At 42.5% G+C, this 144,179-nt stretch overlaps 1 protein-coding gene across 1 annotated transcript; it reads left to right on the forward strand.

Annotated features, from left to right (window-relative positions):
* The first annotated feature begins 1,800 nt into the window (after positions 1 to 1,800).
* Positions 1,801 to 116,542, forward strand: FGF10 (fibroblast growth factor 10). Its single transcript, XM_066602743.1, has 3 exons — positions 1,801 to 2,742; positions 110,165 to 110,271; positions 112,859 to 116,542. Exons 1-3 carry the CDS (start codon positions 2,448 to 2,450, stop codon positions 113,048 to 113,050), a joined length of 594 nt encoding a protein of 197 aa, XP_066458840.1. The 5' UTR covers positions 1,801 to 2,447; the 3' UTR covers positions 113,051 to 116,542.
* Positions 116,543 to 144,179: the final 27,637 nt, after the last annotated feature.

A 144,179-nucleotide genomic window follows, 5' to 3' on the forward strand; every position in this document is an offset into this window, starting at 1 on the left:
GCTGAAGACCTCACATATAACAACACATCCTACCTCCCAAGCTGTTACCATACAAGGATTATATCCCCTTTTTTTTGCTATTTACTATAAATGAAGATTCAGTGCCCCCTTCCCCTCATGAAATCCTTCCTCATCATGGTTTACACTTGCTTAACCCTTCTTTCTATGTTTACTTTTTATTTTCTTAGTCTACTTAAATAGAAGTAACTGAACATGCATACAGTTAATGTCTGGGAATCTGTGTACTTAGCAATTTGACAAACCACAGCGACAAGTCGTACAGTACAGCATTTTTATCAGTAAATTTAGTATCTATCTATCATTTCTCTTTTTTTGAAACATCTTTTTTTTAGTAAAAGAATAGATAATTGAGTGTGTATATATATATATATATATATATATATATATATATATATATATATATATATATATATATATATATATATACATATATGTGTGTGTGTGATAGATGAAAGAGGGATTTATGGAATAGATTGAGAGATAATATGTAATGAATATGTAGACTGATAGAATAGATAGTGGAACAGGAAGACAAGGACATGTAAATAGATAACGTGAGATAGACAGATAGATACAGAAGATATGGTGAGATAAAAAAATTGAAGAAAGAAAGAAAAAAAGAAGGAAAGAGAAAAGGGCAAGAGAAGACAGAGAGAGACAGATGGATATGAGATAGATAGATGAGAGATAGATAGATAGATAGATAGATAGATAGATAGATAGATAGATAGATAGAAGATATGGTGAGATAAAAAAGATTGATGAAAGAAAGAGAAAAAGCCAAGAGAAGACAGAGAGAGAGGGAGAGAGAGAGATATGAGATAGATAGATAGATAGATAGATAGATAGATAGATAGATAGATAGATAGATAGATAGATAGATAGATAAAAATACAGAAGATATGGGGAGATAAAAAGATTGATGAAAGAAAGAAAGAGAAAAAGCCAAGAGAAGACAGAGAGAGGGAGAGAGAGAGAGATATGAGATAGATAGATAGATGAGAGATAGATAGATAGATAGATAGATAGATAGATAGATAGATAGATAGATAGATAGATAGATGCATATGAGAGAGAGATAGATAGATAGATAGATAGATAGATAGATAGATAGATAGATAGATAGATAGATAGATAGATAGATAGAAGATATGGTGAGATAAAAAGATTGATGAAAGAAAGAAAAAAAGAAAGAAAGAGAAAAAGCCAAGAGAAGACAGAGAGAGAGAGGGAGAGAGAGAGAGAGAGAGAGAGAGAGAGATGAGATAGATAGATGAGAGATAGATAGATAGATATTAGATAGATAGATAGATAGATAGAGTGTGAGTAGATAAATACAATAACTCATGTGTATTGTATATAGCGTGATAATAATAATTAGTAGTAGTAATCAATACAATTAGCTGTGTCTTCCATAAAATCAGTGCGTCCCCAGTTCTGTCTCCCCTGCACATCATTGCTTGGTGGTCTTGGTCTACAACCTTTAATCTTGATTATTTAGTAACATAATTGTTTCCTGACTCCGGCACTGATAGGATGTTACACTAATGCTTGTAGTTTGGGGACACGTAAGGGTTAACAATAGGAAGCACTCTTTTTTTGTTGTTCCCATCCACCCTGTCCTGTGCCTGTCTGCAACATTTCTCTAGTAGAGGGGAGTAAAACAATCTCCAGGTGGAGCACTTCACTGCCAAAAACACGAGCAGGGGCTCCCTGGTGGGGATTGGCTTATGCAGCAAGCCCTCAGTGTGCGCAGAGCAGGACTGTGCTTGGCTGGTGGGCAGCAGCTCAGAGAAGCTGGGAGTTTAGCAGCAATTAGTAGCATCCAGATCAGTGCAAGGGATCAGTGATCTCTGTCTCTGTGTCTATACAGCCTTCAAGAGAATCCCCCTCCCCTCCTGTGGGACTCCCCCCCTAACTCCTGGGTTTCAGATGACCACCTCTGCCTGACCCCACCAAGAGACATCCCACCTCTGCATTGTAATCACTGTCATTTACACTTCAGCTTCCAACCTGTCTACAGCAGAGCTGACTGCTCATCTCCAGAAGAAGGAGAAGGGGGCTGTGCATGGATTAAGACTTTTTTGGGGGAGAAGTGAAGATGTCATCTCTGTTTTTCCAGGCATTGCAGACTTTTACATGCTGGGAGACTGCCGGGAAAGTGGGTGTATGAAGTAGAGGCAGACAGGGCAGAGCAAGTCTACAGCAGCATCTTCTGGATGAGGATCTCCAAGTGAGCAGAGGCATGAGAGCTCCTCCGCTGTGGATGGTCTCCTAAGGAGTTATGGATGTTGATGCACTAAAGTCTCCAGCACAGAGCAGAGTCCTGGGAGTCAGTGCTCACCAGATCTCAGCTCACCCCACATTGGATTTTATCTTTTCATTATGTGTCTTTCCATGAGGCATCTTCTGAAGCCCTCAGTACAATGTGGAAATGGATACTGACACATGGTGCCCCAGGCTTATGTCACCTGCCCCGTTCTTTGCTCCTCTTGTTCTTGGTCCACTCCTTGTCTGTCACCTGTGATGAGGTCTGGGGGAGAGGGTCAGTGCGCCCCCCGGAGATCTCCTCCAACTATTCCTCTGGGAGACACGTGCGAAGTTACAACTACCTTCAAGGAGATATTCGCTTCAGGAAGCTCTTCTCCTTCCACAAGTATTTCCTCAAGATCGATGACACCGGCAGGGTTAGTGGGACCAAGAAGAATGACTGCCCCTACAGTGAGTAACCTGCTTGCCCCTGCAAAGGGGCCAAGTCACTGGGGCAGAGAATGTGGGAAACTTGTGCAGCAAATAACTTTTATAAGGAGTGTGTCTAGTATAGAGAGTGTGGGCAAACAACTAGTATAGAGAGTAGAGTGTGGGTGGGTAACTAGTATAAGAAGTGTGATGACTAGTAGTAGGCAACTTGTACAGCAGCTAACTAGTACAGGGAGTGTGGTTGACTAGTAGAGAAAGTGTGTATAGCTACTCCTAGAAAGTTGGGTGCCTAGTTTAGAGTGTGTGCAACTCACTAGTACAAGGAGTGTGGTTGTCTATTACAGAGAGTGCAGGTGGGTAACTAGTACAGGAGGTGTGGTGACTAGTAGTGGGCAACTTGTACAGCAGCTAACTAGTGCAGAAAGTTTGTCTAGTACAGAGAGTGTGGGTAACCAACTAGTACAGTGAGTTAGTCCTGCAAAGTTGAGTGCCTAGTTCAAAGAATTTAGGCAGCTCACTAGTACAGGGAGTATAGTTATCTATTACAGAGAGTGAATGTGGGTAACTAGTACAGGAAGTGTGGTTGACTAGTAGTGGGAAATGTGTATAGCAGCTAACTAGTGCAGGGACTGTGTCTAGTACAGAGAGTTTCAGCATCTAACTAGAACAGTGAGTGTAGTTGGCTAGTACAGAGAGCGTGGGTAACTTGTACACAAAAGTATAGGCAACTAACTAGTACAGTGAGTGTGGTTGACTAGTACAGAGAGTGTGGTTAGCTAGTCCTGGAATGTTGGGTGCCTAGTTCAAAGAGTATAGCCAACTAACTAGTACAGGGGGTATGATTGTCTATTACAGAGAGTGTGGATGGATAAATAACTAGCATATGGAGTGTGGTTGACTAGCAATGGACAACGTTTATAGCAAGTGGCTAGTAGAGGGTGAGAGTTTAGTACAGAGAGTGTGGGTAACTAACTAATACAGAGAGTGGGGTTTACTAGAACACTGGAACAGAGAGTGTGGGCTACTAACTAGTACAGTGAGTTTGGTTCACTTATACAGAGAGTGTAGGTAGCTAGCCCTGGGAAGTTGGTTGACTAGTACAGATTGATGAAAATTATTACGGGGGGTGTGGTTGACCAGTACAGAGAATGTGGGTAACTAATACAGGGGCTGTGGTTGTTTGGCACAGAGAATGTTAATAACTAGTTCTGTAAAATTGGATGACAAGTCCAGAGAGTGTAGATAATTAGTACGAAGAGTGTGGGTACAGGAACTTGTTAGCACAGGGTGTGTGGGTGACTAGTGCAATGAGTGTTGATAGCTAGTCCTGGGAGGTTTGTTGGTTGGTACAGAGAGTTTGGATAAGTAACTAGTACAGAGATTGTGGGTAACTAAATAGTACTGAGTGTGAGTAACATGGATACAGAAAGTGCGCTCAACTACCTAATACAAGGAGTGTGGTTGACTAGAACAGAGAATGTAGGCAACTAACTAGTAAATTGAGAGTAGTTAACTAGTAGATAGAGTGTGGGTAACTAAACCTGGGAGGTTGGATGACTAGTACAGAGTGTGGGCAACTAACTAGTACAGGGGGAGTGGCTGACTAATACAGAGAGTGTGGGTAGCTTGCCCTTGGAAGTTGGATGACTAGTACAGATTGATGGCAACTATTCCAGGGGGTGTGGTTGTCCAGTACAGAGAATGTGTGTACCTAATACATGGACTGTGGTTGTCTTGTACACAGAGTGTTACTAGATAATTCTGGAAAGTTGGGTGAGAAGTCCAGAGAGTGTAGATAATTAATACAGGGAGTGTGAGTACAGTAACTTGTTAGCACAGGGTGTGTGGGTGGCTAGTGTAGAGAGTGTTGGTAGCTAGTCCTGGGTTGTTTGTTGGTTGCCAAAGAGATTTTGATTAACTAACTAGTACAGAGTATGTGGGAAACTTGTACATAAAGTGAGGGCAACTAACTAGTACATGGAGTGGGGTTGACTAAAGTAAAGAGTGTAGGCAACTAACTAGTACAGTGAGAGTGATTAACTAGTACAGAGACTGTGGGTAGCTAGCCCTGGGAGGTTGGATGACTAATACAGTGTGTGTGCAACTAATTAGTACACGCAGTGTCGACTAGTACTGAAAGAGTCGGTGCCTAACTAATAGAAGGAGTGTGGTTGTCTGGCATTGAAAGTGTGCATAGCTGGTCCTGGAAATTTGGACGACTACTACAGAGAGTGCGGATAACTAGTGCAGGGAGTGTGGGTGACTGGTATAGAAAGTGTTTGTAGCTAGTCCTGGGAGGTTTGTGGGCTGGCACAGAGTGGGGAAAACTAACTAATATAGACATTGTGAGTAACTGGTTAGCACAGGGAGTGTGGATGACAGCTACAGACAGTATGTGTATGGTAGTTAGCCCTGATAGGTAAATTGGCTAGCACAGTGTGTGGATAACTAACTCCTTTACACAGAGAGTGTGGCTAACTAGTATAGAGAGTTTGATTAACCAGTACAGGGAATGTGGGTAACTAGTCCAGCCAGAGTAAATGATATGTGCAAAAAGTGTGGCTAACTAAATAGTACAGGGGGTGTGGGTAGCTATCAAGTGGACTTTACTAAAGAGACTTTGGGCGACTGGTACAGAAATGTTGGTGTATATTAGAGGATGAAAGCTTACAATGTGTTTGAACTGTGATTAAGGGACAGTCCTAACTACTACGCAGTCTGCCCCTAGTACAGGGGGTTTGGGTGACTTTTACAGGGACTGGTGCTAACTACTGCAGGAACTAAGAGTGAACGGTGCAGTTGAGTCTAGTTTAGGTGCCTTCTTCAGGCTCTGTGGGTGGCTATTACAAGGAGTGTGGATGACTATAAGATGGCGTGTGCCCCTGTAAGAGGGTCTAGACTGCTACTAGGATTGGGGGGATGGTTAGTTTACAGTTGATTAAACCTAGGGGGTTAATGAGCTGTGGTTGTAGTCCTGACACCCTGTCTGCATGCTGCTGGGACACAAAGGCACCACTATGGCCATAAACCATGGCATGCAGATCTGTGAACCATACTGATGGTTGTATCCATTAGATCAGGCAAGGGCTTCATGCAGCGCCTCAGCTGTTGTGGAACTGTAAGTCTCAGCAGGACATGCTGTGTGTCATGTGCTTGCAGAACAGCTGAAAATCTGCAAAATGCCAGGATCTATGTTATGTTTTGTAAACCAGAGGTTTAGATCAGAGATTTAAGCTGTCACTACTGTATATGAGGTCAGTGGACATCTATAGTATGCATGGATTGTGCAATCCACAATACCCACTGTATGTATTATTCCGGCATTCACTAAATGGATTTATTAATATATATATATATTACTGTGCAAACGTTTTAGGCAGGTGTTGAAAGAATGCTGTTAGATAAGAATGCTATCAAAAATAGAAGTGTTAATAAATAAAGTGCAAAGTGAATGAACAAAAGAGAAATGTAAATCAAATCAGTATTTGGTGTGACCACCACCGTTCGCCTTTCAAAACAGCATCAGTTCTTCTAGGTACACTTGTACACAGTTTTTGAAGGAACTCAGCAGGGAGGTTATTCCAAACATCTTGGAGAACTAACCACAAAACATCTGCGGATGTAGGCTTGATTTGGGTATCATATCCTTCTGTCTCTTCATGTATTTCCAGACAGACTCGATGATGTTGAGATCAGGGGTCTATGGGGCCATTTCAGCACTTCCAGGGCTCCTTGTTCTTCTTTACACTGAAGATAGTTGTTAATGACATTAGCTGGATGTTTGAGGTCGTTGTCTTGCTGCCGAATAAATCTGGAGCCAATCAGACACTTTCCATCTCTGAAAAAATTGTTACTTTGCAGCATTTTCTCCACACCTGCCTAAAACCAGTCAGCATTATATATATATATATATATATATATGTGTGTGTGTGTGTGTGTGTAATCTAGTGCTAAGTAACAATCCTGTAAAGCATAAGCTACTGCTTTAAGCAGCTACATTATTGACTCGGTTATAATATATATGATATTTCTGTATCTGTATGACCCCAGATCTGTGACATATATGTCCATTCTATGTACAATATCCCTGTTTGGCCTTGTGGTCATGTAAAATGGCAGAATCACTTGTAAGTGACCATGATGTATCAAAAACACCACTTTTCTTTCTCTAAACAGAGGTGTCGCATAGAACAACCAGCTAGTATTATCAATAGTCAGTCCTCGCGGTCAGGCAGCAGCCTCAGCTATGCTGGGGTTTGTAGTTCTGCATTTTATAAATGCAGAAAGTTTCTATCTAGCGGGGTATCACTAGTATCTATTGGTTTTATTCTTTTATAGTGTTTTGTTATTTTCTCCTAGCTCAGTATGTTTTCATGTTGGATGCCAGCTGATTGGCTTTTACCTCTCTCTCCCTCCTATTCTAGTCCTCTATACATTTGCAACTTTGTATCCATTTCACTCTGAAACCTTTATTTGTAAATGTTGCGTTTCTTTCTAAATAAACAAAAAAAAAAAAAAGCTCAGGCTGATAGAGATCTGAAGAAGTAAATCTTCCGAGTCTGAGAGTAATTATCCTTTATTATTTAAGGAGTGTATATGATCTTAAATGAAAAAAAAGAGAGTTGATTTCGGCTTTAGCGCGCAGTTCTGGTTTTGATTAGGGTGCAGGGCTCGGGTAGGGGATCTTATACTGTACTATGTACAAATGTTACATGTAGACAACAATAATAGTGACTACATCACTGTTTTCTTGCCTTGTTTGGATACATTTGTATTCTGTGACGAAATGCAATCACATCTCGCTTACATATGGCTGATGATTGCTGGAATGCCTCGCTCTCAAGCTATGATTATGTATTTCTGGTATACAAATTGTGTCAGTAGACTTGGGACCTGGAACTGTCATTCGCACTATAGTTTCTGGTTTAAATGCCTCCAGTTTTTTTTTTACGTATGTTTTCTGTGAGCACAGGTCTACATTCATAAGAGACCCATAAATCTAGCCTTATACAAAACCCCTATGGTTGTCTGGTATGGTGTGAGTTACCTAATGGGTTTGACCTCCTTTGCTGAGCATATGTCCAATATATTGCAAATGAATTCTGTCTGGGGGTCTGGTTCAGGGTTGCTAACCTTGAATTTACATTCTTGCAAAAAAAGTAAATCAAATGCTGTTGACTAAAGGTTCTCTACCCCTGAACTTGCCTTATGGGTTCTTAATTCTTATGCAAAGTTAGCAGAGCTGAATTAGTTACTTGTGCATGCAGGGTTTGTTATATCATTGTTTGTTGTGTGAACTGTTCTATGCTTTGCTACATCTGTCAAACTGAACATGGCTGCTAGATCCATTGGTTTACTTCAACTGCTCAGAGTCTTATATACTGTACATTGTGGTGATACATCATTGGAACTGAGGCAGTTTCTGGTGGAGCATGTATGTGGAAGTTAGTAACCAGTGATGAGCTAGCTGCTGAAAAGTCCAGTTTGATCGGTTTACTGAACTTTTGAAAAAGTTTAGTTCAAATCATTTCGACCCAAACCAGAAGTTCACCCAAACCCCTGAAACTCGTGTATAACACTGTCTAAGAGCCATAAAAGCCCTGTATAACAGTCTTTTTATACAGGGCTTTTATGGCTCTTAGTGTTATATACCAGTGTACAGGACTAATGTTGAGCCAACAGAACCAGAAGAATCTACTTTTGGGTCGAACTTTGTTTGGGTTTGTGCCCAACCCATGCTTTAGCAAAGTTTGAGCTAAAACAGGGTTCTACTGGTTCGTTTAGCACTATTAGCAATATAACAAGGGGGAGGAGGGGTATAGACATGAAAAGGAGAATATTCTTTAAAGTTGTGAACCCACAAGTCACACTATTTAAGAAACCGGGTAGCTTATGTGCCTAAAAAAATTCACCACTTGAACCCAAATTTGGACCTTTTTTTTCTACTGATGTCTATGCAAGCTTTTTGGGGTGGCATTATTGATCTTATTGGGTTCTAAAGACCCATATCACCATGTTGTTTTGAGGTTGTACATTGACTAATCCTAATGCTCAACCAAAAGGTTCAGCAATGCTATTCAGCTTGATTATTCATATAGATACAAAACATAGGGCGAAATATAGATATTTGGTTCCTTAAAGGGGTTGTCCAGATTTAAACTACTTATGGCCTACTCTTAGTGTCCTTTTACACAGGCCAACTGTAAGACAGAGAAACATCTGACCGTCATCCCAGTGATGTTTGCTCTTGTGCTTTTAGACAGGAGCGATCATTGCTTAGTGAATGGAGGCAGAGCGGGCCCAGGATCGTTCTGGCCCGCCCGCCTCCATTCATAATAAACAGGTCATCGTTCATAGAAGAGTGACTGCCTGTTTATATAGGCAGAATGTCATGTGATTTTTTTTGTAGGCCTGCAGGATTCAAACATCAAACAAATTATTGTTTGTCGTTTAGATCGTGCAAGCATTTACACTTAACGATCATCATTCAAATTCCTGTGATCCAGTGAGAATCTGAACGACAATCATTTAGTGTAAAAGGGCCCTTAGGATAAACCATCAAGAGTAGATCTGCAGGGATCTGCTTTCGAAGACCCTTGCAGCTGATTAGCTGTTTACTGAGCTGATTTCTGCAGGAAACAGACAGATCCCTTTTCGCTGCAATGGTCAGACTTAGTATTACAGGCCATTCACATCAATGGAAACTTTGCCTGCAACACCAAGCATGGCCACTGCAGTGAGAACAGTGCTGTCTGCTTCCTCAAGCGGCTGATTGACAAAGGCCTGCAAAGTAGACTCCCGCAGATCTACTATTGATGGCCTTTCCTAAGGATGCGCCATCAATACTTTACAACTGAACGTTCCCTTTAACATTTTGCGGTTTCCTCTTAATAACAGCTTCTACCTTCATATTTCATTAACCAACATCTATGGCCACCTACCTGTTGTCATATGTAAGCAGTCATTGGATAACATTCATTACTTTTCTACCACTGTGTTATACATCTTGAACAATAGTTCTTAGCTTCTTATGTAGGCGACAAGTTTATGTAATAAAGTGTAAAAAGTTGTTCTCCATTATCTTCAGAAATATTCCTCAACCTTACTAGACATTCTCATTTGTAAAGTAGGATTGCACTGATCTCAGGAGCCATGTTGAGGCATTCTGCTGGAACCTAACTCTTAGTTATTACTCTTGGGTTGTCTATAGGAGTTCTTATTGTGAGATTACTACAAAACCAAACAGGGTCCTAGAGTGGTCTATCATACAGTCTTCATTAATATATCCACTTGCCCTGTCCACCACTTTGTTCACCATGATGAAAATGTAACAGATCCACATTCTCTATTTTGAAACAAGGCTATACATCTCTACAAATCCTTTGGAAGTACTTAGTCCTGGCGTTTAAACCAAGGCTTTAAGTACAGGATCATAGTCTAAATACATATAAACTGAAGATTTAGCTTTGGTGGTAACACACTCTAATAATAGAGTGAGGAATGGACAGGAAATTCAAGTTCCCTAAGATTCACCTTCTAAGTTTGTCAGCAGACTATCTATCTTTCTATCCCAATGCCAAGTGCAAAATGTGTGTGCTAGTGCCCGACTTTTTGAATTATTCTCTATTGGTCTATGAAAGCTTTCTACTTCATGGGCCACTAGAAATGTCAAAGTATATCTTGAGGGTGTTTCCTGAATCTGCATCATTTAGTCTGGGTTCCCACGGGACACTTTCCATGCGGAAACCTTGCGGTTTTGCCACAGCGAACAAACGTGAGATTTCCGCAGGATAAGCGCAGCGTCAAAACCCTATGCCACTTAGGCCGCGGGTTTTGGAACAGCTTCGCCGCATGCTTTTCCGGTGTGGCTGGCTCTCCCATAGAGAGGAGCGAGGACGCAATGAAAAAAAAAAGAATTGACATATTGACATACTGCGTCCCGGGAATCCACGCCACAGCCGGCTTTGTGTGACGGATTGTCTGCCCCGTGTGATTGAGATTTTTGACAAATCTCGTCCACATGGCTGGCTAATGTGGGGATTAGGTCCGAGCTGCGGAGGAGTTTCCATTGACTTCTATGGGAGCCTTGAAAGCACGAAGCCTGCACCTAGAATCGTGTAAACGGGCTACTCCAAGTAACTGAAAAACAGCCTGTTTACGCGATCTTTACAGCTCCTACATCCGCTATCTATTTGCGCTGCTAGCAGCACGACAGCTCCATTCGTCTGTACGAGCCCTTACATAGTAGTTCGTTTTGCATGAGTTCAAGGTTGGCGATCAAAGCATCCAGATACACACTGCGCAAGTCAGACTGTGTGTCAATAAAGATGATGAAAGTAAATGATGTCACTGCGCAACCAGCGACTCATCAAAGCATTCTTTTTAGCATTGTAGCAATCATATAAAGCTACGGAGTTCTACTGAGCACACACATTAGTAGCTGTGTATCAAGCATTGTAGGTGGATGAAAATAAAATCCAGGGAGGACAATAGGCAATGTCCATCCAGTTCGTTGGGACAATCACCGGTTCCAACCTGCACTCACCAACACAATACAAACAATGTGTACATCGTGCTCCACTGACCAACTTTTGTGGCTCATATATGGTGACTAGAGATGAGCGAGTATACTCGCTAAGGCACATTACTCGAGCGAGTAGTGCCTTATCCGAGTATCTCCCCGCTCGTCTCTAAAGATTCGGGGGCCGGCGTGGGTGACAGGTGAGTTGCGGCGGGGAGCAGGGGGGAGAGAGGGAGAGAGAGATCTCCCCTCCGTTCCTCCCCACTCTCCCCCGCCGCTCCCCGCCCCCTGAATCTTTAGAGACCAGCGGGGAGATACTCGGATAAGGCACTACTCGCTTAAGTAATGTGCCTTACCGAGTATACTCGCTCATCTCTAATGGTGACGTATTGTTCAAGACTATATTCTGATCTGGAATCAAGGTTACGACACTGGCACCCTTTTGCTTCGTGGACTTTTTAAAATAGTGCTACGTATTATGTATGTATCTATCTATCTATCTATCTATCTACCTACCTACCTATATGTATGTGTGTATATATCCATATATATATATTCTTTAAGAAAGTTGACCTGCTGACCGCCTGCTGATTGCTTACAATGCGATGGCTTTCATGCAGTGGGAAAAGTTGTAATTCAGTCTTTATAAACGGTGTCTATGCTCCATAAGCCCAATAGCTATTTGAGACATTTTTTATACTGTTTTGATCCCAGAGACAGAATCCTTTTACAGACACGCTGATGACTGTGTGACATACGCATAAAACATTTTGCAACATTAAAAAAAAAAATCTCTTAAGTGTTGTAAATGTATCCCAGCAAATAGCAGCTGTAAGTAGTCTCTAAGTAGTCCCGTGTGTGGCATACATCAGGAGACATTTCAATGCATCTGTTACTTGGCTGAAGTAAATCTGCAACATTTTTGGGCTTAAGATTCTTTCCTCCGTTCTGCGTTCTAGTTTCCAGTTTCCAGTTTACTATTCCGATATATTTCACGTTGCTTCCACCTTTGCTGTATAAGAACAGGTCTTAGCCGTTGCTTTAGGACTCTTTCACATGAGTGGAATAGTTGTGCCAGGATGCAACAGAATTAGTTGCTGCAGAATTCTGCATGAAAATCCGCACAGTAGTCATGCAGATTTTGGGGCAGAATTTTTAGCAGGGCCACAAATTCCTAATACCTATGTTTCTCCGAAAATAAGATGCTGTCTTATATTAGTTTTTGCCCCAAAAGATTCACGAGGTCTTATTTTCAGGGGATGTCTTATTATACTTACCTATCAGGCTCAGTCCAGGTCCCTCCTGCTGCTCTCCGGAGCTCTGGCGCGTCTTGCAGTCCTCGGACGCTTACACAAGATCACTTCCTGGTTATGGGATTCATAAATCCCGCCCCTAGGAAGCGATGACTCTGACTGGTTCTCAAGTGCTGCTCAACCAATCAATGCAGCGCTCGATAAACCAATGTGATGGCTGTGATTGGTTCATTGAGTGCTGCATTGATTGGCTGAGCAGCGGTTGGAGAACCAATCACAGCCATCGCATTGTGGAAGCGGGATTAATAAATTTTTCCAAGTTATGGTATTTCTTTATGTAATGCAGCTAGGGCTTATTTTCAGGGTAGGGCTTATATTTCAAGCCTCCACAAAAAATCATGATTGGGCTAATTTTCAGGGTAGGTCTTATTTTCCAGGAAATAGGGTACGTTCCGTTGGAATAATTCCACCGTATTAAAAGTACCTTCGACTGTATTTACACGGACAGGTTTCACTTGCTGTGTGAAGGTGGCCTTATTAGCCTGAGTGTCGGGTGCATGCAGCTTTGCATTTGTTTGCTTATTGCTGTTTTAGCCTGACAGTGAGCTAGCATGATACATCATTTTGGTAAGTGTGCAGTGGTGCTACACACTCTTTCATCAAGTCAATAACGCTTGATTGCTTTGATGTTGTCACTGTCATGCTACCGGACCCATTTGTTAATCCGGACAGATTGTCAGACATGCAGTGCAGCTATTACAACTCTTATTTGCTGAGGCTTAGCATCGTTGGATTGTTCTTTGATAGGTTGGTAACTGTGGATGTGATTTGTTTGTTACACTTCTGTGGACGTGGGGGTCTCACAGTCACCAATATATTCTGGTTGACTTTTTTTGCGCAGTAATGAGCTAAATGTTTGCAATAACTTGTTTTTATTAATTTTCAGTTATAAATAATTAAGTAACATGTAGAAATAATCAACTTTTATTTACATATTTTAGCAATGTTACGTAATAAAGATGGGGGGGGGGGGTTTACACAACTCAATGCGCGTGTCTAACCTGTATGATTTGTAGATATTCCACCTCCTGGGACCGTCCCAACTTTAATCCTTAAAACATCAGCCCAGCCCAAGTGTCCACAGTGTCGGTGTATGTGCTCTATGAGTAAACATCTATCTGTTTGTTTGGGGTCTGATTGGTCTGCGGGTCGATGGTTCTCCTAGCTAGCCAATCAGTCTTTATTGTAGTATATATATTCTGGCCCCTTCTCTCAGAGGTCACTGGTTATTCCTCTAATGTATTAGTGTATCTTGACGCTACAGGAAGCTAGGGGTTTGACAGAGGAAACGCCCCTGTCACACCGCCAGCTTCCAATTGGGTCAAGTGTAGAGGGTGCTATGAGCAAAGTTACCCTCACCCGCATCGTGCATAGGCCAGCAAAAGTCATCCACATGCTGAAGCCCTCAGTGTGAGTGCAGGACCTGCGCCACCCCCCCCCCCCCTCCCTCCCCCCCGTAGGATCCGGAGGCCACTGCCTCTGTAGTCTGAGGGTTGCTGACGTGCGCCACCTGTGTGCTGCGTGAATGCCACTGCCCAGCTCCCGGTCGATGTCAACAGGAGCCTCAGTCCCGGCCGCTGCCTATGTCGTCTAACGTCACAGGTGGTCGCTACGTCTGTGCTGGGTCAACGCCGCTTGCGGTCCATGTGGAGGCTCTGTCCTGGCCACTGGCTGTGTGCTATGAGGTCGGTGCCGCACACCAGTCCTCAGAAAGGCCACCGCTTGTCAGTCGTCACCAGTAAAGCAGCTTTGCAGTCCCTGCTGCCGATTCGCCTGTGCGCTTCATAATTACTGATGCCTTCTTACTTCTGGGGCGTAAGCCGGAAAGCCCCTTGCAGATGCGGCCACCGCTTTATGCCTTGCAAAGACATGCTTACTGTACTTCCAGGACCTGGAGGCCAACCGCCTCAGCAGCCAATCAGGTACAGTGGGCGTCAACCCACTGTCAATCTTGACTCCACCAGGACATCCTGGTGGCGTCAAGATACACTAATACCCACCTCTACATGGTCTGAGCCATATGCTCCTAGTGCCCTCTCATAGTCAGATAAGTCTCTGGTGTTCTTACATATTATTTGGTGTTACACTACTTCCTTGTAAATTCAATGTAAAGGTAACTTTCTTATGCATCTCTCCCACCCCTTTCCCTGTTATTATTTTTACTTCCTATTTTCTTAATTATTGTACATAGCACTTAACCCAGCCATTTCGGAGGAAGGGGCTGTGTCCCGAAATGTGCCATTGGCTGTTTTAGTAAACGAATAAAAGAAGAATCAGATTATATACGGTGGCAAAAAGTGGAGTGAATTTTAATACTGCGCGAGTTTTCACACTGTCAAATCACAGCTGTCAGCATAGGATTGCATAAACTAATGCAATCCTATGGCAGCGTGCAATGACGGAAATTCCGCACGGAATCTCGCTGCAGAATTTCCGTCTGTGAGCATTGAGCCTTAAGGTGGTCATATACATTGCATGCACAGATGTAGCAATGGCCAAATTGACCAGCCTTTCATGTTAACTCGAATTACAGCATTTTAGTTTGCTCCATCTGTATATTGGCCAAACCTGCCGATTCCCAGAATCAGCTGACCTTCTGGCATCAGATTTTCAGGGTAGATAAGTTTTTGGCAGTTGTATTTTAACTATCCATGCTTTTAATTCTTGAGAGATGGGCTGCTGAGGTGTCAGGAAGTAGCTTTTTCAGTCTCTGTATTCAGCACATACTATATGCCTGCTTGATTGGGCCAAGCATGCATGTCTATGGCGGTGTAGAGTTAGATAGCTGTTAGCTGAACAAGCATTTGGCCGACAGCTCTCTAATGTGCATGGGCAGCCTTACTTTAGCAGGAGTCACCTCAACACAAGTAAACCCTGGGCGGATTCAAGTATAAGGGCATCCCATTATGAGTTCAGTAAATTTGCTCTGAGGGTACAAAGCTCGTCCAAGGATGGTGACTGCAGTCTACTGTGTATATACATAAATATCCACGCTCAGAAGCCACTTGGTGCAGCCTTGCAGCTCGCTGTTCTTCACTTTCTTTGGCTCTCTGCTGTCACATTCTGTCTGCTTGTGCAGCTTGGTGCTCCTCTGCGCTATTATGTATTAGAGGACGTACCAGGATTTTACAGGACTTAAAGGGGTTGTCCCGCGCCGAAACGGGTTTTTTTTTTTTTCAACCCCCCCCCCCCCGGTCGGCGCGAGACAACCCCGATGCAGGGAGGTAAAGGAAGCTTACCGGAGCGCTTACCTTAATCCCCGCGCTCCGGTGACTTCAATACTTACCGCTGAAGATGGCCGCCGGGATCCTCTGCCTCCGTGGACCGCAGCTCTTCTGTGCGGTCCATTGCCGATTCCAGCCTCCTGATTGGCTGGAATCGGCACGTGACGGGGCGGAGCTACACGGAGCCTGCATTCTGCACGAGCGGCTCCATAGAAGACTGCAGAAGACCCGGACTGCGCAAGCGCGGCTAATTTGGCCATCGGAGGGCGAAAATTAGTCGGCACCATGGAGACGAGGACGCTAGCAACGGAGCAGGTAAGTAAAAAACTTTTTATAACTTCTGTATGGCTCATAATTAATGCACAATGTATATTACAAAGTGCATTATTATGGCCATACAGAAGTGTATAGACCCACTTGCTGCCGCGGGACAACCCCTTTAAGTTTGGAATTTGTTAAGACAAGATTTTGCCACTTGGTGAATCCGTTGTGGTGGAACCTCAGCAGGTGATTGATGAAAAAGTGTACATCTTACAATATAGACTTGTGTGTTTGATTGAGAGAGGTAGCATTGTGCCGCTTGTGTGGATGTAGATGATGTGAGGCATGAAGTTTGTTCTATAGGGTGGACCATAGCAAATTAGCTATGTGATTGGTTGCTATGGGCAACAAAGACAGATTTTCTTTTAGAAAGTTTTCATAAGAGTTTGGTGCTTGGCTAATTCTCCGTGTCCCACCCTGCAGGTGATGATGAGTGAGTGTAAGGCATAGTGTGTATTGGTACATGATCTAATATATATATATATATATATATATATATATATATATATATATCTTAGCCTTATGTGGTGCAGTTTGTTATCATACCAACCCAGCCCTCGTGTATGCCCCCGTGTATATGCATTATGTTAACTACACACTATGGCTCACACTCACTCATCATCCCCCTAGAATCTACAGGGAGGGTCATGGAAATGTAACTCAGTATTGCACTTTTATGAAAGCTGTCTAAAAGAAAATCTGTCCTTCTCGCCCATAGCAACCAATCACAGCGCAGCTTTCATTTCTTATACTGATGAGGTAAAATGAAAGCTATGCTTTGATTGGTTGCTATGGGCAGAGTTGTTTTGATAACAAACCACACTCCATCAGGCTAAAAAAAAAAAAAATATATATATATATTTATATATATCCAAAAAGAAAAAATAGTCCAGCACTCATCCAATAGCAAATATAAGCTTTATTGCGTCTAGACAATTAAAAACATTGGAGAAGCATAAATGAAAATGAAAACAAACAGGAAGTACTTACGCGTTTCTAGTCACTTTAGAGTGGATCTTCATCATAGCCATTCTGAGATGGCTTGAAACACGTAGGTTTTCCAGCCATTCTTTTTATTTATTTTTTTATTTATGCCCCAGTAATATTTTTAATTGACAAGATGCAATAAAGTTTATATGTTTTATTGAACGAGTGCTGCAAGAATTTCTCTTTTTGATGCCCAAAAAGAAATTCAAGAAATTCATGGAATTGTGAGAGTGTGTGTGAAATCAAAATGATGCATATCCTATGTGCTTTCTTATTACTCCCAAACGCTATATAAGATGGACAGAAGTTATTTGTATGAGACTGTTTAGACATGAGTGTTATTCATTACAGTAATTGTCTCTACACAAGTAATTAGTGACTCAGAAATCAGCTTTAGTAAAGTTGAGAAGTCTCTAGATCAAAGAGCCTACAGATCTTTAAGATGTCAGCATTGTATAGGCTGGGCCCTATAACAACGTATATGTTCCCGTTCATCCCTGTGCTCTAATTTGTCTTTAATGAACATCTGTGTCAAAAACTTTGGAGGTAAAAGTATAGGTTTTGTAAATCTTAATTCCACATTTGGTTGTGCAATCAGAAAATCTGCGGCGGTTTGCAGCTGGAGTCCCTCAGCACAAGTTCATGGTGTCATTAAGATATTGTCTAAATGTTGCCTAATTACATGGGAACGGGATCTTACTGTGCCTAAAGGCAAGTTAGTCAAGCCACCAAATGGTAAATTGTAGCCAATTAGGATGTTTAAGCTATAGTAAATGCTAGATAGTTTTGATCCTGAACCCACACCTGATACGTTCCTTTCATCCCTTCCTTACTCACACACAAACAAAATTACATGCTGGAAGCCAAGAAGAACATCTGTCCGCTTCCCGTAGAAGCCATAAGATATTTTGTAATAAAGAACATAATCTGCTGACTAACTTCAGCGTAGCCCTCAGATGGTGACGTGCCACCGGTATCTCCGCCACTTGATCACATGGTCACCCTATAAATATAAGAAAGGGTGAAGTTTCCAAGCTGTTCATCATACAAATAGCTGCAGTATTTTAATGGCGCGCCCTTTTGCCATTTCTAAATAAATGTTTAGATTAGTGGTTATCCTCTCGCAGCTCGCCGCTTTGAAAAATAAACACATACCTGCTAGACATGATAGACACTGACCGAAGGATTATGTGCGCCCTTCTTAGAAGTTGATTATGTGTGTTAGGTAGTCCAGAGCAGATTTTATTGCTGGTCACAGTTTAGCGCTTGCTCTTGAAACTTTGTGCTGCTGGTTGGGAGACGGCTGTGTGCAGCTGCTGCGTGTATTCCCAGGGTCGCATCACAAAGGACAGTTATAGTGTGAGTGAATGGCACAAGGTCAAAAACATGTCAGTGTACTGTTTCTTTAAATATGAAGCAAAAAAATAAAAAATGTTGTACATGTGCTTGTTTGATTTTGGACATGCACAAGTTAATAAGTGTATCACTGTTTGGTAGAATTACTGATTACTATTATTACATATTATCTATCTATCTATCTCATATCTATCTATCTATCTATCTATCTATCTATCTATCTATCTATCTCATATCTATCTATCTATCTCATATCTATCTATCTATTATCTATCTATCTATTATCTATCTATCTATTATCTATCTATCTACCTCTCATATTTATCTATCTATCTATCTATCTCATATCTATCTATCTGTCTTCTATCTATCTATCTACCTCTCATATTTATCTATCTATCTGTCTCATATCTATCTATCTATCTATCTATCTATCTCATATCTATCTATCTATCTATCTATCTCATATCTATCTATTATCTATCTATCTATCTATCTCATATCTATCTATCTGTCTTCTATCTATCTATCTACCTCTCATATTTATCTATCTATCTGTCTCATATCTATCCTATCTATCTATCTATCTATCTATCTATCTCATATCTATCTATCTATCTATCTATCTATCTATCTATCTATCTATCTATCTATCTATCTATCTATCAATCTATCTACATCCGCAGTAGTGTCATCCTCAGATTTCTGAGATGAATCCTCCTGTAAATAGGAAGATGGAACAATGCACCTGCAGCGCCACCTATTAGAAGGCAGCATTCTTGCAATGCAATATCAAACTTTTTAAACAAGCCTGGGAATTGTGAGCCAAAGCCAGAATAACCATACACAGACAGCTGTTTCAGGGTGATTGCTCCTCTGATACCCTTCTTGACCCATGTCTATAGGACTTTCACTAGCCAAGCCAGAAACCTATTGCACACTGATGAGGGGCAATCACCCCAACATAGCTGTATGTGTATGCTTATTCTGGCTTTGGCTCACAATTCCTGTTCATTGATGTAAGGCTTGTTTAAAAAGTCTGTAATTGACTTGCAGAAATGCTGCCATCCAATAGCTGGCCCTGAAGAGGTAATGTTCCATCCTTTCATTTGCATATTTGTTAGAGGAGCGTGGATGGCCCTATAAGCCTCCTCACTCACCTTCTAGGTGTTCTCCCTAAGGAGAAACAATTCCCTTCCTGTAAATGTGTGGTGTATGAATTTAGCCTTAGAAATATCTGACAACGCCCTGAAGTGACTGCTGCACTTTATCTTTTGCTGGTACAGTGCTAGTCTAATTGGTTGGGACTACTTAATAACTACAGAGTTATAAATCTTGTGGTCTATGAGTGTGTCAGCAGGAGCCAGTTCTTGCAACCACAATATAACAAATGTTGACCCCGCTGATTTAGTCTCATAAGGCCAGTTTCAGACAAGTGTATTATCACATGTTCGTAATACAGACGTTTCACAGATGACATTGTAACCGGATGTCACCAGTAAAGTAGTGCATGCCGTATTTTTCAATGCTGCAGAATATGTTGGCGCTATACAAATGAAGACTATTTTGATTATTTTAAAAATACGACTGTGAAAATTATTACCATGTGAATAGATATATAGATTTATATTAGCGCCATATTACAGTCTGCAAAACATGGACCACGCATTGAATAAAAATTTGCTCATTTGAAAGCAGCCTTAGAATGTTATAATCGTTCAGTCTAAACACGAGCCAACGACTGAATGCCGGAAGAGAATCGTTCGCTTTTCATTCTTCGTTAAATTTTGTTTAGGCATAAAAACCATCGTTGGCTCGTTCACTTATCATTTGGTTTAAATAGAAATTGTGCATTGTCTCTCATTCACTTATTCAGGGACTGAACGATCGTGAATGAGCCAACTATGTATTTGCCTGACTAAAATTGCTGCACGATTGCAATGAGTTACTGGTGATGCCACTCGCTCATTCAAGCCGGAATGGACCCGTCTAAAAGCAGCCTTAGAATTATGAGTTACCTCTCAGTAAATTATATTACAATCATCAGATTGAAAATCCCTATAAACAGAGTTCAGACAAGAGGCCTATAAAAAAAAGCCTATCTTCTCCCTCTTTTTGCTAATCTATAGACAGTGATAAAGAAGTAACATGAATCTAATGTCAGTGCTGGATGCTTGGGCTGCTCTCTCTAGAGTAAACTTCGATAAATCTGAGATGACATTTATTAATCCCCCGCCCACTTAGTAAAATGAATTAACCTCAATTTCGATTTCGAACATAAGTTACATTATATATTGTACCTAGGTATAACCCTGACTACTTCTTTACACTCTCTATATAAATGGTCCCCCCCCCCCCCCCACTAATTAAAAGATTATCGTCAGAGTGGTTGAGGTGGGAAAACCCTCTCTTATCTTGGGTGGGTAGGATCAGTGTTATAAAGATGGTAACACTGTCATGCCTGTTATATCTCTTTAAGTGTTTTTCCTATACCAGTCCCTCTACCGGATTTGAAAATTCCAATGCACCATTTTTTGTTTTATTTGGGTCAACAAACAACCTAGTATGAGAAGCACGATTGTGTACAATCATAGAAAGATGTGAGGTCTTTCAGTACCTAGCCTAATTAAATATTATAAATCAGTGCAGAGAGCTGAAAAGGCTGTAACTTTCGAAGGCCCTGAAGCTCCTCTTTGGGTAGAGCTTGAAGAAAACCAAATTGCCCCACACTTCCTGGCTTTATTGACTTGGGTTTTGGAGCCCTTGGACTGCAGGCCTGTTTTAATTGAGCCCACTTACGTACTATTCCCTTTTTCTTTGGAAAAGCACTCAGTTTAAATATGGACTATCCTCTAGGTTGTACCCTATGCTTCCTATTATATCCAACCCTAAATTCCCTCGAGCCTAGACTTACCTTTCTTTACATGTTAGAGCACCAACCAGTTAACTAACCTGTGCCAATTCAGTGTCAGATCCAAGCTCTATACTTTACAACAAATCATGATGACTAAATTTAACCCACACAAACAGGAGCATTTAAGAGTTAACCAAGTCTTTCACTTTCTCCACACCTTATCTCATCCGCCTTCACTCCCTGGCCTTGCTTTGTATGAATCCATATATTCACAAAACCCTCTACAAAGAGGAGTTATTTCCGTCTTCTATGGTATATTAAACCAACCACCATTGGAGGGAAAATTTCTATTAATGTGGAGATGGCAGACGGACCTACAGACCGAAATGTCCATTGAAAGATGGTATCATTGTTGTACCACTATTTTGAAAAGGTAGCCACCAGGTCTCCCTTATGGAGACCTCAATAAAGATTCACCATAGAACTTACATGGCTGCTCAGTGGCTATATCATTGCTTTTCCTCCTACTACTCATTTTCTTTTTGAGGATGTCAAGACCTAGGTAGCCCACTCCATTTTTGCTGGACCTGTCCAGAAGACGAGCGGTTATGGGCCCAGGTTTGTAGTCTGCTTAATTGTTTGTTTGTTGGTCTAGTTCCCAAACTCGCCTACTGTTTTTATTCAGGTGATCGCCCACCAGAATTTAAGAACCAAGCCCATAAGCTTATCTAAAACATTTGCATGGTCACAAGAATCCAAGTTGCCCACTCTATCTTTTCATGACGTTAGCAATAGAAGATTCATTCTGTCACAACTGATATTCTGTCTGCTTTCTGAAATACCTGGCAACCCTTGATCAATTATGTAGATACTCCAAGTCTTCACCATATTATACGTACAATCCATCTATCAGCCTAGAAAACTAATTTTATTTTCACTTTTACTACCCCCACTCTAAATAACTTTGTAATTCTGTATGGATTCTTGACAACCTTTCATACTGTTGTTCCTCTTCCCCATAAAGCATAAATTGAGCAGCACCACCAGTGATCCAAGATGATGTTTCTTTATTAATCCATGCAAAAGGGCAGAGCAGCAACGTTTCAACTCCTTCCCGAGTCTTTGTCAAGCTTGACAAAGACTCGGGAAGGAGTTGAAACATTGCTGCTCTGCTCTTTTGTATGGATTAATAAAGAAACATCATTTTGGATCACTGGTGGTGTTGCTCAATTTATGCTTTATTCGGATAAGTTCTGCGGTCCTAGGAGTCAGGACCTTTTGAGCTTGTGCACACCAGATCCACGCTACGCACCTAGTGGTGGATTTCAGTGGAGTGCTGCTGTATCTATATTCTTGGTTCCTCTTCCCCATGACCCACTGCCAAAGTGTAGTGTGTATTGTCAGTGTGTATTTACTACATATATCTTCAGCTTTCCTGTATATTTTTTATATTTGCCCCCTGCGAGGGAGAATTATAGTGTTTTAGGCTTTTTCCTGTTTATGTGTTTAATACCAATAAAAACCTTTGGAGGAAAAAAGAGGAGTAACAGATGACTACAGGCTCAGACTACACAGTGTTTGCTTGTAGTCTGTTACCATGGAAATATGTATGCCTGTATAGGAGCTGTATGCACAAAAGAGTAGGAGGTTTTTAATCAAAACTATTTCAGAGTTGCTTCATCTTTTAATTTTAGATTTATTACTATGATAAAAATGGTTGCAAAAGTGTAGAGTGCATACCGCTAACAAAAGTTAACATATATATTAGGTAGACAGCTGTGAAATATATTATGACAAATAACAGATGCCAAAAATGGATCAGAGCAACTAAAATAACTATATATTGTATCTATATGTAATTGGCAAAGAGTGATAACATTAGAACATTCCTTGGATTGGTTTATACTCAGAGCGTTCAAGGACCGTCAATGGGATTAGCTTTATATACTGTAAATTCTGAGGTGCCAGTTTGGCGTAAATGTTTAGGGTATGAGGATTAAGTCGTAATTATGTATGTGCTTAATGCTGGACAGCTATACCATAACAGGATTTGCTGTTCTTGGAAATGTGCCCAAAAATGTCAAACTACGCCAGCTGCTGTCATATTTAGGAAGATATACTGAAGTTGCAATATAGTTAGTGCAGTCACCCATGTACAATGACTTTCATGATTCATTGCTGGTTTAATTGGTTTATAAATCTGAACCTGAAAAGCCGTGCCGGCTGCTGTGTTTTCTGTGAATGGAAATCGACATTTGCAATAAAATGTTGAGTCATGGAGCAGCTGAATATAAGACAAAGGGTTAAAATGTAGAAAGTGATTAATTACCCCACGATGGGTGGAACCTCAGTTTTAGTATGGAGTGGCCCATCCTAAATATACTTATATTGGGATACAATTACTTTTTATTTCAGAGTATTGAATTAGAGACATTCATGGAAAAAGTTCACTATAAGCCATTTGGATCATCCTAAATGTCTATATCACAAATGCCTTGCGATAAGGAGTTGCATTCAAAATGTCCTATGAGTTTCCACTCCTCGCTATCGACAGTCAAAGCCAGTAGTGAACAGATGGGTGTCAAAGCATTTTACTCCTCTAAGTGAACCGACTGTGCACTTAGGTACCAAAGATCATAGAGTATGAATTCTAAGGCTGGCCATATACATCAGATAGATATCTGCCAACTATCTTGGCTGACACCCCCATACACAGACACTCTAGGCTGGGCATATGTATCTACTGACTGTAAAGAGGGAGGAAAGTGCTCTCCCCAAGAATAAAAGCATAGAGCAGTTGTATTCCAACTTTCTGATCCATCACCCCCCGCCCCACCCAACATCTGCTTTCTGGAGGCCCCCATACAAATTAGAAGATCATTAGCAGATTGCCCTTGCCCATAATTGACAGGTTTGTCCAATATGCAACTAATGTGTATGGCCATCTTAGAGGTTTTTTTCTGGAATTTACTATTGATAACCTATCCTCTGGATAGGTCATCAATAACTGCTCGGCATCCCCAACTATCAACTGATCCTCTGGTCACTGTTAGTGCAGGATGTCCACATTGGGATTGGAGCCAGGAGTGTAATAGAAGGCATTGCTTCTATTAACATCAATGGGAGCGATGCTTTCTATTACATTTCTGGCCCCAAGCCCAATGCGGACATCTGGCTCGGCTGTATTGACAGCATCTCGAGAATTAGCTAATCAGCGGGGCTCCCATGTGGTGTATCCTGGCCAATCAACTATGGATAACCAATCCTGAGGATTGGTCACCAACAGTAAATTCCTGGAAAACTTTTTTAATGTTGGCCATATGATTGAAATACCAATTTTGACGGGATTAGGCAACTATTTAATATATAGGTCATCATTACTGTCCCCTAATTGCAGATATAGGGAAATATGGAGTGGATATGTTAAAATATTACTTCCCATAGAACAAGACCAGAGGTGTCTGGCAGAGCCAAGTATGCATGTTTATGGTGGAGTCAGGAAAAGTTTGACCAACAGCTCTTTCAAGAATATGGTTGACTTTAAAATGACAGTGCCATAGTATATTGTCCTTTTACATACAGTTGAATGTCCCTCCTTTCTTTCAGATCATGCTACACTAAAGTAATTCAGTCATTAGTTGAAGGAAGCTTGACAGGTGTACCAAGGCTTCCCATAAAAATAATATTAATTTGGTTGATTTCTGCCAAAATTGAACACATTACCTTAATCTCAGAGTCAAGTCATTGCACTCAACTCTGTAGGGTGATAAACAGAGATCAGTCATAATTAGAGATGAGCGAACGTACTCGTCCGAGCTTGATATTCGTTCGAGTATTAGCGTGTTCGAGATGCTCGTTACTCGAGGCGAGCACCACGCGATGTTCGAGTTACTTTCACTTTCATCTCTGAGACGTTAGCGCGCTTTTCTGGCCAATAGAAAGACAGGTAAGGCATTACAACTTCCCCCTGCGACGTTCAAGCCCTATACCACCCCCCTGCAGTGAGTGGCTGGCAAGATCAGGTGTCACCCGAGTATATAAATCGGCCCCTCCCGCGGCTCGCCACAGATGCATTCTGACATAGTTCAGGGAAAGTGCTGCTGGTGCTGGAGCTGCTATAGGGAGAGCGTTAGGAGTTATTTTAGGCTTCAAGAACCCCAACGGTCCTTCTTAGGGCCACATCTAACCGTGTGCAGTAGTGTGGAGGCTGCTTTTTGCAGTATTGCACTTTTTTTTTTTTTTGTATATCGGCCGTGCAGAGCATTGCGTCCTGCAGTAATTTTACATTGTCCAGGGCCAGTAGTGGTGAGGCAGGGACAGAAGACATATTTAGTGTATATAGGCAGTGGGCCTTTCCAAAAACATTTGGGAAAAAAATCTATTTGGGCTGCCTGTGACCATCCTCAGTGTACTGGGTCTCTGCTGGGGGTAGTTGTCCTAATTCATACGCAGCCAGCTGAGTGTTACAGCAGGCTTGCGCAAAATTCTTTCCTGCCTCTGCTGTGCGTTCCGTAAGCGAAGTCAGCCTCCAACCACAGGCCAATAAGCGGCACATTTAATTACAGCGTTCTGTTTCTGCACTACTGGTAATACAGCATGCTGAGGGGTAGGGGTAGGCCTAGAGGACGTGGACGCGGGCGAGGACGCGGAGGCCCAAGTCAGGGTGTGGGCACAGGCCGAGCCAGTGCGGTGGCCAGGGGTAGAGGCAGGGCTAGATCGAATAATCCACCAACTGTTTCCCAAAGCGCCCCCTCGCGCCATGCCACCCTGCAGAGGCCAAGGTGCTCTAAGGTGTGGCAGTTTTTCACAGAGACGCCTGATGACCGACGAACAGTGGTGTGCAACCTTTGTCGCGCCAAGATCAGCTGGGGAGCCACCACCACCAGCATGCGCAGGCATATGATGGCCAAGCACCCCACAAGGTGGGACGAAGGCCATTCACCACCTCCGGTTTGCACCACTGCCTCTCCCCCTGTGCCCCAACCTGCCACTGAGATCCAACCCCCCTCTGAGGACACAGGCACGAGTGTCTACCAGCCTGCACCCACACCCTCACCTCCGCTGTCCTCGGCCCCATCCACCAATGTCTCTCAGCGCAGCGTCCAAACGTCGCTAGTGCAACTGTTTGAGCGCAAGCGCAAGTACGCCGCCACGCACCCGCACGCTCAAGCATTAAACGTGCACATAGCCAAATTGATCAGCCTGGAGATGCTGCCGTATAGGCTTGTGGAAACGGAGGCTTTCAAAAGCATGATGGCGGCTGGGCGCCCCGCGCTGCTCAGTTCCCAGTCGCCACTACTTTTCCCGATGTGCCGTCCCAGCCCTGCACGACCACGTCTCCCGCAACATTGTACGCGCCCTCACCAACGCGGTTACTGCCAAGGTCCACTTAACAACGGACACGCGGACAAGCACAGGCGGGCAGGGCCACTATATCTCCCTGACGGAACATTGGGTGAATTTAGTGGAGGCTGGGACAGAGTCAGAGCCTGGGACCGCTCACGTCCTACCCACCCCCAGAATTGCGGGCCCCAGCTCGGTGCTGGTATCTGCGGCGGTGTATGCTTCCTCCACTAAACCACCCTCCTCCTCCTCCTCCTCCAACGCAACCTCTGTCTCGCAATCAAGATGTGTCAGCAGCAGCAGCACGTCGCCAGCAGTCGGTGTCGCGCGGCGTGGCAGCACAGCGGTGGGCAAGCGTCAGCAGGCCGTGCTGAAACTACTCAGCTAAGGAGAGAAGAGGCACACGGCCCACGAACTGCTGCAGGGTCTGACAGAGCAGACCGACCACTGGCTTTCGCCGCTGAGCCTCCAACCGGGCATGGTCTTGTGTGACAACAGCCGTAACCTGGTGGCAGCTCTGCAGCTCGGCAGCCTCACGTACGTGCCATGCCTGGCCCATGTCTTTAATTTGGTGGTTCAGCGCTTTCTGAAAAGCTACCCACACTTGTCATACCTGCTCGGAAAGGTGCGCCGGGTCAGCGCACATTTCCGCAACTCCAAGACGGACGCTGCCACCCTGCGGACCCTGCAACATCGGTTTAATCTGCCAGTGCACCGACTGCTGTGCGACGTGCCCACATGGTGGAACTCTACGCTCCACATGTTGGCCAGACTCTATGAGCAGCGTAGAGCTATAGTGGAATACCAACTCCAACATGGGCGGCGTAGTGGGAGTCAGCCTCCTCAATTCTTTACAAAAGAGTGGGCCTGGTTGGCAGCCATCTGCCAGGTCCTTGGAAACTTTGAGGAGTCTACCCAGATGGTGAGCGGGGATGCTGCAATCATTAGCATCACCATTCCTCTGCTATGCCTCTTGAGAAGTTCCCTGCAAAGCATAAAGGCAGACGCTTTGCGCTTGGAAACGGAGGCGGGGGAAGACGGTATGTCGCTGGATAGTCAGAGCACCCTCATGTCTACATCTCAGCTCGTTGAGGAGGAGGGGGGGAGCATGAGGAGGAGGGGAAAGAGACAGCTTGGCCCACTGCTGAGGGTACCCATGCTGCTTGCCTGTCATCCTTTCAGCGTGTATGGCCGGAGGAGGAGGAGGAGGATCCTGAAAGTGATCTTCCTAGTGAGTACAGCCATGTGTTGCATACAGGTACCCTGGCACACATGGCTGACTTCATGTTAGGATGCCTTTCTCGAGACCCTCGCGTTACACGCATTCTGGCCACTACGGATTACTGCGTGTACACACTGCTCGACCCACGGTATAAGGAGAACCTTTCCACTCTCATACCCGAAGAGGAAAGGGGTTCGAGAGTGATGCTATACCACAGGGCCCTGGCGGACAAACTGATGGTAACATTCCCATCCGACAGCGCTAGTGGCAGAAGGTGCAGTTCCGAGGGCCAGGTAGCAGGGGAGGCGCAGAGATCAGGCAGCATGTACAGCGCAGGCAGGGGAACATTCTCCAAGGCCTTTGCCAGCTTTATGGCTCCCCAGCAAGACTGTGTCACCGCTCCCCAGTCAAGGCTGAGTTGGCGGGAGCACTGTAAAAGGATGGTGAGGGAGTACGTAGCTGATCGCACGACCGTCCTCGGTGATGCCTCTGCCCCCTACAACTACTGGGTGTCGAAGCTGGACACGTGGCCTGAACTTGCGCTGTATGCCCTGGAGGTGCTTGCTTGTCCTGCGGCTAGCGTCTTGTCAGAGAGGGTGTTTAGTGCGGCTGGGGAAATCATCACGGATAAGCGTACCCACCTGTCAACCGACAGTGCCGACAGGCTTACACTCATCAAGATGAACAAAGCCTGGATTTCCCCAGACTTCTCTTCTCCACCAGCGGACAGCAGCGATACCTAAGCAATACGTAGGCTGCACCCGCGGGGACCTTTTTGCTTCATCAATCTGTGTATTCTATTCATCCTCCTCCTCCTGCTCCTCCTCCTGAAACCTCACGTAATCACGCCGAACGGGCAATTTTTCTTAGGCCCACAAGGCTCAGTCATATAATTTTTCTAAACAATTTTTATACGTTTCAATGCTCATTAAAGCGTTGAAACTTTCATCTGAACCAATTTTTATTTTAACTGGGCTGCCTCCAGGCCTAGTTACCAATTAAGCCACATTAACCAAAGCGATTAATGGGTTTCACCTGCCCTCTTGGTTGGGCATGGGCAATTTTTCTGACGTACATTAGTACTGTTGGTACACCAATTTTTTGGGGCCCTCGCCTACAGTGTAATCCAATTAATTTTTTGCCCACCTGCATTAAAGCTGACGTTACATCAGCTGTGATGGGCAATGCAATGGGATATTTTTATGTACCGCCGGTGGCTTCCTGGCACCCACCCATGCTGTGGGTCCACAGGGAGTTGTAACTGCATGTGTCCACTTCTAAATTACTCCAGTCTGACTGGGGCATGCAGTGTGGGCCGAAGCCCACCTGCATTTAATTGGACGTTACCTCAGCTGTGATGGGCACTGCAATGGGATACATTTATGTACAGCCAGTGGGTTCCAGGGAGCCACCCATGCTGTGGGTGCACACGGAATTCCCATTGCGGAGTTGTACCTGCCTGTGACTATTTATAAAAAACCGTGGTCTGACTGGGGCATGCAGACACCTTGACAGAATGAATAGTGTGTGGCACATAGGTTCCCCATTGCTATGCCCACGTGTGCAGCTCCTGATGGCGGTGGCACAGGATTATATTTGTCATGGCTTCTGTACAGCATTCTGGGCTATCGCCCCACCCCTTTTAAAAAGGGTCGCTGCCTAGCCGTGCCAATCCTCTGCAGTGTGTGCCTGCGGTTCCTCCTCATGGCAGACGCACTTATAAATAGACATGAGGGTGGTGTGGCATGAGTGCAGCTGAAGGCTGCGCAGGGACACTTTGGTGTGCGCTGTGGACACTGGGTCGTGCGGGGGGGTTGGGCAGCATGTAACCCAGGAGAAGTGGCAGCGGAGTGTCATGCAGGCAGTGATTGTGCTTTGTTGGAGGTAGTGTGGTGCTTAGCTAAGGTATGCATTGCTAATGAGGGCTTTTCAGAAGTAAAAGTTGTTGGGAGGGGGGTGCCGCTATTGTGGCTTACTAGTGGGACCTGGGAACTTGAGATGCAGCCCAACATGTAGCCCCTCGCCTGCCCTATCCGTTGCTGTGTCGTTCCCATCACTTTCTTGAATTGCCCAGATTTTCACAAATGAAAACCTTAGCGAGCATCGGCGATATACAAAAATGCTCGGGTCGCCCATTGACTTCAATGGGGTTCGTTACTCGAAACGAACCCTCGAGCATCGCGATAATTTCCTCCCGAGTAACGAGCACCCGAGCATTTTGGTGCTCGCTCATCTCTAGTCATAATGTATTAATATGACACCCACTTGAAAATAATTGAATTTGCTAAGATATTATTTGATGAATACTGAGTTGAACCTCTATGAATACTTGTATGAATGCTTGTATGAAGGCTGCCAGATGTTTATATGAGTAATGTTTATAACCCCACGTAATATAATTTATTACTAAAATTTTTGTTTCAGCGGTTAGTCATCTACATTGTTGGTAGACATAAAAGTTGAAGTAGTACACCACAGCCATGATATACACTCTAACATATCTGACCTTGTATTCTAATAAAACATATTTTTTCCATTTTCATGGAACTTAAGACGTTCTTCAAGGAAAAGGAAAAAATTACCACTGATCTTTAGAGACTTTCTAACAATTCACAGAGGTCAAAATAATTGTTAGTTAGACTCAATGAGGGGAAGTTATAATTAAGAGTGTTTCCCCCTAAAATGAAAACAAATACCAGTAGATATTCATCATTGAGTCCTCCTTTTCATTCAAGCTGTTAAAATTCCATACAGTTGTTTCACAGTCATATCTGTTTCCAGGGAAGACAGAATGGCAACCAGTATGGCCACTATTACCAATTATCTCCCTCTATTACCATGCTTCCCCAAAATTAAGACCTTGTCTTATATTAATTTTTGCCCCAAAAGAGGCACTAGGTCTTATTTTAGCTACCTAACAGGTTCAATCCACGTCCATCACACCACTCTCCGCCGCTGTTCCTCAGTCCTAAACGCTTGTACATAATCACTTCCTGGTTAAGGGATTCATGAATCCTGTCTATAGGAAGCGATAGCTGTGATTGGTTCTCAAGCGCAGCGCTCAGCCAATCAATGCAGTGCTCAATGAACCAATCATAGCCATCGCATTGGTTCATCCAGTGCTACTATTCTGCTGTGGAGGTGGGATTTATGACGTGGCTAGCCGCTCCTCTCATGAATTGCTGTAAGGAGAAATGTGACTAGTTAGGGCTCCTGTCTATGGGTGCAGCGATATCCTGCAGCAAATCTTTGCCGCGGGAGCCGCCGCCGGGGAGACGGCTCCCCACGCTGAGCCTATCTGAGCGATTTTAATCCCGCAAGTGGAAAATCGCTATGATTCTCCGCTCATGGACAGATCGGCTGCGCTTTCCATAGTAGTCTATGGGAAGCGTTCACTGCATTCCCCGCGCAGTGAAAATTCGCCCATGGACAGGAGGCCTTATGCATCAATTCTGGAGTGGAGGATGTATCACTGCATAACTCAGAAGATTTACTATTCAGGGCTCAAAGGACGTTAGGTGGCAATACATCTGGGAGTATTAATAGTGGTCATATTGGTTATCATTAGAGATGAGCGTGCATACTCGCTAAGGGCAATTACTCGATCGAGCATTGCCCTTAGCGAGTACCTGCCCGCTCGGAAGAAAAGATTCGGCTGCCGGCGGCGGGCGGGGAGCTGCAGGGGAGAGCGTGGAGCAACGGAGGGGAGATCTCTCTCTCTCCCTCTCTCCCCCCCGCTACCCCCTGCTCACCGCCACAACTCACCTGTCACCTGCGCCGGCAGCTCGAGCAATTGTCCTTAGCGAGTATGCTTGCTCATCTCTAGTTATCATCCGTTGTACTCAGAAATTGGTATAATTAAGTAACAGCACACACTACAGACAACACATCACAGCAACGTGACCAATGACGAAACATCATTGTAATGGGATGGCAACAAGACATGAGGGGGGATGACGGCTTTATCACAGGTGAGGGACCTGAGCAGGAATTCTAAAATAAGTATTTTCATCTTATGGACCCTTATTTTAATACCTTTACAAAATAGGAGCCCAGCAGACATCTGGCAATTTTTTTCACCAAATGGAAAACCACTACAGTGTTTAGTGTGGCATAACTGGTACTAATTGGAAAAACTTTTTGCACTTCATAGCCATCTGATTCGGTGACTTTTGCTCATTACACTCTACTATTTTTAAGCTTACTGTGAGTTAAATAGACAGCTACACAAGACAGAAATGTTAATGACAACACACTTTTCTCGTTCTCAGGAACATACTTTCCATTTTAAGAATGTATGGATATTCCAGATTTGTTTTCCACATGCATATTGGCTTTCCGGAAAGTTTACTTAAATGAGAATCTTCAAGCTTAATCGGATTTTCCATTTTATGTCTTTTTTTCACAATAGAGCAGAATTTACCATCTGCTAGACTAGTTTTGTTCTGTGAGTCTCCACAGACTAATAGGAACCTGTGCAATATGTTACTTTTAAAAAGGAGATATACAATTCTGTACATTTAGAGATATAAATAATATGCAGAATACATAGTATGGACTAAGAAAAAAGGGCTGTAAAATTCATAATGCATTTGCCTGTGAATGTTCCTGCTCTCCTCATCCGCCTAGTATTTTACATGAGTCTGGATGAGGTGGGGGTGGGGGGGGGGGGGTGTAATGTTTCCCTATAGTGTTCTCGACAAGGAGAAACATTGCCCCTGGACTTATGTTGATGGCTTTTCACCTAATTAGACAAGGCCAAACAAAACCCTACTGTGCACTGATGATAGGCAAGAACCTCAAAACAGCTGTATGTACATGAGTACTCTAGATTGGTTTACATACCTAGTTATGTTACAAGGCCTGTTAAAAGGTTGTACGTTGGCTCATAGGGTAGCTACATTACAATAGCTGGCACTGTGGAGGATTATTCCATCACCTGTTCGCAGAGTATATGACTTGTTAAAGCATCAGCTCATGCTTCTGAGCTGTTGTTCTCTTGGTGACAGAATGGATCAAGCATGTGAGGTTAGTATACAATGTTAAAGTACTTCTACACGGATGGTAGGAATGCCTACAAGATGGACCATGTGCATCCCTGGATATAGTATGCTAATTTGTAGAATTTGTTTTTTCTTTTAACTCATCTATTGTAAATATAGCATTGAAACACGTTGGTGGTTGGTCTTATTTTGCAAGTGAAACTTTTTAATATATCCATCAAATAAAGTAAGTTGTTTTTAAATGGATTGGGGTGTTGGATACTATATTGCTTTCATTAGAGTTTCCTCTGTCTAGCTGTCCACAAAATCTCCATCAACCTATCATTACAATAGGTACTGGTGTATCTTGTCGACACTGGAAGCTAGGGGTTGACAAGCCTTAGCTGGAGTTGACACCCCCTGTCACATCCCTAGCTTCCGATTGGCTGATGGACTGTCTGGATGTCCTCTATAGATTTAATCCCTCTGCAAGGTAGTAGCACCGCCTGACCCAGCACACAGCGGCTATAGGCAGCATAATGCAGTGCGATCAGCAACAGAGAGCCACTGGGGACAGGGGTGTGAGCCGCCACTGTGCTGCAGTCCTCCTGCAGTGCTGTCACTCACTCCGGCACTCTGCCTTGTCCCATCGGTGCTCCTGCACTGGGCTTCTCGCCGCTGCTGTGCTTTAGTCCTCCTGCAGCGCTGTCACTCACCACGGTACTCTGCCTTGTCCCATCGGCGCTCCTGCGTTGGTCTTCTCCACTGAAGACAGGATCACCTCGACTATGACACAATAATGCTGTGATTATCTCCTCCAGCCAAGGAAGCCGCAAGTTAGTAGCCCAGGGTAGCTCCAGCCCCTCTGTGCCCTCCTGCAGAATGTCAGCCAATCCATAACTTGGGGGCGTTACCTGTCACTCTGCAGGTCTCCACCCATATTTCCGGTGAAGACAAGATACACCAGTACCGTTAAAATAATAGGCCTGTGAAATGGTTAGTTGAAAGGAATTTCCAACTGCAAACATTCATGATATTAATGTCTCATGGGTAGGAATCTGCTCTACGAGATGCACACCTTTCAGTAGGATGAGGCAATCCACAGCTGCTTGCAACAACCAAATATAGCTTGAGACAGAGTAAAGAGACCTAAAGTCGCAGCTCTCTCCATTGTAGTCTATGACAATTAAGGAAGGAACTGAGTGTACTTGCTGCTGCTGGCTGCAGTGGATTACCTAGTGAGGGTCTTCTTTTGGTGGAGTTCCCACAACTTTCATAGACTTCAATGAATGGCAACACATGTGGCCACCTCTTCTATACAGGAGGTGAGGTGGAGCCAACATTAGTCATAATCTTGGTATAATAGGATCAGATTGCTTTATCCAAGTTATTCCCACCATGACAGTCAGGCCCCATTGCATTACATTCTTGATGGATCTGGAGGGGTAGTGATTCTCCTTGTGGAGAGCACCAAGCAGGCGTAAAGAGAATTATAAGTCATGCAATGCTCCTTTGGGAAATTTGCATACCATTCTTGGTGGATAGATGTCTATTTGTTAGCAACTTTAATTCACAATGTGCAAACTGAGATAGGGATTGTTTTTTTTTCTCGAATGATGACCAGAAAGGGCATATCTTTTCATCACTAATGAACCAATGAGAGTCCTTCTGAAATACCATTTGGATTTAAGTTCACCTTACCATAATGAGTAGTGATCACTGTTATTAGGTCACTTAGCACTCAGCTAGTCAAACGATACACTTTGAAGATGCACTTGTGACCGAAGACAAACTGTGCTTCTTGTATGTCTGTTGATGACATGCACACTGATGGTGTTTCCTTGTTAAGGTTTATATGCTTATCTCGAAGCTTTGGACCTTCCTAGTGGATTTTATGATGATGTGTTTTATTTTATAGACCCTTCTTGCAGTGTCCAGAAGATTTATGTTATTTACAGGTGAAAGGTTCAAAATGCATCCAAGTGTTTAAGGTAATAGCTTAGCAATGATCTTCTAATTCTTCATCTTCTGTTTACTAGTTAACAGAGTTGTGAGTTGAAGCTCTTGGACTTCAATGCAAATTTTGTAACAGGGTTCCCAGCTATCAAACCATCATACTTATAATACTGGTATCATTTTATGTGGCAGATCGGTCTTCTTTTATGGCATATCTATAGGATATATCATAAGGGTACCCTCTGGAACCCATGTCAGTCTTGAGTTATGGCCCTCATCGCCCCCCCCCCCCCCAGCCACCCTGAATGCAGTGACTTGGGGTGGTCGGGAGGATGCAAATAGCCGAGCGCCATGTGCTACACTGTTTCCATAACTCCCATAGAAGTCAACGGGTGCTGTGCTGTTTGCATAACTCTCATTCACCTCTATGGGAGTTACAAAAACAACATAGCTCAGCTTGGCTGTTTCTGTCATTCTAGCCATCTTATAATTAGCGCTTCTCTCATCTTGGCCATGTTTGACTGAGAAGGGAGTACCCCTTTAATGCTCTCAAAATTTCCTTAGATACTGTTTATCTTTGGAAATATACTGAATAGTAAATAATTAGAATATTATATATTTATTGATTTCCTATTGCATATAAAAAGTGCCAAAATGTTCCATTCATAATGACTTTGACAGCAACAAGAAAATGCAGATAGACCTCTGCATAGATCTGTGACTGGGCGGCACAAGACACTATAAATGACAAGATGACCAATAAATCTGAGTAATGCGGCAGCATACAAGTTGCTGACCATTCAGGTTGAAACCTTGCTGCCTTCAGTCTTGTCTGTCATAGGAGAATAAAGAAATTTTGCACTCAGCAACTTGTATGCTGCCGCATTACTCGCATTGTGTGGATTCAGCGAGGAATATGTTCAGATTCCTGGTGGATTTTGCATGTGGATTCTCCGACCAAATTGGAGTGGTGAGAAGTGGTGCTGTTGGTTATCCTGTATATTTCTCTAAGATGACCAATAAAGTGGCACATGCCTATTGGTACTGACTTTCTTTCTCAAACTCCTTAACAGAAAATCTGGTCAGATCAAGGTTTTTTGATAGATAGTTTATAACAGCTGATATAGTTTTTCATATTGTGAATGGGGACCTCCTGCCAGAAAACAGCATCTAAAGCTGTGACAGAAATTCCCAAGGTATGATCAGATTTTGATTCTTGTTGTTTTTTTTCTTGCCCTTAGTTTATCAAGAGTTTAAAACCTTTCTTTCTTGTTGACCCCTTTTTATCTTTATTGCCCTTTGATTTTTATGGTATCTACAAAATCTACCTCCTGTGCTAGTGACTGCCCTAATAGTTATGCTTGGACTATCTAAAGGTACCTTTACTCCCAAATAATCATTCAAGCGAGCAATTTTGGGCGACTGTCGGCCCATGTAAACATGGCCCCTGGTAGGGCACTGAGCATGGAGTCGCTCAGTAGCCGTAGTCATTTTGTTTCAGTTCATTGAAACAGAACAACTGCTGAGTGACTTCTCATTCAGTGTAAGGCTACATTGACATGGGCGAGTGTGATATTGGTTTGAGAAACTCGAACAAATATCGCAATGTTAACCATTTCCAATCCACTGTCTGACGCCTAAAGACATTCTGATTGAAGCCTGTACGGCTTCGATGTCGGAAGACGTCCGGCAGGGTATTCTTACTGTAAAATTACTGGCCGCTCTGTTGTCAGGGGCCTCTCCAGCATGTCCCATACTGCAGTACTGGTTCTAGCCAGCAGATGGCACCATTGTATAATGGCAGAAAGAGAAAGCCTCCTAGGAAACCCTGAATCCAAAATTGGATTGCAGAGGGTTAAACCTGCAATTTTTGCAAGAAAAATGCATTGCATCACTGCACTTGCAATTTTTATGCATATTTTTCACTCATATGAAAATTCCATGCCTTTACAATAGTAAAAATGCGCCACAGCCCAAGAAGAGTACACTGAAACTATTTAAAAAAAAACCACTTCTCTGAAAAAACTATTACTCCCTTATCAAGAGTTAATTTCTTCTGTCAAATTTTCAGTTCCACCATATATACTATGCATATTGGCCATCTTTTTAGAAATTACCATGCCCCGAGAAGACCATTGTTCATTGCAGTTTTGGGTAGTCGGCTCAAAAAGCTTTCACTGTGTATGATTTTCCAACTGCTAGGGGTTTCTAGTCCAAAACTACCATTCAAGACTCTTTAAAAAAATCTCTCCCATATGTGCCATTCCAACAGTCGTTGGAAAACATGGAAAGGAAGGAGCAAAAGCATGTGATCTAAAAGACAATACAGAGTACTGTTATTTATTTTCAAGATAGGCATGGCCACCATTGCTTACTGCATCGGTTGTACATATGGTATGTCTGCCGCTGTCCCAGGGGACAGTAGGAGTAGCTTAATTTACTAATGGATATTTCAGTCATTAAGCCCTTGGATCTGGGATGGCCAACCATTTGATAAGAAAATCTTGATCTTTACAGTGGTATGCTTTGGAGTCATGGTCTTGATGTGGAATTATTTTTTTCCTAATCAAAAGTCACCAACTCAACAATTTTGCTCTACAGCACTAATCTCCCTCCATGCTTGAGTGCCAGTTGTAGACGTGGTTAGAAGAGTCTTCATTACTTGTATGGAATACATTCTGCCTTCCGTTACTTCCAATTATCTCAAATTTAGACTCCTCAGTCTATAAAACTTTGTGTGTTCTCAGTATAAACAGGAATTGTTTAGAAATTGTAGCCACAATATTCAGTGGTTGAGCTTACATCCGAAAACACTTGTGAGGCCGTGAATCATTGCATTCTCTCATTTTCCTGTCTTGTAATGAGTAGGCATGGATGTATCTGAGGAGGGCAGTGACATGATATGGAGGATGAAGAGGAAGACAAGTGATAAACTCTAAAATTATGGAAGGAACTTGAAACCCTTATAAGCTTCATTTCATTCATCTTGACTTCATTGAGTAGATACTTTATGGGTGACATTTTCTTGCACACACATTTACCATTTGTTGCATGCCCTAATTACTGTATATAAAAAGGGTCAGAATTGTCCCTTGAAAAGCTGCCCAGTTCTTGAGTATTGGCTTAATGAAAATGACATCATCTGCAATTTAGGATCTGTGATTTGTGTCACATGTACAATTCCAGACATGTGTTATACCACTGAAGAAATCTGGAAAACAGCATAATAGTCTTTGGAAATCACTGAGGTAGCTCGTATAATTAGTTTGCCAGTGGTCTAAATGAGATTTCACTACTTAGACCTTAAAAGTATACTAACTACATACTCCATAAATGTCCAGTCAGTGCAAGTCAGCAAATAGGACCCCCACCAATCGTGAGACCGAAGGTGGACGCTTCCCATTTCCAATGGCGAAATGGAACCACATTTGCCGTCATACTTCATTGCAAAACAGTATTATATCCTAGAATATGGGCTGGTATAAAACACCCTGTCTGCCGAAGGGTTTACTGGGCTAGTGTAGAGAATTAGAAATTCCCCACAGTCACGCATATGCAATTTTGGAAAGCTTTCTTAGTTAAGGAGACCACATCCAATAAGAACATTCCAACAGAAAACTATTCGTTGTACAGTCCTCCAATACATTCTTTGATGTGGCAAAACTTCATTTACTATGTATACATCATACTGAATGTATTATTAACCAAAGATAATATCACTATTTTCTGCAAATTAGAATTATTTTTCCAAACCTGGACAAGATTGTTATTTTAAAGAAAGCTTTCTTTAGCATAATATTTGTTGACCCTCAAATCAAAAATGAGGTCAAAATTGTCCACATTCTACAAATGTACATGCAAAATAGTTTTCTTTTTACCCAATGAAAAGCTTCCCTCCACCAAGGCTTGAAAAGATCCACCAGAGAACAAAAAGATATTTTGATGGACCAACACTGGATACAATAATGAACCCCAAAGGTCCAGCAATAAACAACTTAATTAAGTGACTTGTAGCTAATCACTTGACCCCGTTTTCTATCCCTTCTGGGCTTATTCACAGATAACATATAAGGCCACTTTTCATATTTGCTCTAAGCTTCCTGTTGTTTGTCTCTCTCATAGGAGCCAAAGAAGGTGAAATATAGAAGTGCCGAATTTGGCACATGCCTGACATGAATGGCACCCGCATTTTTCCTGCGCTGTTTCATCTGGAACTTTATGCCGGATCTGTGCTAAAACAAAACAGAAGCTTGGTGGGGAGTAATAAATAAAAATTACCTGAAGTGCTGCAGAATAAGTTGGCGCTATACAAATAACAAGAGCCTCGTGTGGTGCAGAGTGTAAGCAAGAGTGTAACCTGAAGGTTGCAAGTTCAATCCCCGCTTGATTCAGGTAGCTTGCTCAAGGTTGACTCAGCCTTCCATCCTTCTGAGGTCGGTAAAATGAGAACCCAGCTTGGTGGGGGGTAATAAATAATATTTACCTGAAAGCGCTGCGGAATAAGTTGGCGCTATACAAATAGCAAGATTTATTTTTATTTTAAATAACAAGATTTATTTATTTTTATTTTTTATTACTTTTGGGTTCAGAGGGGCAGTAGATTGGGACTTCTGTACAGGACAGGGTCACATATAAAGAGATGAATACGACTATTTCTTTGTTTTAACACCATTCCATGGCATTCTTTTTTACTCAAGTGGTAGCATCATATATTCAAACAGTCCTACGGACCCTGGATTGGCTGCATTGCAGCTGATTGTTATCTTAGATATATGGCAACCCTTATGGTTTCATTTCACTGGAGGGCACAACCTGGGTGAAATAGCTAAGCAAAATGGAAAGACTTTTGATTAAAGAAAAGAAGTAAGTACACGTAAATAGGGTGTTTTCTTTTTGAAACCTATTGGAATGTTTGCACAAAAAACAGGACATTTTTTCCTTTGACCCGTGAGCAAAAAAAACATTATAAAAACATGAAAAACTAGAATTGTTTTGTCTAATTTTCCCAACAGCCTGAAACCGTGTAGTCTGTGAAATAATCGATTATCTTGTAGCTGTGGATGCCATTTTAGCCTTAAGAGGAAGGCTGTCGTTCACAAGTCATATGTCACAAACCACTAAAAGTGTCAAAATCCCAAAGGCGGTTGAGGAGAGCTTGTTAATCTCTCCTGTTTAAAGGAAACAGCCTAATTCTCTTAAGTGTAATGAAAACCATTCCCCACATACTAAAAAGCTTACTAAATTCTTTTTGGTTTGACAACTTCTTTCTTCCTTCTCAAACTAATTTTGTAGGTCTCCTACTTGCTAAGACCTGGAAGAGGAAAGTTGTCTTTATATGTCACTCGGATCTGTGAGCCGTTTACATATGAAGGAAATTTGCCGTCGAATTGCCATATACTTTTCTCTCATAAAAACAAATCACTGTTGTGGGTTTTTAAACCACTTTTCGGATGACAAGCATCTACTTGACTCATATTCTTGGTGGTATCATTAAAGGAGTTCTGTCAGCAAAACCCCTTTTCTACCTGTGTCCTGCATCCCATTGTATTTGTTCCCTCCCTTGTTTAGCTGGCACGTGAGGGGTCATTTCCCATCAGCACCTGCGAGCTGACACTTTTTTCCTCATCGACCTGGCCAGGACTGTCCTGTAATATGAAGCAGAGTCGATGGCGAGTGCGCAAGCGCGCCAGGAAGGGGGACACATGCGCACTCGCTGTCGACTCTCCAAGGATGGCAAAGGTTAGCCGCGTCACTTGTGACGCATTGCCCACTGACCCGGGTGGCAGTACTTGCCGTCAGGCAGTGGTCGAAGCAGTGGCGGAAGCTGGAACTTTGACAGCTTCTGCACTGCAATAGAAAGGCTGCAGGAGGGACATCAGAAGAGCAGCAGGTTCCTGGTGAACAGCCTGGTAAGGCACAGGTGAGCGTAGATTTTTTTTATTTTGCTGACAGAACCCCTTTAACATCTAAGGAGGTTTCTTCCTGTTTCTAAAATTGTATTAGACATCAATGCAACATTCCAGATCATTAAAGGGTTTGTCCATTTTCTACAATCCCATTTTGTTGGAAAGTTCCTGCCATTTATAAGCTGAGTCCAGGATGTGCTGCTACTGGAGTTCCTAATGATCAGCTATATAATCTATGGTGGAATTGACAGTAAGTGCTCACTTTTCCTGCAACACCACCACAGGGCAAATTGAGCATTGCACAGTTCCCATTAAAATCAGTTGGCACTAAATGTAATGCACTGATTTGTCTGGTCCTCCTTCTGCAGATAGGGAAACACTATTTGAAAATGCTCTGGCTAAGAGATGAAGGTCCAAAACCTTTGATCCCACCCAATTACCTTATTTCATAATAGAATGTTTGAAAAAAAGTTGCAGCAGAGTCCTCTCCTTATCTTCTTTAGGCTGGTTACACACAAGTGTATTACTTCCAGGTATCCTGACCCGAACTTCCGAACATCATAGATTCACATCTGTTTGTGTGTCACCAGCCTTATACTTCCTCTCTTTAGAATCCACTCCTGGATTTGGCTAAGAAAAAAGTGCACCAGACTGTGTAAGCCTAAAGCAGGCCACACTTTTGAGAGAAGGGTCATCTGACCATTGGCTACAAAATTTACGCAAACAATTGCTCATTTGTCTGTCAGAAATGTGAAGAGCCGGGTTGGAAAATTTCGGACGACCATTGCTGAAATTGCAAATATATGGCATGATCCAACTTAGCCAATCATGCTATTTTGTGCAATCCCTGGAAGGCTGTCAATGAAGGAAATAAGTCATACTCAACTACTTCATCTAGTGCAAGAGTCTTGGTCACTACCACACCGAACCCAGAAGAAACTGGCAATAATCATGTGCCTTTCATTTTGCGTCTGACTGCTGTCATCTTCTTCTCGATACAGAGCAGCAGTGACCAGGACTCCTGAGCTGAATGGGAGGACACTTAAGGAATTGAGTAAAACCTATTTCTTTATTTTATAACACATCCGTGGCATGCAATTATTTTTTTTAATCCTTCCTGTAGCTGGTGTGACCGTTCCCATGGAAAATTAATGACTTATGTATGGCAGCCTTAAAACCTCTTTGCGATGACCACTCAAAATTGCAGTAAAAAGTCTTTTAGAAGAGTGGTTCTCTCCAAGAATACCAATATACCTAAATTATACAAGGAATTTAAAAAATGGTCTCGATGGGGAATAATCTTCTTAATAAGGTGATCTTTTAGAAAAGTTTCACTCTTGGAGAGAGAATTAACAAAACAAAAGGACAATTTGAGAATGAAAAGTGGAAGATTTGCCTATAGCCACATCTAATATAAAATAAGTAGAGGTGAGCAAGTATACTCACTAAGGTACTTTACTCGAGCGAGTAGTGCCTTAGCCGAGTATCTCCCCGCTCGTCTCTAAAGATTCGGGGGCCGCCGCGGGTGACAGGTGAGTTTGGGATGGGGAACATGGGGGAGCGGGGGGGAGAGAGGGAGAGAGAGATCTCCTCTCCATTCCTCCCCGCTCTCCCCCCCCCCCCCCCCGGCACCCCAAATCTTTAGAGACGAGCGGGGAGATACTCGGCTAAGGCACTACTCGCTCAAGTAAAGTTTTAGTGAGTATACTCGCTCATCTCTAAAAATAAGCCTACAGGTTTTTCTTGCACCACACTTTGACCCCTTTGCGTGACCTTTGGTGGATGATTTTGGTGTCATTAGATTTGTTACATCCTCACCACCGCCGTAAAATCATAGAATTTGAGTTTGATACATTGAGTGACCTGTCAGGTAAGGTTAAAGTTCCTATGTTAAGTCTAGCGGCGCTGTTGTGCTTCAGCCAACAGCGCCGCTAGGGAGAGCCAAGCGTTGCTAAGCCCCGTTTATGTCAAGTGCTTACCAGTTTGACTGTTGCCATCTTTCTAAAATGTGAAAGACCAAGTTGTGGACAGCAAAAAGTTCAAGCCGAATCCTCGGCTCGACAGTTCTTAAAACATTTACAACCATTTTTCCAAACATTTTATGATTGCGTAGCGAACATCGGTCAATCTAGTTTTGAAAGAAGAGCTAAAATCTCACTGGTTATATGAGCTATTTGTCCACTCTTTTGCTCTAGGGGTGTTTCCTTCCTTACCTTTTGTCTTGGTTCAAAATATCATGAAATGAGTGGGTCGAGATAACTAGATTAAACAAAACAAAAAAAGTTCTGTCAGGCATTGCTTATGTTAAACGTATTGAGTTTGTAACATGAGTAATTGGAGTCCTTAATGAGATTCAGAGAAATGTAATGGTAGACATATCTGTATATCTTCCCCAGATTATTTCTAAAAATGCAATGACTTGATGCATCTCAATAATTCAAACTGTGTACCAAAATTAGTGTCCTTCAAACCTTTGACAACCAATCAGAATTCAGTTTGAGGCCTTAGTCAGACGGGCGTTTTTTGCCGCGATTTGCGCATGCGCATGCGTCCGGCGATTTTATAAAACCATTGCTTTGCAATGGTATTGGACACATGAGCGCTTTTTATGCGCTCGTCCGATAAATTATAGAACAGAAATCGCAGATCGCACCTATCTGCGATCTGCGATTCCTGTTCTCTTCTCTATATGCGCTCAATGGGGCCGGCGGCAGCAGCGCCGACCCCATTGAGAACATATAGAAGACAAATCATTCTTCTCTGCCACAGCTGTAACAGCTGTGACAGAGAAGAACGATGTTTGCCCATTGAATTCAATGGAGCCGGCAATACAGCCGCTCCATTGAAAGCAATGGGCTGCCGGCGTGCGCGGGGTGAATTGTCGGGAAGGGCTTAAATATATAAGCCCTTCCCTGCAATTCATCCTAAAATGTGTTAAAATAAAAAAAAATTGTATTTTCCGCTGCAGCCGGAGTCCAGCCGCGGCCACTGTCAGTTCTCCTGAACTGCTTCTCGGCACTATTCAGCTGGCGGGGCTTTAAAATCCCCGCCTGCTGAATGATCTGCCTCTGATTGGTCACAGCCCTGAGCCAATCAGGGGCAGGTCTGACTCACACCCCCTTCACACCCACTGCAGGACGGCCGCGCGGAGCTCCGGCAGCCGGGAGGTGAGTATATATATATATTTTTTATTTTTACACATTTTAGGATGAATTGCAGGGAAGGGCTTATATATTTAAGCCCTTCCCGACAATTCATCCCGGGCTCGCCCGCAGCGCATTGCTTTAAATGGAGACGGCTCTATTGCCGTCTCCATTGAATGCAATGCGCTGGACAGCTCCGGCCCGTTTCTAATGAAACGCGGCTAGGAGCAGATTTTCAGGCGATTTGCGGGCGACTTGCGCGCACCGGTCACGCGATTTGCGGATGCGCATTCGTCATGCGATCCGCAAATCGCGTGAAAAAACGCCCGTGTGACTAAGGCCGTATAGGGGCATTCTGGGACTTTTAATATTGATGGACCATTCCTAGGTTAATTGGGGGGTGTTGTCTACCAGTAACCCCACAATTAGCTAAATAAAGGGGATGCAGAAGAGGCATGTAGACTCCGCTTTGTTTACCAGGCACAGCTCTGTATTTTTTGTAGTAGCTGTGCCTGGTAAATGCAGCTCAGCCCCAGGGCAGACCATCAGTATTAAAGTCCTAGAAAAACCCTTTAATTTTCTTTTCTGCACTGGAGAAATTGAAAATAGACTTGGAGGAGATTTTGGTTCTTGAGGTCCTCTGTGTCTTCAATTATACTATGAGAGCACAGTTTTCATGCTGGTGGACCTAGCACATTGCTAAGCAATTTGATAGCAGATTGAGCATTTATTATTATTAGTGTTGAGCAAACTTTTGAAAAGTTTGGTTTGCTCTGCATTAGTTCGAACCAAAGCGAAACTTCATCAATAGCTCTAAAACTGGTGTATAACACTGTTTAAGAGCCATAAAACAGCTTCTGCTCTTCCCATTGGTTATCACTGTTGTCTTGCAACTCTGAAGTCCTACATTAAATCTGACTAAGGATTACATAAAATTTGAACCTAGGAGCCCAGCACTGCATGGCAACAGTTGGCCTTGGTTATATTTGAACCAGGACCCCCACACTGCAATGCAACAGTGCTAACCAATAGGGGAAGGAGCTGTCTTATGGATGACTGTTTCGTCCTCCACCTCCTTCTTGCTCCTCTGGAGGAGAAGGAGGAGGAGCGGGAAAGCAGTAGAAAGCATGGTGGCACAGTGGTTACCACAGTTGCTATACAGTGCCTGGATTAAAATCTAACCAAGCAGATGTTGTCCTTGTCAGATTTTAACCTAAGGCCCTATTGATGCAAGACAGTAGTGCTAACCCCTGAGTCACATGAGGAGGAGGAGTTTTAGTGCTTTTGGCTGAGGGAAACCCCACCCCCGAGGTTGGGGTTTCTGCACAGTTTGATCTGAAAGACGCTTCCACTGTTTCATTTTGATCAGTACTAATTATTATACATACCTTATTACAAATACTATCATCCCGACACTTTCCTATATTTTTACGCCCTTTATGTATGATACTCTACACATAAGGAATGTACAGGCTCCTCTCACTAAAAGTCTACAGTACATAATACTTGTCATGCATTCTAGGTATTAATTACTTCCTAGAAATGTCTATTAAACAAGTTGCCTGTATATTTATTGTGTACTTAGAAGACCGGTAGTAGTACAACATCCAACCTTGTCATCTGGGAAGTTGAAGGTGTTCATTCTTGTTGGTTAAGAATGAAAACATAAAACAGTCATATATCATATATAAGCTCCATCACATCTTTAGCTTTGCACTTGTTCTGAAGCCGTTTCAATGCTCAATCTCTAAGTGGTATGTAGATCCCATTTCTCTATAACTAGTTCTGGGGCCTTTTAAACGCCTTAGGAAACCACATCCGGACATTAGTGCTGGAGAAGACCACAGAAGGAAACACTTACCCGTGCAAATAGTCTTTTCTCTTAACTGTTAAAGTTCCAGCACTACAGCCTGTAATCCTGTCCTCAGAAGCGTAAACTATATGTGTAAGTATAGGATTTGTCATAGATACTTCATGGCAGGATAATCTCATGGTTGGTGCTGACCTAGGATATTGAGTGTGACCACACCATAATATAGAAACTGGAAATTCAATATTCTGATGCCTCATGAGTCCATATTTCCTTTTTTACTTTTTTTGTTGTTATAGATCGTAGAGTGTTTGAAAATGTATTCTAATAGGGAGCCAATGAATGTACTGGCACCTCTTGAATGCCTTTCGAAATTGGAGGGTGCCATGTGCACAATAAGTCATGCCCCTTTTCACAAATGTGGCATGAGGAATAGATTGGAATAAGATGAAATGTGCATTTTTTTGGCATAAGCAAATCTTGCACCAAAATTTGTGTCTTTTATACACCATTTCTTTTTGCGTCATAAATCCTCTCCATTGAGTTCAAGAGCTGAAATTTTTGCTGCCTGCAACTACCACTAGGGGAAGCCTAGGAGTTTAATGCGTACTGTTCATGCATTGAACCCTGTAATAAGAGTCTGCAGCTCCTCCTTGTGGTGGCTGAAGAAGGCCAGAATTTTATCACTTAAAGGAGTATTCCCACCTCAGCATGTTATGCCTTAACCAAAGGATAGGGGATAACTTGCTGATCATTGGGGATGCCCCACCAATCCAGAGATGGTGGCTGTGCAGTAGGGTGGCCAAAAAAACTCAACTTTCAACTACAAGGAAAGAACACCTTCTAATTTTTTTCCTTTTAACAAACCTTTAGTTGGGGCAGTTTCAGGGTCTTATGTCTACGACAAGGTTGTGCTCAAAGACCAATGAACTTTCAGACTTTTTTACTACTGACAGATTACCATGAAGTCTGCTGTGCAGCCCTTAAGCACTGACTGACAAGTATTGGTGTCGTAATTTTGACTATTTTCATATGTTTTGAGGGATTTTTGGAGGAACAGCACAAATGTGTAGATTGTCGGACAAATGCCATTGTCAGTACTTAATGTTTTATAGTCTATTGGTTCTTTTGCAAAAGCAAATAGTTAATATTAATGCTGTAGCTCGTGTAACTGGAAATCTTGCGCCTAAGCGCCATTTCTCATAATATGCATCAGTTTTGAGCGCCATCTTGCAGTTGGAATTTAAAGCCTTTTAAGACTTTACCCTAAGATTACTATTAGCAGATGTAACAAATTGGGAAGGTGTCTTACTGTATAGCTGCCACTTTATTTTATGCTTATCTCTATGGGCCAACCTACTGTACATGTGCGCTACTGTTGCATTCATTTAAGAGATAGCTGAGTACAAGCACTCTGTTATCTCCGGCAGTTGCTATTAAATTGAAAGGCATGGTGGCATGCATGAGTGGCCACCGATGTCAAAGTGTGAGGGGAAGGGGATCTGTCTGGATTGGTGGGGGTCCCAGCATTTGGACCACCACCAATTTGCCATGGAATAACTATCCTGTGGCCATGGAATAACTTGCTGATATGAGAATGCAGTCCTAAGCTCTTGCTCATGACCTTAAGGTTGCAAGTTCAATCCCTGTATGGTTCAGGTAGCCAGCTGGTTTGACTCAGCCTTCCATCCTTCTGAGGTCAGTAAAATGAGTACCCAGTTTGGTGGGGGGTAATAAATAAATTACCTGAAAGTGCTGTGGAATACGTTGGCTCTATACAAATGACAAGAATTATTTTTAGTTTTGATGTCTATGCAGCGCATTTAGAGCAGTTTATCTGAAAAGTATAACTCTGACAGTTATATATTTAGAAATTGATCAGTAAAGAATTTTGCACCTACAAACCTGTTAAACCGGCCCCTGAATGCTTCCAGCGGACTACATGGCATGTGCATAGAATGAGAAGGTCACATTGTGCATGCATTGTAGCTGCACGTTTCACAGCTGACACTGGTGGGAATAGCAGGGAGGATAAGTATAAAACTTAAAGGGGTTGTCCCGCGCCGATACGGGTTGTTTTTTTTTTTCAAACCACCCCCCCCCCCCCGTTCGGCGCGAGACAACCCCGATGCAGGGGTTAAAAAAGAACACCGGACAGCGTTTACCTGAATCCCCGCGCTCCGGTGACTTCTTACTTACCCGGTGAAGATGGCCGCCGGCATCTTCTCCCTCGGTGGACCGCAGGGCTTCTGTGCGGTCCATTGCCGATTCCAGCCTCCTGATTGGCTGGAATCGGCACGTGACGGGGCGGAGCTACACGGAGCCCCATTCAGAAAAGCAGAAGACCCAGACTGCGCAAGCGCGTCTAATTTGGCCATTAGACGGCGAAAATTAGACGGCAACCATGGAGACGAGGACGCCAGCAACGGAGCAGGTAAGTGAAAAACTTTTTATAACTTCTGTATGGCTCATAATTAATGCACAATGTACATTACAAAGTGCATTAATATGGCCATACAGAAGTGTATAGACCCACTTGCTGCCGCGGGACAACCCCTTTAAATCTCTGGACTCAGCGGGTCAGCTACTTTGCGCCCATAAGCTTAGCTTATAGGACTCAAAGTGGCTGATATAGACTCTTTAACCATTTTTTGGCCAGAAACGTTATCTGGGCATTGAGGAAGTGGTTAAATATTAAATGTCTTTGACTGGTATACTCTTCATATAAGGCAACCTTCACATTAGGTTTAGACCCCATTTGGCATGCTGACAATATATCCTGCGGCAGCAGCAATGATTGAAGGAGCTGCTTAACGCCACATGGACCTTATTCTGAGAAGTAGTTAAGAGAAAGTTCGAGAGGAGGGTTCCTTTTGACTAGGAAATTTCTATTGTGTACACTGTGCTTTCATGTAAGCACAAACACTCCTCCCCAGGACGCCTCTCGCAGGACAGTCATGTTTATTTGATTCATTAACAACTTTGCACATGAGAATGAGAGCATCATACAAAATGCTATGTTTCCACAAGCTTTCCTGTGTTAACATTTGGAAGTAAGCTCAAAATGAGTCAAAGCCTTGGATCTTATTTACCAAGTGTGTGAAGAATGACCTTCAAGAAACGCAAAAAGTAATACCCTTGTTAAATAAACGCGGATCCATGACATTTGCAGGAGTAGTCTATTATTGGTAGCATTACTATATGACTGGTTGAAGAGACTTTGTAGACTGGCAAAGGTTCAGGTGACTTTATGGAGAAAAGAATGATTTTTATTTACAGAAATATTAGGATATGAGAATTATAGATGAGGATTAGAGATGTGCGAGCATGCTCGGTTAAGGAAATTACTCGAGCGAGCATCGGCATTTTCGAGTAACTGCCTGCTCATCCGAAAAGATTCGGGGGGCGGCAGGGGAGAGCTCTCTCCCCCTGCTCCCCCCGGCAACCCACCTCTCACCCCCGCCGCCCCCCGAATCTTTTCGGACGAGCAGGCAGTTACTCGAAAATGCCGCTGCTCACTCGAGTAATTTCCCTAACCGAACATGCTCGCTCATCTCTAATGATGATCATGTCTGTAGGAGTCTGATCATATGTACACTATAGTTTACATACATGTTCTTTCTTAAAGTGGGTTTTCAGGCAGCATTGGCAGTTAGTGATGGGCTACACCAGGTTCGGAGTGGAAGCCGCTGCTACGACCCCTGTGTAGTGGCCGGCGCTTGTAATTGCAGGCGCAGCTCTCATTGAAATCAACCCTTTAAGAAAGAACATGTATGTAAACTATAGTGTACATATGATCAGACAGCACTGATAGCACTGCCTGAAAAACCTCTTTAAGTTTCCTCTTAGCTGGATATATCTAGAAAATGTATGTGTTTTACGAGATGACCAGCTTTTCGAAACAAGATGTTTTTGCAATACTCTGTCAGGAGATGTCTATCCTATATAGTATATGTCTATTGTAGCCAAAGTTCAAAGTTTTTGATAATATGCTGTCATGAATTAGTTTCATGAGTTTGGAGTGCTTAACCAAATTAGAGATAAGGTAAAGGGTGGCCACATCTGTATATTACTAATAATTGGAAATAAGTATGGCATATGGACAGCAATCAGTGGTCTGTATAGGGTGCCCATATATACTGCGGATCTTCTTAGCAAACAAATGCTCACTTTATATGTCATTAGTTTTTTCCAGTGCCACTTGGCAATTAATGGAGATCTGCCGTGTGCCAATGGCAGATTTTGGCCACATGGTTTACTATTTTGTCTTAAAGGGACTTTGCTGGAATTGATGAGTTACTTTTAGTGTAGACCATCAATATGTGATCGATAGGGCTCTTACATCTGGGATCACCAATGATCAGTAGAATGAAGAGGCAGTAGCAACAATTATTGGACTGCCTTGTACTCTTCAGTGTTCTTCCAGATTCACTGGGGCAACTATATGTGAAAAATAAACGACAGATTAGAAATCCAGCCTTCACTATCTCAAAATTTGTCAGAAAGTTTCAATGCACACCAGCTTAGAGTGAGCAATATAATAGACTATACCAGGGACGCTAAAAGACAATACCATGGGGACAGTAAAATAATAATGCATCGGATGCTGTAGACCTCCTATTGCATTATCTGAGGTTTAGAATTTATTATGTTTTGAAGATTCTGTCCATTTTGTACATCGCGATTGACGCTTTGACCTGAGTGGAGTTTTCAAAAGTTTGCTCTGCTGCTTTGCCATATTTCCTTAAAACGTTTAGTTCATTCTGAATTGGTTTGAACTGAATTGGAAGTTCATAAAAAAAAGCCCAAAACTAGTATCGTATGCCATCTAAGAGCAGATGTTGTCTTTGGATAGATTTGAACCTAGAACTTCTGTGCTACAAGCCAACACTGAGCCACCATGTTTCTTCTTCCTTCTCTGGAGGAGGAGATGAAGGAGAAAAACCTGGATGCAAACTCCATGCAGATGTCCTTGGTTAGACTTGAACCTGGGACTCCAGCACTGCAAGACAACAATTCTAAGAACTGAACTGCCATGCTTCTTCTATTTTGTTCCTTCTCCAGAGGAGGAAAACAAGAAAAAGAAGCTTAAACACATGGAGACCACACAGACTCTATGCAGATGTTGTCCTTGGTCAGATTTGAACCTAAGAGCTAAGACTGAAAGGCAACAGTGCTATCCACATCCATTCAACAACCACTACCACCACTCTCTTAGATAGTGTTCAATACTAGTTTTAGGAGTTTTTATGAGCTTCCTGAGGTTTAAGTTCTCTCCTAAACTGAAGTTTTAGCAAAGTTCGACCCGAAATAGGGTCCTACTGGTTTGGTTCACTCAACACTATTGGCGCTGTTCCAACTGGTTGTAAACTTGATTGGATGTTCATAGTTTATAAATGTAGCACATTTCTATGCCATTTATGGTCAAACTCACAAAACAAAAACTCTTCGCAACTAAACATTCTTATGCTGAGAGATGCAAAAATCCAAATTCATTTAAAGGATAAAGGTTAGGAAAGAAAAACTTTGTTAGGCTGTTTAAAATGTGGGAGCATAGATATTGTAGCATTAGATTGTAAAACTTTATTAGTTCATAATCTGTCCATGCAGCAACTATTCTGTCACTATAAAGGTACTATAATTGTTGAGATTATGCAGTAGAATAGCAACCCTTGTAGACCTCTTTACTCCAGAGCTGGAAAAAAAATTAATGAACATGGTAACAAATTCTCCCCAAAATTATAGGTGGTACCACATGTTTGCCTTGTGTTAAACTTTCATAAGAACATAGAAAATGGACAGCAGAAAAAAACTTACAGTCCATCCAGTCCTCCTTATTTTATTTCACGTTTGTTTCCCTCTTAGGATAGATATATGCTTATCCCAGGCAGCTTACATTCATTTATTGTTTATTTCCCAACCACATCTGTTGGAAGTTTCTTTCAAGCATCAAATACTTTTTTTAGTCAAAAAGTATTTTTTGACAATCCATAAAGTTTTTGTATGGCATTATTGTGAGGGGGGACTAATAAGCCCTACAGGAACCAAGTTATTACTTGTCGTTGACCTTGAACCTTTCTAAGTTAGATAGCCTTTCTTGACTTTCAATGACAGCTATGACTTGTCATAGCATACCAGCTGTGTCTGATTGGGACCAAGGTGACGTCATGGAGACAGCCCCGGATGAACGCCAGCAATGCCTATTTTCATTTTGGTTCTGGGTGCCGATATGAACACTTTTCTCTGGTTATATGGAGGGATTGGTCAGCTGGGAGTTTTGTGTCCTAGCTGACTAGTCAGAAGTTTAGTAAATTTTGGCGTGTTGTGACATCAATTACCCGACTATCTTGCTGTTGTACTTCATCTAGTCATTGCATGCTTGTTTCCATCTATACCTTATCTTAGGTTATTTTCTGCAGCAAACATTATAGCTGTTTTCCAACTAGGGAGCATCAGGGTTGCCCCAGGTTCCTGACATGGGGTTGCCCTCCTCAGGGCGAGTACACCGATTTTAGGTAGGGTCTCATCACCTTAGTAGGTTAGAGTCAGATGTCCAGTTTCCTGACTTTTTGGTTTTGTTATGCATATTTTTGTACTCCACGTGTGAATATTGTGTGTGTATATCTGTCCTCTTAAAGACAACAAATTACATCTGATTCGGATGACCTATCTTGCGTCCAGATCAGACGTAACATGACTCTTGGTTTCTTGTACTATTATGAGTCAAAGATGCTGCCAGGGATGACGATATGGAATTGTACAGAATTTTATAAGTTCTACATATCAGTCACAGATATAATGGGGGCAAATTTTTGTTGTCCAGTTTGGTCACCTATCTTGGACTTTGGGTGGTCAGTAAGTGAGTAAGGTTTAACTGCTTGATTCATGGGTAGCTTAGAAATCTGATTTCATTGTGGTTTTTTGGTCTGCTGGAAAATCATCAGAAACAGAAGATACCAGATATCATCACTCTTTTTTTTTCAACATGCCTGAGAATAATTCAGTCAAATCTGATTATGCATTATACGGCATTGCACTTGACTCTGGACCACACAGGCGGCAGTGCCACGGAGTGTTCGAATAACTTTATAGAAGTGTTTCTTCATAATTAGAAGTCACACCAAGAACCTCATGTTGATTAGAAAACAGCTTGAAAGCTTCCCTGGCTCAAATCTAGTAGATTTTCCGTAAAACATTGGAACGCTATCTGAGCAGCTATGCAAGTAAAAAATATAGGGCATGGAGTCAAAAAGCTGCCAGTCGCTGTCATCAGAACAGAACCCAGGAAAATCATATAAAAGGCAGATTGTGTTTCTGCTACCTGCGTCATGTTGCCAAAGTAAAGGTATGAAAATGGGGGAATAATGGGCAATCAGACACATGTGGTTTTGGGAAAGCTTCTGGACCGCAGAGTAATGAATTTGTTGAGCCGAATGAATTAGATAAGGCAGTCTAATGCATAATAATCGTTAAGCTGAGCTATGAGGTGGAATATTCCGAGTCTGTCACAATCGTGTAATAAATCGCGGTGTGAAAACGTGATTAGACGAAGCTTAGGACACAACTGTGCCTTCTGGCATGGTCTCACATTGTTTATGTTCTAATGTTCCCTGCAAATGACAAGATGCAACTGCCATCATCCACATGTTGAGCGCTGCGTTATCCAACCCATACAGGATCCTGGCCTCCAGCCCAAGCTGTGATGTGTATACATAAGATCTGCCGTGTAACAATAAAAAATGACTTGAGGGAAGACATTTGTTTTTCATGATGAAAAGTGTTTGCTAGAGTTTTCTTCTTACCCTCTGACAAAACAAAAAATAAATACAAAACTTTTATGCATGCGAACAGTGGTTGTGTGACTTCTATGATTCTGGAAATGCCCTACGACTAAAAGTCTTCATAGCCTCAAAATAAAATATAGTTAAGGAGATTTTAATATTTCACACACCTTTGACATATATGTCTGATACAGTAGGTGGAAGTTCTACTTTTGGGACCTAGAACAGGGGCCACTAGCAACCACCTTACTGCAGCCAGCTCATCTGGTGAAACTAGGAGGGGAATATCTTGTTCTCCCAATAGGGGAGGATCTCAGGGGCAAGACCTCCATTTAATTGCTTATCTTTTAGTTGTTTTCTTCTGTCAATTCATTGTTCTTAGATGGGTTCTTAAAAATAATATTAGAGTGTCCTGCTGCTGAGACCACCAGTGATCAGCTGTAATCTGGGGAGGAACTTGGTGGCAAGTAGTCATTTTCCCTGCAGCGCCCCCACAGCGAAAGTAAGGCATTACAGATGGGTCCATTGAAATTAATAGGCTGTGCATGTAGTAGAGAGCTGTGCTGGTTCTTCCAAAGTGTGAGAAAGTCTTTGCCACTTATTGTTCTAATAGATGAAGTCCCCCCAACCCTTCATTTACTTCTCTTTTGTAGTGTAATATTGAAATGGAATTTCTAAACCAGACAACTACTTTAAGATAGAATTACTCTTAAAGTGGCCCTTTGGTTTCTGGTCAAAATTCTGTCCCAGGACCGGCGAGGGATCGGTATATCACCTCCAGTTGTTCTTCCCTTCCGTCCCTCCCACCTACCGGTTCCAGGTCCTGTTTTTGGGCACCCAAAGTAGCTGACGCAGTCTTCTGACTCTCTGACCTCCACAGTATATGGGTAGTTGCTCTCTGATTGTCTGGAGTTGCTCGTGTGATCAGCACTAGACTATCAGAGAGCAGTTCTCAGTGTCCCTAAACCAGAAGTTCGCTTTAATTATGAATCTTGTGAACTTCACTGAGTTCTGTTAGAACACTTTGTGTACTCATGTAGCAGGTGTTATTTTCATCTGTGAGGCATGCTACGGTGTTAACGGAGCACACTTATGCAGTTTACATAGTGTGAATGCTTCCTTACTTTGAATTGCACTAGTAGAATTCTGCAAATTGTGCACAAATATTTACATAACAATAGCTGCATTTCGTAATGACACACCTGCATGGATAAAATGTTTCGGAGGTGGCCAATGTATCTAAAAGCAATATTTCAATAGTGCTCACATAGTAATCTTTCAGTGGTCAATCACAAGAATTGGTCATAGTGGATCATCTATGTTAGGGGCATTATCATGCGCCATTTATATGTCAAAACTAGAAGTGTATTCAAGAAAACAGGGTATTAAAATATTTGCTATTTAAGGGGTTATGCAGGCAGCTCTTGTTGGGATATACGAGGGTCTGAATGGAAGCTCTGCTCCGACCCTTGGGTAGTGGCTTGTAATTGCCAGCGCAGCTATCATTGAAATCAATGGGACCCCAACCTGTAATTTCAGTGAAGCTCCCATTGATTTAAGTGAGAGCTGTGCTATCATTTACGAGTGCCAGGCACTACACAGGAGTTGGAGCAACGCTTCTGCTTCAACCCCAGTGTATCCTGGGGGCTGCTGCCTTCATAACCCCTTTAACTTCCCAGATTGTATGGTCGACACTAATTTTAAAAACGGCATTAAAAAAATGCACCAAAATGGCATGCGGGGATTTACCCTTAGGCCCCCTTCACATGAGCGTATGCGTATTTGGGCAATCCCGAGCATTGTGTCATTGCGGAATGAACTCTGCTTTTTTGAGTGTGCATCAGCATATTTTACTGTACTTTTCCATGGCAAGGCATGTTCATTTGTGTGTGGCAATCTGAGACTCACCAATTAAAAATGGATAATTAGTCTAATGAGTTCCGGATGTGTTCTTTTTCCTGCACAATTATGCAGTGTTTTGCGCATCTCCTACCGTATTTTGCATGCATTTGTGCATCCCCATTGACTTCAATGGAAATTCTGCAAGAAAATAGAGCATGCTGCATTTTATTTTGCACAGAAAAAATACGTGCATGTGAGCGAATCCATTGACGTCAATGGGTTCTATTCTCTGCGTATTGTGTATTCAACTTTATGCGTGCAAATACGCGCATGTGAAGGGGGCCTCAGGCTAGGGGTGCACTGAAACTCTGTGTAGTGCTACTAATGCCTCAGTCATGTTAATGATTGCTACATCTGTATGTTTGTAATGCTTTTTGGCAGTAGTACTGCCCAATGACTAATCAGTCACCCATATGACAGCCTGCTTCCGCTCATGTATATGGCCAGCTCTACCTTTGTTCCAGCTTTTTTGACTCCAGCTTTGCTGCACTACATTTTTGGAATCCCAAATATCCTGAAATCCTCCTTATGTCTCATGACTGTTATTTCATTCTGTATACTGCAGATCTGCTGCTGTTTATAGGCACCATCAGAGGATCCCAAGGAAGTCATGGCTTTGAGTCTTAATTTTCATTATAGCAAGGATAAAATCATAAAAGACAAGAAAATAAAAAAGCAATAAAAAACATTTTAACAAATTACCTCCAGTGATGATCTGTCGTCACAGGTAACATTATCAGTATCATTATTGGAGGCAGGGTCTACGGAGACCAGTGGGGGTCAGAGACGTGGTGCCATGGGGATGCCAGGGTAGGTGGTGTTTTTATTTTATTTAACCCATTTAGGATCAAGAGACATAAATATACAGTGGTTGGTCCTGGGCTTTAACCCCAGCCAACAGATTAAATACGGCGCAGGACTGACGCTCCCATTCCTGCAATCGAGCAGACGGTTGGGTATGGCTTTCTGCCTTCTCTTTTGCTAGCTACATAGCTTTCAATGAGCGCTACGCAGTGATTAGATGGAGCGGCAGTGCCGTTTCCTGCATTAGTCCCGGTGATCATGTGATTGCTTGATGCTCTCTGATGTGGCAGAGCTGCTGACTATTGTCGCTATAGTGGGATGTTTTTCCTATAATTAGGGCTCCTTTGGATGCTGCTTCTATGTTTGCCCCAGTTACATTGGAAAACTGCAAAATGAAAAAGAAAATAGTACCCCAGAGGGCATTAAAGGGTAAATAGATGTTGAAAAAAGAATAGTTACAAAAAATAAGTAAAAAAATTACAGAATAAGATACAAATATTATATTTGTATTATAAAATACAACAGATAAATAGATAGATAAATAGAAAATGACCCGACTGCCGACTCTAACCTAAACCGTCTCCATAGTCACCTTGTAATTCCGAGACTTTATAAATTAAACATCAAAACAGTGAACTCATTCCCGTACTTTTGCGTACATTTTTTTTAAAAAACTATAAATTTTAGAATTAAAAAAAAAACTTTTTGTAAACATTACCCCTAATAAAACAAAAAAAATGGAAAAAAATTCAGTTAAAAAGTCATTAAAAATATGTCCCAAAAAATGCCCCTGAAGAAACAAATGTAGCAAAACTTGGCAGCCCAAAGAAAGAATAGGGCCATAAAACCATCACATGTGTAATATAGCTAAAAATTGTCCATTAGGACCAGAACACACTGGTCTCCAAGGGGTTAAACTTTGAGTAGAATGAGGGGTTATCTCGGACTTGCAGATTTTTCTGCGGATCCACGGATAGTTTACAGCAAAATGTAGAACAATTGGGTTTTATTGCAGATCCTAATTTAACCTAATCTGCAACAAATTTGTATCAGAAACTGACATTTAAAAATTTGCACTGCAGGTTAGGTTCTGAGTGGAAAATTTCCGCAACATGTGAGTTAGATTTGTTCATCCCCTTTGCTGCTGCTGTATTCCGTTGCGGTCAGAAAATCTGCACTACATGTGAACACACGCTAAAGACGGCCGTAGATACTTAAATACAGTTGGAATGGCAGGCAAACTTAGGTGGGCTTCTATAGGAGATAGCAGTCTAATATGTCTTCATGTTGACTGACTAAATGGTCTTTATGGTCATACATGAGATGGTCATCTTGTCATAGCCAGCATTGAGAAGGTCAAGACTGGATCTCCGACAGCTCAAGGGGTAGGAATGTGAGTATCCTGTCAACGTATGTGTCATAATGACAGTACAAACCATCGCTTCTCTGCCAGTTTCCTACCTCACAGATGTTCTCTGCAGGCTTCCATTGTATCACTTGTTGGCACAGACAACATTCTTTGCTCATGAAGAAAACATTTTTAAACAAATGAATTTTCTGACTTGCATCAGAACTGTCCCTGGGAAACAAATGTTCTAAATATTATCTTTTCTCCAGATGTAACTAGAAAGTCAACTCTTCTTGACCAACATGACAAGGAAGTTCAAGAGTTTCGTATGTGTATGTAGCGTGTGGTTCCTGTTCTACCCTGAGGGAGCAGAGGAACTTCTTTAATGACCATCTTACTGTTACCATTCTAATTTTGTCTTAATTTCAGAAGCAATTTTGACATCTGCTGTGATTGATTGTCTTGGAGTATTTTTTTCTTAATTCTTACTCCAAGCCACAGTTTAGAGTTTATCAGACCAAGAGCCCTTGGCAAGTCAATAAAAGCAGTAGTGACCTTGGACCGTGGTTGAGAGGATGTCATTTGTTACTCCAGTGAAGTAGAATGACCTTTCCCAAAGGAAGATTGGGAAAGAGGTTAATAGCTGCCAATTGCTAAGGTGTTCAAGAGTTGCATATGGATACCATCTATAACAACCGCAGAAAGGCTGAAAGGAAGAATAATGACTTCTTGTACTGCTTTTTAGGTAACTGGAAATCTTTCTTTGGCCTCTCAGAGGAAGCAGTGATTTCCAAAGCTGCAAAAGTTATCAGATGCTGGTGATATGTACAGCATGGTATCTTTGCATAATGTTGTGATTTGAAGCTGTGTGCTAAAGACTTGTAAAAATTATGTATGTGTCTTAATGTTTTTGAAAAAGTTGGCAAAAAAAATTCTAATACATCAGTAGTCTCTAGATACACGTTCATGATATAAAGTATGATGTTGGAGTTTGTATTCGATCATATGTAATTAGAGCTGAGTTTATAATAGCTCTCACTCACAGCCTGAAGGTTGCAAGTTCAATCCCCGCTTGGTTCAGGTAGCCGGCTCAAGATTGACTCAGGCTTCCATCCTTCCGAGATCGGTAAAATACAAAGTCTTAAATTGAGCCAATTTATCAAAATAGCTCTGCTGAATGATAACTCTGTCGATTTTTAAAGGGGTATTCCGGTTCCAAGTTATCTGATTAGTGGGGGTCTAACCGAATGAAGGAAGTACAGTGAAGGCAGTGGGGAAGCACAGGTTAGGCAGGCCCACTGCACTCCATCCATTTCAATGAGAGCACCGAAGATCCCTGAGTAATTGACTTTCTAGTCTAAATTTAGTTGGCTTAGTTTACCCCACAAAACTGAAACTTTATCACAATTTTGTACAATTTAGGCAATGCCTCTTTTTAAGAAGGAAACCCTCTTTGTTGGACACGGCAAAAATAAGAGTGTCTGCAACTGTCTAAAATGCATAGCAAATATGGCTCAAAGCATGTTTTCTGGTGTGATTTGTAATTTCAATAGTGAATAAGCCCCGTTGTGTTCTTATATAACGCTCGAAATTATACATTTTCAGCCAGAAGGATATTTTAGGATCATGATCAATGCTAAAGAGATCAAGGGAACAATCAGCCATTAATAATGCTCCATATGCTATATTGGAGCTGTGTGCTGTCCGTAAAATTACACGGACATCACACAGTCCCTAAACATGCCTGTGTGCTGGAGGCCTTATAGTGATTTACTAATTTTGTTTTCATTTTTTTGTTTATTCACATGAAGGTGGAGCTACTTGTACTTTTATTCATTTAATTGGTGTTGGAGTATTTAAACACTACACATGGTGACGGGACCACTGTTGTTCTTGGGACTTGTGCAAATGGGAGCTACGAGACTTCCACCAATTGAAAACTGGTCTTGATACATTTTGGGGGCATTTTTCATGTCTTTTTTTTTTGAAAGTTTAGTTGTTGTTTTTTTTTGCAAAAACTTTGCAGCCAGATGTTCATTTAAAGAAACTTTGTCAGGATAATCTAACCTTACAGGCCGAACCTTAGCCTATGCGGGCGCTACTAAGAGCAGTTTAAGCATACCTTCTGATGAATTTATGATACTGCCATTCCGTAGATATTGGTATTTTTCAGCTGCACATGCTGTATGCTGATTATATACGGAATGTCCAATGGGTGGGCTGCTTGCTTGGACTGTTCATGGCTCTATTCTCTCATGCCTTCCAGACCCCACACCTTGCCTATAGCCTGGAGATGTCAATCAACATGCAAGGGGTGGGATTTGGGAGAAGAGAGCCATGAAGAGTCCAAGCAAGCGGCCCACCCATTAGACAATTTACAAGTGATTAGCATACAGCATATGTCTGAAAAATGCCAATATCTACTCAGTGACAGTATCATAAACTCCAAGGAAAGTATGCTACCATTGCTGTTATTGGCACCCACCTAGGTTTAGGTTCATTTTGAGAGAATGGATTATCCTGACAGAGTTTCTTCAAAGTCTATAGTAAAATATTGAAAAAAAATCTACATACACAACAATATGGTTTGGACACTTTTGTAGTGTTTTGGCACCAACATGCGCATGTATATATGCATGCTTCGGGGCAGAAATTTGCAGCACATGTGAAAGATCCCTAGGGTCTGTCAGGACGCACCGCAATACGCAGAGCTATGGAATTCCACACCAAAAATCAGCAGGTCTAAGACTGGGTTCCCACGGGATGGAAATCCCGCGGAAATCTCACGGCTTCACCTGGTTTCGTCTGGCTTTGCCACGACGGATTGGCTACCCTGTGTGGATGGGATTTTTGCTAAATCTCGTCCACATGGTTGGCTAATCCCGGGATTAGGAGCCGCGGGCAGATTGGCCGCACAGAAATTCCACACGGAATTTCCGCGGCAAACCCGTCCCGTGTGAACCCAGCCTAAGAGTGTGCCCACATGGTGGAATCAGCGCAGAAAATTCGGACTCAAAAACACACGTCTAAATCCATGGTTTCTGATGCTCTTTTTGGCGCAGATCCTGTCAATGGGAAAATCTGCATGCGGAATTCCAATGTGGACAGGCCGCCGATCGGACGGCTTCCATTGACTTTAATGGAAGCCGTCCATGCTGGATGGGCGCTGTAATGGAGCATGTCACGATTTCTTTTCTGTACCAAAAAATCTGCATTTTTAATTTATGTGCGGACGACCCATGCTTCTCTATGGGCAGCTTGATTTGTGGATTCGGCAAATCAGATCCGCCCGTGGATGTTGGGCCTTACACAGATTGCAGTGCATCCTGAGAGCTAATTCCGTCTATGTGAAAGACTCCCCGGGATGGTTTTACGCACAGCGTTTTTAGGAAAACTTCCATGCTTCTCTTCCTGGTGGTTCTTGGTTCTTTTTTAGACAAAAGACGCCATGTCCAATTATCATCTGCATGTCAATAGAGAAATATTAATCACTCTGCAAAGAGCAACTTTAAAAAAAAATTTCTTCTTTTTTTTGCGTGACTTTTTTTTGTTTCAGTGGCATTTTTTTAGTGTGCAATTGCAGCAGGATGTTGGTTTGGCATGTTTTTTGTTTTTGTATATACTTGTGTAGAGGACGCCAGGGGAAAATAAGACTGTGTGTTAAAAATGCAAGGAAAGAAGAGGAAAAAAACACACCCCAATTTTTTTTTCTTGCATGCTTTTGGGTTAAAAAAAAGTCACAACAAAGTGTGCGTGAAGGAAGCCTAAAAAGTGGCGGAGAATTCCAAAAGAAGTCTGTGTGCAGCCGGAGTGTAGAGTGTAGAGCTAAGCTGTGGATGCTGGGGGGCTAATGTGAATCATCAAAGGTAATAAAAACAAGAAGGAGGAGGAAAGGCAGTGTGCGGGAGGGAAGCTTGTAGGAATGTCTGCTAATTACTGGCCTGTTAATATGTTGCATGTGTTGTTAGAATTGATTGGTGTGACTCAGGACATGCGGTAGCTGAGCTCGCTGCTCTGGAGTGTGTCCATCACAGATTCAGAATGAAATCCCCAGCTGCTTTATTATTCTTTAATAACCCAAACTTTTATGAAAAAGCCTTTCCTGTGAATTTTCACTCAACATCTCTACAGCCTCTAATTTATAGCTGACAATTTGCCATGTTTGGCCAAATTTACTCCTTCAGAAGGCTCCATTAAAACGGACTCATTCTTATTAGTATGTCAACTTAAAAGGAGCAGACACCTTATTTTATTTAATAATGTAGCCACATGTTATTATATGTCTTTTACGCTTAGTTTTTGCTCTGGCAGACTGTAGAACGTTTCTTGTCAGGTTAATTGCTCCACTTTTCTAACTTTTCGTCTGTTCCCAAAAGTTTATATATCTCATTGTGAAACTGCCCTTCGATAATTAGATATTCATTATTGTTTATTACCATTATGAATAATGTGTTAAAAACTACGACAAAAACACTTATGTAATTACACCCTTAGGCCTCCTGCACACGGGCGGAAATTCCGCAGCAGGATTTCCCACTGAATTTCCACTCGTGGAAGCTGCCATAGGATTGCGTTAGCAAACGCAATCCTAGGCAGACGGCCACGATTTGTCTGCGTGAAATCACGCGCAGAAAACCAATCGCGGCATGCTCTTTCTGTGCAGGTCTCGCAGAGCCCCGCTCAAAAATCTCACTCACCAACCGCTGGCTCCGGTCTGTGCATGCGTCGGCTGCCCGGCAGCCGGAACATCAAACAGCTGGAGTCGTGGAAGCAGGTGAGTACACGCTGGTCCCTGCAGGGCCGCGGGTCGGGTCCCGCTGTGAGAATTCTCGCAGCCGGATCCGACCCGGCCATCTGCAGGTGGCCTTAGGGTTGTTTCACAGACAGGATTTTGTGGCAGTTTTCTATGCGGTTTCCTTCCTCCTTCCAGCAGGAAGAAAAACTATTAAGTCCTTCCTTTATATTTCCCATATCTTTTGCATCCAGTTTTGGCTTCAAACAACTGCATTAAAAAATGCCACAAAAAAACCTACGTGTAAAAAAAACCTTAGGCTGATTTCACACCAGTGTCTTACAGGCACATTTATGATGAGTGTCCTGGCCTCGACCGTAGGTCTACTTATCTAAACTCAAAGCATCATAGGGATGTATGATGCTCTGACTTTGGGTTACCATACCCTCTTTTGGCTGGGACACTAATCAGTGTTACAGGCCCATAAATGCACCTGTAATACACTCGGGTAAAACAGGCATTAGTTTGGTTTGCCACCCAGTATTTTTGTGAAAACACCACTGCAATTTTTTGGAGAAGTATAAGGCTCTATTCAGATAGCCTTAATGGCTCCATTCTGGAGTTTAACCTAGATCTCAGAAAACAGCAACCAGATGGAACCTGGGATGGAGTCGTAGGCTTTAATTGCTAAAACGGAGACCAAAGTTTTAAGCTCCGTTTCAGAAAGTTTCCACTCATTTTTAGCATTTTAGCCAGACAGAATATTGCAGTCAACTGCACTATTCTATCTATATTTTAGCACTTAAAATCTATGGTTCCACCTGAATGTCATTTTTAGCACTCCATATGGAACCCGGGAACAGAACCCCCATGTGGAGCCATTAGCACAGTCTGAATGTAACCTAAGTCTTTCCTTATGTATTTCTCATAGTTTTTGAATCTACTTTTAGATCTAGCTACAAAAAACTGCATGAAAAACTACCACAAAAACTGTTTAAAAAATGCTGCGTTTGAAACATTTCTCAAAGGAATAAAAAAATAAAATTGTCAAAGATGTTACAATACTAAACTTTGGAATACTTCAACTTTCCTTTCCTGATGCAGTTCAGGCTCCTTGTGGGCCCCTCTGTTCACATTCCTAGGGATAACACGTTACATTACAACAGTGGACTGTGATTGGCCACATGACTCATTGGCAAGAGTGTAAACTAATACAGTGGTAGCCCTGAACAGTAGCAGTCAAGTAACCAGCAACAATTGTAAATGTAGGTATACTGTGGGTTGTCATATTAACAATTTTCCGTAAATATAAATGTAGTTAGACGACCGCTTTAAATAACAAGAACCAGAATTGTAATGAAGGAAAAAAATAACTAGAAGTTCAAAGACAAAAAGGGCATGAAAAAAATAAATCTTTCCTGGACCCTGAAACGCGTTGTACTTCTATTGAATTCAGTTAAGCTTTTTGAATACATCATTAAAATTTAATTAAGAAACAATATTCTATATAATTCTTTTGAAGTCTGCTCTTGAAGACAACCTCTGTCTATATATCCCCTGTTTTTGCATATGGACCTCATAGAGGCGGGATCCCCTGTTCAGGACCCCCTGTCTATGAGCTCTGGCAGACTGGAGCCGTCTATGTATTACATGCTATGTCGTACTACATTTCCTTTGGAGTCACTGCTATGTCTGGCTGGCTGTGGCTTACCCTGGCAAAATCAGTTGCTTGTTGGGGATGCCAGGAGCCAGACTGGCGGCAATTAAACAATCCCTTTAAGAACACTTCCAAATCCTTTTTCCTCTACTATCCTGTTTAAGGCTTCTTATTAGATTTGTGCAAAAGTTTGTTTTCCTCATATCCAGCCTGTGTTCATAGAACCCTACTAGTCTTATGAAGCCTGCAGATCCATTCATTAGCAGATATGTATTGCCACTTGCTGGGATGCTACATCATAATTATGCTAGTCATGTGACTAAGAAGCACTTGATACATAAACCCTAATATACCTCGATAGCCCTGATTGCACTAAATCTAGTCCCAACTACAGAGGACATCTCTGGTATACTCTTTTTATGTAGTGCTGATAGATTACCTTGTGTATTTTCCTGGAAATGAAGTATTTACATATTTAACATTTTTGGTTCATTATCAGAAAATTCCCTTTAATGTGGGAGAAGAATGTGGAAATTATAAGTGCACAATAAAAAGTAGGAACCTCAGATGTTGTTGACACATAGCACTGATGAAACCTACAGGATGGGTTGTCCTAATGTAATGACAGTAGTTTTTCGCACCCTTCAAACTATCTTTTCCTCTTGCTTAACTACAAAAGCTTTCGAGAAGCACATCACTTACCGGCCAGATCAAAGGTGTCAGCCACAATCATTTAATGCAAACGCGTACAGAGAGCCAGCCAGAAAGGAAATGTTCATTTAACTTTATAGCAGATGTGCTGTAAAAGATGGGCCAAGCAGAGTTGTAAATTGTCATGAGTTTTAACTCCAGGTTTTAACTCAAGTTATGCAGATGACATTCCGAAAAAGGAACTTTCTGATTCCAACCCGGTGTCATTGGGGAACACGAGAGAAACACTCCCAAACCTTTCAAAACAAGATTGTAGCACGGTTCTCTCATAAACTTAGTCAGGGAGACCAGTATATGTTTGTGTGGAAGTGACTATCATGCCTTGTTTTGCTATTTTAGCTTTTTGACCTCTCTAATTGGTTTTTCAAGCTCGTCTGGCACCAACTTGCCCCCCTTGTCAGGTAGCTTCAAACTTGAAAGAATCTCATTGTACATATTGGGGAAGGAAGTTATTATTATTAATTTATAATACTGTTAATTTCAGTTCGTTGTATATATGAAAATGGGGGCATAACATACATTACTTCTAAAGAACAGAAACAATAAACATGAACTAAAGGATTTACAACTGGTAGGTAGGGAGAGAGGACCCTGCCCACGAGGGCTTACAATCTACAAGGGAAGGGGAAGAAGATAGTAGGTGAGTGTAGATGCTCCTCATATCATCGTGGCGGTACGGCTGCCGCAGGCTTTCCTGAAGTGGTGGGTTCTCAGGTTCCTTTTGAAGCTTCCCAAGATAGTACAGAGTTTGATGTGTTGAGGTAAAGAATTCTATAGTATAGGTGAAGCATGGGAAAAGTATTGGAAATGATTGTCTGAGGAGCAGACTAGAGGAGAGCAAAGTAGGAAGTCTTGTGAGGACCAGAGAAAACGTGTGAGGAGGTATCTGGAGAGATGTATGGAGGGGACAGGTTGTGGACGGCATTGTATGTAATTGATAATGACTTGAACTGTATTCTCTGAACAATGGGCAGCAAGTGAAGGGATTGGCAGAGGGGAGAGGCAGGGTAGCAATGGGGAAAGAGGTGGATTAGTAGTGCAACAGAGTTGAGAATGGATTGGAGCGTGGCAAGACTGTTGAATTGGGCGTTACAGGGAAGGATATTGCAGAAATCTAGATGGGAGATGATGAGGGCATGCAAGATTATTTTTGTTATCCCAGGGTTGTGGAGAGGTTGTACATAAGAGATGTTTTTGAAATGGAGGCAGCAGAAGATAGCTAGAACTTGTATGTATGATTTAACCCCTTGAGTGGCGGGTTTCCTACCACCCTGTCGTGCCCACCAGGGCAGGTTTTTTAAAATGGTCTAATCATTGAATTTCAACTAATTTTGCAGTTGCGTCTCAAGAGCCATAACTGTTTCATTTTTCCATTGACACAGCCATATGAGGGCTTGTTTTTTGCGGGACAAGTTGTGATTTTTTAAACAGGGGGGAGGAAAAAAAGAAATGGGGAAAAAAGAAAAAAAGGGGCCATGTCATTAAGGGGTTAAATAATGTATTAACTTCCTTCTCTGGGTCATTACGAAGCATGGATACCACATGTGTGATTATATTTTTGATTTTTTACAAAGTAAAGGGAGACAAGTGTTTTTATTATTTTTTTTTTAATTTATTTTCCTTTTTTTTTTTTTTTTAATTTTTTTTTTCTTTTGTCCCTTTAGGGGACTTCCACAGGGACCCATCAGGACCCCTGATCACATTCCGGGGGGTCCGATGGTGACAGCCCTTTACATGCTGCAGTGACAGCCCTTTACATGCTACAGTCACATAGACTGCAGCATGTAAAGGGTTAACACAGCAGAGATCGGAGGTTTTCTCTGATCTCTGCTGTAAGAGCTGGTACCTAGCTGTCCTCTGACAGCCAAACACCAAGCTCTCCCTGCCACAGAGACCATCGGCTTGCTTCTGACAAGCCGATGGTCTCTATGGCAACCTGTAAACAAACCAGTGCAGGAGATTGCCGGCATGTCGGCAATATCTTCTGCTGGTTTTTTAAAGCCCTTGCTTTGTTCTCTGTTGGACTGTGCAGGCAGAGCACACTGTCACAGCTTGTGGCATTGTGCTCTGCAGCTCCCATAGTGATACATAGCCCGGAAATCTTCCGGGCTATGTTGCTATGAGCAGTGGAGCTCGTCCCGGAAAATTTCCGGGAGTGCCACTCAAGGGGTTAAAGAACTGGGTAGGCTTGTGGGACTGGGGAAAGTATAGAGCTATAGATTGTGATTGATAGGTCTGGTGAGAGTCTTGAGTGAAATGGGGAAGAATGGTGAGTTCGGTTTTTTCCATGTTGAGTTTTTTAAGAAAGTGGAAAGAGAAGAAAGAGGATATGGCTGATAGACATTTTGAGATTCTGGATAGTAGGGATTATGTTATCCTATAACCACTGATCTCTTGGACTAAATATCTTAATATCTCAAGATTTTAGAATGTCTTAACAGAGAAACTGATAGAGAAAGCAAGTGGTAGCAGAAGGCTCATGTGCAGTAATATGGCATGTCCAGTCAAGGGTGTTCTTATTGTAGAGGGCGCCCATGGAGAAGGTACTGTATGGTCCAGCTTAGGTTAGTCCGATCCTAACAAACATTCTTCTCTCCAGTTCTACACAACATCAGCAGACAAGGGGAAAGGAAAGTTCAGAGGACTATGCTGAGCTTCTCTTCTTCAAGAAATGCGTAAGGACTGGAGTCCCAGAAGCATCAGATTTTTCATGCCATGAAGAGAGACTACAGGGACCCATTTTGCTTCTGTTGTACTTGAACTCATTAAAACATAGTTCATTTCTGTCATGATTAGTATCTTGCATGTGTGAACCCAGACTAATTACACATTATCCTGGACAGGTAACATGAACCACAGATGAAAGTAGAAATAGAGATAATGGCCAAAATGGTTGTCAAACGTACAAAACGCAAAGTAGAGATAGATGGAAATCATCTGTGCTATTCCTCTAAAACTAGAAAAACTATTTCCTTTATTTCAAGGGTGGACACATACAGCAGAGGGTCCTTGTGTAAGAACAAGATGTTGACAACTTGCTTTAAAATGATTAATGTGTTGAGAATGAGGTACTAGTCATAGAACACTTCCACCATGACTCTCCAGAATGAAATGAACCACTATTATGCCAACCAACTAGAAGTTGTGAATCATAAAATTGGTAGCCTAGCCCCATGCTTTAATTCTTATAAGCAATAAATACTGTAGCTCTATGATTTAATATATCATTTTATAGTAAAGTGTTGGTGAGCCCCTTACCTACAAGGCAATATGGTATGGCCACCCATAGTTCAGTTGATATGTTCCACGAAGTCCAGAAAATTCATCTATATAGTGGGAGCACTTGGCAAAAACCAACATGTCCATGATTATAGCTAGCATAAGAGTCTTCAACTAGATTACTTATGATTTTCAATTGCAAATATATAGAATTTCCTGTATAAAAGTATGACTTGGTAGATTTACCCATCAGGAGTCATAGGAAATTGTATGGCTACCACACAGAGTGGTGAGGGAACAAAGAGATAAAACTACTTCTGGTGGCAAGAATCAAAATAGCAGAAGCCTATATGGAACCCTTCAGACTCAGTGGGGACAGTCGACCATCAATTGGATGTGTCATACTAAGAATCTAGCACAGAGCAGTGAATCCTATTATGAATGGATGCCATAATGCACAGGTGAACAAAGCCTAAAGATGCCCATAGACATTAGACTAAGGTTGATGAAAATGAACAATTTCAACCAAAACGACCATTCATTGGGTGAAATTTAACAAGAAACGATTGTTTTAGCTGACTGCTGACACGCTGTCATTGTTTAGAAAAAAGTCGGCCATGTTTGACATCTTTGTCCAATAGTTGGATGAAAGATCCTTAATTCAAAGAAAGATCTTTCATTGATAGAATGTTCCCAGAAAGACCTTTCATTCTTCGCTCAATATGACTGAACATGTATGGCCAAGTGGAGCAATTATGATGGCCAGTATGGACTAAAAGTGTATGGCTCTATATGTGTAACGAACATTCACCAGACAATCATTCATTCAATGGTTGTTCAATTGGCAACCTACTTCTATGTAATATGTATGGCCAGCTTAAGACCCCATGTTTCATCAGCACTTTCAGAGTAGTTCCTGTTGTGAGCACCTTGTAGGTATCTGCTCTGACTGGAATTCTTGCATAGCTGACGATATGTGAGCTGATCAGGAACGTCTGTGTAGTTGAAGTTTCAACACAGATTTTCATACCCAGATTTAGATATATACAGTACCCTTGAGATATTTCCTCTCAGCAATGTCATTATTGCGTATTTGCTTTACTCGTGTCTTTGATTCTCAGTGTAGTTTTTGTATTCTAGTTTTGAGTCCAGGGAGTTTAATGGTGAAATAATTTATGTACACATCAGTACCGTAACATAGTACTGAGTATTATGAGGAACATCTGTAGTAATCTTTGTCTATATGTAACGTGCAAGTGTGTTGTGGTTAAGTTTATTGGTCACATTGTTTTATAAATGTCAAAGTTATAATAAAATTCTATAAAGAATGTAACATTTTGCTGGGTCTCATTCTGCATATATATATAATACTGTGTATATAAATATATATATACAGTATTTATCATTACATGGTAATTGTGATCGCAACTAAGCTTTTAGTCACAGAATCTCAAGTTGAGTTGTAAGCTTAGATGACAAACATGGACCTTCATTAAAGGCATTTTGTCACAAGGTTCATGAAGTTTGACTCTCTGCCCACATCATGCAGGCTGACAGCTTTCTTCTTTTATGTGTATAGGGAGAGAGCTGTCACCCTGCATGCTGCAAGGAGAAGCTAGCACCACCCGTCTCTGTGACTCAGAGCTTAGCTCTAAGTCAAACTTCATGAACCTGGTGACAGAATCCCTTTAAAGAGGAACTGTCATGTTCTCATCTCATAGTAACACAGTGATATAGTATGTTAGACTGTAAAAAGACATACGTCAATCTATTCAGCCTATTAATAATTGAATGGCTGCGATTGGTCCCTGCACTAAGCCAATCAGAGGCAGCGCTTACAAGAGGCGGGGATTTTTAAATCCCTTGGCAGAAGAAATGCAAAAGTACAGAGCCAAAGGGAATGCGCCGGAGCTAGACAGCGCCGGAGAGGTAATGTATTTTTTTATTTTTTTTACAGCAGCTTGGCTTATTTTTTGGTTAGGGCTTATATTTCAAGCCCTTCCCCGAAAATCTCTGCAGGGGTTGCATTTATCCCATTGCTTTCAATGGGGCGGTAGCAGCATTGGCTCCATTGAAAGCAATAGGAGGGTATTCTTTCATCCCCATGGGGAGTCCCATCATCAATGAACACTGTGACAGTGCTGTCACTGTGTTCATGGAGCTGCTGTGCTTCTCCAAGGGCGAAAAGCGCAGCTGCTCCAGTGAACGGGAAAATTTTTATGCGCTGCGCATATATGAAATGGTGCCCATTCCCGCATTTTCAGCAGTGCATTTTTTTGCACTTGTCTGACCGAGGCCTTAGGGAGTATTACGCCCATTCCATTTATTATGTCAGTGAGGATGACTCCATAGCTGTGGGTCCGCTAGTTCCAAAAATGTATTTTATTTGTTTAGATTGACCTCCATTCCCCCATTTGGGTTCCTTGCTTTGCACTAATTCCAATGAGATCCGTAAACACATGGATTTTACTATGAAATTGGCAGCAAGAAAAAGAAAGAGGGAGCATGGAAGTGTCTGTGAGTGTTTGTACTTATCCTTGACGACTTAATAGCCATAAGGCCCCTTTACAAGAGATGATCTGACGGGCACAGATGCCTGACAGTCATGAAGTCTGACATCATTACACAAGAACGATCATCGCTCAGTGAATATAGGTGGAGTGGCTGGGATCATTCCAGCCCACCGGGCTCTATTCACAGTAAACAGGCAGTGGTTCATAAATGAAGAACTGCCTGTTTACAAAGACCAATCTGTTGTTCAGATTTATATGTGTAGAAACTGAATGACGAACAAGAAGCAAACAAATTCTCATTTGTCATTGAATCAGGACATGCGTTTACACTAAACGAATCATTCAAATTCTCAATGAATATGGGAATCTGAACAATTTACCGGCCCGTATGAAAGAGCCCTTAGTCTATGATGGCTGATTTACTACGTTCACAATAGGAAGAGTAGCTCTGGAGCACAATGCGTTGCACTAACAAGTGCAATGTAAGGTAATATGGGGTAGAGGAATAATGAGTGACCCCTCTAGATGTCTGCTGCCAATGGTTTATCTTTCTATATTATTTTAGAGACAGTGTTATAATGTATCCTGTTACTAAATGTGTGATCTAGAGGTTATATATGGGTCTGCCCTTCTCACCAACAGTAGTAATGGAGAGGGCATATGGAAAGTCAGCCAGTTTGGTTTCTGCTACCCAATGGGGTAGCAGAAACATCGGAAGTTGAGTGAAGTGACACTGACCTTATACATGGCTCTGATGATCTGAGATAAGAGAAAGGACTGTGAGAGCACAAGGGGCGCATAATCTAGAAGGGGCTGTAGAAGGAGTCTCTCTGCAAGAGTGTGAGTGGCGGGTCTTTGAGTGGAGACAGATTGAGGTCAGTAGCCTGCAGAGTGGAATCCATTGTACCTCCAAGAGGTTAAGTAAACTGAGAGATACCTCTGTATCAATCTCAGAGTTTCGAACGAGTCCCCATGCAACAGACTGAGAAAACGACCAGCAGGGAGGGAGTACCACAGCTGCAATAAAGACTGGAGGCAAAAGCTACAAGTGAGACCCTGAGCTGAAAAGTAAAGCGGATCTCAGGAGAGACCATGCACATATTAGCCACAGGATATCCTGCAACAGGGAAGGATGAACTTTTGGATCCAGTCCTCTGAGCGTTTAGCTGCACCTCTGTTTATGACCTATGACTTTTCCTATTTTCAACTGCTCATGTATCTGCCACTCTCTTTGTTACTCTATCTACACCTGCTGATCTAGAACATCAATATTATGCAGAGAATTAGATGGAGAACATTCATAAGTCAATGTATGCTGCATTGTCCATTGACGGACTACAGGCCTCCAATACTTGGGCATTTTTGCTGATATTACCAAAAAGCCCCATAATGGACTATTGGAACCTTCCTGCTACTAAAGGGATCTATTTCCATAATGACATCACATTAGGGAATTGCTATCTATGCCATTTCTTATTACTTTGTTATCAATCCACAGAAGGCGATATGTATTACTTTTCCGAGATTCTTCTTCGGGTAATGGCACGATCTGATTGCAGCAGGTTCTGCTTTGAATTTAACCTTAAATCAGGGTAGTCTAGAGTAAAATCACGTGGATATATCTAAAAAAACATCAAAACCTTCAGAAACCTAAACAAGTAGGACAGACGCTTTTATAATGAGTGGATGAGTAGGCAGCAACTACTCCGACTCCTCTTAGCTACTCATGAAAGTCTTTTGCATTGGGTTCGCACCATCTTTAAAGTGAATCTGTCAGCAGCATCTTTGCTCTTATCCTTCTTTCTCTTCTGTGTGTTTTCGTTTAAGCCCCAGGCGGCTGGGGAGGGAACCTTATTATCTTACCTGTCCTGTGGAAATGTGAACCTGATCCTATAGGAAACAGTGGAGAGCTGGAAAGATCAGTCTCATATCACAGAAACGGCTCTCTTATCGCAGTCTAAGTGTCGGTATAAATAAATAAACTACCAGGTGCTGAATAAATCATACTGTTTAATTGTGTCCCTGAATTGTCAAGTCTTCGTTAAAGGGACATGGCCATAAAAAAGGGTGTCATGCGAATAAAACTTTACAGATTTATCTGTTGAGTCCATTTAAATTGTGGATGTTAAAAGGGGCAATCTGGCTATCGGACAACATTACCCATATAGGTCCAAATGTGCTAAAATAACAAAAGGGAGCAGTACTTACCCTTCCTCTGCCGTGGGATCCAGCGCTGTAGCCCCGCCGTCCTCCTGGTGATGGTTGTAGAAGGTGATATCACCTGATCAGTGCACTCAATCAGAGACCACAGCGCCACCGCCTGTTCTCCTTATTTCAGCACTTACATCCTGGGCATCATGATGCCAGGAGCTCTGAATGGTGATGTTGCAGCTTCTGATTGGCTGCAGCTGTCATGATGTAATCTGGTGACATCAACTTCCACAACAAACACCGGGAGGATGGCGAGGCTACAGCACTGGATACCCGTGACAGATGACGGGTAAGTACAACTCCTTTGGTTAGTTTAGCTCAGTTGAAATGTTGTCTGGTAATAGGACAATTGCTTTAAAGAGCAATTATGTCTGAAATAGCAAAGCAACCCTCTGGTCCTAAGACTATATTTGTCTAGGGACTTTTATAGGGAGGGTTTATATTATCTGTGGTTCTCCTGCATGACAGCAGTATTGCTCCAGATTTAAGGCTGTTTCTGGAGCTCATCTGTGGTCTTCCATGATGGCCATACCGCTTCTTAGACTATCTAATGCTCATTAATAATCTGACTTTTTGTCATCATGGAGGGCCCCAGGAACAGGCAGATCTATGGCAGTACTGCCGCCATAGAGGAGGGCAGAAGGTAATATAACTCCCCCTTCCGGTTTCTGGACAAATTTTGTTCCCGCAATTACAGGGTTGCTTTAATAGCTTTAGCATTTAGCAGTTTTTGGAGACCAGGAAAGCATTCTCCATAGGAAGTCTTCAAATTAGACCTTCGTGATCTCCCATGACAGTATTTAATCCCATCCTCGGCACTAAGTATGTACAGCCCCTGCACATAAACATAGATCAGCTATGTGCATGAGAAGTAACACTGCATAATTTTTGCCACAACTATTATCAAATTGACCCATGCCGGAGCCAGGCATGAAAAATTTGCGACCACATACATTCCCTATAATATGACCCTTTAAAAAAAAAGTGGATCTTGGGGCTTCACTAATTCCTATGTCCGCCCGCAGTACTGCCAGCAGGAGATCCACAGAAACAAGGGGGGGGGGGGGCACTAGCACGTCTAAGACAAGTTGTTTCTTTCCATCAGAACATTAAGCTGAAAGTGAGAGACATGACTTGGAACGATGCTGGCACTGACTTACACTGCCTTTAGGAATGGAACTGTGGCGTAAGTGAGAAATAACCTGTTGTCTGGAATTGTTAACGCATTAAAGTGATTTTTGAAGCATACTTGGATTTGCGTGATGAGTTCACGGCCCATAACCAACCCACTGTGCCGTACATGCCATACATAGGAAATGCCTGTGATGGGGGCTTTGCCCGGGCTCATTCCCTGTTGTTGTCCCTTGTGTGCCATTTCCCTGGCTTGCCCAACTCCAGGCTGGTATAGTGTATCTACAGCAGAGCCGGACAAAACACGACAGTTTAAATGCCAACATGTCAAATAAAACTAGACTTGTGTTGAGATAGACTGTGGCTTCACATTTTCTTTCACTTTTTGATTCTACTTCTAAGTCATTTTCAGGGTTTCACCTAGAATGAGTGCAGAGGATGCGGTTGCACCCCGGGCTCTGGAGCCTTAGTTATTTCGGTCAACAATTAATTTAAAAAAATCCAAAATTACTAAACCTGACGCCACCTCATTTGTTCTTTTGCTGAAAAGCCGTGTATACAGATTTTGCATTAGAACTTATGTATTAAGGGCTTACTCACATGGGCGCATTTGTGTGTGCAAAGTCTGCATGCAGATTGCGCTGAGAATAGAACCCATTGTTTTCAATAGGTTCATTCTCACATTCGCTTTTCCGCGCGCAAAAACTGCAGCATGCTCTATTATGGTGCGCATTTGTGCACAAAAGGCACTGTAGGAGTCTATGGGGGTGCGCAAACTAACTGCAGGGAAATCGAAAAGACCAGGGACTAATTAGTGTCTTCCCCACCCGATGTGAAGGTCCCCTTCATGAGAATGAATCTATTGACATTAATGGGTTCTATTCTTTGCGTATTGTGCTCATATATTTTATGTGTCAAAAACAAGTGCAAATATGGCTTTTTTTTCCTGAGAACAGAAGCTCAACCATTTGAAAGCCGATTCTTATTAGGGCTTCGACAGATGAGCGTGTAATGCAATACGCCCACTCCTGCGCAATTTATTTGCGCAGTGAACAACTGCATTTTGTGCTCGTGTCTATGCAAATACTGAGCATATTTGCGCTGGAATCGCTCGTTCACACAGGAGGGGGAATCACCCTGCCCTGATTTAAGAGGGGGAATCACCCTGCCCTGATTTAAAAGGCCAAATGACCTAACACGGTGTGGGTGATCGCGGGTATGCTCTGTGTTTAGCGGATACCCTTGCAGGCACATGTGTGTGTTTGCACATCTCCCATAGACACAAACAAGTTACAGCAGGTCCTATTTTTTTGCACTCGCAAAAACAATGGGTGCAAAAAAAAAGAAGTGAAAATGAATCTATTGAGGTCAATGAGTTTTATTTTAAGCCCTTAATCCAAATATCTGCCAGATGTGGTGAGTCTGTAGGCCCCAGTACATATTAGATGATCTGCAGGTCCCATGAAAATTAGCAGGTCCCGCCATATGATGTATCTGTGTGGCACCCGTCTTTTAAATAACGATATTTCACAATACCATTTATAATGTAGAAGAAAAACTGTTTCATGATGGTTCTCTAAAACCAAAAGTCGAGACAGAAAACACGTCCATGCGAATGTGACTGAACGAAAATCCTTGTCACTTCCTGTTCAAGCAGTTGCTTTCTGTAGTCAATGGTGGTCCTTATTATTGTTCTTATTATAGGTACAGTGTCTTAAGCAGGTGACAGTTTTGTTTAGAGGCATAATCATTTTCTGAATGATGAGTGCAATTGATTTAGTCTATGATATAAGGATTTTAACCGATTGTGATAATTGTGAAGCACAGTGAGTATGCAAATTCTTGAACCTGACCTACAACTACAGGAAAACTTTCCAAAGTGTTGATATTTGGGATATTAAATGTAGTGCTTGTGGGATAATCAGCATTGTTCCAGTTTTTAGATGTTCTGATTAGCCAGTCTATGGGTGGTGTCTTTCAGCTGCGCTTTCTGCTTTGGAATAGACTGGTGGAGGTAATTTTATCTGTTGGGTACTAGAAATAATAAAGCTGCAAGTTTTACCTCTCCATACATAGAGCTGGGCTGGCTCTACCCAAAATGTTGAGATTGTTTTGATTCAGACAATTTTATTATTTAGTGATCCAAAAAAATATCAAATACTTTATACATTTCAATCAAAATAGTTTTCTTTATGGGCAGCGTAAAGTGGGCATGTTCTCCTGATATGTCTTTTTCCTTGGAATAACAATGCTGGGGCATCTTTTTTAAGGCTGGATTAACTTGGGTTTATCTGCGTGCATATTCGAGGAAATCGAAGTTGATTTGAAACGCGCTTCTGAACAAACCCATTGATTTTAATGGGTTTGTTCAGAAGCGCATTTTTTGTACGCACAATCGCATCACACAAAAGCCTGCGGCATGCTCTACTTTCCTGCGCGTTTGCACTCATTGAAGAATTTGGCCATTTCAATAACTGGAATCATCAGCGTGTATTTTTTGCGCACACAATTGCACATGACTTTCTCACGCAAAAAGAACAGTAAAAAAAAGCAGAACACTCAACTTTCACTCTGCAAAAACATCTACAAATACGTATACGCTCATCTGAATCTGGTCTTAGGATGCTGGATTGTGCTGTTCCTCTCTCATTCCTCCTGTAAGTGTACAAATAAATTGACCCCTGGATATTACCATTCTTTTGTCAATAGGGGGCAAAAAATAAAAGGCATTTCATGTGTAGGACTATATAAAAGAATGTAATGTTAGGTATGTGTTAGCTATGATTGTCATGATCACACAACACTCGCTAGGCATAAATAGATGGTACAATGCCAAAAGTAATTGGTCACCTGAGCAAGAATCAAAAGTAGTATTTATTTCCATTTGCTAATACTTAGTGGGGCTCCTTCGGTCCTAATGACATCGAATATTCTACAAGGCATACTTTCTACTAACACCTGATACACTTCAGCTGGTATTTCCCTCCATGCATCTTGCAAATGCCTCTCAAAGACGTTGGATGCTGTTCTATTTCCTTCATCCTGAAGCTGTTCAGTAGGGTTCACATAGCTCTGGTGCTTCTGTCTGAATGCTACTGGAGACAATTGGTGACCAGATCACACTACCAGACTCTACAGACCCTGGATCTTTCTCTTCCTTCTCTGTATATCAACCCCTGTCAGGGTGTCTTCACACTGGCGATGAAATAGCACGATTTCCTAATGCTGCCAGAAATCACAAAAATATTAAGCTAATGGTTTCAAATTACTCCATGCACTTGTGTGATGTTTTAACACATGCCATGCAGCATTAAAACAAAATTGCGGCATGTACATTCTTTTCGCGATCTCGCCTTATTGTCTCCAATGGGCCCGCGGGCGCAGCGCCTGCCCCATTGAAGTCAATGGGAGATGCTTGCGATCCTCTGCTACTGCTGTGACAGCAGAAGCAGGGGACTCCCTGTGGCAAGGATTTTTTTGGGGGGGCTTGACATATAAGCCCCCCCACCCCCTTCCCCCAAATAATCAATGATTTGTAATTAAAAATATATATATTAATATATCACCTTGGAAGCGCTGTCATCTCTGGCGCATCTTCTAGCAGATCCCCAGCACTCTTCTTCTCCTTCTCTTCTGGCCAGGGATTTTAAAACCCCGCCTCTTGAAAGTGCTGCCTCTGATTGGCTGAGCGCTGTGACCAATCAGAGGCAGCGCCCAGCCTTCATTGAATGTGAATGAGTAAGGAGACTTATACAGCCATTCATGCTCCTCTGGCTAATAGGCAAATAAGGGAGATGGAACAATACATCAGCAGCGCCACCCAGTGGAAGGCAGCATTCCTGCAAGTCAATGTTGGACCCTTTATACAAGCCTTGTAACAATGACTGGGATTTGGAAGCAAAGCCAGAATCTTGGCTTTCAATTCCCAGTCATTGTTACAAGGCTTCCAATGCTGCATTCCAATAGGTGGCGCTGCAGAAGCACAGGTCTATATTCTGAAATTACGTCTTTAGACTAACACCCTTCAGACACTGAAATATCGAATTGCAAATAAAAAAGTGTATCATCCAAGTACAGAGAATCCTAATTATTCAAAATGTGTTCATTCTGCTGCAAACAAGTTTCCCTAAAACCTTTCACACAAGTGTAATATGGACATATGTTTGCACTTGCATTATGGAAGACTGTCCTTGCCTGACCGCCGGTCTACTGACTCAAACTCATAGCATCATGGATCCCTATGATGCTGTGATTTCGGATCAGTAGACCCATGGGTGGGTAGGGACACTTTTCCATAATACCAGTGCAAAAATCTGTCTGCATTTCATTCATGGAAAAGTCACGTAAAGCTGCTCATTAACATTTATGTTTAACTAAGCCAGACCTTCATGTTAATTATATGAAGAAGGGCCAGATTAGATGTTTCAGAACACTTCTGGCTAAGAGTGCATGGGGGTGTAGCTATAGGAGGGTAGAGTTAAAAGTTGTGCCAAGGTCCTGGTGCACGAGGAGCCCAAAGGAACATCTGTCTTGTAAAACGACACATCAGAAGAAGTAGTACACAGCTTCCAAAGTGCGGTGTCAAAAAGGGATCCTTTGATTCCATAAAAGCAGATATTTCGGCTGAGCATAGCTTTTTTCAAGCATAGCTATCACTTGAAAAAGGCTATGCTCACTTGAAACGTTGCACCTACTCTTATGGAATCTGTATGGTTGGGTAATCAGGATTATTAACATATGCTCTTCATATGTTCTGTGTGCTGTTCAGCTTTGTTTATGCATGTAAGAAGACACAAGTGTTATAAATGGCACATGAGAGGCACTATGAAATTTATAGAAAAGTGTATCCTTTGATTAACCACCCCGAAAAGGGCGATCAGACACTGGAACCAGTGAGGTCATCTTTTTCAGGGCGATTGCGCCACTTCTTCATCTTAATATTATAGTTTGGGACATTACAGGTGCAGTCAGGGTTTATTAATAATTTGATTACTAATAAAATTGAAATTGTAATCTAAGGATACAATACACTTTTCTGTGAAATTCTTAAAATTCTTTGTGGCTGTGACTATATATTTTTGCCTGTGGGGGTTGTTTATTCAAGATATTCTGTGAGCTTTACATGGGAGGCACAGATGCAGATTTTGCATTGGGTCTCCAGAGCTTCGGCTTCTGGCATTGGCTATTTTGTCGGAAACCATTAAAGCAGATGGGAATAATGGTCTGGTAGTGATATTATTTGTGTTATGTATAGTGTCTTTTAGTATTTACAAGTCCCAGCACTGCCATCAGGAAACGTAATACAGTAGTAGTATATGCCACAGCACAACTCATCAGATATTATACAGTGACTTGGAGGTTTTTATTCCATATACAGTAGAAGCAACTGCAAGTGATTCTCGACCATCAGTCATATCCAAATCTCAACATCACTGCCAACGTATTGGGATGTACTATACAGCTTGGGTTTTCTGAGACATGATAATAGTGTTACTGGAAAGCAAAGTCAACTTCATTTACCAGAGGTGTCAGGTGGAAATTGCAGGCGAGTTATAGTAGACTCATTTTATCTCATTCAAGCTCTTAAATTCATGGTGGGGATCAGACTAAGCTTTAAGAGATGTGATAATGATAACATGAACCATGGCTGGCCACGGAGGTCAAAAGTATTCTCTGTTTTGGACAATCCCTGCTTCTAATAATGGTCTTCAACAGAAAGTAGATGAAAAAATGTTCCACTGCTGGGACCCCTACCCATCATCTGTAATATGTGGGGAACATTGCAGCAATTATTCATTTCCCTGCAGCGCCACCACAGGGGCAATTAAGAATTGTCTGTGTAACGCAGGATGGGACAAGTCCTCCAGAGCAAGAGATGCTCTTTTTATCTCTCTTCGCTCTTGTCTAGAGGTGAGGATATTGAACAGAAGATCCCCCTCAACTAGATTTAATAGGGTACATGAAAATGGGTTTTTTAAACTAGACAAGTCCTTTAGACATAGAATGAGTGTCTTCTCTAGGGTAATTGAGGCCTTTAAAGGGTTGTGCCAAGACAGGATAGGGAATAGATTTCTGATCAGTTCAGTCTTGACTACTGGGACCCCCACTGATCCCTTGAATGTGTATCCCAAAAGTCCTCAACTGAATGGAGAGTGCACTCCATTCATTTCAATGGGAGTGCTGGAGCTATGTGTAGAACAGTGTGTACTGCAGGTGGAGGAAGCAGGTGCAACAAGTTGAAGTTAGCAGAAGTAACTCAAGTTCAAGTAGGTATTCTAACTCAGACCTAGTCACGGTGGCTACTACTCTCCGTAGAACATTGACTTGCACAGCAGACGGACTTTCACAAGAGTGATTAGTGACAGCAAAGGGTACAAGTACAATGTGATGCCAGTATCTCTGAGTCTGCTGTGGAATAAAGAGTCCAGACCAAAGAGCTTTAGTAAAACCAGAGGCACACAGTTTTTACTGACTTTTGCAGAATGACAGGTTAGAATTCACTTGACAGTTTAGCAGTGTACTCTATTCATTTCAATGGGAGTGCTGAAGCTAGATGAGTTCAAGCTCTTGGTAGTCTCTGACACGTCCATAGAAATTAATAGACGCTCTTGGGACCACCACCCTATTCATGTAGAGATCTTTGGGACTCCCATTCTCTAGATTGGTGGGAGTCCCAACCATTGGACCCCCATTGATCAGAAGGTTATGCCCTATCCTGTGTATAGAGAATAACTTTCTATTTCCGTACAATGTGTACTTAATCTGCTAGTCTTTATTTAGTTGTATGACTAAATAAATCTGTGAACATTTAAAGGATAACTCTGTTCTTTTTTATTTATTCATTATTCACCTGAGTGATTTTTTTTTTGGACTGCTGATCCGAGACAGAAAAAGCACAGCATGTCCTACTTTGGAGTGATTCTTCTTCAAGAATCGCCCATAATTTCTTATGGGAGCCTGGAAAAAAAAATGGCATTACGGCGCTTGGTCCTGGGCTTTTTTCCCGCGCCATAGTAATGTAGCAGATGCAATGTAGCAGCAGCAGATAGGGTCCTTGGTGGTTAATCTCTTTCAGGCTATTTGAGCGCCATGTATTGAATGGAGAAATGGAAAGTGTGTGATCGCCAGGTGCCACAGCAGAGCTGCAGGGTCTTGGCAGGCCAGCACTGCCAGAGACTACTGTCCCTACAGGTGGATGTTTTCCCCTATATCAGAGGCTCCTATGGATGCCCCGCCACGGAATTTCCGCCTGGAGCATGGGGCCAAAAACACATGTACAGCAATGCAATGCATTTTTAACACTGGAATACATCAAAATCGCTGAAAAATTGCAGCAAAATAGAGTGCAATATAGGTCCACATTTTAAATAGATATGAGATAGATAGATAGATAGGAGATAGATAGATAGATAGATAGATAGATAGATAGATAGATAGAGAGATATATAATAATAATAATCTTTATTTGCATAGCGCCAACATATTCCGCAGCGCTTACATAGACAGGGGGAATACAGAAAGACAAAAGTACAAAAAATTACAGAACCACGGTTACAATCGTAATCAGTTGGTGGAAACAATAGGGGTGCGGGTCCTGCTCCAACGAGCTTACATACTACAAGTAATGGGGTGATACAGAAGGTAAAATGGCTGGAGGTGTGCACAGTATCGCGCGATGGAGAGTGAGGGATGCTACATACAGACAACAGTCAGACATTTAGCTATGCAACGGCAGGATCAATATGACTACAGGAGCGGTTTATGATGGCTAGCAGGGATTGCGGTCAGTAGGTCAGGGAGCATGTTATCAGGCGGAGTACAGAGGGGTTTGTTTAGGGAATGCGGTATGGCTCCCTGAAGAGGTGCGTTTTTAGAGCACGCCTGAAGTTTTTCGAGTCCTGGATTGCCCGGATGTTCTTTGGTAGTGCATTCCAGAGGACTGGTGCTGCTCTGGAGAAGTCTTGGAGGCGGGAGTGAGAAGTTCGAATTAGAGGGGTGTGCAGTCTAGTTTCGTTTGTCGAGCGGAGAGCCCGGGCTGGGTGATGGATTGAGATGAGGGAGGAAATATAGGGGGGCGCTGCGCTGTGCAGGGCTTTGTGGATTAAGGTAATAAGTTTAAATTGAATTCTGTATTTAACGGGCAGCCAGTGCAGTGCCCGGCACAGGGCAGAGGCATCCGAGTAGCGGCTGGACAGGAAGATGAGCCTGGCTGCCGCATTCAGGATGGATTGGAGAGGGTAGAGTCTGGAGCAGGGGAGGCCGATCAGCAACGAGTTGCAATAATCGAGCCGTGAGTGGATGAGGGCAACAATAAGCGTTTTCAGCGTGTCTATGGTGAGAAAAGAGCGGATTCTTGAGATGTTCTTGAGGTGCAGCTGACAGGTTCAGGCCACTGATTGGATGTAGGGGGTAAATGAGAGATCTGAGTCGAATATGACCCCAAGGCAGCGGACATGTTGTTTAGGAGTTATGGTGGTGCCACACACTGAGATGGAGATGTCAGGATGAGGTCGGTTGGTGGAAGGAGGAAACACCAGTAAGTCAGTTTTAGAGAGGTTTAGTTTTAGGTAGAGAGAGGACATAGTGTTAAAGACAGCGGACAGACAGTCGGTGATGTTTTGGAGGAAAGGTGCAGAGATGTCACGGGAAGAGGTGTATAGCTGGGTGTCATCAGCATAGAGGTGGTATTGCAGGTCGCTAGTGCAGGTGGTGGGGCGAGCAGAGAAGAGCAGTTTGGAGACTTCTTCCTCTGTCGCTGGTCTGAGTACAGACAGTGATCAGGAGCTAGATGCAGTGCTGACAAGACTAGGGTCAGGGCTAGTCTGGGATTGGGAAGTTATTTCTTGACGGGTGTCATCAATTTTCTTTTTGAAATAAGCAGCCAGCTCAACAGCACTGAGATCCGTCACAGGGGGCTGCGGTTTAGGGCTGAGAAGGGAGTGAAAAGTATCAAAGAGACGTTTAGGGTTGTGCGATAATGAGGAGACTAGAGAGGTGAAGTAGACTTTTTTGGCATGATGGAGGGCGAGGTTGTAGGTTCTGAGCATGAATTTGTAGTGGAGGAAGTCTGCGGACGTTTGCGACTTCCTCCACAGCCGTTCAGCACTTCTAGAGCACCGCCGGATGAAGCGCGTTTGAGGCGTGAGCCAGGGTTGGCGCGTTCTACATCGGATGGCTTGGATCCTGGGGGGAGCCGCTTCATCCAGGGCATGTTTGAGAGCGGTGTTGTAGTGAGCGGCAGCCAGGTTGGGGCAGGAGAGGAGAAAGATAGGGGACAGAGAGGACTGTAGGGATTCGGCAAAGTCCTGGGTGTGAATGGCCTCAAAGTTCCTGTAGGTATGGTAGGTAGGTGGGTGTGGAGAGATGTTAGGGAGCGTGACAGAGAAAGAGAGGAGGTTATGATCTGAGAGTGGGAGAGGGGAGTTAGTGAAGTTGGAAGCAGAGCAGAGCCGGAGGAAGACCAGATCCAGAGTATTGCCATCCCTGTGAGTTGAGAGAGACCGAGGGAAGAGGTGAGTGAAAGAAGCTGAGAGGCAGATGGGGAGTTGGGGTCATTAGTGGGGATGTTAAAGTCGCCTAAGATGAGGGTTGGGATTTCGCAGGATAGGAAGTGGGGGAGCCAGGCAGCAAAGTGATCCAAAAACAGGCGAGGAGCACTTGGGGGGCGGTAGATAACTGCTACTCGCATGGACAGCGGGCGGAAAAGCCGTAACGTATGTGCCTCAAATGATGGAAAAGTGAGTGAGGATACAGGGGGGATGACCTGGTAGGTACAATTTGGGAAGAGAAGAGCACCTACTCCTCCGCCACGCCTGTCATCTGGTCTCGGGGTATGGGAGAACTGCAGGCCATTGTAAGACAGTGCAGCAGGGGAGGCCGTGTCAGACTGCTGTATCCACGTTTCTGTGAGAGCGAGCAGATTTAAAGATTTAACAGTAATAAAGTCGTGGATGGTGGGGAGTTTATTACATGCTGACTGGCAGTTCCAGAGCGCACATTGAAAGGAGTCAGGGGAGCGTATGCATGGGCTAGTAGTTGGGCTTGAGGGGTGTCTTAGTGAGTCAGGTAGGGGGTAATAGTTAGGAGCAGTGGAGGGAGGGCCAGGATTGGGAGAGATATTCCCAGCTGCTAGTAGCAGCAAGATAGCAAGCGTGAGCAGATGGCTAGGAGATTTATGGGGGTGGCAGTTATGTTTGTTAGTGGTATTAGGGGGTGTGAGGCTTAGTAAGAAAGTATAGAGTGCATGCGGGCTGTGCATAGGGGAGGACAGGAGAGAGAGGCTGATGTGAATAGTGTGCCCCGGAGGTGGGCACTTAAAAAAGGTTCTGAGACTGAGAGCAAGGATTAGAAGAGAGGTGAAAGCGTTAGCGATAGCTTTGAAGTGAAAGGAATTAAAGCAGAGTTTGTGGCCTACCTGTCTCTTGCCCTGTTGAACTGCCATGTTAAACTGCATGGCAATCACACTTGATCACGGGCACACTTAATCACAGGGACCACATGTATAGATATGAGATAGATAGATAGATAGATAGATAGATAGATAGATAGATATGAGATAGATAGATAGATAGATATGAGATAGATAGAAGATAGATAGATATGAGATAGGTGGATAGATAGATAGGTGGATAGATAGATAGATTAATAGATATGAGATAGATAGATAGATAGATAGATAGATAGATAGATAGATAGATAGATAGATAGATAGATATAGATAGATATGCGATAGATAGATAGATAGATGTGAGATAGATAGATATGAGATAGATAGATAGATAGATAGATGTGAGATAGATAGATAGATAGATAGATGTGAGATAGATAGATATGAGATAGATAGATCGATAGATAGATGTGAGATAGATAGATATGAGATAGATAGATAGATATGAGAGATAGATAGATGTGTGATAGATAGATAGATAGATATGAGATAGATAGATAGATAGATGGATAGAGATAGATAGATAGATATGCGATAGATAGATAGATAGATATGAGAGATAGATAGATAGATACATATGAGATAGATAGATAGAGAGATAGGTAGATAGATATGAGATAGATAGATAGATATGAGATAGATAGAGAGATAGGTAGATAGATATGAGATAGATAGATAGATATGAGATAGATAGATAGATAGATAGATAGAGAGATAGGTAGATAGATAGATAGATAGATAGATAGATAGATAGATAGATAGATAGATAGATAGATAGGTAGATAGGTAGATAGATGAGAGATAGGTAGATAGATATGAGATAGAGAGATAGGTAGATAGATATGAGATAGAGAGATAGGTAGATAGATATGAGATAGATAGGAGATAGATATGAGATAGATATATAGATAGATAGATATGGGATCGATAGAAGGTTCCGCTCTTTAGATTTTGTAATGTTGCCACTTATTAACAATCATTTCCTGTAAATTTCCCATTATTTTGTCAGTTTTCACAACATCCTTCATTACCGATTCAGATTAGTCAAATTTTAAGCAAATCTCTTGGCAGCCTTAGTCAAGACAAATATTTACTCACAAATTAGATTATAATCTCCATTTTCTGTTAGTTTGAGGCTGGGCCTCTCTATCACTTGAAAACTACAACTTCGATCATGTCTTGAGGGAAATCGATCCTTGGATTCCATACCAGTAATGACAGGATATATGATATTGACATGCAGTAAGGTAGATGTCCTGGTTCCTTCGCTCCTTACAACCCTAATAAAGCGCTTGGCATCCTTATTGCAGAAGTATTTTCATATCCTTCTAATATTGGGGCCTCTTTTATTGTTCGCCTGTAAGTCATTGTTCTGAGTGAATTCCTAATAGATTGAGAACATACTGTTCTGCTTATAAAAGTTCTTTCAATTATGCAAATATAGTAACATTTTATATTTGTTTACTCATACTGTAAGTGAAATCTGACTGCGGCGCGGGGAATCGTTTCTGTACGGAGGGCTGCAATGTTTGGTGCGTTGGTGAAGCTCCGAGTTACTTTACATGTACAGATGTGTCCTTCCTTAAAGAGACTCCAAAAACCAGAGTAATTTACTAATAGAGGAAGGGACACGGTGGCTGGGGATGTGACTTTTATACTTCCCATTTCCTGCTGTCCGTCCCTTTAAATTGTCTTTAAACCCAATATGGTTCATAAACATGTAAAAGATGGCATCTGTATGACGGATGCCTTGACAGACGCCATGCGTAGGGGTCCTTTTACACGGAATGATCTGTTGGGCGCAGATGCCCAACAGTTGTCCCAGCAATGATTGTTCTTGTGCTTTTACACAGGAACGAGCATCACTGAGTAAACGCAGGCAAAGCGGGATGAAGATCGTTCCGGCTCACCTACCTCCATTCATAGTAAACAGGCAGTCGTTCATAAATGAACAACTGCCTGTTTACACGGGCCGACGCATCATTTAGGTTTCTGTATGCAGTAACTAAATGGTAAGTGAGTTCCACGCGCATTCAGAGCACAGGGGGAAAAAACGCAACATGCTTTATTTTTTGCGCAATTGCGCATGGAAGGCCACCATGTACACAAAATTGCACAGAGAATTGTGTGAATTTGCAGGAATCTACTAACCCGCCTCCCAAGTCAGCTGACCCGCTTCCTGAGTCTGCTAACCCGCTTACAAGTAGGCTGCCTCGCTTACTAAGTAGATGGTCCCTCCTACTCCAAAATATTGCTGCCGGGACCGCGCTGGTGTGAACAGTCTCGGTAGCACAATAAAGTACAGTAAAATGCATTGATGTGTGCATAGCACATATAAGTCCCATGATAGCGAGTGTATATGTGCTTAGGCTTGTGTGTGGCCGCCCTTAGTCATCCATTGCCTATAAACATCTGTACGGAAAAAATGTTTACTTGCTACGCTTTTTTTTCACACGATATCGTTGCGTTCTAGGATTGTATGTCTACAAGGGATATTGAACATTCCAGTTTGTTCTAACTCCCCAGGATACCATATCTTCTAAGCCTCTGACCAATAGCCAGCTTGTATTTTGTCAGCTGACAGGCAGAAATCTAATGGCGCTGATGACAGTGGAGAGCAGAGTTGCACATGGTGTAAAAATGCATGAAATTGTTGTTAAAGGGGTTTTCCTACTACCTAAAATTGGTTCCTAAGAACTTCGTCCTTCCTGGTTGCTGATCCCAAGGATATATGACTGTTGCAGCCAATCACTGGCCACAGTAATCACCTTCTATAGCCAGTGATTGGTTGCAACAGGTACGGTATTAACAGTGTCTTTGTATGCAAAAGTTGTACTCCGCTTTAGATCTCTTTCAGAACTGAAGGTAATGGAAGTCATATCAAATAGCAAGCTAAGAGCGGAAGTTAGAACATATTTTGTTGTGTTACACTTCATGCGGTTACAACGGTGTTCTAAGTGCAAGGGACCTACTATGTTAATACTGGAAATTAATTGTAAGCCTGATGTATTATAATATAACTTCAAAAAACATCTTCTTTGTCAAAGAAGTGGTGTATACTTTACATTTTCTGGATTATGCAGATAGGTTCGACGGTACATGGATTCGAACATTCATGGTACTGCCATGGAAATTTGGGAGTTACAACACTATGGAACTAAGCCAGTGATATGTAGAACAGTGTGTAGGTGGAGCAGGGGCATAGCTGAAGGCTCATGGGCCCCGCTGCAAAAGTTTATTTCGGGCCCCCAACTTCTCTTAACCCCTTAACGCAGAGGCGTAACTTGAAGCTTCACGGCCCCAATACAAAACCTGTAACAGGGCCCAAACAATAATGGTTTATTTACAGTACTGGGTTCCCTATATGGAGAAGAGAGGCCTTATGGGACGCCCTTGCATCCCCTGTAGTTACGCCAGTGAGGTGGAGGAAGCAGGACTCACAGGCTTTCCCTAAGTCCTGGCAACAATTAAACAGCTTTTTATATGGAAATACTGAATCAAATCATAGAAAGCGATATATCCCTGGCCTCAGTGTCCCTCCTATCATATGCCACCCGTACATGGATAAGCAGAGGAGACTTGAAAAATCCACTTTGATTGAAACCAAAGCTTTACTTAAAGTGAAAGTTACACATTTGTGCAACATTTGCCTATATTAGTATAGCAGTTATTGAAAAATCTCATTTTCAGCTACAAAAAGTATGTGAAACCGTAGGATCATTGGTAAATCCCTTCTCTATACCTCTACCATTCCCTGGTTAGTGCAGGACATGCTTGCAGCTGTAGTGCCATATCACCTGCATTAGCTGTGGTCATGTAGACAATTCAAACTAACTGACTGTCACTTTAATGACATCACTTGCTCACAGTGTTTAATATATACACAATAAGAGCAATAAAAAGTACTTATAGAAGTATCAGGAACATTACAAAGGAACCAACCAAGTAAGTAAATCCTTATAAACTCCAATGGGCTCTATGAATGGTTAATATAGTGATTTCTTTGCATAACTCTTGAAGATTTTTGTAGAAGTTGCAGGGAAGGGGTTGGGGGGGGGGGGGGTGTTGACTGACTTGAATAGTGTATAATAACTGACATGTTTGTTACTCACTTGGAATTACTGGATGTGTCATCCAGTCCCGTCCAACATGTACAGCTCTCATTTCCTGCCCAGTTGCCAGTAGTATGTTTGAAATGGTTAAAAAATATTACGACATTGATTATTATCCTGGTGTCACTTCTCACATTTCTGCTCTCGAACTCTGTAGGCTGAGAGTACGGACAGAGTCCATCTGGTGCTTTATATCCATGCCATTAGTACATACATCACTGCCCTATAGCAATCAATAGATCACTACAAATACAGCACAAGGCAGCATGCTGGGCCAAAAGTGGAAGTCTATTTATTGTCCCTCGATATTCCAAGCTCCAAAAAATCTTAACTTAGCTAGGATCCAAAAACAGAGAGGTCTTAAGAGCAGTGACACAAAAGAGGGCGCACCAAAGCAAAGATCATACTATTTATGGTGCTGGGGTTTGCCATCCATCCAAAATAGGAGGACCTGGCACTTATTTTCACTGCACCACCCTTCCATGATTCCATGACCCTTGGGCCATTTCCCTACCTCTTTGACTGCTAACGGTGCAGTTCATCTAGAGACCGAGGTCCTACCCAAGTTCTCACCAGAGTTGGGGCCAGCCCTGACTTGGGCCCATTCTCTCCAAAGACTCAATAACAGCTACATGGGCTGCCTTTATGGAACGTACGCCATTCTCTCTGAGAGTTAATTGTGTTCGCATCCAATGTTGGATATGGTAGATGCTGCATCTCTTGTCTGTTTCCTGGTTCCCATAGAGTACGACCACATACCCAGTTCGCCTCTGAAATTGTCAGCGTGTGCACCCAGTTTTCCACTCCCTAACCAATTCTGACAGGTCCTATACTATCTATGGCTTATCCACCAATTAGCAGGTGCCTGAGTATTCAATCATTACTGTGCAAAGTTGTTAGTTATTTGCTATCTGATCTCCTGGTAGACTCGTGACCAAACCATCCAGCTTTCCTGATTTTCTCTATTCCTGACCCTTTCTTGTTTATTAACTATGCATTTATCTGTCTGCTGCCTGCTCTAATTATACAAGACATAAAACCCTCGACCTGCTTCTTGACTACACAAGTTATCTGCCAGCCCTGACCTTGGCTTGCCTACACCCTCGGTACAGAATTATGGCTTTCTGACTGTATAACGTCAGCTATCTCTATACCAAGACTATATCTGTGGAAGCGGTCTGGGACATCCTGCAGCTAAAACCGGATCCTGACTGGTTGAGTTAAAGGTTTAAAACAGGGTAACCCTAAGTGCAGACCCCAGACTTAGCCTAAAGTCCAATCAGTTAGAGACAATGCGGATCCATATCTGCTGGCCTCACAGTGCCAAATGCCAAAAATAAGCTGCTTATAAATCAAAGCCGGAGCATGCTCCCTGCACAGCTTGCACCTTTCCAAGTGACTATTTCAATCTAGGGATAACCGTGGTTTTATATATTTAACTCCCACATTTATTTTAGTAATAACCCCCATTATACTTATTCTGTGTTTCTTGTCATTTGACTGGCAGCTTCCAAGTGGCAGTTGCACAATCAGCACTAAGATTTCTTAATGAGTGACCCCGCTGACCTTTACAAATCTTTAAGATGAAAGCGTAGTATTCTTATTAAAGTAACATAATCCATGTTTGAAGGGAGGGAAGAATAATGTTCCAACTGTCTCCAGCACATGTTTTATGAGGTTCATTCGGCTACTTTATTTTCCCACCACACACCAGAAGCAATTAAAGGGAAATTACAATCCACTTTAAATAATGTGTAAGCTTCTGCCATCATTATTATTTTCTTGACATGCACTGCGATTCACAGATATTTATTGAGAAGGTCACCAAGGCAGCTCTGTAGGATGTGGACCAGTAAGCGGGGGCCGTTATATGATCATTATGTGCAGAAAGTTTAATAGTCAGCATATGTTGGAAGAAAATATTTAGTGCGAAAAGTTAGTGCTGAATTTGTTTTCTCCGAAACAGCGCTACTCTTGTCCGTGGGAGAGTACTGTATTACAGCCTAGCCCTAGTCAAGAATGGTGAGAAGAAAATTGGATTTTTTTTTCTAACAGTGGACAACTTCTTTAAGTCAGACAATAAATAGAACATTATTAGAGTTGAGCGAGTATACTCGCTAAGGCACATTACTCAAGCGAGTAGTGCCTTAGCCGAGTATCTCTCCGCTCGGGGGAGAGCAGGGAGGAACGGAGGGGAGATCCCTCAATCCCCCCCCCCCCTGCTCCCCTCTGCTCACCGCCGCAACTCACCTGCGCCGGCCCCAGAATCTTTAGAGACAAGCGGGGAGATACTCGGCTAAGGCACTACTCGCTCGAGTAATGTGCCTCAGCGAGTATACTCGCTCATCTCTAAACATTATCACTAATAGTGATGGGCCAACTTTTGAAATAGAGTTTAGTTCGGCCGGTTCATTGAACTTTTGCAAAAAGTTAAATTCGGTCCTAATTCAAACCGAACAGGAAGTTTACCAAAAGCCCTAAAACTGGTGCACAACACTGTCTAAGAGCCACAAGAGCCCCGCACAACACACTGAGAGTGTTATACGGGACCTTTATGGATCATAGTGTTGAGTGAACTGAACCAGTAGAATCCTGTTTCGGCTTGAACTTTGCTAAAAGCTCGGTTCGGGTTCGTGCTAAACCAAATTTTCAGCAAAGTTTGATCTGATTTGGTTTGCTCAACGCTAACCACTAACAATACAAGTGATACCGTAGCAATCATCTACAGTACATAATTTTCAGAACTTCGGTATTAATTTGATCAGTTTATGCTTCCTCAGTGTTGGCCATTATTTGCAGTTTTATGTAAATTGAACTTGAAGAGGTTGTCTTGTTCCGAAATACCTTATTAGGGAATTTCCGGAGCATATTTACTATTTACCAGCGGTCTAAACAACAATCGCGCTGGGTGATTATGCAGAAAATATATTAACCCTTTCCAATCCAATTTGTATCCTGGTTTTCCTAGGAGGCTCCCTTTTTTTTCTGCCGTTATACAAAGCCAGTACTGCATGAGGTGACACGTTGGATAGGCTCCGACAGCAGAGAGGCTGGCAATATACAGTAAGAGAACCCCAACGGACGTCTTCCAACATCGGAGCTGTACAGTCTTAAATCATAATGTTTTAAGACGTCAGACAGTGAATTGGAAAGGGTTAAGAGGCACAAACCTCTTGATTCATGCGTCAACTCTTTGTAAGAATTCCATTAGCAGAAATTCGGCCATGTTTACTGCCTGTGTAAAGGTAGCCTAAGGGCAAAAACAGATGGGCGCTCCATAGGGGTGAGCATATTGGCGCATAAACCATTGGTTTATTTTTTTTCATTTGGACTATTCAACTCCACATTATTGCGCGTGAGTTAAAAAAAAAAAGCAGGAATATAGGTCCTGCCTGATATTTCTTGCACATAGAAAAACTACATGCAAGAAAGATAGGGCAAGTCCTATCTTTTGTCGCGCATAGTATTAACACTCGATAATCCGCTAGTCATGACAAACCATTTTGAAATCAATGGTTTAATTTAGTTCCATTATGCGGCCTTGACTTTCACAGCCACAAAACGGGACAAAAACACACCCATGTGTTTAAATCTAGAGATGAGCGAGCCTACTTGGCCACGCCCCTTTTTCGCCCGAGCGCCGCGATTTTCGAGTACTTCCGTACTCGGGTGAAAAGATTCGGGGGGCGCCGTGGGTGAGTGGGGGTTGCAGCGGGGAGTGGGGGGGAGAGAGGGCTCCCCCCTGTTCCCCGCTGCTACCCCCCGCTCCGCCCCCTGAATCTTTTTACCCGAGTACAGAAGTACTCGAAAATCGCGATGCTCGATCGAGTAATTACTCGAAACGAGTAGGTTCGCTCATCTCTATTTAAATCCTAAGATACACCTAATAAATGCAACACATCTATCACCTGCCCGTATGTATGAAGGTTAATTCTATTTGTTAATTTATGGCAGTTTCCAGTGTAAATTATAATAAAACTCTCAGCCATAGGAGACCCCGCCCCTCCCACTAGGCCCCGCCAATTTTAGAAAAGTGCAGAGAAGGTCGTAAAATAGAGAAAGTTACATAATTGTTCCTCAAAAAGGTATGCATCGAAATTGCTATTTTTTGACACCAGAGAACTCCTGCAGGTTCATTGATAAATTCTCACCACTGTGTTTCCAATGTTCAGCATTTTCAAACTATGTGCTTGTTGTCAGTGAATGGAAACATTCTTGTGTACAAGAATGGCTGATGCCCCCCCCCCCCCCCCCCCCCCCGTTTCCCCCATGCCGGCCCCCAAATCTTTTCGGGCAAGCAGGCATGTACTCGAAAATGGCAATACTCGCTCGAGTACTTTGCCTTAACAAGTACGCTCGCTCATCTCTAATATGGGCATATTTTCTGTCCGTATGCAGTCCATATTTTTTACTGACTGACTACAGAAGCACAGGGACCCACTGAATGGAATGGCGTAATCAAATGTGCGTAAAAAGACAATTGCAGCAGGTCTAATTTTGATCTGTATTCACAGACTAAAATCACCCACTGAAGTTTTTAGCTTTTCAATGGCTTAAAGGGGTTCAACAGAATCTCCTGTTATTCCCAATCCACAGGAATAGAGCGCCACCTGCACATGCGTGGTCAGTACACCATTCATTTCAATGGGGCTGACGGAAATACTCAAGCAGATGCCACTCGGGTATCTGCTGGTGTGCTTGCATGACCAGCACTTCATTCAGTCTCCTTCTCACTGTGGGGGGAGCAGTGGTTGGGGACATGGGATCCCTCTTCTTGAGATTGGCAGTGAGACACTCACCGATCAGCAAGTTACCCCCTATCCTGTGGCACATGACCCAACCTTTTCAACCTTGTGAATCACATCCAACTGGCCAACAAAAAAAATATTTTCGAATGCTTTCTTAAATCCATGAGTCAAATCTTACTAATTTGGGGGTGAGAAAAACGAATATGCCGAAGAAAATTTTTTATTAGCTCTAGCTTCTGTGATATACAATAGGTGGAAGTATGTTATTTTAACGGATTAAGAGAAAATGATACATTTTAATTACATATGCTAACAACATTGAAAGTGCATTTAACTTTTTTTTTTAATAACAGTTACATTCTAAGGCCCCCTGCACACGGGTGGAAATTCCACGGCGAGATTCCCCACAGAATTTCCGCCCGTACACGTCTGCATAGGATAGCATTACAATACGCAATCCTATGCAGACGGCCGTGATTTGTCTGCGCGAAATCACGCGCAGAAAACAAATTGCGGCATGCTCTATTTCTGTGCGGGGCTCGCAGAGCCCGGCACAGAAATGTCACTCCCCAGCTGCCGCCTCCTGTCTGCGCATGCGCCGGCTGCCCGGCGGACGGCACGTGAAAGATCCGGGGCCCCAGGAGCAGGTGAGTGACGCGCTGCTCTCTGCAGGGGCTCGGGTCGGGTCCCACTGCGAGAATTCTTGCGGTTAGGATACATTATTTCTGCAATAATGTCAATTGCAAACACGCAGAGTCATAACTCAGGACCCCCATGGCAAGCCACATAGGACTGGCTCCTGAGCCAGTGGGTGGGGACCACTGCTATATAGTCACGGTGGCTTCACACGGGATAAGTATTGTCTGAATGGTTGTTTGTGTACTTTTACATAGAGCTTATGTGTACTGTTATGATCAATTTTGGTATCAGTGAATAAATTCTCAGGATCGTGGTGGCTCAGAGGTTAGCACTATTACCTTGCAGTGCTGGGGTCATAGGTTCATTCCTGATCAAGGGCAACATCTGTATGGAGCTTGTATATTCTTCCTGTGTTTTTGTGGGTTTCCTCCAGGTACTCTGTTTCTTTCCACACTCCAAAAACATACTATTAGGCGAATTTAAAAATTGTGAACCCTAATGGGGTACATAACCCAATACCAAGTGATGTAAAGTGCTGCACAATATGCATACACTATATAAATAAAGGTGATTTTTATTGGGAGCATTTACACGGGCCAACATATTGTTTTTCAACTAGTTAGGAGGCATCAGATTCTTTGACAGACATATTTAAAATTTCGACCCCTCCCCAATGCACGCTCATTGGTTGCCAAGTCCACTGAATGCAGACAAATATCTGCCATTGAGTGAGCAGTCTCTGCTGAGGTCTCCTGCTGGTTCTCGCTCATCAGTTGGTGGCCGTGTTTAGATGGAACAACTGCCGCTTACATTCGCTATATCGAACAACTATTTGGACGATAGCTGCCCCATGTAAAACTCAAAATATCTAACATGTCAATGTTATTACATAGGTGATAACAACCCCTTACTGTTGATGGATCTGTTGATACATTGGTAATTTATTTAACACAGTTTAGGGCATAATAGTTGTTGTGATTGGGCTATGGGTCTGGTTGATTAAACGGGTTGTCCAGTTGTAAACTATTGAGGGCGTATCATCAGGATTGGTCATCAGTAGTGTATTGGCAGGGTTCCATCAACTGGGATCTCCAACGATCAGCTGTTTTCATGCACTGAGTTGATTTCTGCAGGAAGCAGACAGCTCTGTTCCCACTGCAGTGGCCAGGTTTGGTATTGCAGGCTATTTATTTCAATATAGGCCCCTACATGAGCACACAAACCCAGAAAACAGCTAATCGGTGGAGGTCCCAGGTGATAGATCTCCAACAATCCATTACTGATGACCTATCATGAAGAAATGCCATCAATAGTTTACAACTGGACAAGCACTCTAATTCATTATCAGCTCCAAAAACTCTGCTCAATATTTTAAAGTGGTCTAAAAATAATTCATATGTAAACTACTACCCCATAGTTAGTCTACCCTGCAAAGGAAGTCTGAGGTACTGTTATCTGACACAGACCACCTGTTTCATCACAGCTCCATTGACATGAATGCTCCCATTGATTTGAATGAGAGTGAAGCCAGCTAGGCAACTTCCTTGCCGGAACCCTATGACACACATCGATCTCCACTGCAGTAACAGCGAGCCGGGCAGTCAGTTCATCGCGGTGGATCTTGGGCGGCGGGTCCCCGGCGGATAACTATTGAATTGATGTCAATGGATTGGTTCTCATTAGCTTTTTTTGTGTGCATTTCATGCGCACGCAAAAAAATAGGGTCTGCACTGCTCTGTCTTTCTGCTTATTTGCGAAGCAAAGGTCTACATAGTTGTCTATGGGAGGTGCGCAAATGCCAATATGCTGCACATTCCGTAAAAAATAGAACACATCTGGACCTCATTAGGCTGAATAGTCTTTTAGAGGGTGTCGCGAGCGCATGTGAACAGGCTATGAGTGCGCAAAAACGTACAGCATAATTCTGCTTTCTTACTCACTCTCACATTGTGCGAAAATCATGCGATTTTATCTGCCTTGTGAAGGCAGCCTGACCATGAGCATGCCGGTCAGCGCTCATTCATTATGTCTCACTGTGTCGATGATCTGCAGTAGTGTTGAGCGAACCAAAACAGTCGAAGCCTGTTTCGGATCAGACTTTGCTAAAAGTTCAGTTTGGCACAAACCTGGACCTTGGGTGGTTCTTCTTGGCAGAAACCACCACCACCACTTCTTTTAGGGATATTAGTGAAGTTTCAGTTCGGTTTCAAGTAATTTGGACCGAACCGAACTTTTAGTCAAAACTTTTGAAAAGTTCACTCAAAACTAATCTGTAGTATAGGGAAAACATGATCGCTAATACGATAATTGGTTCCCGTACCGCTATCATTTTTCAGTGCCATGGGCAGTCAACCAGCAAGCACTTTTACATTCACATAAGCGAGCCAATTAGCCATTGGTTGTTTGCCAGCTGAGCGTTGCCACATTTACATGGTCCGATGATCGCGCAAACGAATGTTCAGGCAAATGCTTGTGCCAGATCTTCAAGCCATGTAAAAGGCCCTTAAATATCACTGTTACAAATGATTGAATTGGATAATAAGGCAAATGTTGGACATGTGCAACATGCGGAGATCAGACCCCGCACAGATACGCATCAATGTGTTTTCAATTTTGGTGCATCTAGACATCGGCATTGCTGGCAGCACCCTGATGCTCCGTACCTCATGTTTTCTGAGCGTACAGTAAAGGCAGGAGGAAGTTTGCTGGGGAGCAAGTTATTTACTGAGCTGAGACAATGATACTCTCCTACGCTTTGTCTCTGTGAACCGCTATGCAAATGAAAGACCTGAGCCGTGCATTCTTTTCTGATCTCTCTCTAAACATCTGTCAAGTTTGTAGATAGCAAGTGTTTAGGAGATGCTGGATATCTCGCCTTGGACTGTAGGAAAAAAAAAACATGTTGAGAAAAAAGTCCAAATTATTTTAAGAATGCAGAAAGCGTAATGATTAGTGGGCGTTGTAGTAGGCTGAACGGTAAATGGTTTGGACGGGAAAATACGAACGTCTGTATTAAGAATTTACCATATTGTTTTACTGCTTAGCAAAAATGTAATGGGGCAAAATGGAAGAACATCCCTGCTGAGATCCAAAAAATCACTGGAAAATATAAATGTAGTTGCCAATGGCAGTCATTCCATAGAGGTAGACCATGTAGCTGCTGTGGGTGCTTGTCAAGCCCCGGTTGGTCCCATTTCCTTTGGTTATCAGGTGGTAAGAATCTCTGCAGGACACCCCTCTACAGAGAAATTACCCTATTAGTGAACATGGGGATGGCTATTTGGCTCATTAGGAGTGGGAGACAAAAACCCTTCTGTCCTGGGAATAAAGACTCAGCAACTAGTGGGGGTGGACATCTTGACATGGAACCACTGGTGGTGACTGAAGAAGATGCGATAACAGGAATCTGGTAAAATGGTATTTAATGCAAGGTTTTATGGTGGCCATCTAGGTTGCGATATAGTTTCCCCAGAATTTACTACTAGAACTTAAATGGGTATTCTGTGACTTCAGGATAGGTCACTGGTAGTTGATTGTCGGGAGTCCACCACCGATCAGCTGAACCTTGGGCCCTCAGACAGTGTGCACAGTGCTGTCAACATTGCAGTACCTTGGTTTGGTACTGCTGGCACAACTTTCATTGAATTCAATGGGAGCTCTGCTTGCAGTACCAAACTGAGCCACTGCAATATGGACAGCGCTGTCTGCTTCGAGCACTGTGTGCACTGACAGCTGGCCGAGGAGTTAGTTGATCAACAGGGGTCCATTGCAATATTGATGACCTGTGCTCAGTATAGATCATCCATAATTGATCAGTGGCTCCGGTACTCAGGATCCCACTGATCATCTGATCCTCTGACTCACTGTCAGTGCAGCCAAGCTGGATATCCACATTGAGGTCACAGACAGAAGGGCAATAGAAGTTATAGCTCACATTGATTTTAATAGGAGCTACATATTGTATTGCACTTCTGGTTTCCGGTTCAAATGTGGAAGGAGCTGTCAATATCTGGTTCGCTGCAGTGAGTGTGAGGGCTGAGATCAACTGATCACTAGGGATCCTGAGGATAGGTCACCAATGCTTCAAGGGCTTACTAGGGAATCTGGGGATAAGTCATCCATACTTCAAGGACTTAAATGTCTGGAATACCTCTTTATAGGGGCTGTTGTGTTTATAAATCCAATTACAGGAATTCTGAGCTAATAGAGGGAGATCCTATCTATACATTACATGGACATCCCACTAATTTCAATGTAAAATTGTGTAATGCATTATTACTCCGATGGCAATGCAGGCGAATTGAAAACTTCCTGCTTGAGAGCAGTAGGAGTTCCAGCAGTGAGAAAACTTCTGATCAGCTTATCCTTAGGGCTTGTTTACATGGGCCTAAGCAGAGGCGTAACTTGAAGCTCCTGGGCCCCAATGCAAAACCTGTAACAGGGCCCCCAACTATAATGCTTTATTCATAGTACTGGGCTCCCTATATGGAGAAGAGAGGTCTTATGGGCCCCCTAAGGCTCCGGGACCTGGGTGCAACCGCATCCCCTGCATCCCCTTTAGTTACGCCAGTGGGCCTAAGCGTATTTCGGTCGTGCAAATATGTCTACGTTTTTTGGGTTTTTTTTTACATTATAGTCAATGGGTGACGGAACTGAACTGAAAGTTTTTTTCATTTGGTTCTGTATTTGATGTCTACTTAAAGGATTCATTTTTAAACGAGCGCACGCAAAAGGTTAAAAAGGCAAAAGAACAAAAACGGATCAGTTAAAAACGGATATAAAAGGAAGCAAATGGAAACAAACTGCGAGAAGCTGTCCGTTTTCTTTTTTATGCACCCGTCTACAGGATCCGTTAAAATGGAAGCAATGGTTTCTGTTGGCTTCTGTTTGAATTCTGTTTTGCTATCTGTTCCATTTATTAAAAAAACGGATCCGTTCAAAGCAGAAATCAAAACGCTGATGTGAACGAGCCTTATACACAGTGGATGTTGAGTTGTCAGCACTCAAGAGTTGAAGTCCCCCCCGTCTTCACACACGAGGCTAGATCACCGTGTCAGTCTAGACATCCTTTTGACATCCAATTATGTGATCTAACCGCTCCGTCCTGCAAAATGCATTATGATAGTAATGAATTTGCCGGGGTGTCAGATGACGGCTGCCGTGTGATGGCCTTTTAAGTATGTTGGTGAGCTGAAAGTCTTTATCATTGTCTGATGAGGTGTTGAATGACTGTTTATGAAATCGCTGTGTATCCTAGTTGTGTCGGAGGAGAAAAAAACGGTTTGGGAGAGAATACAATCATTTAGGACTAATCGGCTCCAGATTTGCCAGATAATTAATTTCCCCTCTCAGTATACTGCAGGGTGCAGCTGCTTTTAATTCTTGGTGAAGAAATCATTTGGGATGAGGCATACAGACAAACTTTTCTGGCATAGGACTGAAGGAAATGCATAGAACCCTTCACAGCAGAGCCAGTTCCAGCTTCTTCAGCTTGCTACTTAATGTATTACTGGTTCCTTTCCTTTAATTTTTGCATTTTCTTTTTTTTTTTTGCCCACTTTATAGCTGTTTTACGTTTCTGGTGACATACCCAAATGAGACTTTTTTTGCGGGACAAGTTATATTTTTCAGTGGTACCATTTAACATACCATATAATGTATTAGAAAACTTTAAAAAACTTCTAAGTGAGGAGTAATGGAAGAAAAACAAGATTTTATCTTTTTTTGGGGGGGGGGGGGTTGCTTTTATGACGTTGATGTTGCAGTAAAAGTGACATCTTATCTTTATTTTGTGGGTCAGTACAATTATAGCGATACCCGATACAGTATATTTAGTTTATTTATATTTCACTATTTAAAAAATACTTTTAAAAAAATTGCTTTCTGTCATCATCTTTTGACCCTCCCATAACTTTTTTATTTTTTTGTCAATTGGCTGCCTGGGGGCTTGTTATTTGCAAGGTGACCTGAAGTTTATATTGGTTCTCTTTTTGGGAACATATAACTTTTTCAGCACTTTTATAAAAAAAAATTTTTCTTGTAGCCTAGATGACCAAAAAAAAGCGCAGTTCTGGCATTGTGTGCTTTTTTTCTGGCAGCTTTCACCATTCAAAATTAATAATGCGATACTTTACTAAATTGGACTTTTACAGATGCGGCGTTACCAATGTTTAATTTTTTTATTTTTTGATTGTGATAACTGAAAAAAAGGTTTTTGGTTTTTTTTTAACTTGTACTACTTTTTATTTTTTCCAATATTTAGTAAATCGTTTTTGTTTTACTGATTTTTACATTTTTTAATCCTCATAGGGGACTTGAACTTGCAATTGTCTACTGCTGTTCTATTAAGACAAGACACAGGCTCACTTATTGCAGCCCTGGGGGCCTTCTGAAGGCTCCTGGCTGTCATGACTCCTGGATAGTGCCTTGCAATCTCATCGTGAGGGGACATTTGGGACATCAGAATTGACAGCAGAATGGAAAGTATTTATTGGATCACAGTTATCTCTGACTGTGGCAGTTGTGGGCGGGTGTCAGCTGTCAAAGATGGCTGACACCCACTGTGTATCGCTCCATATGCAAACACACGGCATGTGCTGTACATGTACCCTACACACCAGAAAAGGGTTAAAAACTTCACAGGCTTCAAGTTGTGTGAAAGAAAGAGAAAAATGCACACTTGCCTATTTGAGAGGCTCCCCATCCATTGTTGGGGCCTTGACGCTCGGAAGAAGAAGCTGGCTGGCGGTCATGTACTGTTCATTGTGTATTTGATTACTTAGCCAGTCACATTCTTCAGCGGTGTTTCTTCAATGGCCTTGAAGCCTGTGATTGGCTGAGCAGTCAGATGCAGAATGAACACAGAGGACTGCCAGCCAGCTGGAGTGGCAGGCTACAGCGCTGGAGGGAAAGCCTCCAAATTAAGCAAGTATGCATTTTTTCTAAGCTGGTGAATTTTTTTAAGTCCCCAAAAAATTCCCTTACAGGTTTATGCGCACTTCCATACTATGGTTTTATGCAGTCATATGCTCAAAATGGTTGTTCCATCAGAGACAACCCTTATCAGAATGTGGTTCTGGAAGCAATCAGCTGATTGCCTAAATCCTGCTCCCATCACCCCCAGCACACAGCTAATTTTGCCAGGGAAGCCACAGCCATGAAGGCAGCGGAAATATAATGTTACAGGACAGCCATTTAGATAAATAGCCACGCTTGTAGTACAAGGAATGCTCAAGAACAGGAACTACTTTTACAGAATGCCTGTCCCATTTAGTAGATAGAGATGGACCCAGCTCAATGACATCTGTGTGCCGTAATAAGGCCTAAGAGCAGGGTTTGTCTTCTAAGAACAACCCCTTTAATATTGCTCCTATAGAGGTCCATGGACCCTTACTATACTTCGATATGTCTCTTATAGTGTTGAGCAAACTTGTAGATCCCTGTGCTCATGTCAAACTTTGCTAAAAGTTTGGTTCGGCAGGAAACTGAGCCAGGCATAAGAACAGTTCTACCTGAAGCAGGGTTCTACTGGTTCGGTTTGCTCAGCCCTAGTCCTGAATACTGATGTATAACACTGTCTAACTGCCATAAAGGCCCTACAAAAACACTCTGAGCGTGTTATGCAATGCTTTTATGTCTCTTAGACAGTGTTATACATCCATTTTAGGGGATATGGGGAACGTCTGATTCGAGTCAAACTAATTCAATCCAAACCAAACTTTTACAAAAGTTCTGTGAACTGACCGAACCAAAATTTTCAAAAGTTTGCTCATCACACATATGTCTTTTTTTCTCGATAGTATCCAATAGATGTTATATTACAGAAGTACTCTTCCCTGAAATAAATGCCTCTAGTGAAGACTACTTCTGTATCTGGTGTGCTTGCATCATTTAGAGTCACACAGAGCTCTATAGTGAAGACTCTATGATCTGCCATAGCAGCTTTATGTACAAGGCCATCATGACACATTCAGCCTTGCTACATGTGTATCTGTGCACCAGAGGCGTAACTTGAAGCTCCCGGGGCCCGATGCAAAACTTGTAACAGAGCCCCCAACTATAATGCTTTACTCATAGTACTGGGTTCCCTATATGGAGAAGAGGGGCCTTATGGGCCCCCTAAGGCTCCGGGACCCGGGTGCAGCCGCATCCCCTGCATCCTCTATAGTTATGCCCCTGCTGTGCACATTGACCAGAGCATGAGCATGATTGCTATTTCTGCACCCCCTAAAGCTACACGGCTCACTACTGCCTTCTATAATAAATAATATTTAAAGAACATCAAAATGGAACAAAAGCAAAAAAACCTAGATTACGGTTTGGCCCATAATTCATTGCTCCAGGCTGAACCGTACTTTTGATGATACACAGAAGTGCTGGTGTTATTATTTTTGTGAGCTAACATGAACTCATTAAAAAATGTTTTTGTTTTTGGTGGGATTATTTTCAATCTATTCTCAAACAAGTCTTAAAAAACCCTCCACCTCATAATCATGTTCACACCTCATAATGCGCTATGTATTTGCAGGTGGTTGTCAGTGATCTCACAGCTTCAGAGACTTTCATGTTCAAAGATGAAGGTTGACCCCCATGAGAGTCTCTTAATTTTCTGTCTACTGCTTTGAGTGTCTTATCTGTACTTTGCAAATGAGACACCTGAAGCACCTCTTAAAGAAGCCAGATTTAAAAGGGTCTGACCAAAGGGCAGGTGTTGTGAGAGGAGGCAACCTGAACCAGATGTCTAGGAAGAAGCTTATTGTCTTCAGCAGCGTTGCTACAACTGATCACAGGGATCCAGAATGCATTTTTTTGCAGGGCAGTACACTCATCAAAGTGCACAAACACAATGTCACAACATTTGTAGTAATGACGTTATTTCATATGAAGTCTTTATCTTCTACTCAGATTTTTATATTTGATTTTACATCTGTTTCTTTCTTTCTATCTATCTATCTCATATCTATCTATCTATCTCATATCTATCTATCTATCTATCTATCTATCTAACTCTCATATCTATCTATCTATCTATCTCATATCTATCTATCTATCTCATATCTATCTATCTATCTCATATCTATCTATCTATCTCATATCTATCTATCTCATATCTATCTATCTCATATCTATCTATCTATCTATCTCATATCTATCTATCTATCTATCTATCTATCTCATATCTATCTATCTCATATCTATCTATCTCATATCTATCTATCTATCTATCTATCCATCTCATATCTATCTATCTATCTATCTATCTATCTATCTATCTATCTATCTATCTATCTATCTATCTATCTCCTATCTATCTATCTATCTCCTATCTATCTCATATCTATCTATCTCATATCTATCTCTCTCATATCTATCTATCTCATATCTCTCTATTATAGATGAGCGAGTATACTCGCTAAAGGCAATTGCTCAAGCGAGCATTGCCTTTAGCGAGTATCTCCCCCGCTCGAGACTGCAGGTTCAGGTGCCGGCAGCGGGCACGGAGCTGCGGGGGAGAGCGGGGCAGAACGCTCTGTCCCCCCCCCCCCCCGCTTCCCCCTGCTGAGAGCCGCTACTCACCGCTCCCCCGCGCCGGCACCCGAACCTGCAGTCTCGAGCGGGGGAGATACTCGCTAAAGGCAATGCTCGCTTGAGCAATTGCCTTTAGCGAGTATACTCGGTCATCTGTACTCTCTATCTATCTTTCTATCTATCTCATATCTATCTATATATTTTTTCATAGCAATCTATCTATCTCATATCTATCTTTCTATCTATCTCATATCTATCTATCTTTCTATCTATCTATCTGTCTATGTATCTCATATCTATCTATCTATCTCATATCTATCTATCTATCTATCTATCTATGTATCTCATATCTCTCTCTCTCATATCTATCTATCTTTCTATCTATCTCATATCTATCTATCTTTCTATCTAGCTCATATCTATCTAACTACCTATCTATCTGTCTATGTATCTCATATCTATCTATCTCATATTATTCATCTATCTATCTCTCTTATATCTATCTATCTATATATCTATCTCATAACTATCTATCTATCTCATATCTATCTATCTATCTATCTGTCTATCCCATATCTATCTATCTATCTCATATCTATCTATCTCCTATCTATCTATCTCATATCCATCTATCTATCTATCTGTCTATCCCATATCTATCTATCTATCTATCTATCTATCTATCTATCTATCTATCTATCTATCTGTCTATCCCATATCTATCGGACTATCTATCTATGTGTCTCATATTATTCATCAATCTATCTCATATTATTCATCTATCTATCTTATATTTATCTATCTCTCATATCTATTTATCTATCTATCTGTCTATCCCATATCTATCTAACTATCTATCTATCTGTCTATGTATCTTATATCTATCTATCTATCTATCTATCTATCTATCTATCTATCTATCTATCTATCTATCTATTTATCTATCTCTCATCTATCTGTCTCATATCTATCTATCTATCTATCTCATATTATTCATCTATCTATCCATCCCTGCTGCAATCCTTCCATATAGTTAACCAGCATTCAATCCTCTACAAGTCATTTTAGGTCATATATGAAAACAAGCATAAACATACCAAACTTTTGACAGAGAGGGGACATATTTGTTTAATTTTTTCTTTTTAACTGATAACTTTAGAGCTATTTTTGTGTGTTCCGGCCTCCACCCCCACCTCATGTATTGTGGCTGGAATCCTTCTATAAACATCCCTTCTCTGGATGAAGAAGTAAAAAATGCTTTGCAGGACTGGACAGTTTTATCTGTGTGTCAAATTAGAAAAAATCCCAATAAATCCGATACAGATTGTTAGCTCTGGATATTTACATCAATGAAAACAGGCGCAGAGAAGAAGGCACATGTGCAAATCAAAACACGATTGTACTCCAAACATCAAGTACTGCTCAGAAACACCAGCAACCTCAGTGCACATTCTAGCAGAAACTTCTATGGCAAGAAAGAAGATTCTGCAGTCTCTGATCCACTTTCTATCATTCACCTTAAAGGGGTATTGCGCTGATTCAAAGTGAAAGCTATACGTGTCATAAGGCGATAACATGTAATTGTACAATATAATGTTATAACCTGTTCTACAAAGCTGTGAGATATCACTTTACCTGTGTCCTCCCCACCCCATTAGTTCTCTATTGGTATTCAATGGTTACGACAGAGACACTTCGCTATTTTTCAGTGCCTTCAAATTCTGTAATGATGATGCAGTTTGTCAGTGGGGCATTGTGGGAGATGTAGTTTTTGCACTCCCCAGTGGCCATTGTAAATAATAAAATGGAAATCTCATACCACCTGGAGAGCATCGGTGGCGCACGTTGGCATAGAAAATCGGTACTGACGTTCATTTTGACTATTAAGATGGATGTTTTGAATAATGGTAATAAGTGGAAACATTCGGGAATTTTTTAAAATTTTGCCCAGTCTCTGGAATATCCCTTTAAGTCATCTTATGCTTCCGCCCTAGAAAACGTAGTCTTTTTGAACCATCATATTCTGCATGAGCCATATACACAATGCGGTTCCAATCATTGTTATAAAGACCTATATAAAGGGTCTGACATTGATTTGAAGGAATGCTGCCACCCAGTAGGCATTGTGCCATCTTCCTTATTTGCATACAACCTATAACATCTTCCATTGTTTTCTAGCACAAATTACTGCTCACAACATCTTGCACCCTTCACTGTGACCCTCCTCTCACTCTCACAATATTGTGAACACCTATTAACCCTTTCCAATCCAATTTCTATCCTGGTTTTCCTAGGGGGCTTACTCTTTTTCTGCCGTTATACAACAGCGCTATAGGCTGGCTAAAGCCAGTACTGCATGAGGTGACACGTTGGATAGGCTCCGACAGCAGAGAGGCTGGCAATATACAGTAAGAGAACCCTGACGGACATCCTCCAACATCGGAGCTGTACAGCCTTAAATCATAATGTCTTCAGAGGTCAGACAGTGGGTTGGAAAGGGTTAACCCCTTAGTGACACAGCCTGTTTGCATCTTACTTTTAGGGGGCTTGGGGGAAAAAGGACATTTTGCTTTTTGGATTTCATTTTTACGTCGATTCCAGCGATACCAAGTTTATTCCGTTTTTTTCTGTGTTTTACTATTTTTGTACACAAAAAACACTTTTTTTAAAAGATTTGTTTTTGCTCACCACATTCCAAGAGCCATAGCATTTTCATTTTTGCACTCACTGAGCTCCATGGAGGCTTGTTTTCTGCAGGATGAACTCTAGTCTTCATTTATCTGATCTTTTGGAACATATAACATTTTGATTGCTTTTTATTCCATTTGTTTTTATGCAAGTTTAACAAAATCTGCAATTCTGGCATGCTTTTAATTGTCATTTTTAGTAGCATTCACCGGGCAGTATAAATAATATGCTAAATTAATTCTGCAGGCCAGTGCAATTATGTCAATACCAAAGTTATAGTTATATAGCATAAACCCCAATTGTTGCACCTCCATTCACTTGAACGACTGTTGCAACTGTTTAAAGCACAGGAGCGATAGTTGGGTAGAAGCCCATGGGATGGCTGTCAGGCGCTTACACGCCCGACAGTCACCCCCTAAAACATGTTTACCAAAAAGATGAAGAACAAGATTTCAATATGTTAAATGGACGCTAGCAAAAGCCTTGCCATTATTTGGTGTACAGTTGAATATTGCTCCCTTTTAGCCATTCTTGGTGGTGGGGGTGGGGGTAAGCCTGGCTATAGTGTTCTTCACAAGGATTACTGACAAGAAGTCAATAAAAGTGTTGACGTATGAGAACTGTTTTACCTCACATATCTCCATGTCTGAAGAGCCCCCAGAAACATTTAGTGTGCATGTATACATATCACCAGCTCTCGATATAAGATGCACTTTTATAACCTTTTCTATTTTATTCACTTTTAACTCTTAAAGCGGTTGCCTTGTTTAGGAAAACCCTATTAATGAGCAATGAGTTAGTAGATGGGGGTTCTTTGTTTAGGATTCTCATCTGTTAGCCAGAGTGAAGGAATGCTACAAAGAGCATCTCTTGTTCTGTAGAATCTTTCCTTGCCCTGCATTGCACACACAACCTATTGATTTAAATGAGCACTGTGTAATGCTTCCTTTCTCCTGTGGGGGTGCTGCAGTGAAATCAAACACTTAATGCCAGGTTTTTCTGCAGATCACAGTTGATCAGTCAGGATCTCTGTAGGGGAACATTTTGTGGTCAGTTTATTAAGGAATTTTTCTAACAAGAAGGGATACAAAGTGTATAACTCCTTTTTTGCTTATTCCGACCAACAAACTAGGAAATTGAGTTGTCAAGGGAAATCTGGGCCAGAAGTCATCACCATTGGTGGATTGCAACATGGGAGTAATGGACGGGAAAAAGTAACATTGTGAGTGCAAACAGGGGCAAACCTAAATTCCAAGTCAGGCTCTCTTACACATGCATCCAATAGCTGCAGGCACACAGAACATGTTTTACTGGTGTCAATAACCAAGAGATTACAGGAAACAAAACAGAGTTAACTAGTCACTTGTGCCAAGTCAACGTGCTGAATACTTAACATACTTCAGCGGCACAGTCTTTCACACTATGGTGTTCTGCCAAATCCACCAAACAAGTAACACGATAAACAGCTGAAGTGCCGGCATATGTAATACAGCTGCAATTCACATCACTATGTATTTTATAGATAGCCATCATGGCCGTCTATGGTCATACAGCACAGATAACTTAGCAGATCTCTGTGTCATGTAGTGCAGGTGCTGGACTAATCTCTGCCGAGAAATATTTTATTTGCTTTTTTTTAAATGAAAATCTAATAAAATGCAATGGCTGATGGGAAACGCAGATTTAAACAACTGCATATGGAGTTTGGGCATCATTAGAGGCAATATGTACAGCTTGAATGGGCTTTATTTTCACTTTATTATCCTAACATTTCGTAGTAGAAACATATTAACCATGTTTGATTTGATTTTGCACCTTTTTTACATTAATGAGAATGTCATTCAACTCGTTCTATCATACCAAGTCCAAGGAGGCAAAGGTGTCTAATGGCCAAAGCAGAGGGCCAGATTTACTGCCTTGTGCCCATAGGCAGCTCTGGGGAAAGCAAAGCATTTAAACATGAACAGAGTGCATTGTTATGCAAATGATGTGCTATATGTTAATTAGATGATCACATTGCTGTGAGAATGAGAGGAGGGCCCCCACAGAGGTACAAGGGCAAGACTGCAAAAGGTGCTGGTTGTGGTGAGAAGTGAGCCACAGTGCTTTATTTAACTTAAAGTGTGCCCTACTTGATGGGCGTAGTCTAAGCCACTAGCGTAACTATAGGGGATGCGGTTGCATCCAGGCCCAGGAGCCTTAGGGGGCCCATAAGACCTCTCTTCCCCAAATAGGGAGCCCGGTACTATGAATAAAGCATTATAGTTGGGGGGCCTGTTTAAGGTTTTGCATTGGGGCCCAGGAGCTTTTAGCTACGTCCTTGGTCTAAGGGCTCATTCATATGGGTGTATGCAGATTTGATGCATGGAAAAAGAACTACTTTCATTGTTTGTGTAGGTGCATTTTGGCGCGTTTTCAGTACATATGTGCATTTTTTTACATTTATGTTGCATCAGTGTGTCAGCCATTTTTGATGCGAGAAAAAAAACACAAGTCCCATGTAATGTCAGCTTTGTCACAACCCACAAAAAACAGGGTGCACAAAAAACACAGGGAATATGGATGCTAATGCACTGTTCCACTGTTTTGGTTCGCTCAAACAAACTATCCTTAATTGTGGCATAGCAGTCTGCGTCAAATCCAAGGTCAACCAATCAAATGGAGAGTTTTTGTCATTGCATTGGTTATCCTTGGATTTAAAGTAGACCATGGATTTCCAATGTATGTCCGATGATTAAGAATCCTGTTTGTGTCTGAAATGTGTAAGTATGTTATACTTGTCTTAAGCCTGTTCTCTGCTGGATTTGGATGTTCTAATTTTCTTTAAGTAAAGATTTAGTGCGGCGATTCCTTCTGGCACTGGACAAGTTTTTCATCCGATTTCCAGAAATATACGCTAGAGTCGGGCCCATGCACTGTACTGGAGCCTCGCTGAAGTGAGCTGGTAGTTGCCTTTTTCTGTAGCACTGCAGTGATATCTGTTAAGCTGTATTCACACGGCTGTTATTCTCATGCAAGTTTCGTCCGTTGTAAGATGCATAAAAGTTACACGAAAATGCAACTATAACATGGACGTGTTTACACGGGTGATTCTTCTCTCGAATCTACGCTACGAAATAGAATAATTGGAGCATGTGCTATTTTTTTGGGTGATCTCATCCATTAGTTTCTATAGGGTCACAAAAAAAATCACATCGTATAGGATTTTTCTTTTCCTATATAAATGACTTGGAATCTTCATGCGTGTGAAAAACGCATGTGAAAATTGCATGCCTGTGATGCAATATGATGCATTTTTCTCTCAAAACGCACAACACTCCCATGGAAAAATGTATGTTTACCAGCCCAATATTGGTTCAGGTTTTGTGCTTATCCATGTGAATACAGCCTTAGAAGACTCTATGGCCACTGAGGCAGGTGGTTATATCATTTAATTAAGAAATGCAGACAGTAATTTTTCATCAATTTCATGCCCACAGTGTAAATGAACTAACCATTATGACTACCCTACAATTGGTTATACATATATAAGAGATGTGAGTGCACAGAAGAGCCTTAACTAAGCATTTTTCATGTCTCGTCACAATTGGGTACATAATAGACTCACCCTTAGACCCAATGCCCACGGACGGATTATTGTGGCGGGTGTCTGACCACGAAATCCGCAGCCATGACCATCCCTGGACATGCAATGGTAAACGATTCTCCGCTACCACGAGCGGAAATCAGCTTCTGTGGGAAAATGGAAGCCATCCATCCCGCGATACTTCTGTAGTGAGCACTGCGGAAGTACCGTAAGAATCCGCTCCACAGCCCAGCGCTAAAGTATAGGTTCTCTGGGGGGCACTGGGTCCGATTCCGCTGGAAAAGGTTTAATTAACATTTATTACTAACTGTATGTCTCAGAACCTTTATATTTGTTTATGATATTCTCCATTTTCACTGTGAAAATTAATAAAATATTTGAAATTTAAAAAAAAATGCAGGCAGGAAGACAGGAGGACATTATGTAGAATTGAAGGGGGAATCACACAGAAAAATGGCTGCCATAATTCTACATTCTGTTGTATCTGTTACATAACTCACTGAACTTCGGCTTTAAGTTTTACAAGCAACGGTCAACCTGATTCTAAAGTATGTTAAGGCCAGCTCGAATCTAATAACGTTTTGGAAGAATATACTTACCATGCTGTTGAGGCGCATATAATAGCACCGGTTTTCTGCGTGACTTTGTTTAGTTCCAACTTCTCCTTTCTAGACTACAATTTCGCATTTTTTTTATTAACATTGTATATCAAGAACTCTAACATTCCTTTTCCCCTCCTCTTCTCTAGGTATACTGGAGATAACATCTGTGGACGTGGGGGGTATTGTGGCCATCAAAGCCATCAACAGCAATTATTATTTAGCCATGAGCAAAAAAGGCAAAGTCTACGGCGCTGTAAGTAACTAGCTCTTATATTTTTTCAAGTTTTTTGTTTTTTCCCCCTATTATTTATATCCCACAGTCTGAATGTATTCATTAAGATTGGTTCCTGTGCTTAAAGCTTCAAGTTTACAACTTGTCAGAATCAGCAGATGTGGATCCACATACTGGTTTGAGTTGGGGCCAAATTTAGAGGCAATACTCAAGAAGTGGTCCCAGTTATGTGGCTCCTGACACTACTATAGACTAAGGTGGGATACCTGAGTCTATGAGCAGAGGCGCAGCCAATAAAGTCCTGGAACGAGGCAAGCAGTATATATGAGGGGAAAGTCCAGAGATCAGGACATACAGAACAGGTTCAGCATGGTACAACCAGGCCAGGAGTTGGGGCAGGTCTAGGGGACTGGTGAGGGAAAACAGTGTCCATGGCTGTTACTCGTAATACAATTTATTCTTTCTTGGAATCTTCACAGATTAGAGGTCATTTTATGGGTGGCCAATTGACATACAAATATTTTTAGATGGCTTTAAGTGTGAGGGTACTTTTACTCATAGTGATAATCGTTCACCCGAGTGAACAAGCAGACAATGCCATAGTTTGCTCATTTGCTGGGACAGTTTAAACGCAAAGATAAATCTAAATATATAAATGTAAAGTATAAGCATAAATGTACCAGTGTCTGAGAATGACTGAATGATCGTGTTTAAACCGAACAATTAGCGAATGAGCAAACAATGATCGTTCATCATCTAACTGTTGGCCGCATTTACACAATAAGTGTTCAAATTCGAACGATCCAGTGATTTTTCGGAACACACCTTAAGGGGAAGATACTATACGTAATACTATAGACTTTATGAAGCAGTCCACTCAGAAGACAAATGTTAGTTGCTAGCTTAGACATTAACACAAAGCAATCTGCAGTGTTAAGTGTCAACAGAAAATATAGGGAGCTTCATCTGCTTGGAGACTGGGATTTTCCCAGCTTTTAGTATACAAGGCATCTATGTATCTTTATATATAAGCAGGTTGTGAGAATGCGTTGGGAACAAAGACGGATAAGTGAGCATTGTAGTTAATGGGTTTCTAGGACTTAAATTATCAGTATTTGTCCAATGATTCGGTCATAAAGCCAATAAAGTCTTGGGGTGCATTAAAAGAGGTATAGGGGTGGGGGACGAGAACATTATCATCCCAGTATATAAGGCTCTTGTCAGGCCTCACATGGAATACTGCGCACAGTTCTGGTCACCGGTGCTCAGGAAAGATGTTACAGTACTGGAGGGGGTTCAAAGAAGGGCAACTAAACTAATACATGGAATGACGGGACTGGAATTCCCAGAGAGGCTATCCAAATTGGGATTATTTACTCTAGAAAAAGACGGCTAAGGGGCGACCAAATAACTATGTATAAATACATGAGGGGACAATACAAGGATCTCTCCCAGGATCTGTTTATACCCAGGACTGTGTCGGTAACAAGAGGACATCCGCTACGTCTAGAAGAAAGCAGGTTTCATCACCAACACAGAAAAGAGTTCTTTACTGTAAGAGCAGTGAGACTGTGGAACTCTCTGCCTGAGGATGTGGTGATGGCAAAATCCATAGAGGAGTTTAAAAGGGGACTTGATGTCTTTCTGGACCGGAAGGATATTACAGGATATAAATCTTAGGTTAATTGTTAATCCGGGTATACAGGCAGGTAGGAACTATTAGGGGTTGATCCAGGGATTAGTCTGATTGCCATTAGGGAGTCGGGAAGGAATTTTTTCCCCAAAAGGGCTAAATGGCTTCTGCCTCTTGGGGTTTTTTGCCTTCCTCTGGATCAACAACACAGGAGGATAAACAGGCTGGACTAGATGGACATTGTCTTCATTCGGCCTTACGAATTATGTTACTATGTTATAAAATTAATTAAGCAAAATTTCTAATAATCTTATTTTAGAAAGTCTCAAAATGGCCCTCATTGACAAATGCATGTGTGCTACTGACAACGCTGATTTTTGGTGCCACATGAAAGATATGATCACTTAATGAACAATCGGAGGCATCTTCACATAGGCAGATGATCGAAGAGGAAGGAACAATGTTTGTTCATGATCATCTTCTCATGTAAAAAGGCCTTAAAGAGTAACCGCCTTTTAAAAAAAAAAACTTTCGACATTTCAGAAACCCCGGCTGACTGCCGAAATGGTGGAGCTGCAGCATTGACTTTGCTCTTTCAGCTGTCAAAATTGCCTGTTGACTCCTTTTTGGCAGCTAAAGATGACTTCTATAATCATCCATGCATCCATCTTCAGCAGCCGAGAGGAGCCAACAAGCAACAATGACAGTCAAAGGGGCACTGTGCTTGGGTGAGGGCTGCAGCCCCTTCAGTTCAGTTATCAGTGGGGGTCCCAGCACCTGAACCTCCACTGATCAAAACTTTTGACATGTGGCTATTTAAAAGTGCAGTTACTCTTTAACTCTTTTCTACAGTATCTCGAATGTAGGTTCTAATTTCTATAACCATGCCCTGTTTATGCATTTATAGACTTTTCTTTGTTTCTTCTATAGTAATATTTATTCATTATGTATTTCTTACCTTTTTTTTATTAACAGAAAGAATTTAATATAGACTGTAAACTAAAGGAGAGAATAGAGGAGAATGGCTACAACACGTATGCATCCCTTACTTGGAAAAATAATGAGAGACAAATGTTTGTGGCACTAAATGGGAAGGGAACCCCAAAGAGAGGACCTAAAACGAGGAGGAAAAACATGAACGCCCACTTTCTCCCCATGCCTTTATAACATTACATGAAGGATTTGATGTATTTTTGGACTATGGTCTTGTGAAGAACATTCAACAAAAAAGAAGTTTCTGGTGGACCATGAGTATACTAGGACATTTGAAGACATTTTGTTGGTACTGTGTCATAGATGTGAATACGGTTGGAATTATAAAAGCTAAACCCCCAGCTTGAAGAATTTGTACGATACATGGATACGAGACAATCTGACAGATGATCTTCTGGGAAAGTTATTTATGGAATACAAACTCAATTCCAAAATCATCAATACCCAATGATTCGATGAGAAATCAGCCACATAAGCAATTACCAGAAGCACTTGGGTCAACATTACAGGAATAATGGGGTTTTCTGATGAGACATCCAAAAGAATGTATAGGATCCATATGTGTAAACATGATCAAACTGTTCTAAAAAAATGACTATTGTGTTATGCCTGTGTATTCTACCATCCCCTATCCCTTCTCTGTTTCTTTGTAAGTTATTTATTTAATAGAATGTTTACTACGTTTCTTCAGTGTTTGAGTCGTGTGTCTACAATTTTGCATCTGTTTTAATCTCATTATCAAAAGAAGGCAACGATCCCCATTGATCAAGACTGTCTAATCGGAAAAAAAAATGGTCTCGTTGCCCATAGCATCCAATCACAGAGCAGCGTTCATTTTTCGAGAGCAGGTCACAAGATGAGAGCTGAGCTCTGATTGCTTGTTTTGGGAAACGAGGGCAGTTTTGATAAATGAGGTCCTATGTTTTTTCTTCTTAAACATCATAATATGTGACAATGTTCTAGTAATAAATCATGTGGAGACATTTATATATAAGAAAAGATAGAAAACACTATTTATCAGTTGATCATATAGGTGTTCAGTTAAAAGGCAGGTTACTTTGGCGGATAGGCCTGAATATCGAGGCACAGATGTTTTTGGAATGCAAAAAATTTGAGCGCTTAATAAGTCTCTTGACATCTAATGCCAGACTATACTCATATTAGTAATACATTAACAACTGTCATTTACGATTAATTATTATATATTTTTCTGCCATTCTCACTTTGTAGTTACGGCTTGTAAGGACCTAAAAGTAGGGACTCGCTGCGCCATATTAATTAAGCGGCATTACAACTGATGTCACCAAGATAAGAGGAGAACTGACTTTTTTAATTGCATTGAGATTGGCTTGTAATGTAAAGATGTCATCAATGTAACGTTCTAATCTGTTCTGTGCCATTCCATTGCTGTGTATGGCCTCTACAAAAAGAGTTGCTAATAACCTGCTACAACTGACTTTATTGTGGATGGGTCATATCATGGGGCATAGCTACGGGGGGGCTGGCGGGTCACATTCCCTGGGTGCTGGAAACCAGAGGGGATGCCACAACAAGCCACTTTGCCTTGGCCTAGGTATTTAGTTGCAGGGCTAAGACTGTTCTCCAGGAGAAGGAAAGTCAAGTTATGACTCTGGATCATATAGTATTATCTTGTGGCAGAAATTATATTGGTTTCATATTTACCGCTTTTATTATAGTACAGGATGTACCTCTTTTAGATGATATAAGCCAGTGGTCTCAGTTGTAGAGCTATGATACAGTATATAATGCCTGCTGTTTTGCGAGTACTTATAATTGAAAGTCTACATTGAAAGCATTGTAGAATACATAAAAAAGGACTCTGTATCAGGATAGAGTTGAAGAGTTTTTGAAAATGTTATACATGTACGGTTATATACATTTAGTGCAATTTTGCCCAAAAAGTGCATATGACTTGATGATGTACATTATTTAAATACAGGCATATTTTTAAGTCCTTGGATAAATCTATAATATCTATTTTTAATTTTTAAAAAAATTACAGGCAATAAAATAATTGAGATGAAATTAATTTAAATTAAATTTCAATTTCCAAAATTTTTAGGTGGGATTTAATCTTTCCGTCTAATATATTTTTAAGAGACAATTAAAAAATGGCCAGCAGTCATCTCTTATAGTTTTTCTCAGTCCTCATGGCCCGTATGTAGGATTGTTAATATTCATGAAAAATGTATGAAATGCCCCAAATAGTTTTTCCCTTTTCAAAAGAATATCATATCAACTATATCTGAACTCTCGCAACTTGGGATACAAAATATTCATGTACTCGTGTTGAAGAAGACTCATTATCAGCCAACAGCCAGCCTCTCTATTCTTACCTAAATTAATGCAAAATATTTTTTAATAACAATTTTGCAAATTTTTCAAAAAACAACTTAAATTTTCATGGTAGAGTTATATTTTTATAGTCCTCCCTTTCACAAACAAACTAGATTCATACCACATTTGGGAAATGCATTCGGTAAGGCTGCTTAAAACATTCGATGAACGTTTGCTTCTGACATAGGCAACTGTATGTCTATACATGCTGCAAACTTCCGCCTTTGACTTGCATGAAAAGGTTGTCTCATGAAAGTCAACATCTACTTCTATACTCTATCAGGGCATTTACTGAAGATGATGTTATATAGGGTTGCACACGCTCAGGAACCATTCTACAAACCTGAATGGAGAGCCACTTAGTAAGAGCAACTTCTGCTTTGGCAGACTCTTCATATCCATGTATTATATGGACGGCCATACATTTGTATGGCTGTAATGTAATGATACATTTATCCTGTATTGTAAAAGAGTGGGCAGACAGAACTTTTCCCGATTGTAACAGGGTTGTAGAAACCGGCACCTGCAGCAATCAGCTGATCGCCCTACTGGTGATCACCAGGGGTTGGAGAAGCCAGTTCTTAAAGCAATCATCTGGTTGCCATACTGGTGATCTCCAAGGAGTATAGAAACCTACACTTGTGACAATCTTCTGATTGCTCTACTGGCTTCTGTTAAAAAAAAGATGTCTTCATAAGGCATACCAACCTAATGTATCCCTAAAGGGCACTTTTTTGACATACGACTAGCTATTGAAAGTTTATGGCATATAAATTGAGGGAATTTCCGATATTTAAACTGGGTGCAAATCCCAAACATGCTATGAACCTAGCCTAAGTATTTATTCGTACCTTTCATTTAGAACAGGCAAGAACAACCCATCATCTATACAAACCACAGGCATCACCTCATTGCACGACGTTACCATACCAAGAGATGTTTCCCAAGTGTCCTTCTGAGATTAATGTAGTCTAATAATATTATTTTGTTAAAACCCTTTACCTGGTAATATGAGATTATATTGATGCTGCAGTTTTATCTTCAAATTTCTTGTAAAAAATATGTTTTATTTTTATTCTTTGGAAACTGTATTTTGGTACAAATGAGATACTTACTAATGTGTCTTTTTACTAAAAATTTAACCACTAGAAATACTGGTCGTTTGTGGTTTTATAAGTTATTTGAGTCAATGCTTTTTACCAGCACTTCCAATGTAAAATCTTTTATTTAAGTATTAGCTGTTTTAAAGGAGCTTTCCCATAAATTGCAAAAATGGTTAGATTGTGCGGTCTTCCTCAATAAAGCTGATAACATAACATATTTGTGAGAACTGTGTTACATTACTCATGCATGTAGTGTTACCTTTTATGACCACTGTGTGTACTCTATACAAGTTTTATTTGCATCTTGACTAGTGATGAGCGAACGTTTGAAAAGTTCGGTTTAGCCAGTTCACCAAATTTTACCAAAAAGTTTGCTTCGACTCAGATTAGTTCAGTGTTATACAGGACTTTTATGACCCTTAGATAGTGTTATATGGTACTGTTCAGGACTAATAGTGAGCAAACCGAACCAGTAGAACCACGTGTCTTGTAGAACGTTGTTAAAAGCACAATTCGGGTTCATACTGAATTGAACTTTTAGCAAAGTTTCACGTGAAACAGGGCTCTACTGGTTCGGTTTGCTCACTATTAGTCCTGAACAGCACCGTATAACACGATCTAAGGATTATAAAAGTCCTGTATTAGGCCTCGGTCACACGGGCGATTTTTCCGTGCGATCTGCGCATGCGCATGCGATGTGCGATTTTATAAAACCATTGCTTTGCAATAGTATTGGACACATGAGCGCTTTTTATGCGCTCGTCCGATAAATTATAGAACAGAAATCGCAGATCGCACCTATCTGCGATCTGCGATTCCTGTTCTCTCCTCTATATGCGCTCAATGGGGCCGGCGGCAGCAGCGCCGACCCCATTGAGAACATATACTAGACAAATCATTCTCCTCTGCCACAGCTGTAAAAATCGCCCGACAAAATCTGCTCCTGAATTCATGAATGGGTGAGTGAGTGCTGCCTCTGATTGGTTCAGCGCAGGAACCAATCAGGGGCAGCTCCCAGCTGAATGAATTTTAAATCCCCAGCTGCTGAATACTACTCAGAGCAGTTCAGGAGAACTGCCGGCCGGCCGCGGCTGAACTCCGTCTGCCGGGACTAGGTGAGTATATTTTTTTTTTTACTTTTTACACATTTCTGGATGAATTTCAGGGAAGGGCTTATATTTTTAAGCCCTTCCCGAAAATTCATCGTGAGATCGCCCGCAGCCCATTGCTTTCAATGGAGCTGGCTGTATTGCCGGCTCCATTGAATTCAATGCGCCGGACAGCGCTGCACTGCTCCGGCCCGTTTCTAATGAAACGCGGCTAGGAGCAGATTTTGTCGGGCGATTTTTCGGCCCCGCTCACGCGATTTGCGGATGCGCATCAGTCATGCGATCCGCAAATTGCAGGAAAAAACGCCTGTGTGACCGAGGCCTCAGGCTGGGTTCACACAGGGCAGACTTGCCGCCAAAATCTTGCAGTTTTGCTGCAATGAAAAAACGCGAGATTTCCGCGGAATAAGCACAACTTTAAAACCCGCGACACTTAGCCATGCTTTTTCGTGTTGCGGCCGGCTCTCCCATAGAGAGGAGCAGGGAGGCAACGAATAAAAAAAAGAATTGACATGCTGCATCCCGGGAATCCACATCACAGCGCCGGCTTTGCCGCCGGGGATTGTCTGCTTTGTGTGGACGAGATTTTTGACGAATCTCGTCCACATGGCTGGCTAACCCCAGTGAAATTTCACAGGGAAATTCCGCAGCAAATCCGCCCTGTGCCACTTTTTCAAGAAGTGGGTTGGAGCTTGGGTTTCAGAAGCAGAACCCATCACATTTGCTGTCATCTACATCAGAAATTGGTATAAAGTATGGCAAAAAAAACTACTCCAGCTCACAGTTTGCATAGGTTTACATCTCGCAGTCTTGTAGTCAGGCAAAGGATTTAATTAGACTGGTGTGTGAAACGCTGGTCTATGAAAAATCAGCCCGATAATGTATATGAGAAATACCCTCAAACCTTTGCTCTGGTCATACGCTTTAAAGAATAGTCCTCCATAATGGCTCATTTAAGCCATTTAGGGGGACCATCGGCTGCAAAATTAACATTAACAATTCTTCACAATGGCTAATGGGGTAGACTTTAGGCTGCAAAATATGTGATCTGGCCCATTGGAAAATTCTGTCCAAAATTATAGATGTATAGTATGATCTGCTGAATTCTACTGATTATACCATGCCATGGAAGCTTGTGAAGTAGTGTACAATCAAGGAATAAGATTATATTTACTTCAGCTAATGACCACCACCACCAGCGCAGGAGCCATGTTCAACGCCATGCCTTATCTATGTCCCACTCCTTGTTTGCCTTATCTGTGTGCAAGTATAATAGTAAGCAGCCACTCCCCCCAGTATGTGGTAGGCATGATGTGAGTGGTTGCTCATCAGTATATTGCACCTGTGCAATGCTCTGCCATATAGTGATTTGTCTGTCTGCATGTGGAGGGATGTGCTTTCTATACCTGCCCTTGTAGTCTGTATCAGTATAACTGTAAGTATGGCCGCCTTCTGTGACTGTTAACCAACACTGGCAGCAAAATAGAGACTTCACCTGCAGTACTTGTGTTCTGTCAAAAGAAAAAGTGGAAAGTATACTTTTGGAGGGACAGTCCTTACTGTTGACCAAACTCCCTCTGCCTCTCTTTGTCCCTTAAATTTTCCTTTGTTTGACCTGGGAAATAGATTTCTATTAATGAGCTTATCATATTGTTCCAAATACAATCTATAATGGTTCCTAATTAGAGATGAGCGAACCTACTCGTTTCGAGTATTTACTCGATTGAGCACCGCGATTTTCGACTACTTCCGTACTCGGGTGAAAAGATTCGGGGGGCATGGGGAGGCGTGGCGGAGCGGGGGGTAGCAGCGAGGGAACAGGGGGGAGTCCTCTCTCCCTCTTCCCCCCCACTCCCCGCTGCAACCCCCTACTCACCCATGGCGCCCCCCGAATCTTTTCGCCCGAGTACGGAAGTACTCGAAAATCGCGGCGCTCGGGCGAAAAAGGGGCGTGGCCGAGTGGGTTCGCTCATCTCTATTCCTAATACTATATTAGACCCCAATTTGTGTATTAATCCATTTCAGGATGCAATTTGGATTTTAAAAATTACTATATTCTGATTGTTTTGGGGCAAATATTTTAAAGAAAACTGTTCGATTAAATAGGTGAGCCTGGGAAAGGGGATCTTCTACACAAAGAACCGTAAGGCCGGCTTCACACGAGTGTGACGGGCTCCGCCGCAGAATATTCCGCAGTGAAGCCCGTCACGGCGCCCCCCAGAGACCCCATACTTACCAGCGGAAGATAGCGTGAAGACGCTTCCCCGCCCACCGCCGTCGCGTCATGTGACACGCCCACCGCGTCACATGACGTGGCCGGCTGTGTCACGTGACGCGCTGGCTGCGTTATCTGAAGCGGCGGTGGTAGGCGGGAAAGTGTTTTCACGCTATCTTCCGCTGTGTTACAGCGGAAGATAGCGTGAACGGACGGCTTCCATTGACTGCAATGGAAGCCGTCAGCGCGTACACCCGCGGCAAATAGAGCATGCCGCGGGTGAGGACGGGAGATTTCACGCTGCGAAATTCCGCGGTGGAATTCCGCATCGTGAGCATTGTGCTATTAGGTTCAATAGAACCTAATAGCAGGGGGCAACGCAGCGGATTTTTGCCGCGAATTTACGCGGCGTAAATCCGTTCGTGGGAAGGAGGCCTTAGTGTCCTTCTTTGACAATCCAAAAAGTTGGGAGGTATAGAGGAAAGGAGCTGTCATAATGTGCTGAAGGCCGTCACCTCTCTCCATGTATCGAATAGAGTAAGTGGTAATGGGTGGAACCCCAGGGAGGAAGTTGAATTTCCAATGTGTTCTTGAATATTAGCTGAATGTTCCTGATGAAGTACAGATCTAGCAAAGTTTAACTTAACTAATAGAGATGAGCGAGCATACTCGATAAGGCAAACTACTCGAGCGAGTAGTGCCTTATTCGAGTACCTGCCTGCTCGTCTCTAAAGATTCGGCTGCCGACACAGGTTAGTTGCAGGAGTGAGTAGGGGGTAACGGGGGGGAGAGAGTGAGAGAGAGATCTCCCCTCCAATCCTCCCCGCGCTCCCCCGCCGCTCCCTGCCCCCTGCCGGCACCAGAATCTTTAGAGACAAGCGGGCAGGTACTCGGATAAGGCACTACTCTCTCGAGTAATGTGCCTTAGCGAGTATGCTTGCTCATCTCTATTAACTAACCATAGTAACTTGCTGCTGTGGCACAGAGTGTTAAGGCAGCAGAAATACAGCCCTAAGCTCTTGCTCATGACCTGAAGTTTGTGAGTTCAATCCCCTCATGGTTCTGGTAGCCAGCTCAAGGTTGACTCAGCCTTCCATTCTGAGGCTGGTAAATGAGTGCAAAGCTTGGTGGGGGGGGGGCAAGGTAATAAAAAATTACCTGAAACCGTGCAAAATACGTTGGCGCTATGCAAATAACAAGATTTATTTATAAGATATCTGAGCACAACAAAGACAACTGAGAAGCTATTGTAAAGGCAAATAAACTGACATAGAACATGTCAAGTTACATTTTGCTACATCTGTACATGCGTAGAATATAAAAGGTCAAATCTAGGAGAAATACAAAACGCAGCTGTGATACATGTTTCAGGTGGAAAAACCCCTTTAAGCTCATATCCATAGCCTTAAATCACAAACTGCATGGACTTAAGAGAAACCTGTTACGGTACTAGCGGGGGGCTTAGATACACACGGCTCAGGGCTCCCTGATCTACACCCACGCCCCTGCCCCTTCCTGGAGATAGCCCTGATGGTGGACACGACAAATCTGACCCTACGCTTACTAGGGGGGACAGGCAGGGACCGCAGTACCTATGCAAGAGCCTACTACCCACTAGCACCGACAGGAAAGGCAGATGACAAGAACCAACACGAAACAATACAAACAGAACAGAGGCAGATGGTAAGGCCTGGCTGATAACTGCGAGGTCTAGCAGACAAACTGACAGAAGCAAGATACAAACAGAGGCAGACTGGAAAACCCTGGCTGATAACAGCGAGGTAGACTAGCTAGCAGACTGAGGGAATGGCACAAAGTATCAGGGCCAGATTACCAGCAGGTCAGAGTAGCTGGACTCCTCAGCAGACACCGAAAAACTGGAAAGTAATCGGCAACCCCCAGGCAGCATGAGCTGGATAATATAGGAAGGCGGGAGGAGCCGATAGGTAGATAGACCTGTCAGTCATCAGCACACTTCTCAGACACATAGCAAGGTAATTAACCTGACTGGAAGGCACAGGAGATGTTAACCCTGGCTCTTACAACCAGCTTTGTTTGCCCAGCCTCGGACCAACTGCAAGAGACCACTTTAGCATTTTTTGCTGCTTTATTTTAGTTTTTTGGACTAAAACACAGCACAAAATATTTTTAGTAAAATATGAAAATGCCTGCTCTCCCAGAGTTTTGTCTTTTTGCATTCTTGTGCCATTTTTGATGCCAGTGATGTTTGCATCAAACGCAGCATAATCTAGGTACTACAATTTTTTGGTCATATTTCTTCATAGACTTTTTTTTAAAAAAAAAAACAGAAATAATGCATGTACAAAATGATGTAAAATAATAACCGGTAACAACATATACCAAAAAGGAAAAAATGCTTCAAGGCTCCTTCACACAGGCGATTTTGCCAACGCACAATCGCTCACACAAACCATATCCAAAAGAACCATTGTTTTCAATGGGTTCCCTCACATGGAGTGTTTTTGTGACTGCATTTCTGTCAGACACAAAATACATAATGTGCCCTATTTTTTTGCGCATTTGCGCACCTGAGGCTCAATAGGAGTCTATAGGTTGTGCGAATCCGAACGGCACGCATAACGGAACAAAACGAAACCACTGATTTCAATAGAATTTCAGTGGTTTCGTTTTTCACTATCAGGATTCTTGCCCGTCATTCTTGATGCACTATATATAGTAACACCTCCCCCCCCCCCCCCCCCCCCCCGAAAAAAATGTAAAATGGCACGCGGTGAATGGAGTCAATGAAAGTAAATGGGGGGTCACTGAAGACCCACGCCAGCAGAGTGCGCATATCCTGCGCTGCGTCGCCCGCCAACTCACACAAGAACGCATCAATGTTGAACAAAGTTTGAAATTCTACCTGCAATGAATGTCATTATCCAGTATGTGGTCGCAACCGATTCGGCTGATCTCTACGCCACTAATGTTGCCTTACCTGGTGGGCGAGCATCCGTATGTCATGACCAAGTTCAATCAGGGACCTCAGGTGAGCTACCGCCCAGAGACTTACCACTGCAAGAAACCTTTCACTGATGGCCCATCCTTGCTTCAATAAATTATATGGTGTATTAAAGGTAAAATTAAAACCTTATGTGTTACGGATGGTGGGATGAGACACGGACTGCAGGAAACAAATCAGACAACAAAGCTACAAAAATATCGAACTTTATTTAGAGCAAATAACTCTAAAAAGGAATAGTATGTAATTAAGGAATCAAATACGTTTTCATGGTACCTTTTACGTAGTCTTGACTACGACTAACTGAGGCTTAGAAAGGTTATTAGAAACACACTACAACAATAAGAGTATCACACTTTGTATATGCTGATTACAATGCTGGCAACATACGGTAGTATTACGGCAGCTTGAATTTTAACCCGGGTGAGTGGAATGGAAAGTGCACAGAGCCTCGCTTCAATCTACCAATCCATGATGGTAGTACTGCATGGTAGAAATGGCTTTGTCTGGTTCGGGTTAATCTAGAAACGGCAGTGTTTCTCGACTACCAGTACTCAGAAATCGAGATGAGTGTCCTGGCATCCTCCCACAGCTGGAGACACAGTGTTGGCTCTCTTTTCTGCAGACCATCACTAGATTTCGTGGCTTCTTCACAACTCAACTTTTGGTCCTCAGGTTAATAGGTACAAGTGTCCTCAGTGCAGCCTTCCTACTTGACTTTTTTGTTCTAGCTGGTTTCCTGCAGGCTATGAGCCCCAGTTTCTCCTGTGACACACTGCACTTTTGCTTGCACTACGGTCTTTATGCCTTCCTTTTATCAGCCAGGCAGTAGCCAATCAGTGTCAACTGGGCATGCTCTATTCTAATCAACAAGAATTTGATGTACATTTTGGCACATGCAATCAATTTGGCAAAGCTTTTAGGCACATCTCTGTCCATCACCATGAGAGGCATTTAACCCTTTAGGCTAGGTTCACGCAGGGTGGAATTGCCATGGAAATTCCATGCAGACTTTTCGCATGGAAATTTCACTGGCATTTTCAATTTTGAAACTAAGCAGCAAAGTGGATGAGATTTGCGGAATTCAAATCCACGACATGTCAATTGTATCATCATTTCCGCTGTGGGCTCTCTTCTCTCTATGGGGAAAGATTTACACAGCGGAATACCAGCGGAAAATCTGCTTCAAGCCTGCCCCAAATGGCGCAGGCTTTAAAGCAGCCTTAACGCTGTGGAAATCCCTCCGAATTTCTGTGCGGACCTGCTGCGGACATTCCGTGAGATTTCCGCAGGATTTCCGTCCTATGGGAACGCAGCCTTAAGGAAGACTCTTACACATGCTTTATTAATAAACAGCTTTAAATACTCACGATATGCAAAATCTAAAAACACCAGGCTGATGTGTTTGAGCCCTTAATCATAATAGAGATAATTCATGGATGTAAGAAATTTATGTTCCGAGAGAAAGGGAAAAGGGGAAAAGTAGAACACAAAACACGGAGGCTAGGAAAAAGAGAAAACCTGGAATAAGGAAACATGCAGCAAAAACTAGTAAACGCAATAACCAACCTATAATCAATTTGCCTTAAACCTGAGCTTTCAGAGATCTCGAGTCAAAGAGGTGGGCCATGCCGGGCCCGTGACTCAAGACTGGCAGCTCCTCTCCCTGCTTGTGTATTGGGAGAGAGCTGTCAGTTAACATGGCGCAGGCCGGGAAAGCCTAGCATGGCCTTCCTCCTCCACTCAAGAGCTGCGAGAACTCAGCTCTGAGTTAAACTTCTAAGAATATTTTTTATAAAACACTGCAGAGTTACAGAATAAAACAGATATTGACCAAATGGGTGGCATAACCGTTCCGGGGGCATGCTGCCCGCTGTCCGGGCAGCAAGATTCTGATGAGGTGTTAACTTTAATAGAAATTATTTTAGATTTTGCCTTTACTTGCCTATAATTGTTCTAGGTTAAGATGTTGCTTTTGCTTTCCATGTTACATAAAAGTTTATTCACATTTATGTTTCGTTAATAACACTGACTGCCTGCACTAAAAGATATTTCTACAGACAAAGAAGAAAGTAGCTGCTGACTTCGGACAAGTTTTCAGTTTGACTCTTTAAAATGAAGATAATTAATTTGATTATGTTTTGTCAACAATAGACAAAGGAAAAGATACATAATGTAACAAATGGTAAAATCCTTTAGGCTGGGTTCACATGGGGCGGATTTGCCGCGGAAATTCCGCGCGGAATTTCGCCGCGGCAAATCTGCTCGCGGCCGCTAATCCCAGGATTAGCCGGCCATGTGGACGAGATTTCTCAGACATCTCGTCCACACGGGGCGCCAATCCGCTGAAGTAAGTCAGGCTGGGCAGCCGCGGTTTCAGAATATGCAGCATGTCTGTTTATCTTTTCTTTGCGCCGCGGCCGCGCTCTCCTCTATGGGAGCGCCGGACACAGCGGAAGAGCGAGCGGCCGGGCCGCTTCAAAGCCACCGTGGGTTTTTTCGCGGCGGTTCTCCCGGCGAAAATCTCGCGGTTTTTGCTGCGGCCAAACCACGGGATTTCCGCCGGGAATACGCCCAGTGTGAACCCAGCCTTACAAAATGGAATTGACTTGTTATCTCAGGCTAGAACGCAGCTACGTAAAGCGATATTGTATGGTTAGTCAGTACACGCTACTTATAACGATTTTTGGCTTTTGAGAAAAGCTTCACCTGCAGACTCTGGGATTTCCCTGCACAGGTTTACGCTTGGAGCTTCGTGTCATATGTAAGCAGAGGCATGCAATCTTTCAGCTATAGAAGTCTCTGATTCTTAAGAGGAGCCCACAGACTCACGCTGCTCGGTATGAAGAAACAGCAACAGAACAAGAAAGCTTGTCTTTTCGCTTTGACATATATTAAGCATAAACTAAGAAGTGGCTACTGGCCCTTTACGTTGCTGGTACACAATCCTGCTGCATTTCAAACTTTGTAATGTTACATTGCACAGCAAGTGCAGAAAGTGAACAAAAAAATGCATCTCAATTGTGAAAAAAAATATGTGGTTAACCTACACAAATACTGATGTAGCCAAGTTTGACTTTAACTGCAACAAGTTATCTCATCCCAAAGCCATTGTTTTCTTAATGCATTAAGAGTCAAGTTAAACTTAATTCAATTTTTGGAAAGTATAGTCCGACTTTATACACATTTTGCATATATTAGCAAATTCTGAAATAATAACATTTCCAATATAATTGAAGAGTTGCCCCGTATGCTTGTGCCCTTTTAGCCAGAATAAGGACCACTGAGAGAGAAGCTCCCACCTAGAGGACTCAGTGTGACATTGTATCGCCCTTTATTTGATTGCATGAAAGGACTCTGTGGTGAGAGAAGGAAGGTGGATTGACTTTACCGCAGAGGAGACCACTTGGCTGGACTATCATGAGGAACTGTTGAGCGAAAACCCGATCATAGGGTCAGCTGGGCAACCTGTATCACAGGTGCATTTCTGGCTGGAAAGACAACATCTGGCACTTACTTTGGCCATTTAACATGGCTAAGAAAATTGCACCAGGTGCACAAATCTTGCACGAATATGAACCCCATTCTTTTGAATAGGTCGTGTACATGAGCAATTTTTTCCCACATTGCATCACAGGAAAAAAACGCGGCATGGCCTATCTTTGGGCGTTCCCTCAGAATACCTCGCCCATGGGTTTCAATGGGGCAGGAAAAAACATTGAATGGCATGGGAGGTGCATGTGAGTGCAATGCAAGGTTTCCCATTGAAAACAATTAGAAACACTTGCCAATCCTACTTTCGAAAGAGATGGGGGTGTGACATCGCACATTTCCAAGTGCAATATCGAGCTGAGTTTCGCGAACTGATATCGTGCTCGCCCTTGTGAAATTAGCCTTACTCAAGAAACAAGCTTATTTTTATTCCACTAGAACTTACCAGGCAATATCCCTTATTTAGCGTACACATGTTCTCAACTGAGTTTAAGGGTTGGCAAGTTTGAGAGGGGCCAAAGACAGGTAAGTATTCTCTATTTTTTTGTTTTAACCCTTGCCCAGCCATTAGAAATTTTTCTTGCAGTGACACAACCCCTTTAAGCGCTGACTTTGTGCTGAACCTGTTACGCCTGGATCTTCCACCGGGATCAACAAGAAGTGTGAGATTATTATTAGGCTTAGTGGGCAGAGTGAAAACTGAAAAATATTAGATGCCTACATTGCCTAGTAATATAAAAATGGAAAAAATGCCAAAAATTTTAAAAAAGCTTAATTTAAAAAATTGATTTAAACAATAGGTCATTTTCTGTGGCCACATTGCCTTTAAGAGCATTTTATCCCTATGAATCATTAGACACAATACTGTTTCTGTAAAACAGAAGACAGTACCATATAATATAGTATGCCTGGAAAACATTACACTCCCATATCTCGCTTGTGTTACAAACAGCTAGGTATAGATTGGAGGGGATGTGGGGGTGGTGGGGGGGATTAGGGACTCATGTTTTTCTGACAGGATAATTATTGATCAGAAGTAATAATCTCCTTTGATCTGTTGGAAGGAACGTGTGTTGGGGTCGCTTTAACTACTAAATCCTCTGTTAAATAGCTCACATCTGGAATATTCGGATTTGTGGCATAAGGATCTGTTCATGCAGAGTACTAGTGTGAATGCTCGACACTGCTTTACCCTACCCCAGCCATGAGCTCAGCCAAAACCTAATCTGTGAAGCTCCTAACAAACAATTCTTGGGCAGTCGGGAACTCAGTAATAAGTGTTGGAACCCTGTGCAGCCAATTTTTGCATTCAATGAATTCCCAAACTTGGCTATAAGATCATTCGAGCTTGTTTGACCTAACACTTCATGATTGAGTTGCTGTTACTCTAGCACGTCAGAAATCTAATGACTTGACTTGTTGGAAAGATGGCATTTTATGGCAATGCCATATTAAGAGCAACTGAGCTTTTGCTTGATCCATTCTATAATTAAAGGGGTATCCAGGACTTAGATATTGATAACCTATCCTTAAGACAGGTCATCAATATCAGATCGGTGCGTGTCTGACTCCCAGCATCCCAACCGATCAGCTGTTTGAAGATGCCGCTTATGCTTGGGTGAGCATTGCAGCCATCGGTCACATGATTATTCTACAGCTCAGTCCTATTCAAGTGAATGTAATTCAACTGCAATACCAGACAGTGCCACTACACAATATACAGCACTGTGCCTGATTTACAAGGAAGAGATCTTAGCACTCACCCAGCAGTGGAGCCCCCTTCAAACTCATGATCAGTAGTTTTGGTAGATGTTGGACCCCTCCAAACTGATGTTGATGACCTATCCAAAGTCCATATTTACTTGGCCCATAGCAAGTTGCGCCCAAGATTCTTGGACGCAATTTGCATCACACAGCACACGGACACCTCATCCGTGTGTTGCGTATTGAGCAGGAGACCACCCATTTGTAAGTACTATTCTTCTGCATTGCTGAAAGAGAAAAATCACCCATTTACATAGACCCATGATAGATTTTGTGTGTCTTGCAACACACAAAACGCATGCAAGAATATGGGCTGTGTAATATGCCATGAATATCTGCGTCCTGGGGAATGTTTGTCTATGGAGAATCCAAGACTCTGCATTGCCCGTGGTTGCGCATGAACTAGCCAAACCAACATACTGCGTCTACATATTTTTTGGCCTTGCACTTTATTTAATAGTGGCTACAAATCTGTTCTGTAGCTTGAGAAAACTTCCAAATATGCATTCTCCCCATCCCTTCTGCACTATTATTGCTGATGATAAGCCGTATTTTGCTGAAAATCCTCAAATCCCCCCAACGTTATCATCACTTAGAGTGATAAGATCTGCTTAAGAGTCAGCGTGTTTACATGATGGATACTTTATACTTTAATCACAAGCAAAACAGAGAACAACAGTATGTGGTTTGTGGTGTTTACTTGGCATCCACAACCCATTCTTGCTCTTGTACGTCTAATGAAATTTGTTCCTTCTTTCAGAATGTCCCCAGTTTCTATTATACTTCCAGAGTTATTTGTTTACCAATGATATGACCACTTGCATATACAGATAATGGTATAGTCCAAGGGAGTAGCTGTAATAGGTGCGAAAGACAGCAGTTGCACCTGGGACACGATGTCTATGCATTTCCAAAGGCTCCATTGCCCCATACGTACCCATCAGTATTATAAATGGCTAGGTGGGGATCAGTAATAGATTTGGCATTGGTACCATAAGCTTCAAGTTATACAGGGGTAGACAAAAATATGGAAACACCCACGAAATGCATGGGTTTTTAATCATTTGCAATGAGCTGCCTTTTGCCCCTGCTTGACTGAGAGCTTTCCCACCAAATTTGTGTTTACTTCACCTCTTGCCCTGCTCTGGGTGATTTTGGGAGCCAGATAGTAACAGCAACTGAATGACTCAAACCCCTGACTAATGGAACCTTGTTGCTGGGGCAGATGTTCACTTCTGCCTGGTAGCATCTGTGTCATATTACCTTCACCTAGACAGGTAGAGACCGATTTTTATTGAAATATGATTTATAATCCCATGTAACTTAAGGCATGTATTTCGTACAGTGTTTCCATATTTTTGTCCACCCCTGTACTTCTGATATTTGCGCTGATAAGTCTTTGGCTTTGCAGTCTTCCTATTTTTCATAGCAGTGAAAGTTATATTAGTTGAAAGCTCCATCTTTGCAATACTTTGTGAACAAATTTTGGCTTTATCTCTTGTCATTAGTGTCATTCTTATGCTATGCAAGTTCGATAGCATGGCATGGCGAACTTTCACTGAAAAGGATAGCAGAGTAGTGGTCAAGTTCCTCTTTCTGAAAAGGATGTTGGCCAAAGGTTGACCATAAATATTAGGCGACAAGAGCCCTTTGTAGCTCCGCATTGTTTCCAAATTTAAAATCGACCATTTCAACGCAGACGATGAAGACTGTTCTTGAAGACCTTCAGTGGTGACTGTTCCAGAAACCATTAACACCATCTATGACAGAATTCTGGAAGATCAGAAAATTTCTGCTAAGACAATAGCCAAGGCTCTGAAAATTCCAGAGTGTTTGGTCCATAATTTACGATCATCTGGACATATGTAAGGTGTCTGCCAAGTGGGTTCTAAAATGTTTGCCAGCAGATCAAAAGTGTGCCAAATTGTAAGTCCTCTAGGGAATTCTGCAATTTTTTGGCAGAATGCTGATTGTTTCCTGTCTTGACATTAGATGAGATGTGGATTTTTATGTATACTCCAGATTCAAGATTATAGAGACAGTGGTTCCCCCAGTCCAAAGAAATTCAGAGGTGATGGTGTCTGTCTTCTAGGATAAAGTTAGGATACCGCTGGAGGACTACCTTTCAAAGAGGTCTACTATAATGGCTGTGTATTACATAACACTTCTGGATAAATTGAAAGAGGCATTGAAGTAAAAAAAAATGGCAAGTTGATCTAAGGTGTCATATTCTTGCATGAGAATGCCTCGTCCCACACAACTGACCATCACCTAGAGTAAACTGGCTGACCTGGGCTTCGAGGTGTTGGCCATCCACCTTTTTCGCCTAAAGTCGCACCCTAGGATGATCATCTGTTTTCTAAATTGAAGAAACATCTAAATGGAACCAAATTTCCCTCTATTTGTGATGTAATTACAGCAGTTGATGCCTGGTTTGCTGCCCAACCATGGATGGGTTGAAGAAGTTGCAACATGGCATTTAGAAGCACATTGATATCCGAGGGAACGGAAATAGTAATGCAATTTCATAGTTTTATGTCAATTTTTTTGTGGTCAAAGCTAAGGACTTATCAGCACCCTCTCGTAAGGCCCAGATGGGAGAATATATTACACCATTGATGCCTGACTACCTTCAAGTCCAGCCAAGTAGAAAATGCAGTTTATTTTGCTTGACCCTGAAAGCACGGACAATCTGGAAATGCGTACTCCCTGCAAACTGGCATTGTGATTGCCTAGATGATCCTCTCTACTATACATTTCTTGCAAGTTACAGTTCATGAATGTTAAATAATTCCGTTCCCACTTTTCTTTTAATCTTTCACCTCTTTTTAAGATTCTTTTCTTAGAAACATGTCAGTGACACATGCCCTATTAGATAAGAGATATGCTATATGGTTCTGATTTCATCAACAGAACCATGGTGTACCTTGATGAACTTTATCCAACTCCCTCACATGTATGGCCGCACATATGTTGGAGTTTTGAGAGTGATCTGTTTTTACCATTGCACATCTTGTCTGCATGTTAGCTATCTACCCCTTAATAGCAACCAAATGTACTTTATGTAATGCCGTATTGGACAGATTATAGTAGAAAATGTTAACTATTTCATTGCCTACTAAATGCACTAATTTAGAAGGAAAAGACTAATCTCAAGAGCTATTATAATAATGTAACATTGTGCTTCAAATTGTTGATTTATTGGCTCAGTTCGACATTAAAACTGTCAAATGTCAACTTTATAAATGTTACATTAGGTTAAGCCATCTGATCTCCCAAATGTTGCATAAGTATGAGGCATGATCATGTGACCCTGACCAGATATGGTCAGGGTCTTTATCTTTAGATCAACTAGGAATGTCCAAGTTGCTTGCAGCCATAATATGGTGCACATGAACTTCTAAAGGGCCTTGCAGTACCTCTGTAGGTCTCTGGCTTCATACATTAAAAAAATGGTGGCATACTTCTTCAGATGCCATATTAGGACGGTTTTACATGGCCGAGAAACTTGCGCGATGCACAAATCTCGCGCATATATGAACTCCAAAGAAATGCTGCATGTCCTATCTTTTTGCGTTCCTCGGAATGAGTCTCCCAATGGAACAGTAAAACACATTGCACTGAAAGTTGCGCCAGAGAATCGCTGCTTCACAGAAGTGATGACAGGAGTTTTTCCCTGAAGAATGCCTTGCATTGCTGTGAAAACACGTTGGCGAGCGCGATATCGGGCCGAGTTTCTCGCCCATATGTAAGTAGCCTTATGCAGCTGCCACACTCCCTAATGAGCTTTCTGGGCAGCATGTTTTAACCCCTTAATGACGCGGCCATTTTTCGTTTTCCATTTTCGTTTTTTCCTCCCCCCTTTAAAAAAATCATAACTCCTTTATTTATCCATCCACGTCACTGTATGAGGGCTTGTTTTTTGCGGGATGAGTTGTATTTTTCAATGGTGCTATTTAAAGTACCATATAATGTACTGAAAAACTTTTAAAAAATTCTAAGTGGAGTAAAATGGAAAAAAAACGACATTTTGCCATCTTTTAGTACGTCTTGCTTCTACGGCGCACAAATGGCAACAAAAACGACATGATAACTTTATTCTATGGGTCGGTACGATTACTACGATGCCAAACTTGTTTAGGTTTTTTTTTACTATACTCCTCTTTTTTTTTTTTAAAGACATAAAATTTTTTTCAATTATTTTCTGTCGTCATTTTGTGCGCGCGATAACTTTTTTATTTTTCCGTCGACGTAGTTGAGCAAGGTCTCATTTTTTGCGGGATGTCCTGTAGTTTCTGATAGTACCATTTTGGAATACATATGACTTTTTGATCGCTTTTTATTGCGTTTTTTCTTGGAGACAGGGTAACTAAAAAAGTGCATTTCTGGCGTTCTTCATTTTTTGTTTCGGACGACGTTCACCGTGCGGGAAAAATTATGTGCTACTTTGATAGATCGGACTTTTACGGACGCGGCGATATCAAATACATATTTTTAATTTATTATTTAGATTTTTTAATAATAGATATGGCAAAAGGGGGGTGATTTAAACTTTTACAACTTTTTTTTTTTTTCAATTAAAAAAAAACTTTATTGATTCTTTTTTTTACTTTACTTTGAAGTCCCCCTGGGGGACTTTAAGATGCGATGCTTTGATCGCTCCTGCAGTATGACGTAATGCTATAGCATTACGTCATACTGCTTTTTGACAGGCAGCCTATGAAGCCACCCCACGGGGACGGCTTGATAGGCAGTCTGCTAAGGCAGCCCTGGGGCCTTTCATTAGGCCCCCGGCTGCCATGATACGTGCAAGGCTCCCCCGATCTCACCGCGGGGGGGGGGGGGCGCGCGGGACCCCCGAACATCGTTCGGGGGATTTAAATGCCGCTGTCAGAATTGACAGCGGCATGTAAATGGTTAATAGCCGCGATCGGCCGCGCGGCCGCTCGCGGCTATTGCCCGCGGGTGTCAGCTGTTATAAACAGCTGATGCCCGCATTGTATGAAGAGAGGTTGCCACGCAACCTCTCTTCATACATACCCCGACGCTCCATGACGTACCAGGTACGTCATTGGTCGTTAAGGGGTTAAATGTCGTGCTGTAAGCAGCTGGGGATCTATTCCCTGCGTAGGAGTTTCCATTAACTCCTGCTCCCATAGGAGTCAATGGAAACTCCTGCACAGCGCGCAGCACAGACCTGCGTTTTGGCGTTTTAACCAAAACACTGTCCTGTCTTTGTTAGGTGCGCTCCATTTAGCACACTTATATTCTCTCATGTGAGCACATCTATAGGAACCCACTGGTTCTTTTAGAAGCGCTCTTTTTGGGCGCACGTAAAAATCGCTCGTCTGACATAGACATTATTAGTAAATCTGCCCCATCAGGTCGCTGAAATATTCATCACCCTGAATAAAAGGCTAGAAAATAGTAAATATCAAAGGATACTGTGCTACACTACTAGCAACTAGAATAATTGGCCATTGGCCTACAAGTTTCACCATCCCAATGTCATGTAAGGAGTAACTGCAACTTACTGTAATTCTCTAGGTTTAACAATATTTGTCTAAAAATTGCCAACTATTTGTGCAAAGAACATTCAGCACAAGACTACGGGTAACACAGAAGAGTGGAATAGTAATGGCTTGTTTAATAGGGAGAAACAGCTGGGAGAAAATCAAATTCCCTGATTCCCTGCAGCTGCTATTGCTGAACTACCACTGCTGACCTCATACATTTGCCTCTAAAGTTGAACAGGTGATATTATGTATCCATACAGAATATATATATATATATATATATATATATGTGTGTGTGTGTGTGTGTGTGTGTGTGTGTGTGTGTGTGTGTGTGTTTCTATGCAAATTAATTGTTTCAGCTATATACCAGTGGCCATTTATGATGTAAAACACAAACCAGACCTCCTTCTTCCATTTCTCCATGGTCAAGTTCTAATACTTACATGCCCATTTTAGGTGTTTTGTCAGTGGACAGGGATTAGCATGGGCACTCTGACCAGTCTGTGACTACATAGCCCCATATTACCCAGAGGAGCATGGATGGCCTTATAAGTCTTCTCACTCACCTTCTTTGTTCTCTCCCTAAGGAGTGATGATACCCCTCTCGACCCACATCATAGGCCTACTGCACACGGATGAGGGGCAAAAATCCTGAAACAGCTGTCTGTGTATGAATTCTGTCTTGGTTCTCAATTGCCAATCATTGCTCTACAGCATTTAGAAATTGATGGCAGCAGCACATCTCTCAAAAGTTTAGACAGGGATAACAAAAGGCTGGGAAAGTAAGTGGCACTAATGAAAAATAGCTGGAGGGTCAATTTTTTACTAAGCCACACGACTGTATATAAAAAACAGCATGCTAGAGAGGCAAAGTCTCTCAGATGCAAGGATGGTCAGAGGTTCTCTAATCTGTGGAAAACCGAGTCTAAAAATTGTGGAACAATTTCAGGGAAAATGTTCCTCAACGTAAAATTGCGAGGATTTTTACTATCCCACCATCTACAATACATAATATCATTAAAATATTTAGAGAATCTAGAAAAATTCATGTGCACAAGGGAGAAGGCTGACAGATGCTCGAGATCTATTGGCCCTTAGCCAGCACTGCATTAAAAACAGGTATGATTCTGTAATGCAAATCACTGCACGGTCTCAGAAATACTTCCAGAAATCATTGTCTGTGAACACAGTTTGGCCCTGCAATCCACAAATGCAAGTTAAAGCTGTTTCATGCAAAGAAGAAGCAATATAGCAACACAATCCAGCAACATCAGCATCTTCTCTGGGCCAAAGCTCATTTAAAAATGCACTGAGGCAAAAGACTGGAACAGAGACACTTATATTCTTCAACTGGAAGTGAGAGCCACTCCAACTTAGATCATGTCTTCACACTAGTACAAACTCAAAACAGGCCTGTTGCACAGAGAAAGGCTGCAGCAATTTCTAGACAAAGAAATAGCGCCCCCAAGTAACAGAGACTCAATGCAAGATGACACCACATGTGTTGGGAGTACAGACGCTGTGTTTAGTTATAGCATGTTCCTTGTACTGCAGTAACAACCTTGTTCAAAAAGGACTGTGTACCTCTTCCCATCTCTGTGGTTCACTATTACAAGTCTAACTCTTGCAAATTTTGTTTATACTCTATAATCATCATTTCTGTATTTTAAAAAAATGTTGTACATTTTTGTCAATTCTGTGGCTCCATCGTATCCTGAAACCTGCATTGCGCAGCACTTTCCCGCTACAGAATTTCAACTCATCTTGTCGGGAGAGTTGAGACATTGGATTGCCGGCAGATCCATTGAGAAAAAAAAAACGTTTTTGGCCACCTATAGAGAAGAGAAATGTAGACTGTGCAGAATAAAGATATAGGTGACAAGCTCAGATGAAGAGATACCTGAAAACAGAGATTTGTGCCCACAAATGAAAACCAGGAGCAGTTTGTTTTTCAGCTGAGAATCTCCAGATTTGCAGCTGAACAGGAAGTTATGAGAATGGTCTTTGCAGTTCCTCGCTCCTGGGGGATAACATTGGTAAAGGTATTTTCTAGTTAGGCCAAGACTGAGCTTCAAGACCAAGAAGTTTATGGCTGAACATAGGGAAACAGTTTAGTTTTAATGGGACAAGATTTATAATAGTCATGCCTCCTCTTTTCATATTCTGTTATAAATGCCATTAATAAAGCCCAGGGCTGTTTTGTTCTTCTTCGTTTTAATACCTTCTGATACTTCAGAGACATTAGGGAACACTGATAATAAAAGGGTATTTTGCATACAGTAGATTAGAATGAATATTGAAATCACTGAAAAAGGGAATATAGAATGAAAAAAAAAATCACAGAAAACAGTCATATACTTACCAATGTACTACAGTAATACAGGAGGGCAGGTAAAAGCGCCACCTGTCTCAAAATGCAGTCATGCCTTCTGGATTCAACTTGCAGACAGTCAGACTGCTATATGGAGGAGCATTGCACAGGTGCAAGGCACTGATGAAGGAGGGGAATGGAAAGGACTTGTTATTTGTATAGTGCCACCCTGGGGCGTAACTAAAGGCTCAGGGGCCCTGAATCAAAAGGTGAGCTGGGGCCCCCCTCTATCTGTATCTGTACCCATACCTAAACCATGCTGCACAGAGACATAACTTGAAGCTTCTGGGCCCCAATGCAAAACCTGTAACAGGGTCCCCAACTATAATGCTTTATTCATAGTACTGGGATCCTTATATGGAGAAGAGAGGCCTTATGGGCCCCCTAAGGCTCCTGGGCCTGGGTGCAACCGCATCCCCTGCACCCTCTATAGTTACGCCCCTGGTGCCGCCTTATTTCGCGGCGCTTTCATTTATTTATTTCCCCCACTCCCCCAGCAAGCTGGGTACTCATTTTACCGACCTCAGAAGGATGGAAGGCTGAGTCAACCTTGACCTGGCTACCTGAACCCGCAACCTTTAGGTCATAAGTGAGACCTTAGGACTGCATTCTGCTGCCTTAACACTCTGTTCCAGAGACATAACTTGAAGCTTATGGACTCCAATGCAAAATCTGTAACAAATCCCCAACTATAATGCTTTATTCACAGTACTGGGCTCCCAATATGGAGAAGACAGGCCCTATGGCCCCCTAAGGCTCCTGGGCCCGGGTGCAACTGCACCCTCTGCATCCTCTATAATTACGCCCCTGCTCTGCGCCACACGAGGCCCGATGAACAAGCACTCACACACCTTCCTTTTACTGGTAAGTATGTAGATTGAATATTGCAAGTATATATTTACCAAAACCCACAGAATTCATAACTGCTTTCTCAATCTAATTAATACTTGACTATTCTCAGTGCAGTCATATCATAGCATTTAGTGATGTCATTGATGTTATTGTATTCCTATCTTAGGGCTTTTTCAGATGGGCGTGATTTAGTCCCCTTATGCCGCTGTGATAATCATGGTCGCATAACGGAACAAAACCATTGATTTCATTGTTTTCATTAGCGGTATTGTTGCCTGTTAATAGTACTAGAGATGAGTGAGTATACTCGCTAAGGCACATTACTCCAGCGAGTAGTGCCTTAGCCGAGTATCTCCCCGCTCGTCTCTAAAGATTCTGGGGCCGGCGCAGGTGACAGGTGAGTTGCGGCGGGGAGCAGGGGTGAGAGAGGGAGAGAGAGATCTCCCCTCCGTTCCTCCCCGCTTTCCCCCGCCGCTCCCCGCTTTTCCCCGCCCCCCGCCGGCCCCCGAATCTTTAGAGACGAGCGGGGAGATACTCGGCTAAGGCACTACTCGCTCGAGTAATGTGCCTTAGCGAGTATACTCGCTCATCTCTTAATAGTACCAAACACTGAAGATTTGGATGTCGGTTTTCGTGCAGAGTTGTCACAGATTTTTGCATTGTGAAGAATCTGCACCAGATCCGCTGTATGCGAATATACCCCAAGGCTAGATCTACACAAGCGAGAATGTCATGATAGTTTTGTGCGTTGTGAGATACACAAAACTCAAGCGAATATGAACTCTATTCTTTCGAATGGAGTCATTCACATGAGCAATGTTTTCCCTCACAGCGATGCTGCGGGGTAAAAAATCACTGCATGACCTGCATGCACTGCATGACCTATTTTTGTGCGTTGCATCAGAACACAGAACGCATCACCCATTGTTTTCAATGGGAAAGTCAAACAAGTCGCATTCCGTGTGATGTGCACACAAGAGCGATGTGATGTTTCCCATTAAAATCAATGGGAAACACTGCAGCATCATAATGTATATACCAAGAAGGACAGGAGGTGTGGACCAGATGCTTCACAGATACTAAAGGGACATGTTGGAGGGGTTGTGAGATGTCTGGATCCTTAATCCTTTCCAATCCACTGTCTGACCTGTGAAGACATTATGATTTAAGGCTGTACAGCTCCGATGTTGGAAGACGTCCGTCGGGATTCTCTTACTGTATATTGCCAGCCTCACTGCTGTCGGAGCCTATCCAACGTGTCACCTCATGCAGTACTGGTTCTAGCCAGCATATAGCGCCGTTGTATAATGGCAGAAAAATAGTAAGCCCCTAGGAAAACCAGGATACAAATTGGATTGGAAAGGGTTAATACATATTTTCCAGGAATATAAAAAGACTACCCCTTTATGGAAATCAAAATTTAGGATCCTTACGGTTCTTATTCTTCTTGCTGTGAAATTATTGATCACTAGAGATCCCCAATTCACCTTCCTTCCACTATGTTACTGAATTAGTCAATGAAAAGTGCTCTTATAAGAAAGCCTTGGCATTGAGAAACAACGGGTTATCCGCTTATCAGGCAACATGGAAAACATGGCTTAAAGGAGTTGTCCGGCCACACAGGGTAAAAATTTTTATAATGCTGCTGCTTTCCTTTCAGTAAGGATAGTAACACACAGCATACAGGGGCTCAAACCGGCCGGCAGATCAGCTGCAATGTCAGTTTCTTACCTTAGAATCTGATCTTCACTGCAGCTTTCAAAGATGGCGCCTCTGTGCTGCCTTCCCACAATGCTCTGCGCTCTCCCTCTTCTGTGTGCGCGCTCCCGATGGTAGTAAGAGACATGAAAAGGCAGGATTTCCCTCAGCTCACGTCCTAGCCCCGCCCATGACACGCCCACCTCTATTGAACTGCTCTACAGTCTCTCCCTGCCCAGGCCACGCCCCCTGCTGCATACTATAATCAGAGGGGGTGTGGCCAGGGGAGACTGCGTTATACACTCATGTCAGGATGAAATCCTGGTATGAGTGTAAATAGCAGCACAGTGTAGATAGTGAATGGAGAGGGGCAGGGGAGAGCCCAGAGACAACTCTCCTGCAGCCCCCCACTGCAAGGCTACCTACTGCCCCCCCACCCTGCTAAAGTGAAACAAAACATTTCCCCACACACACATGCCCCCATAGTGCCCCTCCCACAGCGACCCCCCCCTCACAATGACCCCCCCCCCCCCACAGTGCACTCTCCCACAGTGCCCCCCTAATGATCCCCCACAGTGCCACAAACAGTGCCCTCTACAGTACCCCCTACACATGCCCCCCAGTGTCACCCCTACAGTGCCCTCCAAAGTAGCCCCCCTCATTCCCCCCAACCACAGCATTCTCCACAGTCCCCCCTCAACAGTGCCCCCCCCAGTATTCCCCCCCACAGTGCCCTCCGCAGTACCCCCCCTACACATGCCACCCCATCCACAGCGTCCCTATACAGTGCCCCCCTGTGACCTCCCCCACAGAGTCCCCCTTTACAGTGCCCACACACAAGTACACTAACAGCACCCCCACTCCCCCCTCCCCCCTCCCCCCGGGATTTCTGACAGCCGGGTCTCCTGACATTGCACACACACACACACACACACACACACACATCACTGCAGCGAAACCCCCCCCCCCCCCCGGGACTTCTGACAGCCACTTGCACACATCCATCCATCCATCCTCCCCCCTCCTCCCCCCCCCCCCCCACGAGAGCCCGACCCTCCTCTCATTCTTACCTTGGAGTTGAAGAGCCAGCAGCCACGCCTCCCCTGCAGGGCTGAGCTTCCCAGGCTGAAGTTCTTCTGCACATGCACAGAGCTGTGCTGGAGAGGCGCGTCCCCGGTCGTCCCGACAAGAAGAGGAGAAGAGACTTGTCAGAACCAGGAACCATGGCAACCGAGGAGCAACACGGGGGGGGGGGGGGGGGCAGCCAAGAGGCAAGTGAATAACTTCTGTTTGCCTAATTTACAATGCACAATGTATATTACAAAGTGCATTGTATTGGGCAAACAGAAGTAATGAGACCTAATGTCTATGGCCGGACAACCCCTTTAAGCATGTAGGGATTTAAAATTAGAACAAGACTCCCAGCTAGAGATATAAGAGAAGGCAACATCAGAGACTCATCTAGATGCATATGATAAAAAGATAAATCAGAGATATGGTTTTCCTTTTCCCCTGTTCCTCCCCTACCCGACTTTTTAACTTCACCCCCCCCCCCCCTCCTAACCATACCCATAAGGGCTGTTTCTGTCAAGTTAATAGAAAAAATTACTCAAAATTAAGAAACAAAGATTTACTAGAAAGTCAAGTTCAATTTACAGAGTGGAATGTAAGCTGTTTGATTTGCCTACTAATGTTTTATTGTATGCTTATACATTGTAAAACAGGAGAGATGTTTCTCCTACAATGTTCACCAAACAAGAACTCAAATGTATGTTCATTAAAAATAATGAAACAAGGAAAAGAAATGCCTTGTATTCATGTATAAAATGCACGTTGACAGGCACCATATTGGGCTGTTTGGTTTTTTTTGGCCCGATATCGTGCTCGTGTGTGTCAATGTAGCCTTACTGAACTTTAACACTATATTTGAGTCCCTCAAAGAGATTTGTAGATGCAATCAGTCATTCACTAGCATAGTACACCGTATTACTTCTGTAATTCAGTGAACTGTGCATATGACAGTAGCCTATTAGACTACCAGAGTCTGCAGAGTCAGGGTCTGATAGGTTGAGTGACATGGCAGACACAGAGGCTTTTGTCAGGTTTCTAAATTGCATGGCAACTAGAGATGAGCGCGCGTACTCGGTTCGGGTGTTTTTGCACTCGAGCACCGCTTTTGCCAAGTAACTGACTACTCGGGCGAAAAGATTAGGGGGCCGCCGGGGGTGAGCGGGGGTTGCAGAGGGGAGTAGGGGGGAGAGAGCGAGCTCCCCCCTGTTCCCCACTGCTACCCCCGCTCCACCACGCCGCCCCCCGGCACCCCCCGAATCTTTTCTTCCGAGTAGTCAGTTACTCGCAAAAAGCGGTGCTCGAGTGCAAAAACACCCGAACCGAGTACGCTCGCTGATCTCTAATGGCAACCCATCGGCACCTCGTGATCTCATAACAGGGTGCTGTTGGATGCCAGGGTGAGCCCCTCTCATTACCTGATTGCATGCCACAATTACTATTGGTCGTGGAAGGGGTAAGACGGTCGGGAACAGAGATTTCTGCGATCCAAGCCACTACAACATGAGCCGAGCTGCCGATAAACAGACGAGCAACCGTCCGTAGCAGAAGCTTTAAACCTATGCCATATTTCTACGATGGCATGGGTTTAAAGCCCAGAACCATGCCCTGTATATTTATGGCACTTGGTCACTTAAAAGGTTAGACCAAAAAACAGTGACAGGCTTGATGTGTTCTTTCACCCTGTTCTCCTACAAAAAATGAATAAAAATTATACTATGCGTTATAAGTACCCCAAAATGGTACCAATAAAAACTACAGCTCACCATGTGATGAATAAGCCCTCAGTCTAAACACATGAGAGGGCATTGAATGACACTGGTGTTTTCTAGAGATGAGCGAGCACCAAAATGCTCGGGTGCTCGTTACTCGGGACGAAAATTTTCGCGATGCTCGAGGGTTCGTTTCGAATAACGAACCCCATTGAAGTCAATGGGCGACCTGAGCATTTTTGTATATCGCCGATGCTCGCTAAGGTTTTCATTTGTGAAAATCTGGGCAATTCAAGAAAGTGATGGGAACGACACAGCAACGGATAGGGCAGGCGAGGGGCTACATGTTGGGCTGCATCTCAAGTTCCCAGGTCCCACTATTAAGCCACAATAGCGGCAAGAGTGGGCCACCCCGCCTCCCAACAAATTTTACTTCTGAAAAGCCCTCATTAGCAAGGCATACCTTAGCTAAGCACCACACTACCTCCAACAAAGCATAATCGCTTTGGGAAACAGTTGGTGGATTATTCGGTCTGGCCCTTCCTCTACCCCTGGCCACCGCACTGCCTCTTCCAACCTGCTCTGCTGCTGCACTTGCCTCCCCCTCTGAAGACCTGTCCTCAGTAGGCGTAGCAAACCAGGTGGGGTCAGTCACCTCATTGTCCTGCTGCTCTTCCTCCGAATCCTCTGTGCCCTCCCTCGGACTTACTCCAATTACTACTACCTGAGTGATAGACAACTGTGTCTCATCGTCATCGTCCTCCTCACCCACTGAAAGCTCTTGAGACAGTTGCCGGAAGTCCCCAGCCTCATCCCCCGGACCCCGGGAACTTTCCAAGGGTTGGGCATCGGTCACGACAAACTCCTCCAGTGGGAGAGGATTCGGAACCATTGCTGCCCATTCTGGGCAGGAGCCCGAGAACAGTTCCTGGGAGTCTGCCTGCTCCTCAGAATGTGTCATTGTAATGGAGTGAGGAGGCTGGGAGGAAGGAGGAGCAGCAGCCAGAGGATTCAGAGTTGCAGCAGTGGATGGCGCAGAATTCTGGGTGATCGATAGATTGCTGGATGCACTTTCTGCCATCCACGACAGGACCTGCTCACACTGCTCATTTTCTAATAAAGGTCTACCGCGTGGACCCATTAATTGTGAGATGAATGTGGGGACGCCAGAAACGTGCCTCTCTCCTAATCCCGCAGCAGTCGGCTGCGATACACCTGGATCAGGAGCTCGGCCTGTGCCCACACCCTGACTTGGGCCTCCGCGTCCTCGCCCGCATCCACGTCCACGTCCTCTAGGCCTACCCCTACCCCTCAGCATGGTGAATTACCAGTAGTGCACAACCAGAACGCTGTAATTAAATGTGTCGCTTATTGGCCTGTGGTTGGAGGCTGACTTCGCTTACGGAACGCACAGAAGAGCCAGGAAAGAATTTTGCGCAAGCCTGCTGTAACACTTAGCTGGCTGCGTATTAATTAGAACTACTACCCCCAGCAGAGACACAGTACACTCAGGACGGTCACAGGCAGCCCAAATAGAATGTTTTTTCCCAAATATTTTGGGAAAAGTCCACTGCCTATATACACAGTATATCTCTTTCACTGTCCCTGGCTCACCACTTCTGGCCCTGGACTATGTAAAATTACTGCAGACTGTTTCCCTCTGGACAGGATGACAGCTATGATGTGTAACGCACAGCAGAGCCAGGAAAGAATTTTGCACAAGCCTGCTGTAACACTTAGCTGGCTGCGTATTAATTAGGACTACTACCCCCAGCAGAGACGCAGTACACTCAGGACGGTCACAGGCAGCCCAAATAGAATGTTTTTTCCCAAATTTTTTGGGAAAAGCCCACTGCCTATATACACAGTATATCTCTTTCACTGTCCCTGGCTCACCACTACTGGCCCTGGACTATGTAAAATTACTGCAGACTGTTTTCCTCTGGACAGCATGACAGCGGTGATGTGTAACGCACAGCAGAGCCCGGAAAGAATTTTGCGCAAGCCTGCTGTAACACTTAGCTGGCTGCGTATTAATTAGGACTACTACCCCCAGCAGAGACGCAGTACACTCAGGACGGTCACAGGCAGCCCAAATAGAATGTTTTTTCACAAATTTTTTTGGAAAAGCCCACTGCCTATATACACAGTATATCTCTTTCACTGTCCCTGCCTCACCACTACTGGCCCTGGACTATGTAAAATTACTGCAGACTGAGGACGCAATGCTGTGCACGGCCGATATACAAAAAAAAAAAAAAAAAGTGCAACACTGCAAAAAGCAGCCTCAACAGTACTGCACACGGTCAGATGTGGCCCTAAGAAGGACCGTTGGGGTTCTTGAAGCCTAAAATAACTCCTAACACTCTCCCTACAGCAGCTCCGGCACCAGCAGCACTTTCCCTGAGCTATGTCAGAATGCATCTGTGGCGAGCCGCGGAAGGGGTCCAATTTATATACTCGGGTGACACTTGATCTCGCCAGCCACTCACTGCAGGGGGGTGGTATAGGGCTTGAACGTCGCAGGGGGAAGTTGTAATGCCTTCCCTGTCTTTCTATTGGCCAGAAAAGCGCGCTAACGTCTCAGAGATGAAAGTGAAAGTAACTCGAACATCGCGTGGTGCTCGCCTCTAGTAACGAGCATCTCGAACACGCTAATACTCGAACGAGTATCAAGCTCGGACGAGTACGTTCGCTCATCTCTAGTGTTTTCACTTCACGACCATCTTTAGGCATTACACAATGTATTAGTTTTGCCCGGTGTGTTCCTTTAAGCAGAACATTCCTCTATTATAGACTATGTACTGCAAAGTTGAAGACCAGATTTTATTCATTTTCTAATCTCAGCCTCATATTTATCAGAAGGAAGTAATCCAATTCATAGAACATTTGTTCTACTTATATGGAACATTCTTCCTAGAATATTACCCATTGCTCCTCTTTTACAGCAGCGTCCCCTCCTCAGATATTCCGTGAAATGATGCAGTACTGCAGTCCTCGATCCAAAAACACCAAAGAAGTCTTCATTAGCATTCATAGACAAAGAGAAATCTAATAGTATA

The sequence above is a fragment of the Eleutherodactylus coqui genome, chromosome 5 (assembly GCF_035609145.1).
Source record: "Eleutherodactylus coqui strain aEleCoq1 chromosome 5, aEleCoq1.hap1, whole genome shotgun sequence".
NCBI lineage: Eukaryota > Metazoa > Chordata > Amphibia > Anura > Eleutherodactylidae > Eleutherodactylus > Eleutherodactylus coqui.

Bases quoted from the DNA above. Each gene is read 5' to 3' on its own strand.
- FGF10 (XM_066602743.1), top strand. From the start codon at position 2,448: ATGTGGAAATGGATACTGACACATGGTGCCCCAGGCTTATGTCACCTG. The intron at 2,743-110,164 runs GTGAGTAACCTG...CCTCTTCTCTAG, and splicing joins GAAGAATGACTGCCCCTACA to GTATACTGGAGATAACATCT. The intron at 110,272-112,858 runs GTAAGTAACTAG...TTTTATTAACAG, and splicing joins AAGGCAAAGTCTACGGCGCT to AAAGAATTTAATATAGACTG.